The sequence below is a fragment of the Gallinula chloropus genome (assembly GCF_964237585.1).
Source record: "Gallinula chloropus genome assembly, chromosome: 7".
In the NCBI taxonomy this organism is placed as follows: Eukaryota; Metazoa; Chordata; class Aves; order Gruiformes; family Rallidae; genus Gallinula; species Gallinula chloropus.
The window spans coordinates 4,791,345-4,935,523 of record NC_140092.1 but is presented as its reverse complement, the minus strand read 5'-3'; positions in this window follow the sequence as shown (position 1 = coordinate 4,935,523).

Here is a 144,179-nt window from a genome sequence, read left to right as displayed (position 1 = left end):
TATATCGGGACACAACTGTCTCAGCTGATTCTACTTCTCCTCAGCAGTTTGTTGCCCCAAAGGCAGTCTGTAAAAATTACAGACCTTCTATAACTACGAAGCTGCCCAGCCCCAGGTCCTTGGCTTAAGAACATCCTGAGTTGTAAAAGACCCCCGAGGATCAAGTCCAAATCCTGACTCCACGCAGGGAAAGGTAAAAATTAAACCATATGTCTATGAGTTCCAAACCCTTCATGAACACTGATAGTCTTGGGGCCTTGATGACTTCCCTGGGTAGCTTGTTCCAGTACTTCACCACCTGTAAAGAACTTTTGCCTAAAGGAGATGAAGCAATTTTTATTTCTTGGGCTAGCACAAGCCAAGCAATGGTCAATAGGCCTGATTTGGCTGGTGGGACTCAGAGTCCCTTTTTTGTGCCTCAGAAAGTGAAAAATTTCCATTATTAAAATTGTGTTTGGTGTCCTTCATCTGAATGGCTTCCAGTGTACCTGTATGTTGGAGGTGCTTGTAGGAATGGGCTACGTCTACTTGTGTGTGGTGAGTTCACCTTTCCTCCTGAGCCTGTTTACACCCAGGAGCTTGGTCCTGTCAACTGCTGTGCTCATGTGGCCTGTAAGAAGTCACCAAACAGCAGCAAGTGCTCCATGAGGAAGAGACTCATCATCTGTGGTACTTAGGGGCATGGTTTAGTGGTTGGACTTGGCAATGTTAGGTTAGTGGTTGGACTTGATGATTTTAAAGGTCCTTTCCAACTAAAACGATTCTATGATTCTGTCTTGCCTAATCCAGTAATTCCTGTACTCAGTGTTGCCGAGTTCTGACACATGGGACATCATTTCCAATTACAGAAAGAGCGTTTCTCTTTGCTTGCAGCAGGTCCTGCATTCAAGGCACTTGGTCACCTGTTCATAGCACGTGGGATTTGCTCAGGGTGTGCTGTAGCTCAAATGAACAGGGCTGAGCCCAATTCTGCAGACAGTGGATAGGATCCTGCTGTTCCTATGTGCTTCTGGGATGAGGCTATGCAGCAGCTGGCAGAAAGAGAGTTTCCAGACTGTGAGCCCAGCTCTCAAAAGCTGTTCTGGACCATACACCAGCCATGGGATGAAGTGTATGGTGCCAGGCATACCAGACCTGGACACACTTGCACAGTGGAGTGGGGGCTGCTACTTGCACCTTACAAACTGATTCATCAGCTTTTTGACATGGTTTAAAAACTTTCAAAGCCAAAGGACTCCTTGCATTGTCCTAGTTACAAGGAGGCCAAAGAGATGATACTTCTTTCTGGGCTTCTCTGCAAAGGGGATATGATATTGAAAGGGGACAATAATCATGGGGCCTGTTGTTAGCCATGAGTCATGTACACAGAGGGCTGATTCTCTTCCAGAAGTTTCTATGTCAGGTTAAAAAAATTAAGTCTCCATCCTCCTTCAAGTCACTTCAGTGTCGCAGCAGTGGAAACCTGCTGAAGACAAAAAACCTGGTGTGTTAGAAATACTCAGATACAAGGTGAAAAGGAGGAAGGTGGCACCTGTTTCATAAGTATGGAGCCGCAGCTTTTGTCTGGTTGACTCTTTATGTAAGCAAAGAGTCCAGATCCGTTTCTGTAAGCTTGCACTATCCATTCATCTCCCAAGAAGACAGCCTCTGTATTTCATTCTTGTTCTGAGTAGTGTTACTTGTTAATCCTGAGCTAAGTTTAGAAGAGTGAACGTATTACACAAGGCTTATATCGGCTAGTTCAAATCCCCTAGCAGCTGCTAATTTTGTCAATTCCTTTAATGAAGGGGGGAATTTTTACTCTCTTCCCTACTTTTTTCTTCTTGGAAGTGTTAGACTCCAACACTTTATTTTTCTTCATATATCCATTAACATTTTTCATAATTGCTTAAGTGCACGTTCAAAAGTTACATGTTTAAGCTCCTTAGAAACAAAGATGTTTTTACAAACATTGCCTAACATTTTGGAGGGTTTATTGCCTGCTCTTTTTCTTATGGAAATCATGCAGTTGGAATCTGAAAAGTGGTTATCCACAGGAGTATCCACTGGCTATTTTGAGGCAGTAATTCAGAATCATGCCATTATGACACAGTATCAGAAAATATTAAAATCAACATAGAGAAATGACTGATAGTTTTTTAAAGGAGTTAATATTGGATCACTTACTACCTGTTTTATACACAAGCTATCCTAACCATGTGATCTACATTTTAAATATTGGGAATAATCTAGAAAGAAATGATGTTATACAGAAATATTTACATGCTCTTAGGTGGCCAAGGCCAAAGAATAATTCAGTGTCTCATCAGACCTACAGCAAATTGTTTTCTCTAGCAGCAAGGCAAAGCATGCAAGAGCCCCCAAAATCCTAATTTTTACCACATATTATGTCTGTCTTTCTGTAGGTTTCCCTGGGCTGCATGTGCATGCACTTACGTGAGGTTAATGTCTAAGGGAAACATGGAACATGCCTACCAAGGGGAATTGGTGAGAAATATAAATTTTGGTGAGCAAAGAAGATAATGGAGGAGCTGAAATGAAAGGTCACGTTTCCTATGAGGTAATTGTCTCATGATGTCAGTGTGCAATGGGATGGTTTCGGGACTATAGGGAAAAGGGAGAGAACACAGTGCAGGGGTGATGACTTGAGACTCATTTCAGGACAGCTAGCAGTTGGTTAAGCCAATTCACTGTTCTGTTGAGTTCTGACATCAACTATCTAAGTAGTATCCTTATCAGTTCTGGAAATGGCAATTGCACCTCTTTAGATGTATCCTTATTGCACCGTTATTGTTGGAAAACAATGGAATAGAATGGAAAGCAAATGAGCTTATCTAAAATATAAAGTTACTTTCAGTAGTGTGATTTGAAAAAAAATCCCATTTAACCATTTTCCAAGTGAAAAGTGGGTTGTTTTTTTTTTTTGTTTGGGTTGGTTTGTTTTAATTTTTCTTCCAATGCAAAGTAGGTTTTTTTTGGAGCTTCAGTTGAGTTGTCAGGGGAAAAGTAATTTAATAGTTCAAACAGCAAACAACATGAACTATTCAACTGACCTCTATACGACTATTTCTTTATTAATGTTTTAATGTTATGGGTTTTCATCCCATCTTGGACTGGTGAGCCATTTCACTGTTTGTGTAGAGCACTTTCAGGAGATCAATGACTATTTAGAGAGGTTCTGTTCTATTTGTGCATATTGCTCTTTGTACCTGCTTGCTGCTGCCTGAAGAAAAGCAAATGAAAAAGTTAAACTTCTTCTTGAAATTACCTGCTGTGAGTGTGAGAGAGATGCAGCAGGTATTATAGGTGAGTGGACATCCTGAATTCCTGAACATCTGTTGTTCTTTGTTACAGCCATAAGAATATGTAAGGACATAGTTTGGTTTCTGGTACCTCTTTGTTAATGGAGGGTAGATACAGTGGCATAATAAAGGTAAGATATCTTTGCACTGGTGCCATGGTAACATCTGATACATATCATATACTTCTGGTTCAAGTGTGGCACTGAAGTAAGAGCAATGCCATGTGTCTTTCCTTCCTCCTTCCATGTTTCATAGTTTGAAGTCACCCACATTCAGGGTATGGGTACTGCTGAGCCTTTGTGAAAGGGGTAGGTTACCGCTTGATGCCAGATTCATAAGTGTTAAGCAAAAGGTGTTTCTCTCAAGGGTCTGATTGTGCCCCATAAAAACTCATGGAAGTATATTTCAGCCTGGGATTACAGCTGTAATTTCTCCAAAATACTGAGCTTGCTTTCTTTGTAAGTCTCCCATCTTAAGGTTGATCACTTTAACTATTAATTCAAAATGAAACTCTGGCCCACTATGCCTGCTTCTGGAAAAAGGAAGGAAAAATGAAAATAACTGAAACCTCAAATAGAGGATTCACTTCCATTATTGAATTTTATAAGGTGATATGTGGCATATAAAAGTCTGTATTGGTAGCTTGGGATCACATGCTTGCGTTTCTGTTCTCTCTCATCTGGAATGGGCTTGGACTATCTGTGTTATGGTTTGGACTGGAGATGGTTTTTCCCTTTCTCTTAAATTGGTGACTACAGGATGTGGCAGTTCTGATTATACTGAAAATTGCTGTAATTGTTATCAGGCAATAAACATTCAATATATTTTTGTAAGATGTAGAGCTTAATGGAAGCTTTCCAGTATTTGAGAAAATAACTGGAAGTGAAATGGTAAGGATACAAATTGAATTTGGACTTTGAATACTGAGAAAGTTGGCCTGCCTTATTCTGTTAAGAAACTGAGGATTACTGTAACACTCACAGCAACCCAAGACATGTTCTCAGCTAAGAATGAATATGAATGTCTTTTTCGTATAAAAACACATTGTAAGTGGTGCAGGAATGCGTACCTGTCATAAGCATCACTGCTGTACAGAAAACAGAACAGGAATGTGAATTAAATGTTCTTACAAAGGACATAATTTTCCCCTTTGGTTCCCTCATAGGCCATATATGGGCAACTTCTATCAAATGAGACTGCAGTAAAAACTCTGCATTGTGCATTCGCCTTCAAGGCAACTAAAAGATAATGCTTGTATAATTTAGGTGAGAGGTCTTATTTATTACTCTGAAATTATAGTACTTTAAAAAGTACTCTGTACGTGTAGATGGGAGTGAAGATTCTTAAGTTGTTAACATTTGATCTCCTGTTATAATTAATCAGATCCAGAATGTAGCTTAAATAATGTGTTTATACAGTGTTGTCTAAGAGTTTTACTTACAGTCTTGCTTTGAAACTGTCTGTATTGAAGGGACTAAATATAGGTGCTCTCTTTTTCCTTTTGATAAAACACATTTCCACCGGATATTCCTCTTGCTTTATTTAAAAAATTGATGATTTTAGAAAAGGTAAAGCTAATTCAGAAATCCTGTAAGTATTTTATCGGCCCAGTAATGCCCATAACTCATTCACTTGAAAAGTTGCAGGATGGGAATTAGGTTCTTGGATTAAAAAGCTCCCTTTTAAAATAAACAGGAGGGAACATAGGGGAGAGACAGAAGAGTGTAACTTGTTTAACATTTAACAAGCCTCTTGATCCGCTTTTTGCACCAGTTGCCATGTTTTTGAAGATAAAAGCAATTACATTAGATATGGGGGTGGTTTTCGTGCACTGAGAGAATTTCGGGTTGAGAGAATTTTGGTTCTTTACAGAAGCAGGAATGTGAATGCTTGGCTCTGCCTCTAGGGTGTTTTTCTGACCATTTTCTGAGTACATCTGGGAGAAATCCAGACCTCACTGAAATCAGTGGGACTTTACTCATTGCCTTTAACAGGGCCAGGATTTTGTCTGTGAACGTTCAAGCTTTCAGTCACTGACCAGCTCCAGTGGAGTTACATTTAAGCTTTTCTTTTTTACTACTGCTAGTTGCCTCATTCTGGCCCTAGACTGCAAAATGACTCCCAAGAAATTTTCTTTCTGGAAAATAGATCCTTGATGATCTTAGCATGGACTCTTGTTAGCTGAAGCACACCAATATTTTGATGAAAGACTGGGGTCCCAGTAATAAAGTCTGAACATGTGCTAGGCTGAGCTGGGTCAAAGCACTGCTTTGTAAATCTTGGCCAACCAGTGGGAAGTTTCTGCGTGGGATCCTAATGTTAAAAAGAGGGTGTTGGTTCATATGGGATCTCTGACAACGCTGTAACAAAACTAGCAGTGATGGTGGATCATTCAGGAAAGGAGATTTGAAATTTGTGGGTCTTTAACACAATGAGGATATTCTTTACCTCTGCAGAGAGAGAGATGCACACAACTGATACTAATTCATTCAGCTTTGTCCTCTAATATGAGCTTGTCTACAAAATGGTTGTAAAGAGACAAGTTACACAAGTCAACTTGGAGATGTAGGAATTTAAGACGTTTTCCAAAGTCTCAGTGGTGTTTAGACCTAACTTTATTGCTGACCAGTGGATCTTGAGGTCCTTGAGGCTTAATTAGTCTCTGAAAAAAATGGAGCTGGACACCAGTTCATCTGTGCACTGATAAGCAAAGAAGACACAATGCAGTGTTCCTGTACTGCTGGGCTCCACTTTCTGGAAGCAAAATTTTCAAATTCAAAGTAGGTGCCAAAAGTGACCCCAGATTGAATAGGGGTACCAAAGAATGGGTTTGCAGAAGGTGAGAGAGATTAATTTTTCCGTTTGCCTTCCAGGCTGCCGTTTGGTCCCTGCCTGAGACTTGGCTGTGGGATTCCTAGTGTGGAGGTCTCCAGTGAGGTTGTGCATGGGAGGCTGGTGCTGGAGATACTCAAAAGACTGAGGTGACCTAAAAGCAGGTGGGTCAGGCAGTGGCCTCCCCACACAGACTGCTCACAACACTCATGCTACTATGTTGTCCCTGTTCAGTTTGCGTTCCCTCTACTTACCATTGGGATGCTTTTTTCTTTCTTTCTTTCTTTTCTTTCTTTCTTTGTTTTCCCCCCAGTTCTGACCTGAAGTTTGTGGTTTCCTTTCTCTGGATTGCTTTAAGGAAACCTGGGGTTGAATGAAAAGTGAATTCCATAAATCCTTCCCCTGTGATGTATCTTCTGGAAGACAAAGCTGTCTTCCAAGATGGCTTAAATACCATCATTCATCACAACGGTTATATTCAGATTTCAAATTACCCTCCTAGTACAGTTATAAATGTGTTTCGGAGTCATCTGGTGGTTGCATGTTAGAATAGTGTTTCCCAGAAGTTTCCACTAGTTACTTTATGCTTCATAATTTTGGGAAGTAATGTAAAGTTCTGAGACTTTCTGGTTGTGATCTCATTTTGTTATATTGCCTAGTTACTGGAGAGCATAAAGTAGTAGGTGGTGGTAAGCAGTTTCTTTGATAATCTGGGAGAGTCAAAAATGGAATTTTAATCATTAGGTACTATAAGGTCTCCCCAGAGCCTTCTTCTCTTCTCCAGGCTCAACAAGCCCAACTCTCTCAGCCTGTCTTCAGAGGAGAGGTGCTCCAGCCCCTGATCATCTTCATGGTCCTCCTCTGGACTCTGACAAATCATACATTTAAAACGTAAGTCTTCAAGAAGACACGTAATTTGCCCCTACTAACTTCATCTTGAAACTGATGATGTGTTTTGGCTTAAACACAGTCAACAAATCTGTGTGTCTGCAGAAAGCACTCCAGTCTCCACTATGCATGGTTGGTTTGCCACTCTGCCATTCAAGTCTTGAGTCTGATGCAGTAAATAGAAATGTTATTTTTACTTTCCTTAGTCCCTCACCAGCCTGCTGTGTGTTAGCCACACAAGTAACAACTCTGTGGCAGGTCAAAAGGAAAGTTGGCAACTTTACAGCTAGGACACCTTTCTGCAAACACCATAGGCTGTTCCCACCACCTCTTTCCTGGATGGCACTGGAGTTTCCAGGTCCTTGCAACCCCTGTGGCATTTTTCCTCCTCTGCAAAGTCTCTGCTGGTACCTTGGGCTTCTTGGTTCCGCTGTTCCTCTACCTAGAAGCTGTAGCTAGAGGCCGGTCTGTGAGGTAAAGCAAAGTGCTGCTTGTGAGAGGACAGTGTGTTTCAGACAAAGGAGTGAAGGGTGTGATGTGGCTCGATGTATTACTCCAGGAGGGGCTTGCTGGAGCCAGGAAAATCCGTCTTGTCCAGACTGGGTCTGCTTTCCTTTCACCCCCTCCTGTGAGTAATGCGAGTTGTTTATTTCTTCATCCTCGCCTTTTCAGAGAACAGCTAGGCATTCATTCCTTTTCCCTCCTCCTCCTCCTCTCCTAGACCTTTCTTTGCTCCTTGAAGAAGTGGGAAGGGACAGAGGAACAGAAAAACTGCAAGAAAAAAACTCATTTCAGTCCTTTTCTGTGCTGGATCATGAGCCAGTGGGGACTGAACCAGATGAGCTGCCCAAACATGGGGAAGAGCAGGACGCTGGAACATAGAAACATCTCCTTGGCTGGGGTGTGGAGGTCCTGCCCCAGGACCTCTCCTTCTTCCAGACCGTGAGCAGTGACAGCCCCTTTGCTGTTGGGTTAGATTCCTTTCCTGCTGCCTGTACGTTTCCTGACAACACCCGAGAGGAGATTTCAGCTAGGACTGATTTTAAAATTAATTAGAACTTTCACTTCCTTTTCCTTTAATAATTCCCTCAAGTAATTTCATCCTTCTGTTTTCAAATTTCTAAGTAATTACTGAGATAGATGTTTATTTGATAATTTGCCGTTTAAAGAGGACTTTGAAATGAAATGAATCTCATTAAAATGGGAAGACACTATGTAATCTCAGACATTCCAAGTTTCCTCTTAATATTTTACAGTCTTTTTGCTATTTACTTTGTATCTCTTTTCTTGAAAGTGTTTATTTTGGGAAGGTCAAAACAAAATTCTCCCTGTGTCTCTCATCAGCTGTAAGATGAATGCATACAGTTGGAACAAGTTCCATTGAAGCTCTCATGCAGAATAAACAAAGTCCTGACCGAAGGCTTGACTCATGATAGATCTTTAATGACTATTGTCATGAAAAAGTAGTTAACATATTCCCCACCAAAAAAAAGAAAAAGAGAAAGAAAAAAGAAGGGTGTAGCTTTGCTGTAGAGTCAGCAACACATCGGAATAGGGACAACTGAGGGAGAGATTCAAAGGGCAAGGCTGATACAGAGACGATGGGCGTTGGAAAGAACATTAGCAGCTGTGAATTCATTAATGAGGGCAATGCAAGTGTGCTGGGGAGGTCAAGTATGTCATGGAGAATTTCTGATGTTACAGGGTCAGGCTCTTCAGATGGAATCAGGCTACAGAAATGGGTATTACAGTAGGTGTTGTAAATGTGTAGTCACCACTTAAGCTTTTGTAGGCTGTATCACACTACCCAGCGGTAAAGCAGAATGTTCCCGTACTCTGAGGAATCTTGGGCATTGTTTTGGGAAGGGAAGTTTGGTATTTCTATAGATGGGGCTAGAGAGCAGGGAGATGCCTTCAAAACTACTGCACATCCTTAAACAAAGCAGATCTGTTTCCACCGCCGTTTCTACTCGTGTGACAGCGTAACACTTGGCAGTCAACAAACGCTGCGTGCTGCTCTTGTCATCATGTGGTGGGGCAGGAAAACTGCTGACATGGAAAAGTGCAGACAAAATCAGGCAAAATGATTCATGGCTTGGAAGGCTCTGTGTCCTGGGGAAAGATTAATCAAAACTGGCCCAGAGAGCTTGGGGATAGTAATATGCATGCATATTGTAGTTACTGGGTGATAGAAAAATATCTATAGATGAGTTTGGCCAGATTCACAGATGCTATTTTAGGAGGTACATTTATTATTTTTTGCTGTTAAGAAAGGTCTCTCTTGTAAAAATCTAATCTCTCTGTGAGTGAGGGGCTAGAAAACCCGCGTTCAATGGCTTACAGACCTATGGCATTCTCGAACAGTCCTAAGGAGGACTGGGTGGAAAGTCCAAGAGAATTACACTTTCAGGTCATTAGTGAAAGAAAGATGCTATGAGAGCTGTGGGACGAGCTTATCAAAAGGAAATAAAACACTTTGGTCCTTGAAGAGTTCAAGTATCTGAGAGTGGCTGAGACTATGATCTCATTCTTGTGTCAATTAAAAATGAAAATTCCCATTTTCATTTTAGTGTTATATGATACCTGATACATTTTGGAAGGTGTGCATTTATCTTTCTGTAGCCTTAATTACCTTTGAGATGTGGAAGATAGATAGTGATTGGAATGGTCTCAAAGATTTGGTACTAGTCAGAAGAATGAGAAAGAGAGCATTCTTTTAACTAATATGAAAATATACACAGATGGTCTGCGAGGAGACAGTGTTTCATACTAAAGTTCTAAGGGAATGTATCCAATAGAATCATTCTCTGAGTATGATTAAAGAATTAAAAACCAATTAAAATCTGAACTCATTGGAAAATTTGACTGGATTTAAGTGCTGCCTTTTCTCAAAATTCTGAAGTTACTGTTTATTGTGAGAAAACTAGAGCTAGGGAAGGCATTCCTACACCTACGGAAAGAAAAGCTTCAGCACATATATCCTGACCAAGCAACCAGCACACACCGTGTTTGGAAACAAGCACGGTGTGTGCTGCCTCTTGCTTGACCTGAAGCTGATGGATATGGGAGGGATGGGGGGCAGTGTGGATTGCAGAGAGGGGAATTTATCAAAGGAGTATGGAAAAGGGGCTCGGGCTATTGCCGTACGGAGGGGGGAATGATGCAAGCCACAAATCTGTAGGAAACCAGGCTTTATTAGTTCCACTGCTTTTGGAACAACTTGTTTAAACTTCCCTTGTAGGTAATTAACTTTCTAATGGCACTGTGAGATAGGCCACCTGCAGAACCCTTGGGCAGGGGGATTCACAAGCATGTACGGTTCAAAATAGGGCCTCATGGAAAACTAGGCAAAAGTGTGTTAGAATAATATTTACATTCAGTAGCATTAAGTACATCTGTTTGTTATTAGTGGGAGGCTGAACTGGCTAAAAATCTTCCACAAGAGAGTGACCCAGCAGCAGAAGGCCAGGTACCTCTGACAGCTTTTCTACAGCTACCAATAGAATTATTTTCAAAAGCATGACAAGATTTCCTTCTCAACATCAATTTGAATATACAGGAGGCAAAATTTTGATTATTAGAAGATAAATATATATGTAAAAGTTCTGTCCCTTTAGGTGCCTGGTTTTATACTTATATTCTTTGTTACTCCCATGATTACATGGGTTGAAGTTTTCCTACAAACTAAGGGGGTGCAGCGCTGGTTGAAATTGGTGCAAGGCAAAGATGGTCAGACTTTTTGTAAAATCAGGGGTGATAAATGATGGCCTTTAATGAAATAATTTTAAAATTGCCCAGAATATTATTCAATGGGAAATTATTGTTGCATCTGATTTAGTCAAAGTCACAGAAGATGAGATTTTTGTTTGTGTAGTTAAAGTTTAGTACTCTTGAACACAACTTTGATGTCTGAAGATTGTAGGCATAATTGCTAGCAAGGATTGCCGATTTCAATGTGGTTCTGATGATTTAAGCTACTTAGAAATGTTTAATTTCAAGTGGCAAAGCTTTGACATGACTAAGAACAGAGTCTAGGCCTTTCAATGCTGCGTCTTAGATATCTGTTATGTATGTGTGCTTATGCACAGAGCAGTATTAGGGACATGGGCCATTCTTGCTTAGGGTTTAGGAATTCCACTGAGCTGGAACTCAGGCTATTGGATTGAGTTTCCTGTTCCAGTATGGATTTGTTCAATGTAAAATTTAGCAACCCTCCTCCTAACTTGTACCTGTTTTGTTATGTATCTTTTTCTGTTTGTTATCTTTCTGATTTGTAAGAGTCTGAAGGACAAGGAAAAAAAGCTGTTTTCTACATGTGTGATTATACACCACACAAAACATAAAACCATGGAGACCCCACCTTTACTGATCAACTCTCAAGTCTGGAGTATCTGCAAGTTACAGAAATATTTCTATTTCTGAAAATTGTTGTTAAAAACTCTTCTTTAACCACAGATTATGGTTGCCTTTCCTCTACATTATTAAAAATCTATCTATCCATCCTCTTCATGTTTCCTTCAGCTTTCCCTTTAGATTTGCACTTGCTGTCAAGAACTGCCTTGCTCTCTGCTCTAGCATATGCAATCACTGAACTGTTGTGTTGACAGGTATTTCCTGGCCAGTCTATATCTTTAAGGTATAAATATGCTTAGACATTATGTTGCACCTTTGTCTCACACCTGTAAACTCTTGTGCTGTACACTCTTTGGGATGAAGGATCTTCAGGCTATGCTGTTTGCACAACATATTGAAAGCCTGGTATGAAGGATAGAGCTCAGTTCTGCTGCCCAGGACAGGCAGCTGTGTTGTTAGAATTCTGTAAGGTGTATGAGACAGCTCTGTGGGACTGGCAGGCATTGTACAGGAGATTTGAAGGACTCATGCCCTGGAAAGGTGTGTCCCTCCTATTGGAGACTGGGCAATACCCAAAAGTATCTCTGGCAGCACTTAGCATTGTTACTCACTTATCTGAAATCATACAAGCAGACCCTTATTAACTATGTGGCTTCCTACAGTTAAAACCTGCCTCATGGAAATCATTCCTGAAGAGAGGAAAAAGCAAAAAACCCTTTTGATTTGACCAAATCTGGAAGAAACTGATCTCAGTTATGGTCAAAGAGAAATGGGCACAGGGAAGGGAAACATTTCCGAAGAGGATTAACAGAATAGCAATGTATGTAAAGAGCTGTGTGCCTGGAGCTTAGCAGCAGGAGTAACCACCTTATCATGAGACTCAGAGTGTTATTTTGTGGTTTAGGAAAAGCAAGTAGGTATGACCAAAAAAGACTGTCCTTTGGGAAGATGGAGTCAAAGGGCATGTGCTTCAGAGCCACAAATACGAGCTGTTTAGAAAACAAACAAAGACCTCTAAACTAAAATGTGCAGGTGACTGAAGAGGTCACCCAGTGGAAAGCTCAAAGAGTGAACCAAAGGAAGGTGATGAGGTGTGTTTGAAACAGTGGCCTCATCTCCTCTGTAAGTGCACCAGATGAGGAGCAATGTGGGTCAGTAGGTCCCCCACAGAGTTTGGGATCTTCCAAACTCCTCCAGCCTTCATGAGGTCTTGGGGACACAGCTGCTCATTTAATGGCTGGTCATGTGGGTGGGTAATGTGTACAAAATGTGTTGGTTTCTAGAGCTGCATGCTTTAAACAGTGCAGAATGGCAAGACTTTGAAGCAAATCTCAACATTTTATAAGCTGTGTAGCTGCCTGAAAAAAAGGGAAGCAAATATTCATTCAAAAATGGGAGACCACCTACTTAAAATGTAACCCTGCAAGACAAGCATTTCTTAAACAAACTCAAATGCCTGCAGTGAGTCACCCTTTTGCTTCTATAAATTTTTGTGTGATGTGTTACTAAGTGGAAGTCATGATTTCAGAAAGATATGGACCCAATTCTCTGCTTTCTCATAATAACTCCTGTTAGTACAAAGTAGGTAGATTACTCATTCAAGGATTTACTCATTCAGGGACTTACTCCCCTCCATATCCCTGCCAGCTGAAAGCTTTCTACTCTGATGTGGTGCTCTCAGATACCAGATACAGTGATGCCAACTGTTTCCTATAAACCCTTTTCATGCTCATGCAAAAGCTGATGGCTTTTCTGACATCAGACAGCCTTTTTCAAACCAAGTTTTATATAAATAAGGTGAACTGAGTTCCACTCAGACCTACCATGCCTGCTCTACTGTGCTTGCTTATCAGTGTGCTAATTTCTTTGCTCCAAATTTTCTCTCTTTTTTATTTAAAAAATATATATATATATTTTCCTCAGTCCCAATTATCTCATTTTGCTATGTGTGGTCACTTATCTGTGGCAACCCACTTACTGGTTTCCACATGTTGTTAAAATGTGTTTGGAAAGGGGGATTAAATTACTGTTTCTAGCTGTGAGTTTGTTTGGTCACTTGGACACGTTCACTGGGATGTGAGATCCTAGAGTCCATACAGAGCCTTCCAACTGGAGATTTTCTATTTTCTTTCTTCACTGTGGGGGACCTCACACAGGCTTCCCCTGTGAGCCCTGCTGCAAGGAAATGCATGTAGCATCACAGCTTTACTAGAGCAAAGTGAAATCTCTTCAACCCAGCTCCTGGTATTCACTGCCTTTGGGACGCTCCTTGTGGTGCCCCCCTTCAGAGGCAAATGAGAGAAACAGGGATCATGAAAGGTCTCTCTAAACCCTTAATATCTACTGCAGGAAACATTTCTTGAATAATTTCTGACAAAATTGGTTCAGTGAGTGAAGCCTCTCCTTGCTTTTGTTCGAGTTAAAATTGAGGAATTGGGAATTCAAATAGGATGTTTAGCTGTGAGTGACAAAAAGAACCCCAGTTCCCAGAAGGATGGGGTTTTTTTTAAATTAATTACGTTAATTGCAGTATTACTTTGAGAACTTAAGTGTTGTAAGCATTGACTAGATTGTGTTTAGTCAAATCTGTCTCCTTGTGAATGCTGTGACTGATTTAAATTCTCTTGTCAGCTTTTTGCTGATATGGACATTTTTTTTCTACTTGAGTTTGTTTGGGGAAGATGACTTTTCTTGTGATTCTTAGCAGTTCATAACAATAAACAACACACACTGAGTTTGTTTTCGTACAAACAGGGATATTTACTTTATGTGGTGCTGTATAATTGGCTTTGGGCCCAGCTTTGGGAGTGAAGTGGTAAGGCAGAGACAGAAATGAAGAATCCATTTAATCTGCTTGATTGTTTCAAGCCAAGTAAATATGTCAAAGTGGCACAGAAAAGAGAAGATAGCTCTTTGTTCCCCACTCCCAGTGGTCTTTTGCATGAATTATGCACCATGCTTCAAGCATCAGTAGTGGTAGAACCACCTTCATGGACAAGTGTATCATTATACACAACATGAAGTCATGTAGGTTTGTCCTTTCTAGCCTGTTCCAAATACACTATTCAGGGTTTTCTACAATTGTGTTCTTCCAAGGCCCTTGGAAGAGAAATTAATTTCTTTTGCATGTTGTTGCTTGAGATTTGAACTCAGGAGCTTCCCAAGACCTCTGGTAATGGAATTATGAAAAAAAAATCAACCCAAAACAAAACAAACAAGAGAAGCTACTGCTTTCTTTACAGTTGTTGTATATGATGCAGCAATAAATGGAATCAAACTCTCTGAGTTAAGTCTCTGCTCTTGAGTGGTAAAGTATCTGAATATTTATAGTAGTATTTTATGTGAAGAGCTGGGCATGATTTGGTGGAATAAGCAGTGGCTTCCTGAAACTACTGGGCACCCAAATAACTCAACAAGCATGCAATGAATTTGAAGGTAACTTTCACATTTGGGACTGTGTATGTACAGGCAATTACTTGTGTGAACGCACAGAGGAAAACAGAATGTAATGTCTGCTAGGCAGCCAATAAACTTGAATTATATCTTTCTGTTTCCCTCAGCCAGGAAGTCACCCAGCTATTTTTAAATCTGTATCCATGATCGTAGTCAGACACAAGGCTCTTTCTTGAGGAAAAAAAGGACAGGAAAAGATTTAAAATATCTTGAAATTTCCTACCACTGTTTATCTCTTGCTGTGTGTCCCTTTCTGTCAGAGGGTTTGCAGGTTTTTCCAACCTGTCCATGCAAAAGTCCATGAGTTGTTTCTAGAAGTCCTGCCTTTTGAAGGGGTCCCTATATAGCAAGTAGGCAATCAGTGAATCTTTCACTCAAGTGTTTTTAACTCTTATGGTCCGTTGCTTGGCATGTTCCTAGGACGTTTGCTAATATTTTAGATACTAGAGGATGGTGATGACAGTCAGATGACAGCAGTTTGTCATTAAAGTTGTCACTACTCTCTGGAGTAGTAGACTGTGAGGAATCATGGATGTATTAACTGTTCTCTGCCAGCTGCACTTTGCAAATGGAAAACTGAAGATTAAAAGATTTGATCTCTTAAAGGCTTCCTGTGTAATCCACTTCTGGATTTTCCTTCTGTTTATCACTGTAAAAGAAAGCTGTGCAGGTTAGTTAAATCCCTGGGCTTTAATTTGGGCAGTCAAGTTTCCATTTCTAACTCCAGTACAGATATAAGGTGGCCCCCCTAGAGGGGCCCTATGTGAAAGATAGGACAAGCTGTAATGGGTTTAAACTAAAAGAGGGTAGATTTAGATTAGATATTAGGAAGACATTTTTCACTGTGAAAGCAGTGAGGCCCTGGCACAGGCTGCTCAGAGCACCTGGTCTAGTGGAGGGTGTCCCTGCCCATGACAGGGGGACTGGAACTAGATGGTCTTTGAAGTCCCTTCCAATCCAAACCATTCTATGATCCTAAATCTCCCTTGATGCACCTTGAGCCCATTTCCTCTGGTCTTACTGCCTGTTACTTGAGAGAAGAGACAGATGCCCACCTCACTACAACCTCAGTTCAAGTAGTTATAGAGAGTGACAAGATCTCCCCTCAGCCTCCTTTCTACCAGGCTAAAACCTCAGTTCCCTCAGCCACTCCTCCTAAGTCTTGTTCTCTAGACCCTTCACCACCTTCATTGCTCTTCTTTGGATGCACTCCAGCACATCAGTGACTTTCTTGTAGTGAAGTGCCCAAAACTGGTGTGGTGTGAGGTGTGGACTCACCAGTGCTGGATACAAGAGGATGATCACTTCACTAGTCCTGCTGGCCCTACTCTCTCTGATACAAGCCAGGATGCTGTTGGCCTTCTTGGCCACCTGGGCACACTGCTGCCTTATATTCAGCCAGCTGTTGACCAGTATATCAAAGTCCTTTTCTCCTGGGTAGGTTCCCCAAGCTTGTAGTGTTCTCTGGAGTCACTGTGACCCAAATACGGGACCTGTCACCGGGTCTTCTTGATTCTCATACAACTTGCCTTGGTCATTGATCCAGCCTGCCCAGATCCCTCTGTAGAGGCTTTCTACTCTTAATGAGAAAAACCACTCCTGCCCAACTTGGCATCATCTGCAGACTTACTGAGGGTGCACTTGATCTCTTCATTCAGGTCATTGATAAAGATACAAAAGAAAACTGTCCCCAGTACTGAGGCCTGGGGAACACCACTTGTGACCAGCTCCCATCTGGATTTAACTCCATTCACCACAACCCTTTGGGCTCGGCCAGGTACCCAGTGAAGAGTGTGGCTGTTCAAGCCATAAGCAGCAGGTTTCTCCAGGGGAATGCTGTGATGTCTAGTGACTGGTGAGTATAAAACCCAAAATCATGTAAATTTCTTTTACTGATAACTTCTTTATTTTAAAGCAAAAATAACAAGCCAAACCCACCAAAACCTAACCGAATACACAAAGCAAAACAGGAGGACCTTTCCATGACTTGTGCAGAGGTTTACCTGTACCTTCACCATAGTGCTACCTCTCATGTAGGAAGTGCTTAAAAACTCTTTCCAATACTCCAGAGACTCTTTTTTTTAGTGATAGATTGAAACTTGTGTGCCCTTTCTCATCAGTTACTGAATGGACTGTGGAGAACAAGGGTCTGGGAATTTCCTGGATCCTCTCAGTAATTCAGGAGTGCTGGCCAACATCAAAATGTCTTGCCTGAAAGTAACAGCCTTACTCAGTAGTTGTTTCTGCTGTGACACATTGACACATTGCCATTATTCTGCTGCACCAGGCTTTCACCCTCTAGGATCTAGAATGGGAAAACACACCATTAACCAGCAGCTCACTTGGAGAGAGTCATGGGTGGCTGCAGATCTGTAAATCTGAATTATGCTATACAGTATTACAGTATCAGGCATCAGAAGGGAATCTATTTGCTCCTAGAATAGTCTTTTAGCACAGTGGTGATCCCAGAACCTCAAGAAAAAAAGAAACAAAACACATTCTTTTAAGAGTGCTGCTTAGAAATGGTTAGATAGTCTGAAATATGCTGAAGTTAAAATAGCGAAGACTTAGGAATTTTCTGGTGAAAGACATTACATCAGAAAATTCCAGCTTGTGGAAACAGAAGCTGACTGTTTAGCTACATATCCTAATGTGATTTTTTTTTTTAAAGAAGAGTTTTGGAATTGTTGAAATATCTTTCTGACCTTTCTGGAAGCAAATTAATCCCTTTTTCAGAAAACTTTTCATTATGAATTTTTTTATGTATACTGGTCCTTAAGAATTCTCTTGATCTGGGTTTTTGTTCTGATTTGGGATGGAAAAGAATTGAAAATATAAAAAAATGATGTGTAAAACAAAAGTTTTCCTTTCAAGCAAGCTGAGTTATTGTGTTCAGATTTCTTCATACATATTTGATAATTCTATTCAATATTTTAAATGAAAAATAAAGATTTCTAGAAAATTTGTTCATTTTAATGCTGTTAATTTCTTACCAGAGCCACAGAGAAGTTGGTTGCCATCAAAGAGCATTTATTAATAGCTGTGGATGGGTGAGTCATATGTTCATTTTACAGTTTTCTAAAAGATTATTGTCTAGGCATGCACATGCTAAAAAATCTGTGTTAAATGCACAATCATAATTTAATAGCAATGCAAGTTTGTGCTAGAAGTAAGACTCCCTAAAATCCACCAAAGGACTCAGGCTGGTCATGGGATATGTGCTGTCACACGTCTCTGCATGTTGTAGAGTTTCTATTTCAGTCTGGATGTGGAATCCATCATTTATGGGTAGCTCAGTAACTGTATAAATACAGGAGATCTGAGATGTCCTCAGTATTGTGTATCCCTGGCCAGATGTCACTGAAAAATATGAATTCATTAAGGAAATCAACTGGTAATTATTTTTATAATGCACATTGCTCACGTAGTTAATTGTGTATTACCAATAATGATAAATAGGAACTTTCATACGTTTCAGTTCTTAGCATAGTGTATATTTTTTAAAAAAAAGTCTTCTTTTCCCTTCCCAAATGGTGAAGGCCGTCAGGGCCAGTCCAGCATTGGAAAACTGGTTGATATTTCTGTTTAAGAAGCAAAGTAAATAAAACAAAATCCCTGGAGTGGATAGCTCTGCCATGGTCTCCTGGAAAGCTCCTAATTGGACAGAGGTGCCCTCTGTCCACGCACAGAGCCTGGCGATCAAACACACATGGGGAACGAATTCCTGCAGACTTTATAGCCACCTCTGCACAATAACAATAAATAATGAAATAAATGCAGAGTGCTTTAGCCGGTTGGTTCTCAAAGCAGCCTACAGACCACTTTTAAACAGTAGCGCATTGATTTTTCTCGCCCTTGGAATAGAGCGATCCTGTGTCCAAACATGGCTGCCACTTAAAAGCACGTAGAAAAATTATGAACCCTTTAGGGTGGGAATTCAAACTCAGGGTAAAAACTACAGGGTATTTTTAAGGATGCAAAATAGAAGACTTATGTGGAACTTGCCTGTCTTTTTTTTTGATGTGTGTCTGTCATTCTTTGTATTTACACCCAGTAATATGCAGAAAACAGCTACATTATCAATTCTTCCCAAGGAACTTCTCTTCCATGGTCACCTTTTTGTATTTCTAGCACTTCTTACACCATGCTTATCTGCACTCTTATCGATACCAATAGTTGAACTTGACCAAAGCTAGAGACACGATCATAGTATTATTGGCCAGTTCTGTTAATTTTATCAGTCTAGCTGGATACCAGTAGGAGAGAGAGAGAGGATGAGAACTCCAAATACTCCAGGAAACAGCTCAATCCTGATCTGTGCTTGAACAACAAGCACTGAAGTCTGAGCTTTCAGAGCTTAGCTGCTCTTGGTACCTAAGCCAAGCTGATGGCAGTAGGTCTGGGCATACTTATCTCTGCTGTGACCATGCTTAAGAATGCACTGTGCACCCTGTCTGTCCTAAGGTAGCTCTGATTATGGGTCACAGGTAGCGTTGAACTCCTTTACAGACATTACCTCAAGATGTCAGCCTTTCTCTGAGGGCTACTGCCTTATTCAGTAAGTCATCTTTGAACCAAATGTCTTTGTTTGCATTTGCTCAGCCTAAGTGCAGGTGCTTTTTACTTGAAAATCTTGGTATCTTTTGGTTTTTCCACATCTTTCTTAACATTTATTTTCAGTGAAGCCAGAGCTGCAGTGACAATTCCCTTATCTTTTATATCTCTTTCTCATGTGTTTATGTGTGCAAATGTTCAGGTTATAGGAAGATGCCCCATGTCATTTTTCAATGCTCTCTTGCTAATAGTAGCTAATAACTTTTCCTAAGCTCTCTGAAATCCTGCATTAGAAATTTGATTACTTTATGGTTTCTAGTACTGAGCAGCCTCGCCCTGCCATGTTCTCCATTGGCTCCTCCCTTATTCATAAGAAACTGATGGAAAAAGATTAACAAACTTTATTTTTTAAGAATTAAGGGGAAGAGAGTGTCAAAGCCTAAACAGTCTTTCTTTTTTCCCCCTCTCTGCTCATACTTCAAAGCCCCGAAAGAATATCCTCAATAACAAAATATCATTGAATATTCAGAAGGAATACATTTCAAACTCTTAACTCAGATAAAATTGCAAGATATTATTGATTTCCATTCCCAACAGTTTAAAGATGCAGGCTTTGGGTGTTTTTTCTTTTTTTTCTTCTTTCCATGGGAAGCTCTAATGTCACTCTATTAGAGGATCTACTGTGTGTTCAGTAGTGAGGAATGAAGCTCTAAAGGTCTGGAACTTTGGAAAAGTTCAGATGCCTCAAAATGCTTGGATTCCTCTCAATTTTTTTTTTTCCTTAGCTGTATAAATCTACCACCCAGCTGTCTGAGGAATTAGCAAAAAAGCGTATTTATAAGACAAATCTTTTGGCTGATGGAGAGAAATATGTTAGCAATATTTTTTTGATTCACATTTGAAAGTAGAATATTTCTTCCATTGCATTCAGAAGTCAGGGCTGCATGTAGGCTCTTTCCAGCAAGCTTACAAAAGCCTTTTTCTTTCTGCAGGCATTTAGCCACACCACCGTGGGCTGTGATCTTGTCAGTTCTCATAAGCTGGTAACACCAATGGTAACAAAATACTTTCCCTAGTTAGAGGATGTACATTTCCATGAATTGGTTTGGTTCATCTCATATATGAGGTACAAGTCTTTTCTTTTTTTATTTTATTTTTAAGGCATGAAGAACACTGGAAGAATTTTGAGCAGTTTCCTTACTATTGAAAGCCAGTCAGGCTGCTTCATTCTTGTAACTGATTCAGTAATGGCAAAACCTGAAGGGCTGGTAAGCACCTTTCTCTGTGGCTCTGCTGGTGAGGCAAGCTGACTAAATCTGACAGGATCAGGCCCAAAGCATATACATGATCTGGAAATTCACAGTACAAGGTTTTGCATCTTCCACAACTCAATTCAGCATCTGAGGTGATAACACGAGAGAAGACAAACTAAATGGTAACTCTCCTTTGCTGTATAAGCAATTATCATTCAGGTGGGTTTAAAAGGGCTTTACAGCCTCCCTCATTTATACAATGTGTTAATGTGTATTACTTCTCCCACCACTGAAAGCCCAGCCACTTATGAACTGAAACATGGCATCAGTTCAACAGCACGTAGCGGCACACTGCAGCATGGCAGGCGCTGAGCACAGCAAACATCTCCAGCTGGAACAGCCCAGAGAGCGGCAGGAAGGAGAGATTAAATCAGGCAGTGTGTATTTAGATAAGGCTTGCAACTGGAGGTGACTTGTGGAAGAAGTTACACGGGGTTGTCAGTGGTCAGTGAGGGGGAGGAGCTTGGTGCTAAGCCTGGGTTAGAAGATGGCACTGCTAATGCTGCGGCACTCCCTGGCACTGTAGCGTGGCGGCGTACCGTTGTTGACTCAAAAGGAAGACAGACTTCTTGAATACATCTCCAACACTACTAGCTAGAGCAGCTGAGTTTTCTCCCCTTAAACAGACCCTGCAGACATAACTAGAGCTCAACATCTGAGTTCCTCTGACAACTCCGTTTTCATTTTGTAATATTTCAGTTGGTAATGCTACTTTGAATAGATAGGTTATTAGGGAGAGAGATGCATTTGCTACTCTGCAGCATTAGGTCTCTCTTCCTGTGAAAGCAAAGCATTATGAATGCAAAAGACTTTTCTTGCTAACACTGTTGAGAGGATGGAAGTTCTGGTGGGAAGACTTCCAAGTGAAACTTTGGCTTCACTCAGCTGGAGTGGCGCAGTCTCCATACTAACAGCACCTTTCCCCCCCTGCCTCTGCCTTTTTTTTTTTTTCCTTTTTTTTTTTTAAACCACAAACTTCCCTGTGTCACAGCTCTGTGCAAATATTTCCCATATGTCAGATGGCTGATCCAGTAATCACTTAGGGCTGGAGTGTAAATTACACAAGCAGCAGCATGCACACAAATATCTGGCTATCACGATTCTGTAATTCCGTGAGATTTAACTATGGTGAATTGAACTGATTTTAAACTAAAACCTTTTTTTTAATAGCCATATAGATTCAGTGCTGGAAGGGCTATTATTCTGTCTCCCACTTTACTCCTAGCCAACATAGAATGTCACGCTTGTGTTTTAATGGTGCCTCTCTTGCTGTTTGCTTTCTCCATTTGCTTTCATTTCTGTCCAGTGTGCTGTCATTACACCATGAACTAGATTCTTTGGGTAGGAACTGTCTGTTTTTTGAACATCTAGAATGTGCATGGCATTTTGTAAACAAATTAATTAATAGCGTATGCTGTTGTTTATTTTCTATCTGCAATACTGCTCTTGAGCAGTTAACTTCAGTGTTTCAGACAGGGTAATAGCCAGAGAGTATTTTGATTTTAGGGAATTCTGGGAGGCTTTAAATTAATCTTTTCCTTCAAGGTGGTAGGAGTGCACTCCTCAGCACAACCCTGGCTGAGTATATGCTGGCATTCATGGGAGGCAGGAGAAATATAATGGTGTGGGGGCCTTGGATTTCTGAGACTTTTTAAAAAGCAAACCTTTTCAGAAAAGAATGCTTTGAACAGCCTTGGCTGCAGGTTTCACTCCTCTTGTGTGTGCCTGTCTGTGTGCACAGGGTTCCCCTGGCTCCCAGCAGTGACTGGGGCTGCATGGGGCTGGTGGGCAGGCAGGGAGCTGGGGGGGTGCCAATGGCTGGCTCCGGGCTGCGGTGTGGGGTGTGGAGGAGCCTCACAGCTGTTAGGAGCAAGAGCTCTTCCTGATGGAATCACCTTCTCCCAGCTCCTCACCAACATTCTCTGTACCCACAAAGATTTCAAAGTATCTTTGCAGACAGTTTTACTGACCAGTCTTCACACTGGCTGTAACCATTCCCAAGCCTCCTTTCCCTCTTGCTTTCCTCTCCTTGCTTTCCTATTTCCCATATTCAGCACTTCCAATTTCTTTTGTTTTGTCTTTCTTTGCCACCTTCTTTTAGTTTCTTTTTCTCCCATCTCCCTCTTTTATTCCCAACATTTTTTCTTTGTAGAACAGTTGCAGGCATGGACACTGAATGCTATGGAAAATAGGATAAAAATATTGTCTGCTTTGGAGATTTATTACACTTATTTGTCCTTCCTCCACAGCTCATGTTCATCCTCTCTTTCACAGCTGTATTGATAGTAAAAGCAAATATTTTGCACTGAACAATACTGTGATTCAATGTAACCTACAGTATGTCAAAGCAAATTCGATCACAAGGACTGAAGCACTTGCTGGGTTATAGCTGACAATAAAGAGGTTGTAAATGTGACATTTGAGTTATGTGGCTTAACTGCCATTTTTATGAGTTGTTCTCATCTTTTTTTTTCTTTTTTCTTCTCCTTCCCTTTCTTCTTTTTTTTCTGGGTCTAGAAAACATGCAAGCTTTCTTCCATGGTTTTGGACAACATTTTTACTTGATGGTGTAAAAGAAGCAGTCATTAAAGGTAAGCTCTAGCCTCATTCTCCAGACTAAAGAGGAAAAGAGCCCAAACCCAAGAGGAAACCTGGTAGAATTTCCACAGCATCAGTTGCATTTGACATAAATTGACTGAGCACACACCTGACAAGACCACCTACCAACGTGGACCTCTACGTGACGTGAATTTTTGGGTAAGTCTGCAGGTAGCCTGCCACGGTCCAAAGAGTCAATGGAACTGGATTAGATAGGGGTCACCTAAGACATGCTCACTGTTACCAGCAGGCAAGGCTTGTTCTGTGCACCCTCTGGGAAGATTTCTGAGTGGTTCTGGAGCTTCTTTGGGGATGACTCTGAGTTCAGCAGAGCTTTGAAGTGTGGGGAGAAGTGGAAGTGCTGTGTGATTTTCCTTGGGTAGAGAGAGGTGCCCTTGCAGAGAACAATGGTCCTTGGTCATGCATGGAGGTGCAAACTGCATCTCTCTGCACCTGCTGGAATAAACCTGTCCTTGGATGATATTTTGAAAGGTTATTTTAATGGCTTTATAGGAACTCTGCAGAAATCACACAGGAAAACGAAACTCCCGTTGCTTTCAGTTGCAAGGGGAAGAAGTAGAGCAATTCTCTACCATACTTTCTATAACTCAAAATTATTTACTGTAGCAATTATTTCTGGGAGTTCAGGGTAATTTTAGGATCTTTTTTTTTCTGGCAAAAACCCGCAGAGATAAAAATGGCTCTTGCCACACTGGTACAGTGGCAACCACTGCAAAGCAAAGTGCTCCCCTGAGATGTGAAACTCAGCAGTTTCCCACTGAGTGCTGGACCAGCTGTGGAAGGAGGAGGAATAAAAGGTGATATGAGTTAGATTTATGCTGATGTATGAGGTGAGTGGAGATTTTTTGCTTAGAAGTTGCTAGAAGGTCATGGTATTTTACCAACTGAGATTTATACATTTGAAAATGAACCTCCAAATGGGAATGTTTCCAAAGTCTAATAAAGCAGAGCTATGCTCATACACTGACCTTGGCAAGCCTGCAGGTAAGTTCCACAACTTCTACCACCTTATAAACACTAAGATGGGTTATATAGAAAAAACTATAGAGGCTCTATTTAGAGACTTATGGTAGCAAGTAGGCAGAAAAACTTCAAAACCACCAACTTAATTTATTGAATGTCTCAACAGGAATATATAGGAAAAAATTCTGTCTTCCACTGCAAATATTCCCCCAGCAACCCAATCTATGCGCCAAGAGTACCCAGAATTTAAGGCAGGGGGTGGGGGAACCACGTTAAACCTATTCAGCTGTACCACTAAACAAAACTCAAAGGATGAACATGAACCTTAATCTGCATTTTACCTGATTAGCTCAGCAAGGAAGCACATGGCTGTGAGGTTTTTCAAGCTGTACTTTACCATTTATGTAATTGTGTATCATGGTTGTAGACAACACAAGACAACACCCACTGGGACCTATGCACATATTTTTAAGGGTTTTCCAGCCTGTCCTTGGATTTCATAAAGGTTCCTAAAAGTTCCTTTTGTGGATCCAAGTCAGGAAAACATAGGTGAGATCAAGAAGTTGTTCCTACTCCCAAATAAAGTTCAGGTAATGCCACTTCAGGGTTCAGGGTCTCTGCTTCCAGTGAGGCTGGGTATGCCAGAAAAAAAGCACAGGCCAGAAGTAGAGTCTGGACCGCTCCAGGGCACACATTAGAGCAGTTTCAGGAAACAGCCTCTCCCACCAGAATCCTCCCAGCTTGCCGGTGCAGCTGGGCACCATGGCTCTGCCTGCACTGGCTCTCTGCCACTCCTGAACTCTAGGAATTTCTAGAGGCCAATTTATGCTGCCTTTGTTATACTGGAGTAGTATAAAGAGACCACAGTGAGTGATGGGGATATTTTCTTATACAGTTCCAGAAAGTGACAGGAATCACTGCCCTTACACCCATTTGCAATAATTTTGTATTAAAACATAATTAGGCTCTTCATGAAATCATTTTTAGAAGCATTACCTTTCCAGAATCATAGAATCTGAAGAATGACAAATAAAATTTTATAGTAGTCAGACAAAAAAAAAACATATTAGATTTTAGATAGGTTGTGATATGTTGTGTTTTTAGGCTTTGTGAACCCAAGATGTAGCGATGCTTCTGACATATTTTAATGTGAAAAATACTTAAACGGGTCTGTTCTGAATAGCTAGGTACTGGTAAGGTGTCTATTGTGTTTGCATGCAGCCTTCTGCTATAATAAACCTGAAGAGCTATCCCCTTCATGGTCTTTTGCTTTCTGTTTGCCCCAGAGACATAAATATTTTAGCATAAATAAGAGGAGGGTACACGATGTGATGTGAATAAGCATATGTGCTCTTTGGATCTGCCAGCATGTTTTGCCTAAGCAGAGTTGCTGAAGGGATGGAATTATGAATATAATCCCAACTGCAGGAATTTTTGTTATATTATATAACTATTAGAATTTTTTCCCTGATTTTTCCTTATTGTTTTTCTAAAAGTAATTTTTTGTTATATTTTTCACTTTGTAAAATGTACAAGAGGTTGCTCTTCAGCTTAGAGGTCTATCTTGAGTAGCTCCAACAAACTGGTTCATACTTAAGGGCTGGATTAAGTTTCTCGGGGTATATTTCTCTATGCAAAACTGATTTGAGTTGTGGACTCTTGCCAGTACTACTCATAAAGTGGACTCTCACCTAACATAAACCTTTTAGGGCTTATCCTACATCTGCAGTTCACGATTTGTGGGACATACAGTCCATGTGCTCAGGGGATGTATGGAACTCCCAGCTGGTTTCATTAATGTAGGTTTCCAGTTGTGTGTTGGAGATCTACTTTTGTCCATGTTGAACAATGTTTTTGCAATGATTTTGGCTCTTCTAGCAGCAAGCTTTTGAGATGGTGGAATTTATATTTGATTATATTAATAGGAAAAAAGTGTATACTTTTTTTCCAAGAGTAATATTAGTGCTCTTGTAAAGGAAGCATCATTCACCAGATATTGATCCCTCTCCTCTGGTTAGAAGGACTGGTCTTCCAGTTCCATGAAACAGTTTCTGGCACAGCAAATAGGAACCTTTCACATTTAAATGTAATTGCTCTTTCATGAAAACAGAGAATAATACCAAAGAATTGTGCTTGGACTCGATACCTTTTTAACAGAAAGGACTAAACTTTGCCTCTGTTTTGGAGTGTCTGTTTTTTTAGGTTTTGTTTTACTGTTTGTTTGGGGTTTTTGGAAATTTTTATATAAGTCATAGAGCCAACTTTGTGTAGGAGATCTTACCTTATTCCCACGCTGAATAGTCTTGCTGACTATATTGACTTTGTATTTTAGGACTCAGACCTGCAGTCAAACCCAAGTTTGTCATTTGTCCAAGCTGTGTGAATGTAAGCCCATAAATTGGTGTGGCCTCAAGTCAGTCTCAGTGCAAGGCAGATGAGGCATCCTGGGACTGTGACGTGTGTTAGTACAGCCCTGACTTTGTGTCTCTCTGGAGAGAGGACCTGCCAGGTGCACTGCAGTCACAGCTCTCCTCTGGTCCTCTTGTATGGTTTGTGTCAGGCAGATAACCTACACGTGGGGTCCTTCTAGAAGAATACCAGGGAAGTAAAAGGGATATTTAGGCAATGTATGCCAAAGCTGGCCTCATAGTATTGAGGATGCAGTGCCCTGAACAAGAGCTTGGCGATTTCAAAGTTCAATCCAGAGCAGGTTGTCGTTCAGGCTTTAGTGTATTTTCATGTGCATTGCTTTTCTGACCTGCAACACAAGTGAAACCTTTGTAGCCAGCAGGATCGCCTTGTGAAACACAGAGTAGAGGGAACGGAAGGTGCTTTTGTGATTTATTTAATTCCTACTTTCTCTCTGCTCTACTTTTTTTTTTCCTCTGGAATTGTATGTAGAAAAGACTGTTTTTGGTCTTTTCCTATATTTTGACATTATTTTGACTCATCATCATTATTCTTTCCTCATTATTAATGTGCAAGAGCACGTGCACATTATTTCTTCTCATTTCCACAAAATCCACGATTCTTAACCAGTTCAGGATTTCATACATCTACTCTTACACCATCTTTTAAAGTATTTTAAACAGTGAGGCCTAGTGTGCTGTAACAATTGGTTTTGCTGGTCAGTTTTGATTTACTCTTAGAATACACATACAAAGGGGCAGTAGCTTTGAACTATCTGGCTCACTGTGTCATGTGCACTACAAAATCACAGTAAATTGACCTTTCTGGAGATACTTCTGCTGTAGACATGCACTGTGATTACAGTTCATGTAAAACCCACATCAGTAAACTGAACTTTGGGGCCTTGAAGTTAAAAAACCCGCCCAGATGTCATACTTCCCATCAGATTTCTCACTTCTCTTCCTGGTAGAGTACAAAATCTTTAGACACATTTAAATACTTACAGAAGTTCTACATGGGTTGAACTTTTTAAACACAAAGCTTGTAAACTTGAGTGAGAGCTAATTAATTCGCTATTAGTGAATAATTAGAGCCATTGAGTGGACTGCAAAACCATTGGTAGCGCTTGTGAATGAAGCATAGGTTAACTTGGCAAAGCCATTTGGCAATCTGTGATGTTTTTTTTCCCATTTTCATGTAACTGGAATGTCACATCTAACATTTCTTCAACTTTCTGCCAAAATTGTTTTGTGAGAGATTAGAAAGAAGTTGTATGAGGTGGGAAGGGGGTGTTTTATGAAAAAAAAAACCCACCACAACAATCACAGGGCAGGTTGAAGCTGGGGATGTGTCAGAAAATTCAACGCCTGACTGGGAAGCTGCTACTCAGACTTTACAGTGAGGATCTTTTTCCCTGTCCTGACCCCTGTCCCCAGGTCTGACACTTGGCTTTGTAGCACATCGATCAGTTCTTCAGTCACCATTTCCTCAACCATTTATAGCTTTGCTTTAAAGGTGGAATTCTCATCCTGAAGATGATAATCCTTCATCATGTAAAATCACCATGCTGTAATAAGATCTTCTTGCAGGGTGCAAATGTATTATTAGGTGTCAGTCTGCAGGCTCAGGTCATCTACCAGCTGTTATACTGCACAGGTTGTATTTTTTTGCAACATTTGGTGGAACATTTCAGGACTGTGGGATTATCTGAACCAGATGTGAAAAGCCATCTCCCTGACACAAGTGTGCAATTAGTCATAAGTGATTACCCATGACCCCTTATGTGCAAGGGGAGGGAAACTTAGGGTTAACTGCTGTCTGCACCTTAACTGAAGAGGGCTATAAAAGTTCCTCTTTTTAGCTTCTCAGTCTTCAGACAGTTTTCTTCTTGTTCCTGCTCTTGAGATTTTTCAGGGACATGTAAACTGGGAGAAACCTAGAAATCTGAGTTCTACTTGGAAAACAGAAAGTTAATTGAAAATGAAAGAGCTGAGCCCTAGGTTTTTTTCCCCCAACTTTTCTCTGTCATTTGGAGTTACAAAGTCAGCGTGATATCACAATCTCTCAGCATTAAAGGGCTAGTGAAGGGTAAAAAACAGTTTAAAGACATCCCTCTGGATTGATAACTCTTCTATTTTGTGCGGAGTAGAACCTTTTGAGTTGCCTCTTCCAGCAACAGCTCCAGTAACATGACAAAGGAAAAGATATGAGACTCACACTGCTTTACCTGTCAACATTAACACCGTAACTCCCTCTGGAAATTGATGAACAGTCAGCACAATTATTTGACCACTGCTCAAATGCCATTGCTAAGAGCTAACACAGCCCAACTCGGTTTCTGGATAGATCTGTCCCTGTGCATCCATAGAGCTCTTACTACATAGGCTTCCTATTTCTGCTGAGATGTGTGCTTGTTGACATAATTTGTTACTTTATAGTAACCTGGAATCACAGAATCACAGAATTTTAGGGGTTGGAAGGGACCTCAAGAGGTCATCGGGTCCAACCGATGATGGAAACCTTTGCAGAAGTCCAACTGTGTAATTGTGATGGCACTGGGAACTGTGTGAAGCCTTTTATTATTTGTAGCCAAATGGAAATCTCAAATGTGTTTGTCAAGCTACGTGTGAGCTTAGGTTGTTTAGTTGATCAGTGATTTGCCTCTGTAGGATTTGGGTTCATCTTTACCTTTCCAGTGTGATTTTTCACACCTGCTTTCCTTCAGTTACAGCTGTAGGCTCTAAGTTGGTCAGAGGCAACAAAGACAAGGCCACAGCTCAGACACAATAAAAGAAAAGCAAAAGGTAGCTGGTGCTACATGGACTTTGAGCAGCAGGTGGAGATATAAGCCCCCACAGGTTGCAAGCTGTTGTCACAGACGGTAGAAGTAATCAGTCAAAGATGACTTAATCAGATTGCCTTCTAGCTACTTTCTTCTCTCCAGCCAAAACGCCCCCAGATTTAGCAATACTGAGAGCCTTACTTGTTAGTTCCTGACCGTGTCCCTAACAGCTGATCAACAGCTAATGCAGTCTCAGAGGATGTAGGGGAACTGAGTGGTATCATCTGCTCTCTAAAGACTTCACGTAAAAGCAGAGCTGCTCCCTAAACCATTCAGAAGACCTATGACCAAGGATCCCAGGGCAAAGCATATCTTATATGAGATCCTCAACAGTAAGCACAATGATTGCTCATGGATGGCTTTGGAAAAGGAGCAGACCTTCATAATTTTGTCTGTGGTTGGTAGCCTACCTAACAACACTGCAGCTCCTGGAGCAAATCCCAGCTGGAGCAGTAGACTGTCACCCACAGCCAATGAGGCTAGGTGCCAACAGACCAGATCATATCTCCTACCCTATTCAGGTCAATAGCACATGGAGAATCATGCCCTGTGAGAGCTGTCTCATGGCAGCTACTTTTGTGGAAAGTGGAAATTTGGATTGCCTGAATGAAACAATGGTTTCTTAAGCACAGTGCCTTTATGGGAAACCAAGAGCCTTCCTTCCCTCAGTGAGGCATTTCAAAGCTTTACCAGCCTACCTCTTCTCCTCCTTCACCCGCCAGAAGTGGGGTATAAACCACAGCTTGGTCATTGAAGTCTTCTAGACAGTTTTTGGTTCCCAATAGCTAGCCAGGTTCAGACAAAGAAACCTTGGCGTTTGTCCCCTGGAGAAATTTTCCTTCCCTTCAACAGTCATCAGTTCTTTCCAAATCTGCATGATTTTATGTAAGAAGAAACACCTCAATTTAGATCTAAGCCTTTCATCATCTTGAAGGATTTTTTCCCCCCTCAAGCACTTACCTTTGAGGCTGGGTTGCACGAACCACATTCACTTCTGAGTTTTCAAGCACTGACTGCACTGTAAAATTTAATGGACATTAAGGGAAGAATATTTGTTGGTCAAACAACAATTTTTCAAGATTTATAGTTTCTATCACTCCTGGTTATGACCTTACCCTCCATCCCAACCACCCATCTCAGCATGCAGCTGAATTTTTCCAGTTTCATGGTACACTTAAAGTCCTTCAGAATTCAGTATTCATACAGAGTCCTGACAAGGCATTGAGTGTTTGTCTGAATGTTCAGACAAATATTAGACCCTAACATTGCCCTTCACATGGAGGAAAAAATCAAAACAACCTTTAGAGGTCAACTCCATCCAGTGTTTCCTTGTCAGATGCGACATCTCTATCCTGAATGTGTGTATGGAGACCCTGATCCTTCTCTGCAACAGAGTGGCCCCGGGTACAATCTGAGCAGAGGACAGACAAGCACTGGTGACATCTGTATGTAGACCCAGACGCTGGGCAGAAAGTGAGGTGCTGTTCCAGCAATAAGGGATTAGCACAGGCAAAAGAGAGCTCTGACTGTAATTTCCCTTTGGCAGCTTAGATACACGACTGTGAATGTGGGAGCAGGTTCATGGAAGCAAAATGGCCCATTCGGCTCCTCACACTGTAATACGTGCTGAAGGCTTGTGGGATCAGTGCTCTTGTTTGCATTCCTGAATTTCTGCCAGATCAGGGCATTTAGTTTGGACCACAAGAGAAATAGAAGCTGTTCACAAGGCTTGGGTCCAAATTTCCACACCATCTGCTGTGTTTGGAGATCAGTGGTGTTTTGAGCCCGTCATAAAAGCAGAGGGAAAAGAAAGTAATGTTTAATAATGAAATTAAATGAAGATAAAATGTAGGGAATGACCCCAAATGGTGTCCATCCATGTTCTTGGGTGTCATAAATTGAGAGTAGCACTAAACTGAGACAAAGGGCAGAAAGGGGACAGTGGAATGCTAAAACCAAAAGTAAAATGAAGCCAGTTTTCAGGGGTATAGTGAAGGTGACCAAGCCTTGATTGATTACACACACAGAGTTAAAGGTTAAGACTGGTGTCTTCTTTGGCAACTTCTGGCTGCAGGTGCTGGAGACTGAGACAGGAAATGGAAGTGTGGCAGCTCTGAGACCGCAGTCTTGCTCTAAGACAACGCAAGCAGCCCAAACCTCTTCTGTGGGTCTGCTCCTGAAGTTCCCAGCTCAAGCCCTTGGTGCCTATAGTTGGAGAAAATCTGAATATGCCTGATGTGAAAAACATTATATTTTGGTGATGGGGCTGATATGTGTAAACATAAGATATTGGTGACAAAGATTGTCATGATTAATTAAGATTGGAAAGTGGAGAATTAGCAAGAAATGCAATATGGTAATGTTTAAATGGAGAAAGTATTATCTGTGGTACTCTCTTGAATCTCATTGCAGAAAGCTGCCATCAGATGAAATTACCATACCCATTTATTTAATTGGAAAATAAGAAGAAAGGTCTGGTGCTTCATTATAAGGGTGGCATAAATTTTATGGTAGTTCTTAGCAGCCAAAAAAAGAAAAAAAGATTAATGGAAACATCTATATTTCATTGCATAAAAGCCAAATCAGGAGCAGAGTCATGGTGGGTTTCCTTCTGAACACCACTTCCTTATTTGGAGTGCTTTTCACTGTCTTTCCAAAAGAACTAGGAATGTGCTTCAAAATTTGAAGTTGCCAGTGTAGCAGCAAGAGGTTTAAATACCATTAAAACCCTCTTAATTCAAAAGAATAAGTAATATTATGTGCTGTCAAACCACAGAACACAAATGATGACTGAATCACCTGGCACTGTCTCTTTAACTCAGGACTTGCCACATCTGAATGTGTGGGGCAGTGTTATTTTCTTATCTTAGGGTTGCTGCTTCTCTGCTCCTCTTCTCCTCCATGGGAGTTTATTTTCCATTCTGTTTTCTGTTGTTTAGGTAGGGGCAGTAATGGCATTCCCAGAGTGGTGCTGGGAAGCGTTGGGTTCCTTTCTGGAACAGGAAAGTAAAAGCTATTTCAACACTGAAATAGGATTATGCAGAGCACCTTGCATTTGGGGCAAATTTTCATGAGGCTAAACACAAAATGCTACCATGTACATTTCTTCCAATGGCTAAGGAGGGTTATATAGATATACACTAAACAATCTGTTCTCTAATCCTTGGTATTAGATTATTTATTTGTTTTAGGCAATGAGGGATGTTATTTGATATTTACCCCACTGCTGTTCATCTTGCAGTCTACTCTGCAGATGCACTAGGTAAAGATTTTGTTCCTTCATCTCCCAAATAAGCTTTTTGTTTGTTTGTCATGGATTTGTACAGCTTTCAAGCCTAAATTTCTGCATGGGTTTAGGTAAATTTCTCTTCTCCTTGAAGCTAAACAATACAGTAACTTGCTTAAAGAAACCAAGCTATGAAAACACCACCTTTCTCTTGTGTACCAGTTAATCCCCAAGATATTTAGGGCGTAGAATCTGAGTGGGGACATATTTGAAAGATAATAAAAATAACTGGATGGAAGGTTAAATGACCATCCGATTCTGAAATGTCATTTAAAACGTTCTTTGCAGCTCCTCAAAATGTGATTTAGAAATTTTGTTAAGTGTGTGAGTAATGCAGGCTCACATGTGTGGTTTCCTGAAAGCTACAGCACTTGAAAAAGAATGTTACCTTTCTCTATTGAAAGTATTTAAGACTCTTCCTTACATCTCTAGCACCTTTAACTCATTAATCCCTGCTACATATCCCTGAGTAAGGGAATATTGTACCGGTTTATATGTTGAGAGCTGAGGCAGGGAGATATTAAGCCCTGGGCTCACAAGGGAATTTCATGGTGTAAATCCTCCAATTACATTGATATCAGAGAGGCTTGGATGTCTGTATGCCTGGGAAGCTCTGTGATCTGCACTGAAATCTTTTTGGCCAGGAAAACACCAGGAGCCTGGTTCAGGCAGGAAATTGAAGCTGAGATTGCAGAGATGTTCGGCTAGTGCTGAGGCAACTGGATAGTGTTTCTTTCTGCTGCTTACTCCTCTTCAGCTGCCTGCATTCTTCCCAGGTGTTTGCTCATGTAACACCTACGTGGTGAGGTTGAGGATGACATCTTTCAGCAAGATGTTCAAGGCAGCTCTAGCTCAGTGTCTTGACTTTGCAAACAAGGATCCCTAACAGGTACCTGACATCCAGTTTGTGCCAGAAGTTAAGGTAGGAGACTAAGAGTAATCCAGCATAAACTATGTTACATGTTCCAAAATGTTGACTGTTGCTGAGCTACTGATCCTTTTCCAAACAGATCTGTGAGTACCCAGTCCCTGTGCTGTCCGCAATATTTAAAGTAAGTTAATGTAGTTAAATTCTGTTTGAAAACCAAACTCTCTTTATTCCCTTTTCAAATTTTCCTTAATTGCCACATTCTGTAGATAAAGCTGTCAATGGCATTAGGAGATTTTATTCCTTTGCTCTGACAGATTATCACCTTAAGAATTCTATAAATTCTAAGATTCTTCGATTCTTAGCTAGGGAAGCATAGGAAAGATGATATTTTGGATTAGAAATCCCAACTGAAGTATCACTATTTCATTGTTTACTTAGATTAAGCTAAAAACATTTGTCATTAGGAACGCAAGAGGTAATTTCCTGCCAGAACACCCAAACCTTTGACATTTTTCCTTCAAAAATCCTTAAATGTGTGGTAGATTATCAAAGCCTTTTCCCTACCATCATCAGCCAAGGTCAATGGTTTCTGACAGATGCATATTAGACCTGACTTAATTATGACTGACACAACATTTTATAACATCTGTTATCCAGCGACTAAAAAATGTCTATAATTCTATTTTTAAAAAAGACTAGCAGATGAAAATGACAATTTCAGTGGGGAAATCTGAACTGGCAGAAGGAGAAAAAAAAAAAAAAAGAAGTCCTTTTTTTCCTGGAATATTTCTAGTAATTGCTATAATTTTGAAGCAACTCAAACTTTAAAAATTCCCACACGTGGCCTTGACAAGGTCAGCAAGGCCTCAGTAACTTTTATGTTTCCTGCATGATCCCTGCAGGTTAAAGAGAGGGCCTCACTGAACACAGGCCAGGCTGCAGAATAAAAGCTTTCCTATAGCCCTGAGGAGCAGCTGTTCCTGGGCTGCTCTAACCGCTCTCCAAAAAGCCCATTTTCACAATTCAAGAGAAAAAGCATAAAATCTACCTGTTAGATCATTAAAATGTCAGATCGTTCAGGTCATGTAAATGGTTTTGCAAATAAAGATCCTTGCTTGGGCTTCAGCATCCAAGAGTAGGGGGTGAGTACAACTGCCCTGCTTGGGCACAGCTTGCTGTGGCTGCACAACGTTATCAGGTTTAAGTTGCTATTCACCATAACAGTACTGGAGCATCTTTTGTGTAAACAGAACTGAACTTCATGGAGACCTTTTTTATAAGAAACACTGTTTATGTTAAAATAATGGGTTATTATTGTCATTTATTCATTTTTTTGTTGTAGATTTTATTAGTTGCTCTTTTAGGAGAGCTGTAGTTTCAGGCGAAGATACTGACATGTGTGTGTCTTGTAGTAGGGGCAAATTAGAAGCAAAGCCCAAATCTTTCTGCAGATTTTTCATGGTCTGTGACACTTGGATAGTTTGTATTTCCACAAAGCACTCTCAAGTTGGAGAACCTCTGCTCAGTATCTAACATTGAGGCTGCAGAACCGTGTCTGAAGCGCACTGCGTAGTGAAACTGGTCATTTTTGTAAGGTACAGAACTGGGGCAAAATCCTGGCTCTGAATCACTTACTATGAGACAGACAAGATTTACCACTTCTGATCTTGACTGGACAGCCTGTAACACCCTGGGCAACTCATTTGACCTCTAAAGCCCATGTTTTCCCTACTCCAGCTCTGTACACCTAAATAAGGTGCCTAACCTGGGAGCCTGGGCACCCACAGGTTTTTAAACTCACAGTATAGAGACGGGAAGAGACAGGACTGTCGAGGCTGTGGGAAGGTCTAAACTATGCTTCAGAAGTGTCCTTCTGCTGAATGGAGGTAATCTAGGACACTAACCTCAGACCTGACATTAAGTGGATGAATAGATGACTCAAAGCCTTACTTTGTTACCAGAAAAACCAGGGAAATGCTGACAGTGTACATCCTTGTTGTTAAAGGTCTCACGATCTGTACCAGGAAGATGGGTGCTCTTGTGGCTGTCACAGATGGTGTAAACCATAGGAGAATCCTCTCTCCTCTGTAACAGTCTCCATATGAGGAGAAATATATGCTGAATTTTCTTTTCTGGCTTGCAAATCTGGCAAAGGATTTGCTTTCCAAGCAAGGATGCTTTCTGAAAAGCACAGGGCTTCTTGAATGGCTGAACTGGGTCATTCAGATTTGAAAATATATACATCTCAAAATACCAAAGGTTCATTTGGGCTGTATCTGAATAAAACCTTTGTAAACTTTAATCCCAGAACAGTGGCCTATGTTTGGCTTTCTCTGAACTTGAAGTTAGAAATCCTTATGAGATCAAATTTTATTTCACTGCTCTTCCAGGGAAATTTGTCTGACCTTTCTCTCTGTATTTCTCAATTACTGTTAAAATTAGTGATTGTAGACTTACATACAGATAATCCCAATCTAGAAGCAATAATAAGGTCTGATGCTCTGTACATTTCAAGATTTGGGGAGATGGAAACTTTTCTGTTGAATAAAAATGCATATGTATTGCTCGGCAAGTCACAAGTAATTTTTCTAAGTGGCAAGTTCAGGAGCTAACAACTAATGAAGTGACATGTGAGGGAAATTACAGACCATTTTAGAACTGTTGGACAATTCATCAGATCTTGCTTCATTTGTCATGTATGTACAAAAGCTGCTATACATTATTATGTCCGTGCTGTACTGCACTAGAGTATCTTTGGTGGGAATGGCTTTGATTATTTCCTTTTGCCGATGGACAAATGTTTAGCTGCTACTTTGTTTGACCAGTTTTCTTATTCATACAGACCTCTCAGAGGCTCTAGGTGAAAATGAAAATGAGGTATTAGATATTTACTACAAAGTAAAAGGGAATGGGGCTAAGTCAAGTAGCTAAAGGGGCTGAAGAGATTAAAATTCACTACTGGCTGGAGATATTTTTTATTTTTCCAGATGATCTAAAACATCCCAGAACTAGTACCTCATTAATCCATTGTATGATAATTACTTGTAAGCATTAATTTTTTTAGTTGCTATTTACAACAACAGGAATTCTTTATTGAAACTGAATTGTACCTGTTTGATAGCATCACAAAGAGTAGTGAGGGTGCTGGATGCTAAATGGTTTTGCCCAAATGTCTGATGAAAACCAACTGTCAAAGCAGGGCAGACTCTAGGTACTGTTTCTGTATCCTTTAGTATCATTGCTTACTGCAACACCACCAGCAAGACTGGACCTTGCTGGGGGCATAGGACCATTAATTTCTGCAGTGTGGACTTGTATACACTTTGGAAAAAAGAAAAGCACAAACATTATGGATGACAACAGTAATGCAGGGAAAATATATCCTTGTTATTTGTATTTATTATGCAATAATTTTCATATTTCTGAGGTTTTTTTTTTTTTACATTTATGCATTGTCTGTATTTGAATAAGGGTCTGTTTTGTTATCGAGGGGATGAACTGGATTTTCATGTGTTTGTTTTTTTTCTCTTGCTTGAAACATGGAAAAGGCTGAAGATGCAGCACGTGGCAGGAACCCATAACCTCTGACTGAAGGAGCTACTGGTAAGATCACTCAGGCAGGGTAAGATGCAGATCCCTATTTGCCTTTGGATGTTGATGGATCCTGGCCTATGTGAAGCCCAAGGCAGAATCTTAACCCACTTAAATGGAGTCGGAGACTTTAGATGTGGGTGGCTGTTAATGATTTCTTTCATCCATTCTTTTCTCTTGTTTACACTTTGGTGCATTTTTGTTTCTACTGGCAGTGTTGATTAGCTGATTTTCAGCCTGACCATTTTTGTTTCTGGAAACTGGTATCTTTGAGTGGTGTAAGAGTGAAAGAACACATTATGCTACAGGTGGCATGGGCTATGTATGTCAGGCCTCTATTCTTAGGACCAGGGTCAAAACTGAGGTTGTAGATTAATTGTGTAACAAGGTGTCAGAAAATATTCCACAAATAAACAGAACATACTTAACTCAACACTTTGAATTTATAGAAAGTCTAAATTAGATCCTTAAAATAACATGATTATTGCTAAGTTCTAGCCTGAAGCTAAACTGGGGTTCTACTTTGAATGAAGGAGCTCCCAACTGGCTGGAACTTAAAAGGTAACTCAATATGCTGCACTACCAGAAATATAACAGACTGCTTATTGGGACATGTTTAAAAAAGAGAATGTATAATAGTTTTCTGATCTCACTGATACGTATTCCTACAAGTAACACCAGAGACAAGTGAAATCTGTTTTATGGTTCGCAAGAAATCAACTGGACAAAACCCGAGTTTCAGTTTGAGCAGTTCTACATATACAGAGGACTCCCAGCAGAATCTTTAAAAATAAGCATATGTTTCCCCAATGACATCATATTTTTGTTATCTGCATTGTACCATAGTAATTTTTTTCAAATAAGAGACAAAGAGGGCTACAGAAAAGTTATAGACCATAACATTTCAGTTCAGTTCTGTTTATTCCTACTACTAAATTTAAAATATTTTGGTTAGGTAATGACGTAGTTAAAAAGCAGGGATGGTGAGTACTTCCAGGGCTGAAAAACATGTAAAATAGTGCAGAAATTGGACTTCAGGCTTTATTTTCCCCACAGATTATAAAAAACTGATACATATACCTGCTTACTGAAGTATCTAAGGGGAAGTAGCACACAGAGATTAATCTTGTAGTTCTCAGATAAAGCTTCATTTTAATTTTTAGTTCTGTTGGTGGAACATTGGGGTTGTTTCTATTAACCCTGTATGCTTGGTGGAATGAGAAAACCCTGTGCAAGAATGAGGAAGCTGCATACAGTAAATTCAGTATATTTCATGTGAAGTAGCAAATAAGTATTTCCAGCTTTTAATGGTCACATTCAATAATTAGAGTCTGTGTACAAATTTCCTTTGTGATCAGTGAAGAATTTGCTTCTGAAACCCAAGGTTTTTTAGATATATCCATATAAAACCTATGTGAAAGTGAAGGGTTATTCCAGCATGAGTTGAACTTAACTGTTTTATGGCAGATAGGCAGGAGTAGCTCCTTTCATTTAAGATGTGTGCTGTTTCTAATAAAAATCTGTGTGAAAATCTGTGAATGAAATTTGGTATCGGTGTCTAAACCACAGGTTCTCATCTGGTTTAGCTTTTCTTTTTCAATTGCCAAAAGAAATTAGAATGTCTTGGATTATGCAATTGCAAAATTTAACTAAAATAAACAAAAATAACCATTGGAGAGATTAACATATAAATACCTATACCTATTTCTTCTGGCTTGGAGCATTGAGCTCCTTTTAAAGTTGGTTTTAAAAGGGCACATGGTGGACATAATGGGATTAAATATGCCTAAGAATATACCCGTGGTGTGGAGAACAATAAAACCTTGTTTTGAGGTTACAGAGGTTTACAGAGGGAAATCGCCAAACTCTTTTCAGTTGTCTGTTGGAGACAGGACAAGGGGCAGTTGCTTCAAGTTGGAGCACAGGAAGTTCTGCACCAACATGAGGAAGAACTTTTCCCCAGTGAGGGTGAGGGAGCCCTGGGACAGGCTGCCCAGGGGGTGTGGAGTCTCCTTCTCTGGAGATATTAAAGACCCATCTGGATACCAACCTGTGTGATCTGTCCTAGGGAGCTGCTTTGGCAGGGGGGTTGGACTCGATGATCTCTCGAGGTCCCTTCCAACCCCTATGATTCTGTAAATCTTGATTCTGTTATACAAGAGGCTGTTGATATAGAAATGAAGTCTAAAACCCTTCAGCCCTGTATGGGCTCCATGTTCACAAGGATAGATTTCATAGCTGATGCAGGACACTGCATAAAACATCCATGTCCAGCTGTATTGCAGCCCAGGATCCCACCTTTTGTTTGCAATTTTATTATCATGTCAACTACTTCAAATCAGGTAACATCAGCTCATGTAAATCAGCCCAATGTCCCCATTTTATATGCTGTTCTACCGACCTGTGCCACCTAAGACCCTAGATTGCATGGAACTGCAGTATTTTCTGCAGTATTTTTATCATCTATATATGATCATTACTATTACCACACTAGCCTGTGGATCAAGTTAGTTTAAATGAAATTTTTATTCTTGAGCATCTAGATCATAATTTTCTGCCTTCCCCCAGGCAGAACTTACCTGAGTGTCAGTATCCTTCATTGTAAAACATGGCAGTGTGAAGGAGATGCAGTAACCATTTCCAGAGACAGATTTGCCTTTGGATTCAAAGGTTTTATAAGGTACTTGCAGGTGCTGCATGGTGAGAAATACATAAGATTTGAGAATATTTCCTTGATTTAACAGATTGCATCTTCACTTTTCTATCAGCTTGCACAAAAGGAAAATCCAAAGAAGTTGAACAGGAACTGCAAGTGCAAAGTTTAATGTCAGAATTTTCCCAGCATGGGCTCAGTTTCTAGTGTTACAGAAGTAACGAGGCAAAACAGAGAGACAGAGCAAACCTTAAAGCAGTGATTGGTTTTGTCCTCATGATTCAGTCCAGGCCATCCACCAGAATAACGCTGTGTTTCCATCCTCTGCTTTCATTGGAAGTTGTGCTTGGCATGGCTGCACTCTTAAGAGCATTTGGACAAATAAATAACATCCCTCTTCATTATTTGTTTGCTTTCAAATTTTAATCAGTATTTGTGTAATCAGTAGTAATTTGGTACATAGGTATTCAAAGAAATTGGCACAGTGTTTATATATAATCACCCAATGTAGCTGTTTTATTTAAGTACTGGGCTCTAAATACACATAAATTCAGCAATTATCACTGGAACGAATTTTGGACTTTGAAGTGAATTATACCAGGAGGAGTTTTCTGTAGTTGAAATTGGAAAAACAAACAAAAAAAAAAGGCTTCCCTTGCCCAGCTGAGGAATCTAACTATGACTTCTGTGCACATGCACTAGATGTTTGATTTTTGGGTGAAAAGCATATAAAATTTTAGGAACGTTTTCAAGTGACAAAATGCAGGACTTCCCTCAGCCACACACACAAGTGTGCTGGTTGGGTTGTGAGGTTACAAAATCTGCCTTTCCCTTTGACCAATGTGTTTGCCACATAAAATGGCTAAACCAAACAGGGAACAAAGTACTGATAGTATTTTAGCCTCTTTTTCTACCCTGTGCTCAGCAGGTGTGGGCATCTGTGCCCCTGGGGCCTGAGGCTGTTTGTTAAATCTTTCTAACCCAGCTTACAAGGACAAGCCTATTCACCTGAGCTGGAACTGAGGTGAATGAGTTCTCTGCCGCGCTGCACCGGAGCAGCTCAGGGATATGTCTTTATGCTGTGGTTGGTTAGAGCTGGGAATAAAGTGCCAAAGTCAGCAGCTGAAATAAGTAGAGTAAATCAAGTTAAGAGGGAATAGGACAACATTTTGGAAAAGAAGGGAATACGGGGTAAAACCATTACCTAGACGATCGGGGTTAAGATGATGAGATATAAATTGAGTGGTATTTCCTAGGTTTATAAGGGCAGACCCTGGTGGATGACGTCATCATCTGCTGGCTTTTCATCTTGCAGTGTGCCTACTTGGGCTGCCAGGATGCCACAGATCCTGCTTTCCCTTTGAAATCCACAGGGATTATACCTGAACAATGCATGCAGGATCAGATCCTTTATGACACTCTTTGGAAAAACTTCTGATGGTCTTAGGTCATCCACGTCGATGATCCTAAGTTACATTCATAGGGATATCTACTGTATAAACGTGCTTCAGGCTTTGGAGACACATGAGCTTGCAATGATTTAACTACCTGTGTTTAATGTAAACTCCTAAGTGAATATACACATTTCTGATGGAGTGACTGGTTAGCTTCCTGTGTTCCAACTGACTCAAAGTTGCCTAGAAAGAAGCTGGATTCTAATAAAGGCAAGATATTTATTCTAAATCACAGAATCACACAGAATTAACCTGTTAAAAGTCTCAGCCTAGGTTTACTTGGTGTGAAGCATATAAGTAAGGAATGTTTGATGAAGATCTAGGAAAAAGAAGTATTATTATTTATAGAGAGAACTTTCAACTCATATGATACGAGGGTGGGACATTCAAAAAGAGATTGATGTGGCCCCACCGTAACTGTGAGGGTTTTAGAAGTGCACCATTGCAACCACACAGTATAATACAAGAGCATAAAGGTAAAATAGCTCTTCTATTCACTACAGCAGCCTTATTTGTGAGGTGTCTGTTACTCAATAATTTATTCAGCAGTGTTTTAGGAATCTGAGATTTCTTCCTCCCAGTTGAAACCGAGGTGGTTGGAAGCAAGCAGCTCTCCACCATAGGAGTGCCTGCAAATGGTCTTTCCTGGTTCTCCAGGAAACAAGAGACATAAAGGTAGCTAACAAAAGAGCTAGATGTTCTCCTACCCAGAACCCAATGAAAGGTTGTAGAAAGCTGCAAAGGAGCAAAGACAAAGTATTTCACAGCTTCCAGGAGTGACCAAGTCAAGTTGAAGATTCAAGGTCAGATGACAAGAGTTATGGAAAGCAAAGCATCTTTCTGCTCCCTTGTCCTTAGGTTCATCAAGAGCGCTGGAAATACAGGTCTGGAAAGAATTAGTGAGTGAAGAAAGTGATCCAGTGCTGTTCAGCCACAGTGATCAGGGCTGTGCTGTTCAGCCATTGTTTTAGGCATTTCAAAACTTTTACCAGTTTGGTTTCATTCCCTGTAAGAAATGTCATTCCTTGAACAAAGGAACTATATTCAGTTATGGTGTTATGTTTTTTGACTGCCATCATGGCCAAGAACAGTGGCATTCCAAGGCTTGGTGCAACAGGCTGTGGGGAAATAAGCACTTCTAGCCTATCAGCTGCCAGCAGTGACATATGAAGGACAGACAATGGAAAGCCTAAACATGCATCTGAAATGCTGCGATAGAAACAGTACATATTGAGGTTATCAAAGCCTCTTCCATATGATTTTCCATCACTGGTACTATGGCAATGGCTCCTAAGTGCTGTAATAGGGTTTACAATATGGTGTACAATTAAAATAGGGAATTGTGCGAAGGATTTTGTGTGTATTTTCAAAATTATTAGACACAGTTGGAAACAGCTAAAAGCATGACTGCTTTCATATAGCATATTGCCAGAACTAACTGCTTTGATTTCTTAAGACTAGATGATGATTGTTTGATCATTTTATTAAAAAAAAAAAAAAAAGGTCTAGGTGTCAAAGAGTTTCCTTATGTCTAAACAAGTGTTATTAACTTCAATTATGGCTGCCAGGTGGAGAACTGTGCAGTTCTTTTACCATGTTTCAAAATATTTCATTTAGACATTTTGGAAAAACATACATCCCTATTCATAACCCCTGTTACTGTTCTGATTTATAGGTTCTGCTCCACTGTAAATCATTCAAAATGAAAAAATTAAATTTTATGGCATCAAACTTATGTGGCATCGTGCCTGAGCAAAGGGCAGAAGGAATGTGATTCTTATACTGCCAATTACTATTGAACTTGATTTTTTTTTTAACAGATGGCTGAGATACACACAGAGAGAAAGGTAAAGTATACTTATGCTTTATTTGTTCTTTGAATTAAAAATAAAACACTCTCTTCAATCATCTTTCTTTCCTAGCTGTTTATAAAACTTTGACTCCTAAGTATTTTTTTTTTTTAAATTATACAAATATTTGTATCTGACACACAGAGAATTTGGCTTTTGGGCCATGCACTTTAACTGCAGTGGATGGTTAAATGTACCATTCATTTACACTGACAGCCTCTTGGAGAAAAAAGGGCTGCTGTGTTGGAAATGGCACAGGGAGAGGTGTGAAATCTTATCATTTTTAAGTGGAGAGAGAATCTTGAAATACATTAAAAATCTGGCCTGTGTTCACTAGTAAGGAAGACATTTTGGATGAGGTGGATACAGTATCACATTAAAAATGTTTCTATCTTCTTTGCTTTACTTATTCCCTAGTACACTTTATCAGTGTCAGTGAACATCAGTGACTTGGCATGATTCCTGACTATGCAGTGGTTCTGTTTTGGCAGAAGAGATTTCTGCTGCAGTTACTGAACGTTTCCTGGATGGCATGATGGCATTGTAGGCTTAGATGTAACTTTAACTCATGCAACAAGGCAGGAGCTGGTTTTAAACTCTAGTTGAGGTAACTAGGAAAGTTGTTCTAGGAGCATGCAGCTCAGTACTTGCCAAAGGTAGACTTTTCAGATATTCACAGGTCTAAAATAATAGAGGAGATTATTTAATGGCTTGAGATCATGAAGAATCACATTAGAAAAGTTGAAATGGGTACCTGGTCATATCTCGTATGTCTCTACTGCCTCAAAATCTCTTGTTTAGTGAAGTTCCCCTTACTTTGGCTGGGAAATCAGTTCATCATCTCATCCTGAAATTCTCTGCCCAGCCAAAGGTCCTAAATATATGGGTCCATCCTTAAGAACTTAGAGGTACATGAAAATGTGTAAAAGCCTTTAAGAGGGGCTGTCTACATTTTTATCACCTGTTGGGCACAGGCTTGGTCATGTAAGGGATGACCGTGGCCCTTGAACACTTCCTTACTGCTGCAAAGTGGTTAATAACTATTATTTTGAGGAAACTTTGAGACATACCTAAAAGTAGAAGTTATTCTTGAGCAGTGTAAGGTGTGAAAGGCAGTCCCTAGTGAGAGCACTGAAACTCCAAACAGTCATCAAACTCTACCCTTTCCATATGGACAGTGGGCACTCTTTCAACTCTGGTGAATATTTTGACTTTAATAAAATACTATACAGAATACTGTACTAAAAAAAAAGTAGTAAAATGCATTGGCAGAAAGGGAAAATGGCTGAGCCTTGTCTTTATTTGCCTCTATTAAATTAATATAGTCAAATAAATGGTATCTGCTTTTTTCAATCTATTCAGATTCTAAGATTCATTTTCTGATCGTGTGTAATTCCATGTATTACTCATGTCATGTTAATAGAGAACTTTGCAGCCTTTTCTTTTACAGCATGTATGATTTTATCTCATTTTGACTAAGTGAAGGTTTCTTTGAAATATCTCTTAAGACCTTATCTATAAAATGAAATATCCAATCTCCGTGTTGTAGGTAACAAAAACAATATAAATGTTAACAACATTCCCCTTAAATGTAGAATTAAATCTATTAAGTACCTTGGGGTTAAGATTTTAACTTCCTTAGATTTATGGTAAGAATTAAAACATCCTCTCTTGTTACATTTATAAACATAGAGCTCATTAGATGAAGGAAATTTCCTTTATCATTAATAGGTCACATTAATGTGATAAAAATGTCTACACTCTTAATAAATTTTATTCTTATTTTAAGCAGTTACCACATATAGTGTTTATCCTTCAAAACTCTCAATAGCACTTTTATATCCTCCAATTGAAATAATAGAGAACAAGGAATAAAAAGAAGCAAATTAATCCTCCCCTGGGAAACAGGAAGATTAGCACTGCCAGATTTTAAACTGTAGCATGGATTTGCTGAGCTTAAACATTTTCTTCTCTCTTTCTCTGTTTAAAATGGGGAAATGAGTGTATGTGCTGAAGGCACTTGAAATTAAGTGCAAAAATTACCTTTTAGGAAGGACCTTTGTGTAAGGGACCTGAGACTTCCTTCTGCTCTGCATCACTATGTTAGCCAGAATGGGCAATTCTGGAAGCTGAAAGATTTAAGAGTATAATTTATTTTTGGAGGTACTGACTATCATAACAACATAGAATGGAGGAAAGGCAAAACTCAGTGAGACTCACTGCCATTGTAGACTTGACTTCAATAGTGCTTACTCACAAACCTTATCCTCATAAGCTCTATCTTTCTGAAAACCTGGCCATATTACATTATTTTTATCGATTCCAGGTCTAGTTTCATTTGGAGTAAATGCCAAGCTTTCTACTGGACATAAACAGAAGAGTCATCAAGATCTGTGTTGACTAGGCAGCCATTCATAAAGTCTAAATCCAGAACATTCACAGATTCAGAGAAGTTGTTGGTGGTCTGCAGAGAGCAGGCTGGTCAATCTGTGTGGGATTTATTTGTTTCTAGCTGCTGCTGTTAAGTTTATTCACTGTGAAATGAAAATGTTATGTGGAGTTCTAAAGTTATCAGGAAGCAAGGGGCCAGTGATATGCAAGATAAGGGCTAAGGAGGCAATAATGAGACCTATGGTAAGAACTAAAACTGCTGTGGAAAAAAAACCATAGGTCAGAGTAGCAAATGAAGCAAAGGGATAAAATTGGTGTGGCAGAAGATTCAGCTTCTAAGAGCAGCGTGGAGCAGAAAAGGGATGATGTTGTCTGTGATCTATGGAAGCTAGTGAATTCATGTGCATAACTGTGTGGCTGTGTGAGTGTGTGTAAGAGATGAGAAAATAATAGGTGAGGGAATCACTGTCTGGCTCTTTTTTTCCAAAAGTGAAAATAAAATCTCAACCTTACTGCAACAGAGAACTCTGGAAATAGCAATTAGAACTGGCTTTCTATCAAAAAGCATTAATCTGGCTGAACTGGTGGAGAAATGAAACTTTCAATAAAGTTTTGTTTTGAAAACAAGGCAGATGAAGTGTTAGATTGGGGAGGTACCACTTCATTTTTTAATTTAAAATGGCTCTCCTAGCTTTGAAGGTTGCTCTATAGTATAAAACTCTGTTTTAAATCTATCTGCAAATTTAACTGCAATTAATTTTGAAACAAAGGTTTGGCTGGTCAAGTTGACAGGATTTCCTTGATAGGAATTTTTGAAGTTTGGGCTTTCATTGTAGTTGCAATTTTTTTGAAATGTCAGAATTTTTCATATAGTAGAAATTCAGATTTTTTTCATCTGTATTCCTGATAACATTTTGCTACTTCAGTAGCTGTATGAGACAGAATTATTGTTGATATTATTGTTGATAGACAGAGAAGTGATGGAATTCCCATCTACCCCTCTAGTGCCCTGGGAATAGAGAATGTTGTAATAACATCTTTCTCCTGAGAAGCTGGAATAAGTGTATGGATGAATGGAGACAACATGCAAGACTGGTCTTTACACATGATTGTGTTCATTCATATATACCTACAGGAAGCTGCATTGAAATTTTACAGTGTCTCTCAACATAGCACATTGTTGTTAAAATGTGAAAAGGTTTTAGAATTTAGAAGTTGTGAAAGTAGGGTGCTACCAAAGCTGAGAGTTTAGCAGTGGCTGTTCCCAGCCTATCATGCATCGTTGAAATCATTGTCCTTTATCTTACCATGTGCATGTTACAGTATGTCAAAGCATAGTGTCAACTTTCGTTATGCAGTTTGTTTGCTTCATAAATCCCATAATCACTATTACACTTTTGCAGGATGGAGTCTGGTGAAGATCTCTCTCTTGGATGTGGTAAGTAGTTCATCTTATAGAAGGTAATTCTCCTTTCTTGGAAAAGGTGAAGGAACTGGTCTCTTATTACCAACTTTTTTACCTTGAGGTGTTGTCTAAAGTATTTATTTTCAAAAGAGGGTGAATGAGCCCAGACTTTTCTATACCTTCATAGCAATGTGCTTTTAAAATTCTAAAGAAAGCATAAGGCAGTATCATCCCCACCCCCAAGATTTAGAGGATTAAACCATGATATGGGAAGAAGTAATCTCTCATTAACCACCACTTTAAGTATCTAGACTTACAGAAGCCAAACCCAAGTCAAACTTAGGAGTTACTTTTTCTGAGAGTCTTTTCTCAAAGCTGGAATGCTGGACTGTCAGCTCAGAAGAGGCTGTGTCTGGTAGAACCACTAATTTAAAGATGGTGCCATAATTAAAACAGAAATACGTACTTCCTCAAAGGGTGGATTCTTGCAGTTTTTAGGAAGTTTGAATAGATTATGATCTGGTTTGGTGTCTGCAGTATTTGCATGGTTTTGTTCTGGCTGTCCTGGCAACAGGCAAGCCTCTGCCTGGGCAGCCAACAGCCTGCACACCCCACCCAGAGCCACAACGCATGTACACGTGGAGGAATGCACAGGACTCCTGGCTGTGGTGTAGGATCTTGCTGTGTCCTGTGGTGGTGGGGGCTTCCCCCTTTGCATGAGGATGGCTCTGGAGGCAGGATCAGTGTCCTCAGAGTAGATTTTGATTCTTTGTTGAGAAGCTTTGCTAAGCTACTGCGTGAATCTTGACCCAGAGTGACACAGTCATTTGGATTCTCTATCAGTGCATGTGAGGAGGAAAGGAGTAGAGAAGGGCAGTACCAGAGAGCTTGTAGTAATTCCCTCTAACATATTTTGCTCTGCCACTGGATTTTGGACACAATTATCTCTCTTTAAACCCTTTCCACAGCTGCTGTTGAGAAGCCACAAGAGAAGTCAAGCAATAGAAGCCTGTTTGCAGTGGTTGCAGGTGGGTAGAGAAAGATGTTGATGTTGGATTTCACTTTGATGTGCTGATTTATTTTTAAAATTTTAATTGATCATCATAAACTTTTCATCCCAATAACAGAAAAACAGGCTTGGAATCAGGAACAAGAATAAGGTTTAACAGAAAAACCTTTCTTACAGGGGAAAATAAACATTTGGGAAAGAACAGAGGGATCAAAATTTTAAAATGGTCCTTTAATAAAGATGGAAGAATTGCCTGCACAAAATAGTAACCATACTCCCAGTCTGCAGCCAGGAAAGTGATTAGTTATTATTGAGTTTGGAAGAATAAGAACCTTTGGCACTATAGCAGTGAAAAAATGCATTTTAAAATACAAAAGAATACATGGAAAGCATTTTTTTATATCTAGGGAACTAGAAATAATACACCTGCACATATAATGAATGGCATAATATTGGCACTGCACGGGGCATTGAGCAATTTGTACCACAGTTATAGGTTCGTTCTTCTATTAATTTGAAATAAAATAAGCATTTTTTCCAAATCTTCGTTGTATTTCTGGCTCTCATTTATTGTTTGCCAACTCTTTTCCTTTGTGTTTTGTCTTTGCCAGCTCTTTCTGTTTCTCTTACGTTTCTTGTCCATTCTCTTAACAGTTTCCCTGGCTATGCTCCATCTGCTTAAGTTACCTCCAAAAAGAGCGCCTCATGTCCTGAACTACAAAAGCAGTTGAACAGTACTAGAATGTGGTTTGCTTCACTGATGGGTTTTCTTTAAAAACACACTAAGTAGTAAATACTGGCTCATAAGAGACTGATGGGTGATCTGAGTAGCACAGGGGAGTCCATTAACATGTTTAATAGATTTGATAGTTGTGTTCTTCAACTCTGAATTAAGAAAAACAATCAAACATGACAGAAAAAGAAAGCTTTACTCCTTTCTGAAATTTGTATTTTAGACTCACTGTCTTGCTCTGAGCCCTTACTGATGGTATCGTAGCTGCGGTGATTTGTCTCTTCAGACTGCTTGCTATTTCTAATTCCCTCCAACAGCAAGGGAACTCCCAGAGTGCCTGTTACTGATTGAACTCCATCTGGGTGATTCCCTGTTCCCACCATGTTTGCAAGGCCCCATGCCCCACTGGCAGGTCAGCTGCAGGTCTGCTGCTGTACATACAGTATGAATACCCATGGTGCTGCTGTGAATTAGATTCTACAAAGAAAACCTCCAGCGATCACCCAAACCGCATCTGCTCTTGCCAATCCTGGAATCAAGCTAGCAGAATGAGACCCCAGCTCAGGTACAAAGTAGTATGGGTTGCTATCTTGCTGCTGACCCAAGGCTAAGAAGTGCCAGTGCAAATCAAAAAGCAACGCCTACGCTAGGCAGATGGAAATGTGGGATAGCACATAGTTCAGCTGGCTCGACCTCTCCTCAGCCTTTAAAGAACAGAGGTTTGAATCTGGATTGCTTCTTTTCCAGGTTTACCATGTCTGTCATTGGATGTGAGAAGGGAGATCAAGCTCATAGTTTTTATTTTAAAACATGAAAAAAATGAAACAAACTCATACAAATTCATTTTGCTTTACTGAGCACTGCAAAAGCTCCAGATCTTGCAGATTGACTTTTTAATAATTCATTGTTACTAATATTCTCTGGTTTGATCTCCTGGCCAAGAAAAGGGTGTATGTATTAAACCTTCAAGGATGAGATTTACGTATCAGAGTATGACTGAAGGTGCCCTGAGCTGTTGTGCAGTCTGGAGCTGGTAAAACCTCAGGTTTCTGCTTGCTGTTAGCAAGCACGCCGTCCACAACGTGGTGACTCCCAGACAATTGCTTCATAGGTACACACCCCATGAGGACAGCCTTAAGTACTCTCTAGCTAGAGTGTATGGTATCACTGAGTCAAAACATACTTGAGTTTCTAGGTCTGTGGTCACACAAGACAGTTGTTTCAGTCAATAGATAGGGAAAATGTGATTTTCAGAATGAGAGTCCCACTGTATTAGCCTGGTAAATCCCAGTGTTATGATACAAAAGAAAAACAATGTTCTTGTTATTTCTGGAGGTTTAAGGAGATTACTATACCCTGGGATACAATGGTACTTTTCAGCTATTAATGCTTCTAAAACTCATTGAAAGTAGTATTCAAATCCAAGAAAGATTACATTGTATTCTGCCTGTATTAAACAATGTTCTGGGGGTAAATTAAAGGATACAAGTTCTTTAACTCTTAATTTAATAAAAAAGTTAAAAGGATTTGGTTAGGAGCTGTATAGTATTTACTTGAGTAAATCAAGCGAACAAGAATGGGATGCTGAACAGAAAATAAAAGCATTAATCTTTGGCTTATAATGGAAGCACAAAGTTCAGGCAGCTGTAGGTTAGCAGGAGGAACAGTAGATGGAGAAATTAAATATCTAACGAGTTATATTTATGCCACCATCAGAGGTTAAATTAAAAACTGCAAGCAGTTTCCTTAAGGGGAAAACAGAGAAACAAGAGCTAGCACCAAAACAGAATCGTAGGGCTATCAGCATGGGCTGCATTCTCAGTCACTGGCCTGCACAAGTGTGTGAGGTTCCAGTGTGTCATGTGGAGGATATGGAAAGGAAAATTAGCAAGTCATTAAGGAAATGACTGGTGAGCAGTTCATGATATACTGCCAACATCAGCTCATTTGCATTGCTGAAGGTTGAAACAGGATGCTACCTGTAGCCTACATAGAGGGAAAGGGGTCTACACTAATTATTAATCCATTTATACCTGCAGGCTCCAATGGTGCTCTGACTATCCTTGTTAGTGGAAAATGGAGATAAATAAAGGAGATAAAACATATATATGACAACAAAAGACAATCAAAGGTAAATCAGATTTGTGTTCCATTAAAATGTGAGAAAGATTGAAAAAATTGCTGTAATTATTGCTCACAAGATAGCCATAGCAGGAGACTCAGAAATGACCATCTAGAAGGCTCATTTGCTTTGGTATAGTTGTTTTATGGTGGTTACTTTGCTTTTCATTTTGAGGTCAAAGGAAAACTGTGACAAGAGAGCCTCAACCAGCAAACCATGCATGGAAAACTGCAGCAGAATATGGGAAGGGTTTTGGTAGGCAGTGGGTGAAGGCAGGCACTGGAATTGGAAACAGTGAAAATACTGTTTAAAATGGGAATGCTTTGTCTTCTGCAATAACAGAATGAAGAGCTTGACCTCCCTATTATAAGTGCTACTGCAAGGTATCTAGGAGTGACTGGCAGATTTGAAGAAGTGATGGGTTTTTTTTTCAGAGCCTGGTGTACTGTTTAAAACTTTGCTCCTGTACTTCTCATTCCAGCACATCCTCCACACCAATTGTTTATTTTTATGCTGCTTAACTCCCTGACTGACTTGTAAAACAAAAGGGCGACCACTGTGGAGCCTGACACTGCAGAGAAGGTGAGTGAGGGGAGTGTAACGTTTACCAATTGCCCTCCTTCTGCAGACAGCTTACGTGCTCCTCCTCCAACTGGGAATTAATTATAGCTGTTTCTCACATAAGGGTATCTGTGACCTTTTGGTCAGTGAATACACTCATGAGGGCATCTGTGCTGATCAATAGTTAGTTAAGTACTTTGGAATGTTTTGGTCTGAAAGACACTATATAAATAAATGTGGCATATCCTCCTTCATATATCTCACAATATTTGCTCTAGGATTTGATTTGTAGAAGGTGCAGTGCAGTCTCTTGAAGGGTTGTTTCTTCAACCTGTAGCACCAATATCTGGGCACAGATGAGGATCTACTGGAAATATTATGCACTTAGGAGGAAACTCTTTTTAATACAACCTTTGCACATGCCAGGAAGGGATGAATTTGTCCCACTCACTTCTTTGCTTAGTACTTGCAATGATGGTATCTTTTTCAAATATTTGGTTCATGACTCTTTAAACAGAGGCAATGTGTGGGCTAGCTCCAGGACAGCCTAAATTCTGCAGCAACTGCATGAACGTTCCCTCACTTAAAAGATAAACCGATACTCAAGTGGCCTTTTGATCCCTTATTTCATCTTGCTACGGGCTGTTCTCTACTGAATCATTTTGTGATCTCTGTCACCATCCCTGCAGGGCTGTAAGTTTCGTGTGATTGTTTCACCATGTCAGCTCCTTTTTCTGCAGCAAACTGCCTACAGCATTTCTTTTCCTGGAGTAAGCATACTTCTGCACCCATCTAGCTGTTTCCCTTGTGTCCTATTGAGTCTTTTCTATTAACTGTGTCTTAGAATTTTAATGTTCAAGCCTGTTTCCTGATTTAGGTAAGTCTCAGTTAACCAATTATATCATATTTCTCCTTATGCACATGCAGTGCAATTTCAGGTCTCTGCTATGTATTGCCCTTTAGCTCTGCCCAGGCTTCTCTCCTGTTTCTGTAATTTTTTTCCTGAGTGTTTCTGTTAGCAGTGTCTCCATTATTTGAGCTTTTCTGGCCTGTGGAAAGAGCAAAGGGATCCTCCTGATGAACGCCCCTATCAGATGCTGTGCTCACTGGCCAGAGGGAACCATAAAAAGCACTTGAATGTTTGAGTCCAGCCAGATGTCTCTGTGAGTTACTAACGTGCATAGTCAAAAGGATTGCTGGCTAGCATGTAGCCATATTTAACAGGAAAAAAAGTGTTTAAAAGGGCCTATGGGAAACCAGTCCAAATTGCTTACATGAGGTTCTACTTTAGGGCCACCAAGGAAATGGGAGCATGTCTAGTTCAGCTCTGAGGTTCATGGGCATGAATATTATTCCCATAAGGCTGATAGCACAAAGAATGCACACACTTGGTCACACCTGCTGCCACGTTGCTCTGTAATCCCTGGGGTGGAGCGGGGAATGACTGTGGCACCAGGCTATTTGGATTTTACACCCACCTTTACCACACAGTTTCTGCACAATTGGTGGCCTCCCGAGAATGTGTCTCTGTGGCTGGAGGAAAAAAGTGCAATGCCAAAGAAAACATAAATATAATTATGCCCTGAATTAGGATGAATACCTGAGAAAGACACACAGAACCTTCTGCCCTGCAAAGTTTTCTCATATATTTGGGAGTTTTTACCTATTGTTATGTTCACGAGTCAACACAGCTGTAAGTTCCAGATTTCTTTTTTCAGTAACTCCATTAAAAGAGATTCACCAGAGAGGAGCATTAAGTGTTCTCTCCTTTCCCTAAGAAAACAGTGCCAGGATGTTAAACAGAGCCGTGGCAGCTGTGCTTGCTCCCTGTGACATCCCTGCTGTGCTGCTCTGGCCCATGAGGTGGGCAAAACTCCAGACGGTTTTTCTCCTGGAAGGGCTGACATTCATGACAGCGGAATTTTCTTTCATCTATTATGAAAAATATCAAGGCAATAACCAAAAATGCACCAAGAACATCTTCACATTCCTCTACTGCATCTTCATCTGAGTTTCTGAAACCATACAGGAACAGTTCAGCTGCTTTGGCCAAAGCTTTCTAGATTGATAAGCACCTTTGGTTGACCAGTTTGTGACACTTTGGAGCATCCTGGTCTTATTTTCAGAAACTGCACAGGGTTCCTCAGAATCCTTTAGAATATTGAACGTTACATATTTTAATTTTCTGGGATCATTGTGTATGGATAAACTTTCAATTTTTTTTATGCTTATCATTTATAATTGGATGTTGGCAGGTATGTGCTTTACCACCATGGTTAAACTCATATAACTTTTTTCAAAGGTAGGGTGGAATTGTGGAAACTGCAAATGCAGCTCATTGTGCTCCATTAGAGAGAGAAGAATTTCACAGCTAAGCATTTTTGTACTTTCTTAGTGAAGAAAGCTGTAGGTGTTGAAATTCTTTAGAGTAAATCCAGGTACACAATCATTATTAAAGTGCCTAACAGTATCAATCTCTCTTTTAATTGTTGTTATTCAAGGTAGTTTTCAAGCTGCCTTTCAATGTCAAACCATTTTCCAGAGATATTGACAAATGGAAGTAATATTATTTAAGGTCATAACTTCTGTCAAAATGAATTCCATATGTCATTAGCTCAGCATTCATGAAGGGTCTGATCCTGCAAGTTTTGTATACCACGTACTGACTTATTTCAGATGGGAAGTTTTGGTGACTAAGTGACGTTAATACCAAACTGTAAAGACTTAATAACACACAAACTCAGAATGAACAGTATGATCACAAGGGGTTAAAGTATCTTTTCCTAGTTTCTGACCTAATGTTTTACTTCAGCCTATAGAAGCCACAGGTAACACTCAAATCACATTAACAGGTTCCCCCAAAGCAGTCAAATTACACGATTACTTAAGAAACCCCCTGGGTACCCGTGCGCATTATGTGCTGTATCAATGCAAAAAAGACAGCAAGTGAGGTTAAAAAAAGCTAAACTTTTTATTTTGCCAATGAATCTGTTGCACTTTGCAATGTTTAAGTGGGCTTATACAACATAAACATTTGGGACATTTAACATATCAAGCTCAAATAAAAATGACACGCAGATCGTTCACTTCTGAAGCTGCCTTGTGTTCAGTTATTGGAACACTCCATCCCTGTGGTTTCTGAAATATTATAAGTATATATTCCAGATTAAACTTTCTATTTTCCTCAAGGTAGTGTTGCTTTTCAGCCCTCAATGGCTTGGTTTTTGCCTAAAGAATCAGGTCCTATCAGCAAAATCAAAGGCGATTACACAGCTCAGTAGTCATTTAGGATTTCTGTGGCTCAATTAAGCATGTATAGCATGCCACAGCCACTGAGACTCTGTTTATTCAGTGAAAGTGCTCTGTAATTTATTTAAAATAATCCATCTTTAACAAATAAAGAGGCCATTGACTGGCCATCGCTGCAGGCATCCATTTAAATGCTGCCTTCTTGATGGTCTGTTTTGCTGGTTTAAGTTAAATACCTGACAAAAGTGATTCAGTTTTTTGGAAATAAGATTTGTATGCATGATGTTTATTTTCTTTTACACCAGTAATCAGTTAGAACTTCTTTTTAACAGATTGACCATTAAAAATGATTAATGCTATTCACTCTGATAATAACAGATTGTGACTGCCAGCTCTGTGTCTCTGTGTGTGTGTGTGTGTGTTTAAAACTGTCCAGGAATTGTGTCTTTATGACACTTTGCTAATCATGTTAGACCTAATACTGAATACATATATTGAAAATTAGATTAGTTGACCACAGCCAGTGACAAAACCTCTTTTCTTTCCCAATGTGCAGCTTGCTTTCTTCTTTTTTTTCTGATTTCTTTTCCCACTTGACTATTTCAGAAATGAGTCATTCATCTAAGTAACACCAGCAAGACTTGCCAGTACTAGTGGATCTTCTCTGAGCATCAAAAGATTGCAGTATAAGTTCCTGGTAAGTACCGTTACTTGTTGCACTGGAACATGACCAACTCAGAAGAAGCTTTTTCTCTGTAACGAGAAACAGCCATTAAAAAGCCTCTTGGGAATAGGGCAAAGTACAGTGCTAAATTTCCAGTGGAAAGGCAAGAGAGAAGGCTATTGGTTAAAGAGCTGCTTTGGTTAAAGGGCTGCTTCTTAGGGTTAAGGATAAATAAAACTCTGGTAGCCACAATGGCACCTCCTGTCCAGCAGCCACACAGTATAGCTGTGTCTTGTCCTCTTTTCAGACCTAAAAAAGAAAAACAACCCACTAAGAACAACATCAACCTTAGAGAAGGTGAAACTAAGCTGTTTGTATTATTGAATAATGGCTTTTTAATGGTAGTTAAACAGAATCATGGACAGCACTCAATATTTCTTTATGTAAGCATCTAAAGAGAGTATGTCACACGTTCACAGAAGAATTTCAAAGTCAGAGCAGCACATGTGCTTTGTTGCAATAAGCTTATTCTCATGCTATTTATTTTTGCTTTTCTTACAGAAGTTTTGCTAATAGTTCATTTGGACCTGCTTAGGTAAGAATGGTTTTTCAGTGGGTGTTGTTTGAAGAATGGGGAATTCCATTTTAAACATGAAGATTTATTCTAGAGCTCTGCAAAGTGGTAATACATTTATAGTCATTTAGGTTGTCATGTTTTCACACAGGGCTCTGTGGTACCTATAGATGAAGAATGCAACTAGCTTCATTCACCATTTCAGTGTTACAGAACAATCTAGTTAGTACCTGAGCACCTGGAAATATGATGAAGAAATAGAGATCCCATCTATCATGTGATATTGCTACCTATACTAATTTGCCCTTAATTTTAATACTTAATCACAGGCATAGGACTGGAGTAATGGAAACGTAGTACAAGTACCTAATAGATTTGGGGATGGCTTAAATCAACTTGAAAATGCTGTTATAAGGAGTTCTAATTTACCTTCAGTTATTTGTTTTCTTTTTTTCTCATGCCTTTTAAAATGTTTTGCTGGAGTTTGCCAGTCCTGACATTCAGGACTTCTTGTGTTCAACACACAGGTAAGGAAATGATCATGTTTTAAGGTATTAAATCAGTCACCACAAGAACATCACAAGTCTAAGCACTAGCTCCTCATTTAGGTCTAATGGTTGTACTGGTGACTGTGACTAAGCTGTAGCTGTACAGAAAAAAGTGGTGCACCAGGATCTTATTGTCTCTTGGGCGAGATGGTAGAAGAAAAAAATCCACATATCCTAACTCAAAATGTTTTGTGATAATATTCTTCCTTCAACGTTTGGGGACTTTCACTTTTCTATTAGAATTGCTGGATGATATTGACTTAGGGTCTAACTCCTTGCTAATGGGTTTTGATCATTTTAAGGCCACGGTGACGTATCCTCAGCCTTAAAGTAGAGCCCAGGGCCCTGCACTGAACATCTAACTTCCAGTTCAACTCTTGTTGCGCGCTCTGCAACTACCTGAAAGGAGGTTGTAGCCAAGTGCGTGTCTGTCTCTTCTCCCAAGTACCAAGTGACAGGATGAGAGGAAACAGCCTCAAGAGGCACCAAGAGAGTTTTAGGTTGGATATTAGGAAAAAATTTCTTCAGCAAAAGGGCTGTCAAGCACTGGAACAGACTGCCCAGGGAAGTGGCTGACTCGCCATCCCTGGTGATATTTAAAAGATGTGTAGATATGGTGCTCAGACATGGGATAGTGGTGGACTTGGCAGCACTAGGTTAACAGTTGGACTTAATGATCTTAAAGGTCTTTTCCAACATAAAAGATTCTATGAAATATCTGAGAATGAAATCTCCAACTCATCAGTAGACACAGAGGATATGCAACCAGAAACACGGAGGGGAAAGGTATCCTGAAATCCTGTCTTGCTGTAACACACAGAGGTTACTCAGGGCTACAAATAGGTATCTGGTCCTCAGTGTCTCCTAAAAAAAAAAAGATAAGCAGAAGCAGAAGCAGCCTTCTTTGTTTTCAAGTAGAAGAGCAGATGGTAATGGCTACTAGGGCATTTGCCCAGAAAAATGTTATTTTGTGCCCAGTGCTCTCTTCTGCTTTGGAGGGCGCTCACCCAAATTATACTGCCCAGGAGGCTGTCCTGGTTAAGAAGCATGCATGGATGGGACCTGAATCCTGGTCTAGCTGAGGCAGGGAAGAGCCATGCAACTCTTCATTTTAGGGAATGTGCAAGACAGACTTCCACTCTCTTTGGGACCTTCCAGGTCCCACAGAATAGTGACAGGAATATTTAGGTGCCTCTAAGATCAGAAGGAAGTTGGACCTGTTTGGTTACAATTTAGGATTTGGGAACCGTATTTCTGCTTTGTATAAACTACTCTTTGATCTCAAAGGCCACTGGCATGGAAATATTTCCTCCAGGGCTTAGCACAAGGAGAAACTGAGGTACCAGATACTGAATTGCTGAATTAATTGCCTAAGGTCACACAAGGCAATGGGGGAACCACGGGGGAAAAAAAAGGTGACCTAACTCCAAGCCTCGTATCCAATGTGTGGGGTGACGTTGCTGTCCTGAAAGGGATATTTGTTGAAATTTGATGAAATGTAGCACCCTGAGAAAAGGGAAGAAGACGTTAAGAACACAGATTTCCTTTGCACTTCTAATTCAGAATGTTGCTTTTCAGTCACAGTGGCGCAAATATATTACCTTGGTGAGAAACCAGGGGGAACAGGGACCACAGAGCAGGAGCAAGCCTGTGGGTATACATGGGGAAGAGAAACAGAAATTATGCTGTATAAGGCACTGGAAGGCTTCCAAATATTTTTATTCATTTTTATTATTTTTATGTGAAAGGGAACAGCCTTCCAGGCCTGGCTGGTTTGCCTTGGGCAGGGATTTTGGCAAGTTCTAGTCCAAATCCATGTTTGAGTGTGTGTGTGTGTGTGGATATGTGTGCAGACTGACTGCATGAGGTCCAGAATGTGCAGCTTTTTATCTCCTACTGCTCACATGCAATTATTTCACCCTCTCATGTCAGTGCAACGAGCCTTTTATTTCAGTCATTAGACTTTTGACTCCCAAGCTTACTAGTGTTTTTAGAAGGGAATTCATTGGACAGACCTTTTTTTTTTTATTGAAACACATGTAAAAATACCAAACTAAGTGATTAAAGGGCATTTTAGAACTGAAAGAGTTTTTTATGTAAAAATATGAAAACTTGTTTTATTACATCAGCTAGGGCAAAAGTGCTGATTTTTAAAAATTTGTTAACATTCAATTTGGGTTTATGAGACTTAGAAAAAAAGCAAGAATAAATGTTTCTATGACACATTAAATGAATTTAATTTAACAGAAAATATTATTGAGAGACCTTTTCAGAAATCTGTCCAAACTGTGGTTGGATAGACACTATGTGTGGGCACATTAATTACCAAGATCTTTCAGGCAAAAAACATAACTTGTTCCTGTACATAAATTGCTTGACTGTTTTAATTTGCTGGATGTTACTTGCTTATCAGTTTATGACAACATATTACTCACATCATATACAATCAGAGGTGCTTCAGTTTTACTGGTACATTCCTCATCTGTTAACAAATCATTGCAATGCTTCATCTATATTGTTTTGCAGAAGGGCATTAAATGTTTTTGCAAGAGGAACAGGTAGATTTTGTGTTTTCAGTGACTTCTTATAAAGTGAGGGATTGAAGAGGATCCCCTTTCATTAGTCATGTGTTAAAGCAAGATACAGCTGGACAAGGTTTTACTCAGCTGTACAGGCTTGACCTTGACTTTGAGCTTTAGTTCAGTGTTGCTTTAGTGTTAGTGTCAAGTGGATTTTAATCAACACATAGTCTAGCAATTGTATTTTCAATAGTATCTTAAAGTGATATTCACCCTTAAGCAGACTACCAGGCCAAAAGATGTGTAGAGTTTATGTCCCCAGTCTGACTCCAAAAGGCAATTACTGCAACTTTTGGTGAAATAAGCTCACAATAACTCAGTGAAAACTTCATGATTACATTTCTTTTTCTTTTTTGGTGATAAGGAAATAAACATGGTATAATTCCAGGAGCTGTGATCCAACAGAGACTGAAATGAGAGGCCACCTTGCTGATGGGCTGGGGTGCTTTGGATGAAGGGGTCTTCAGATCTGTCCCAGGTGGGAGAGGTGGGGGGAGGATACAGATGACCTTAGGGTTTATTGGGAGCTCTGCTTTGCCCATGATCTGTGGTGTGAAGGCCCTGTGCATTTAGAACCCTGGTCTTACCAAGGACAGATTGCTGCAGTCAGGCTTCACATTTGGCAAGTATTGGCACTGGGGCCTCTGTCAGCACTGGGGTCTCTGCCAGCACAGGGACTTGTTGGTGTGAGTAAAGCACAGTGCTGAGCACCTGTGGCTGGTGAAGATAAATTCCTCCATCTTCCTGCTGCCTTCCGAGCAGCTTTGTGTCATACTACATGGCAAAGCAGTTGAGAACCAGTAGGAATGCACTTCAGGAGCATATTTCAATAACTAAAAAAACTACAACTGAATTGCTACAGTGATTGGAGGGGTTTTGTCTGGGCTTTGCATACAAAACACAGCAATATAAGGAGTGTAGAAGTCATCTTCCTATAATGATCTCTAAAGTGCTTTGTAGCAGCCCACAAATAAAGACCAGATCTAATAAGAGAAAATACATCTGGGGTTTTTTTTTGCATTGCAGAAGTGGTGATCCCTGGGATTTAGCCTCATGAATTAGTTTGCCAGGGCTTCTACAGGGTTTCTAACAGAGCTGCCTAGAGTGCAATACCCAGATAGAGCCCTTCATTTACACAGGGCAGAGAAATGATGGGTACTAAGGAGATTTCTACTGTCTTTATTTTTTCCCAGCTTTTGCAAACAAAATTGCTTTAATAACATTTAGGGAAGGGCTGATTTGTGAAGCAAAGAGCTCAAGGTTTGGTGGTTTGATTAGCCACATGTTTCTTCTGAAAGCAAAGCATATCACATGTTAATGGAGCCTGGAATAAATCATCTTAATTCCATCAGTAACTTTAGAGGAAGATCAGTCCTATTGTGTACTTCCACATCTTCTAAGGAGATGTTTGAGATGCATGGGTACAGAAGCTTAAGACAGCATTGCAAAATTGTACATGCCTAATTACCCAGCTCTGGCATTACTTTTAATAGAAGAGTAAATTACACAAAGTTCCTGGGTTTTTCAAATGTAAACATCATCTTTTATGAGAAAGGTAGGAAATACGGTGTTTGTGTTTGCTCATCACAGCTAAATAAGCAAGGGTTAAAGTTTGGTGAGAAAACCAAGGAGCGATCTGATTTTAACCAAAATGTTGTTTAGGGCTTCTTGGAGAGGGGTGTTTTGGAAGGTAGGGCAATTTCTTTCTCTCTCTTAAAACCCTACTGCCAGCCATCTGTTGATAATTATTGTCCAGTCTCTGCTGAAAACTTGTGATATTTAATATTTCCTCACCACTTGAACAAATAAGCAATAATAACTGCAAGGTACTTGACCACAGGAGTAGAAAGGCGTATGGCATGAAAGAGTCAGTGTACACCTTGGTTTTTGAAAGACAAACCTGAACTCTTGAGGACATGGAAATTAGGTGAGATGCACAGTGTCTCTGGAAAGAAACAAAAAAAAAATAAAATGACAGTTATCAGAAAGCTTAAAAATTGTCCATTCCTGTTTATGTTTCTTATTATTTTTAATTAGTGTTATCCTTTTTAATGAAAAATGTTGGGTAATCTCTCTAGTTGTGCATTGAATATTTAGAACAGGTAAGATGAAGACATCTGTATCTTTTGCAATGTTTAGTCTTAAATTGTCAACATTATTATAGCTATACTTAGGCCTCTGTAGTAGCAGGGATGGAGATCATTACAACTAGTTTAAAAATGGTCTCTGAATTCATAAAAGAAGCTGTTTATAATTGCTGTTCTTTCTTTTACTTTCTTCAATTACATCAGTAATGAATGCTAATAAACCACAGTTTTAATCCAAGTACTTGGAGCTGTACAAATAACTGCTATCTGAACTTCATAACATCCATGATGCCATAGCTTCTAAGCTTATTTTAAATATCGTTTGACAACAATATATTTGTGTTTAAGCTTCCACAGTTTGACATTTCACTGCCTCTGGAATGACATCCCCTGTTAAAGACACTGCTCAGCATTTTTAAAGACCCATATCCAAGATTTTTCAGGGTTGTTTTCTGAATCCAAACCATCAGAACTCTTCTGGTCCCAGAGCTTTGAACAGCTGTTCCTTATCAAAGTGCCACAGACTCAGCACATTGAACTACAGCAAGAAAAACTGCTTTTTGATTTTGAATATGTGACTTTGGATGATTTTACCAAAATCTCAGCACGCTTTATCCATCAGAATGTATGTTTTATGACTAGTTTTTGCTTATCTGTTTTGCTTTTCTTCAGAGGATTTAGATACAAGCCTGAGGGCCCTCACCTGAAAGCTACTGAACTTTGTAGGAAGTCTTGGTTGGAGCTATCTTCATCGCTAAGGTGGTTCCCTGAGCAGCTGCTCTGGAGCCTTTCCCTGTTCACCTTCACCTCCACTGCCTGCACACAGGCTGATCTCCCTGACCCCATGTGCAAATGGCAGAGTGAAAAAAAAAGGTCACAGGAATGTTGATTTTTAATCCTTAGTAGAGTATGCATTTCATATACTTGCCAGGTGCTAGTACTAAACCCCCTCTCCCCAATAAACCTTTAAATTTTATGGGTGTTTCATTATCAAATTGAAAATAAAACCACTGAACAGGAAACAGTAATTCTTAAAGGTTCATGCAAAATCAATTATATTATCCCTTGACAATGAAAAAGGAAGCATAGGTCTCTGATACAGGGTGAATTTCCCAGCAGATACAAAAATGCAGCACTTTTTCCTGAAGAAATTTATTAGCTAATGTGATTCTTGAAAGTTATTTGCATTACTGAGCATTCAGTTTCCATTTATAATTCTTTTTCTCGATGCTTTAAAAAGAGCAACACACCCCAAAGAGCCAACAAAACCCCAAAGCTACCTGTTGGTCATAGACTGCCTCCTTTTTTGTAATCTGCTTTCCTTGATTGTTCTGGAGCAGCAGAACTGAAAGGTTCCTGGAACCTTATGCAAAACATGACAATAAAATAAATAGGAATAATATAGGGGGGCAGCTGGAACACAGGAGAGGCTGGTTGCAGTCCATGCTACCTTGCCTTTTTGATGTTGGAATGTAACAAATATTAAGCACTACAGCTCTGCTGTACTTCATTACATAAATATTTGTGTAAATTCACACTGTGAATATATGAAGTGCTTTGATGGGCAAAGAGGAGAGTTTCCTCATGTGCTGTTTTCTTCTTTGTATGAAGTAACAGCCCTGTATGCGCCGACCGAACTTTCACACTCACGCTGTTCAGCATCAGCTTGAGTTCTCAGGTCTCTTTTTTCCCTCCCTTGTAGCAGGTTTACTCACCAAAAACAGTTCTGCTGCATTGCAGCAATTCCCACGTAAGTCCTTCAAGCCAGCACTATGGAATTTCAAGTATTTATTAAAAAGGAGCTGCTGATCTGGAGGACTTTCTATACCCTACCTCCTAACTGTAAGATTAATAAATACACCATTCAAAATCCTAAGAATCTCTAAGCTTTCAAAGAAGAGAGCATTTGGATCTGGGGGATTTTTAATACTCCACTATGTTATGCTTCTAGCAATGAGTGGTTGGGTTTTTTTACTTGTCATCAGTTTTGCAAATGTGCTAGTATTCATTCAACTTGATATCACTGCAATAAGCAAAGCCTTTCCTCTGTTGTATAAACATTGTTGTAGCCATGGTAGTTAAGGATGTTAGAGAAGCATGGTACATAGATAAGAGGAAATATTGGCATAATAAAAGATGTCACCTTCCCCCGCAAGCCTTGCTTCTTTATTATATGCTTTGACAGAGACAAGAACTTTCATTAGATCACTTTTATGTGTTGTGGATTCTGGTTCTACTTGAAACATTAAAGTTATGAGTCTGGAATACAGGTTTCCCTCATTAGAAAAAAATAAAAAAGGAAAAAAAGAAAAAGGAAGAAAAGAAAAAAGAAAAAAAGATAAAAGAAAAAGTAAACCTATATTACCTTCATAGTGTTATCTTTCACTCAGCATTAACCCAGGTGAGTTATTCAGAATGAAAAAGTACTTAAAAGATTTGGCCTTGCTTTCTGCTAATATATTTTCCTTCAGCAGTTCATAGTTTTAATGACTCTGTTCGCCATTAAACTAGTTTAGGAAACACATTAGTCATGTTGTATTAGGCAACTCTCAGCTTTATAGCCTAATTTTTATACAGGGAAAGAATTTTTGAAGAAATTGGTATATGAAATTATATTTTAAAATGGAGAGGATAGGAATAAGTGATCTTTGTTTTGATATTTTTTGTCCCAGACTTGTAAAAGTCAGTATATTGCAGAACAGTGTGATGTGGACTGGAGCAGTTGATGTCTGGATATTAAAATAGTTCAACAATGAAAACAGATGGAACGTTTCATGTTTGTTAAGATATGAGGCAGATCTAATGGCTACAGACCAGACTATTGGAATTGGGAGTGTATTTTGGAAATCTATTATGACTTTCCAAAAAGATTGAAAACACAGAAGTGGTAACTGACAAATCAGATAGAGAGAGTAGCAAAAAAAAAATAAAAATCAGTTTTTCTTGAGAAACATTTCATGTTTTTTGTTAAAATGAAACAACTGAAAAGTCTTGACCCAAATTAGCCACATAGAATACCTTGCTGTACGTCTCTTAATAGTCCATATCTTTGTGCTGCAGAGTAACCATCATTGCCAGGCTTGGTGGTTGTTACAGACCTGGAATCCCAGTATCCAATAGAAGGAGATAGCTGTATGTGGATTTGCAGATCTTGTGAGTATTAAGGGCTTCAGCTCATAGAATTCATTCCTCAAGTTCAGGCTAACTATATTTTGTTCCCAAAAAATTAAATGTAATTTTTTCTCTTTAAATTTGAATATTCTGCTAAATTGAAAGAGGCAACTCATCTGCCAAAATGGTATTGTTTTCAAAGTTGCTGATAGCACTTCTTATCCACTTTCTTTGTGATTACCCTACAATATCTTGTTTTCAGATTATAAACAGAAACTAAGCCTGTTTGAGGCAAAAGAAATATCTAGTAGTCTGTTTTAATCCTCTTTAATTTGGACACATAGTTCCAAGAACCAAGCCTACCAAAGTATGTTTCCAAGCACAATTTACATTTAATTAGTGAAATTCCTCAGTGTAGGAAAACCTAGGAATTTGACTATTACAGACCATGCTCACAGCCTCTCATGATTTTAACCCTGTCTACACTGTGAAAACTGGAGTGTTTTCACCTCTTGGTGGATGAATTCTGTCCTGTTTCCTCATGACTTACAGGAACCGAGTTCTTGACTTCCTAGAAAGGAAAGTCAAGTAGGGTGGCCAAAAACGAGTCACTGATGTGTCCAAGGGTTTCCAATAGGAAAGTGGGACATTGCTGTGGGAGAAATACTATACAGGTTAGATGTTGCTACAGTCCACATGTCTAAGTGTGGAAAAGTCATCTTGTGGCAGTTCTCATGTCATCTAATGTGTTTATGTGGTCGGTTGACCCTGGCCAGCAGCCAGGTACTGCCACTGCCACTCACTTTCTACCTCCCAGGGGGATGAGTACGAGAATAGGTAGAGCAAAAGTGAGAAAACATGTGCATTGAGATAAAGAGAGGGTAATAAGTGAAGGAAAGAGAAAAAACCAAACCACAACACGAGTAACCAGGGAATACTAAAGACACAGTGAAGATAGATTGAAGTTTACAAAATCCATTATAGCAAAAAAGAAAAATCTCAGATATTTCTGAGAGGAAAGCAGTATTCTGAGTTTTGAGCTTTGATAGAAAAGTGAATAACACATAAGGAAAAGATTAAATAAAATTCTGAATGCTTACACATTAAATAAAAATCTGAATGCTTATATATTCAATCTGTATCATCCAAATGTGCACTTAATGAGTTCAGGATCTCTGAAAAAGGGGTATTCAATTATGTAAGTAGGGTGCAAGTCAATATTTAAATAATAACTCATTTTTTCAACTTTTTAACTTCAGTGTGTTCAATTTTGCAGCTTTTTCAATATTGTTTCAAGTCAACTTTTGTTTGTGTAACAGTTATCCATTAAAGAATATCAGGTAGCTTGATATAAATTACATTTCTAAAGTATTTTGATCAGTTTGTGTAAAATTAGTGGGTTTGGATTGGAAATTGTTTCCATAGTAGTAGATAGACATGCAAACAATTATTTACATGCCAAGAAAAATCTGATTAAATAGTGCAACTTTGGTACTTTAAGAGAAATATTAATGCTTCTTAGTATCCTGCTAGAAAGACTACTAGTCTTCTTTTCAACAGGAAAATTATTAAGGAATAATTCCAATATTTTACAGCACTTGTGAATTTGTTAATTCCTGTCTTAATTATTTGGATGGTGAAATGTCTTAGAATCATAGAACCATAGAATGGTTTGGGTTGGAAGGGACCTCAATAATCATCTAGTTCCAATCCCCTGCCTTGGACGGGGCAGCCCCATCCAGCCTGGCCTTGAACTTTCAGGTATGTGTCAGGTTCTATGGCAATTGATAATCTTTTTTGAGACTAATTGGGGATCGTTATCTGACTGAATCAAATCATGAGCAAATAGTTCTTAGATGTCATACTAGTTTCTAAAATTCCCAGACAAGAAGGGCCCTTGTAACATGCATTCTAAGTAGTTTCACATTTTAGTTAGAAGGAAAGTTTAAAAAACCTGAATGATCCACAAATCAACCTGGTATGGAGCTAATCAAACAGCAGGGCAGCCTCAGAGGCATCCATCAACAGCAACAACCAACTATCACCACTACATTCATTTTAGGAGCCAACCGCAAGCCTAGGTGTTACTGCTGGAAAATATATAATGCAGCTTCACATCAGGATCCTAGAGCTGCCAAGCATATCTCCAGAGTAACTTTAACAGTGATTACACTTGATGAAGGAGGTAGAGGAAGTATAATCATGTGCCAGCAGCACCAGGAGAATAAGGCCAATATTGAAGTTAAAGTACATTTATGTGAATTCTTATTCCACCGTTAAAACAGCAGTTTTTCATAGGATGAGCTTTGCCTACAAAAGTCTCAGGTGTTTCCCCTTCGTGCTGGTCTCTTTTTTGTAACTATATAGACTTTTAATTACAACAAGTAGGCTAGCTAACAAGGAAATGTTTGAAAGCACTGAAGACAGTGAATCCCAGGATCATGAATTGCTTCTATGATACCACGCTAGCCTCTGAAATTCCCAGATGAGAAGGGCTGTTTGAACATGCAGAAGTAGTTTCACATTTTTGTTGGAAAGAGAAGTCAAACTTGTGACAAAGAACTTAGCTGAGGATGAAGGAGAGGTTTTGTAGGCTGCAGTCCTAAAGATTGTGGTATTGTAACAGCCAATATTGACCGAGTAAATGTACTTTATTCCTGTGTTTTATTTAAGTTATCTAGTGCTTGAAGTGAACACCCACTCCCCTACAGTCAGAGCCAGCAAACATATGTCTAGTCCAGAATAGTCCCCAGAGCAGTTCCACATGTTCCCACTCTTCAGAATTCACATTAGAAGAACAAGCTGGAGCTTGTTAAAGAATTTCTGTCCAATTTTACCTTTCTATCACAGTGTATGAAATCCATACCTGTGTGGGCAGCCAAACCAAAACCTATTCTTATTCAGGCCTCCTTTTACACTTAAATAGCCTTCCTGCTGGTGTTCTGTAGAGAAATGCCTCTCTATCTATAGACTGCATGCTAAGCAGGGGAGATTTTGCCAAAGTGCCTCCTTTTAACCCGTTCTGAGTTGGCATCGAAAGCCTCCTTAGTAGGAACGTATCCCTGAATTGGGAGAAATACACTGTCCTGGAAAGAAGGTGAGGGGGAAGCCTGCTGAGAAATGAAGCTGTGCTAGTTTTAGTGCTGACTACATGAACAAACCCATCTAAATCTGAATAAGTGACCCTGCCATGCAAGCAGTATTTCTCAGAGGGAAACCATTTTTTCTCCATTAAAAGCAAGGGCTCAGTGATTGCAGCTAAATACTGTGGCCAGAGAATAAAGCTTTCTTCATGTCTGAATTTGTCTAGACAGAGATATAATTTCCCCTTTTCCCTTTTTTAAAGAAAATAGGTTTATTCTGTGGTAAGGAAGGTATTTTTCATGTGTGATAGAACAAATCTTAGCACAATGCGAGTGTTGAATGATGACAAAGCCTACCATAATAACCAGTAGTTTGCAATAATTTTTCTGGAGAAAGAGTGTAAAAAAAAATTTCTACAAATCCCATTTATGGAAAAAAAATGTGCATGAGAAAGTCAGAAATGAAATAATTTGTGAAAAAGAATTCTATGTGGAATTAGGAAGGAGAGATGAGACTCCTCTGTCTACTGGAGATGAAAAAACAGTTCCAAATAGAGAAAGAAAAAAGCCTTCTGTTGCAACTCACATTCTTACAGGGAATGCATGACCTTAATTTTAGGGCTGCAAACAGAGGAACAGCTTTGAATCAACTTGAAATGTTTTAATCAGTTTTAGAGAATTTACTCAGTTAAAGCTTAATACAGAAAAGAGCTGTTCGACCTTACATCACCTTGCTGTCCTCATTGATCTGAGTGATTGTCTGGACAAAAAAAGAGAAAATGTGAGAAACTACTTCATAAGGAAAGAATAAAGCAGTTTTCAGGCTTTAAGAAGCTTGGGAGCCTCTGAATTAAAGCAACAGGATCAGGCCACAGCTATAGAGATTGATCAGACTTCTGTATTTTCCCCAAATGCAGGAAGATTGTTCAGCTCCAGCAAAGTGCTGCTATGGAGGTTAATTCTTACTTCTTTCTGGACATAAATTTTCCTTAGTCCCTTGACTTGGTCCTGCATTTTCTAGTCTTATTTCATTAGTGAAACTGTAGTGTGTGCATGTGTGTGTATATGTATATATATATATATGCAAATATATATACACACATATATATACACACACTAGCACGTGAGTTTAAAGGCTGCAGAGCAGGTTGCAGTGCCATTCATTGGAGAACTTGTTTTGCATGTAAAGAGACAAACATGCAGTCGAGTCTTAATGAGGGCAATAAATGGATACTCTCTGATCTCAGCTGGAGTAAGTATTTCTCATGCTACTGGAACATCTGCTGATTGCAGAAGAGTATGATGTCATAGCCAATCTGTTCCCAAAGTAGTTTTTACACGTTGTACAATGCTGCAATCTGCTTCTTTTTCTCATGCTGTTTTCTTCCCACAGATGTAAATATAGACTTAGCAAGTTAAGAGGAAACATAAGAAATCCAGAATTCAGCTGTTTGCCTTGCATACCTGCCCAGCTCCTAATGAGGCTGAGATGATAGATGACAGAAAAGAATAGCAGTCATTGCTTTTTTGATTGTTACTCTAAATATTATCTATTGTACCTGTAGAGGTAACTTCAGTATATGGATGGTGCACTGTAGACATAACTTGTCCCTATAGGTAGTGTAATTTATTCATTAGTGGATTGGTTATGCATATTTAAGTAGGTTACTACTATACAGAATTAACTGCTATCCTGTACTGGATGCAGGAATTTCTTGAGTGAGCAGATCTGAATCTGTAGTGTTGTGCTCAGGGAGTGTTTGGAGGAGAAAATGCAGGGTTTCAATGCAGCCCTGGTGATGACTCCCCATTTCCTTAGGCTGAAGTGGAGACAATCTGAGGTAACTGTAAAAGACATCCCATCTGAATGTTGGACCTTACAATGGAAAATGTCAGAGATGGTCCCTGATGGAAACAGGGATATGAAGGATTTCTACTATGAAAACACATCTAACAGCAGATACATGGCACACGGATGGAGGAAGGTTTTATTTGGGAACCTTGGATGTGAGAATGAAATGTTTAGGCTAGACCATTAAGACCCTTTTCTGTGGCACATCAAGTTGGAAGGAGAAAACTTGAACTGACTGGCAGCTGGTTAAGAGGTGAGAGGAAAGCAGAGTCTTAAGGGAGCAATTGATTTCCTTGCATTCATTTTGTTTGTGTTTTTCCATCAGTGGGGAATGGCCATAAGTCCACCTGCAGTTTTGGTTGACGCCGTGTGATTTTTCAGTCTGCATACCACAGAGGTGAATGTTTCTGATTTCCAGCAACAGAATGGAGAGGAATTCCATGTAGTGTACACAGCACCTGAAAGTGTACACGCTGGGAAATGGGACAAAGCCCTTTGGATCCAGTTGACTTATAAAAGTCGTACATATGCGTTGGCAGGGAGTGCTTACCTTCTCTGTTGGGGGGATAGCTGAGAGTCGAAGGGTCATAAAGGTGAACATCAAAAGGTTTCTTAAAATTTAAATTTTTATCCCTTTGCCAGCTTGCTCTATGACACATCCAAAGCTCTTACATCTTTGGAGAGATTCTACCTTAATACCTGAATCTAACCAAGAAATAGTGATTTTTAAACACTAAGACATCCTGTTAGGTTATTTGTCTCCACATTAGGAACGTAGTCCTCTATACTTTTTATTGTTATCATCACATAAGAAAGGTAAGATCTTAAACTAATCACAGGCATTTAGGTTAATTTAATGTAAAAAAAAAAGGCTAGATTCAAGACCAAGTGATTTCCTTATTGTGAATAGTAGTGAATAACTGATTATGCAAATTTCCCCTCAAAACAAAGCAGTTAGCTATGACTGGGTGATAAACCAACATTATTTTGGCATAGTTCTAATAACATGCCCAGTAGTTTAAAAGTAAAATGTGTGTAAAACTACCATTAGCTCAAGAACAACTTTTTGACTGAAGTCTGACCACAAGCACAAAGAACATCAAGTGGCGCTATGGTCTTCACAGAGGTGGAAGTCATCTGAGAGTGCTCAGCCAGCTCTGAGTACACTCTTGGAGGCAAAGAAAGTACATGAATGAGGGGACTGTTTTCAGTGTGAAAGCTGTCCCACCAGGACATGCCACTTCAGAAGACTGTCGGGGAGTTTTCAAAGGAAACTCTAGGGAGAAATGTTCCAGCAAGTCACAAAGGCAGTTAATAGGCAAATGGAGGTGAGAACAGAGTTGAAGACACTAAAGTTGAGTACAAAATATTTGTACTGAATTACTTAAATATTTCTTATTACTTTCAGATCTTGCAAGTAAGTTTGAAGGACAAATGCTATCCAGTGAGACTAATTTATGTAAAATTAATGATTATTTTTGGAAGTATACTTGGATGCTTTCATCAGATACAAATGCATCCTTTCTACACAATTCCCTCCCCACAATTATGGTATCATGATTGAATTACTGTAACTCTTAGTACAGAAAAATATTTATATTGTCAAGACTTCTAAGAGTTTTCTGTTCATCAGCATGTAGCTGTTACCAGCTAGGTCTACAATAGCTTTTTTTGTGCTGTTTAACTGCCCATGCCATGGTGGTCTATGCTTTTTGATGACAAATGACTGCATGTAATTTGGGTGCTATATCATTAAGACAAGGAGGGGCATTTATGTTTTCCTCTATGTAATGTAACTGTGAGTGTACATTCACTTTGGGGGAATTATGTGCTTATTATGACAAATAGTGCATTTTCAAGTATTTAAAGATCTTTTTTTGGAAAGAGTCCCTCCTCTATGTATACATTGAAGGTATTGCTGTGACACAGCATGAAAACTTAAAGTATAGTTATCTAAAAAAACCTATCCACTCCCTACAACTTGTTTAGATTGCCTTTTTAGACTCTATAAAACTTTAGCTAGCACTAAACATAGAACTTCATTCATCATCACGCAAGCAAAGGCTGCCAAAGGAAGCCTACTCTTCCTGAGCTAAAAGTGGCAACACTCCAGTATTGGCAGAAATCAAATGAATCATTTCCTGCTTTTAGTTTTAGATAAATAATCAAAAAAGATTGTCTAGATTCTGATCCAAAAGTAATTTTTCATAGCAAGGAATAAGACTACAGCTACAAAGACTTTAAGTGGGGAATGTTCTCTTGCTAATTAGTAGACTGGAAAGGCCCTATGGAACCTATAATCAGATCAAAATAACAAAATCCAGTTAAAATGAAACGTTAAATAATCATATTGGCTTTTAAGTAGAGTAACTTTAAGTTCACTGAAAAAGAGAAATTTGAGGATTTAATTTGCTCTTGATGCTCTGAATGAATGTGGTCCAACAGACTCTGGTGGATCTGCCTTCCTTCTGGGGGAGGAAGAAGGCAGAGCAGGGACAGCAGCTCCTGCAGCTGAGAGTGGATAGTGGTGATTGTGGTGATAAATTGTTACCTGTGACCTCTTTCATTCTTTCAGTTCTTTCCTCTCTAATATGCATCATGAAGAGGATATCTGGGTTGCCGACAGGTTGATATCAGGCTACATTGAGGTATATGTGATAAAGGGAGACCTAATTAAAGAGGCTGGAGAAGAGAATCATGGGATGAAGAAAACCTGGAACCAGAAATGGAGACTGGAAAATGAACAGAAGGAAATGGGTGGGCCAGGGCATGAGATCAGAGGTCGAAGGAAGAGAGTAGTATGGCAATGGCCAGAGGAGATGAGTTGGGAAGGTTTGAGATGAAGGAACTACTGGAAATGTGCTGGGAACAAAAGCAAGTGGGAGAGTAAGGCACTAGATGTCCCATGTGAAGTGTTACAGATGTCACATGGTTACTTCTTATGATAACTACGTATGACTTTCACAACATAAGTCCTCAGTATATTTTTTATGGCAGTTTTTAATGGGGTTCAGTTTCGCAACCAACTCAATCTGAGCTCTGGTGGAGCTTGGATGCTCACACAAGAGCAAGGCTGGGTTGAAACATGTAATTTATGAAGTCCCACAGTCTGTGTTGGTCCTATCAGCAGGAGAAGAAAGATTAATGTGCAGCTGGGATTCTCAAACACTTACCCAGTTTGCTCACATCTGGGCAGTCTCCCACTCTCTTGCAGGAATATCCTGGGACCGGAAGCGTGAGTCTTCTCATGCATAGGAAAGGAGCAAATCCAGTTATCCTGCCTCTCAAGATTGGATCTGAATCATGAAATATCTCTCTGTAGTGATTGCTTCAGCAAAAGAGAAGTAATATATTTATGTAATGTAAAGATTATGTATTGTAGATTTGTGGCTAAATCTAGTTAAGGATTCCAGTTTAGGATTTTAATTGTAGGACAGAAATCTATAAAATTGTCTTTTCTGGGTTTATGACCCCAAACCCCAGCATTCTTGCACAAATCACAAGATTACAAGTCTGAAGGGAACGTTTCTCTGAGATTTTGTTTGGATCTGAATGAGGCATTTTTCACTCAATCTAGACTCCAAATCACAAGGGTATTCTTGGCATAAGGCTTGCAGTTGAAACCACTCAGAAATATGCAAGAATATTGACTTGATATGTGGTTTTGGATCATTTCAAAGAGTAAAAGGTGTGATTGGTTGTCATTTCTGGGACACTGAGTGCTATTAACTCTTAATATCACCAAGAAACAGAAGCATAGTATGCTAACTTTATAATTCATATAATATCAGCATCTTTTTGAAATCAGTGTCAGTTTATGGGTGCCAAGATGTTCAGACTGTAACCGCACAACTAACAACTGATAACCTTGCCAAATCGGGTGAAATTTATGGCTAGTCTTGTGACATTTAGTGTTCTTAATGCCTGAGCTTATAAAATGAAGTATTACATAAAAATGTCATTTCATTCAAAAAAATAAAAGGATGCATTAATTTTTGGTTGAGTGTCTGCTTTCGTGGTTGCAGACAGAAGCTTAAAAATGTGACCATATTGTAGACTAAGAATAACATAACAAAAGACACTTTCTTCTTAAATATGACCAGCAAGCCAATCTCATAACTTCTGGTGTCTGACTCATGATTTTTGAATGCTTGGGATTGGCAGTATTGTACTAATATGTTTTGTATCAAAATTCAACTTCAGAAAAACATAAATTTTACTGCCTAGAAATTTGTAGGTCAAAAGGTATGAAAGGATGGGGGAAAATGAGGGTTCCCTCTCAAACCAAGACCCCTCAGTGGTATTTTTTCCTAAGGAACCACAATGTGAAGGAACACACAGATTTCTAACCTCATTCTAGGGGCAAAGCTGGCCAGCCAGGGTGATTATGGCTGCGCGGAGGGGTTACTGTGTCCCCTCCACAGTGTGGCACTGTGACTGGCTCCATGGGGAAGTGCCAATTCAGAACGCCCTGAAAGTACCTTCTCTCTGAGCCCAGCCCAGGGCTGTGGGTGAATACCACATTTCTACCCACAGTAATGAAACCTGGTGTCTTCCAAAATAAATATTGTTTCTTGGTTACTAATATAAACAAATGTATCGCACGTTACATTTTTGGAGAAGAATGTGCAAGACCAACATTTCTGAAGTCAAATGGAGAGGTCCTCCCTCTGTTTTCCCCCAGTCTTCATACAGGCAAACTTCCACTTGAGTGTCTGGGATTTTACAGGACTAAAAACTAGAGAGGTACCAAAAGTACTTCAGCTGCCTTTTTGGTAATTTTTTTTCTTTGTGTGTTTCTTTGGGTTTTTTCTGAATGTAATGATGAGATTTGGATAAAAAATTTATTTGAGAAGGTGGAATAACTCTGGTATTTCTTTGTTTCTTAATGTTATTTTTTGAAATAGTTGTAAATTCTGTAGTTTGTAGCTCTCTGAAGGGAAAATATGAGTCATTCCTTCAGTCAATGGAAAATTAAAGAAGACAAATAGCGCAGTTAAGAGCATGATTTATTACAGTTCACATCCTACTGTATTTCTCCAAGTTCTTTTAATGCTTTTTAAAACTGCTAACCAGGATTCATGCTTTTCCTAGTGAATTTTATAATATTTCTATTTCAAGTTTTACTTTTCCTTTAATTTTATTGAGACTTGCTTTAATTGTATTAATCATAGTTGCAATAGATGACAGTGCTGTGGAGAAAGAGACAAGGAGAGAAGGAGAAATATTTCCTTATATCATCAACATTCAAACAGGCAAATAATTGTTTTTGTATAGGAAATGAGACTAAATTGTCTTCTCATATTCAAAGCCAAATCTATGGTTTGTAAAGAATTAGTGATAGATCAACCTTAACACTTAGCTGTTTAGATTGTATTAAATGAATCATTTGAAGACATAAAAGTGTGGTCATGCTGTGTTCTAAATATTTCATGCCTCTTTTAAGTATGTAATATGGTAAGCAATTTAGTAATAGTAAGCTTTCTCATTATGGTTGCGTAAAATCCTGTCACAGATTCCTTTCTTTCCTTGATGGAAACCAATGTGTTTCCATTGTTGTTGATTTTTATCTTCGTTTTAATGACATTACTTCTTTGCTGTTTTTCCCCAAGGTGTTGATTTGGGATGTGGTATTTTGAAGCCAAGAAGCCAAATTCTCAACTGAAGTCACAACCCTGGTTTCCAAACTTGTGTGTGCGGGGGAAGAGAAGTAGTGTGAAAAAATGGTTTAGGTTAAACTTTCTCCTTCCTCTCTTGTAAAGAGGATTGCCTCACTGGGAAAAAACTCTGGTCAGTACTATCCCCTGAACTTTTCCTGAGCTCTGTGTGGGAGATGCTGACACCATGCCAGGGGCGGTCTAGCAGAATGGATGGCAGTATTTTAGGACTGAGCCTGTGTTCTGTCATCAATGTTTTAATCAGCAGAGATGTAGCCTGAACTAGTGCAAAGCACTTCATCTACCTGGACTTGTGCAAAGCATTTGACACTGTCCTGCACCACATCCTTGTCTCTAAACTGGAGATACATGAATTCTGTGGATGCAGCACTCACTGGATAAAGAATTGGCCAGATGATTACACTCAAAGTTCAAGAGCTCAATGTCCAAATGGAGACCGGTGATGAGAGTCAGTCCTCAGGGCTTGGTATTGGGACCTGCACTATTTAACATGATTTTAGGTGATATAGACAGTGGGATTAACTACACCCTCAGCAAGTTCATTTGTGGTGTGGTTGACACGCTGGAGGAAAGGGATGCCATCCAGAGGGATACTGACAGGCTTGAGAGGTGGGCCCATGTGGTCATGTGGTCATGTAACTTGAAGCAGTGAGAATAATTGTCCTGTGAAGGAAAGACTAATTTATAGTTGCTTGAGTATCTAAATTTGATGTACAAAGTAAGGAGCTTTAATTCTGCTGTAGGTGTGGATTTAATAAGAACAGAGACTGTCTACACGTAGTGTTGTGGCATTTGCCTTGGTGCTTCTGCCCATGGTTCAGACAGGTTCCTTCAGGCATTTCCAGTGTATGATGCTGCTTTTATTTCTACACAGTTGCTTCCTTAAAGAATTTCCAGAATACTAAAATAAGACACTGCATATTGACTACATGGATGAAGTGCAGCTTTGGCAGCTCTCAGAAATTATGCTTTAACCTTGGCAGCTCTCAGAAATTATGCTTTAAAAGAAGAGTGATATACACTTACTATGGTTGGTTACAAATCAAAACATGACCTATGATAAAGTGTATCACGGAAAATCTGGAAATTACAGACTTCTGATTTTTCATCAGTAGGCTGGAGCTATTTTGCTGTTCTCTTATGTATATCAGGTCTTGTTATGCATTCAACATCCCATATGAGGATTATCTACAGCAGTGTAAAATTAAATTATGGACAAGTCTTGGCTTCCTGGGCTTCTCATTTTCTTAGTGTATGTTGTAAAACCTGTACTTTTGTCAGTAAATTCATAAATAATTGTCTGCTGTTAGAGGCTAAAAGGGGATTCATCAGAAAGCAAGAATGGTTGAAAATAAATATGTGCTTTGGGAGCTGTGTCACACAAGGAGAAACTAAACAAGAACATAATCCAGAAAAACCAGATCTAGCTCTGCTCACATATGTTCCATTTCTTTGTAATGTGAAAATGAAAACAGGATCAGTGGGATAGCATAATTCTGCTAGGATGCAAAACCTACTGGGTATGGAAGAAAAGGTAATCTTAATCTCTTTTTCTTTCCTAAACTATCTTTCTGTAACTGGATAACTGCCTACCAGAGACAGAAAGGATGACACAAAGCAATTAGAAGCATGTCTTCTGGGAGAACATGTTCCTAAGGCTGTAAATCCACAGTTCCTGCCTAGCGCTGCATGCGAGGTACAGCAACCACACATCTCAGGAGCCATTTTAAAGCTTATCTAGAAAATAGGTACAACAAAGCCCCAAGTCAAATCGAAGCTATTGAATTTGAGTTATAAGCTTAAAAATGTTAGGTGAAATTTGTGGAAAAAACCCATCAAAGACCAAGTAGCTGGTGGATGTAGCGGTCAGACAGGAATCTGAGGAACACATAATACAGTATTGCTAACCTGAAAGCATTCACAAATCATCAGTCAAGACTGGAATGTCATGAGTTTGGGGAATTTTTTGATATAATAAATATAGGACTTGTTTTGTCTTTTAAAGGCTCGAAATCAGGGCATTTTTGAGTCACTTTTTTTTTTTTTAACCAAGCTGTGAGCCATAATATTATGTTTGGAAAGAATGAAAACTGAGAGTCTTACTTTGCTCAGGAAAAAAAAAAAGAAGTTTGAGAAAACACTTGTTGGGTGACTTGCAATAAAGGTCATAAAATTTGGCAATGTAGAGATAGATTAATTTGGAAAGTACTGTAGTTGAGGAAAACTGCTGGCAGTCAGTATGTGAGAATTTGAAAATAAAGCTGTTTCATTTTAATAAAAATAACAGTAATCATAGATGGGGCTGGAAGTAAAAGCTGCAATAAGGTTAGACTTCTAATATTTGACTCATTCACAAATGATTCCTGTTTTATAAAAAGAGATAATTTTTTAATTTGTAAATATTTGTTTATTTGCTTAGAAATTTTCATGAAACCAGTTGAGCTTTTAACTTCGTTTGTGCTTTTATACTGTATGGTTTGTCTGATGCTATATTTTTCTGTCCTGTTTAGGAACAGGAACAGTTGTAGGCTATCAAAAAGGTGTGTGAAGTATAATTTAAATCATACATTGAGTGATGGACTGCCATTATTCTGTTAGCTTTAAATTTGTAAGTTCAAAAAGCTTTTATTGATCCAGGCTTGTATGTTTGATTGGTGATATTAGTAGTGATCTATACAGACAATGAATATATACTATATTGTACCAGATTGGATCCGGATCAGGAATTATTTCATCTGCTTTGTGATACAGTCAAAAACTGCTTCAAGCTCTGATCAGTAGTAGTTGATAGGTACAAGCTTTTATTTTTTATTTGAATGAAAAAATGCTGAGTTTAGATTCCAGTTCAGAGTTGGTTGTTCTTTTTTATGTGGTTTTTTTTTTTTTGGTGGGTTTTTTTTTCCCCCATTAAGCCTTTTTAGCAGTGTAAGAGGAGGAATACAACCTGCAGAGATTTTTTTGTCACTTTATTTCTGAATATTAGAAATGTTTGTTAAACAATTATTTTATTAATCTACTTCTTAAGAGGAAAAAAAATCCTTCCTCGCTTCAGCTGGGGAATTAAATGTGAAGTTTCCTCCTGAAGGGCACATTTTATGGAGAAATTAAGTTTGTAATGGAAAAAGTGACAAGCTCAACTTTGGCAATGCAAAAATATACTCTTTACATTTAATACATAAAGGGCCATATACATCAAATGTATTTGCTATGTACTGCATGTTTATTACAAATTGAACACTTAAAAATAAAAAAGAAAGACAAAACCAGCATATATTCCAAGTGTTTCTTAAGTATTTGTTTAATATGACCAGAACAGCCTGAAAATTGTAGGACTGAAGAGTACATGGTAACTGTTTAAATAACATCAAATGCAATAACACGTTTCATTTGAAATGTTAAGCAGGTGATAAAAATGTCATGTAGAATTACTATTTAGTGCTTTAAAAGAACATAATTAGCAGAAAATACATAAGGAAAACTTAATCATCAAAGCAAAACCTGTGTAAATGAGGCATGTTTGCATTTGTTCAGGTATTCAGAATTTTGCAGCAGATCAGAACCTTTAGCAGTGTCTGAGTTGGACCATTGTGATGTGCTGTGCTGGGACTGGGCATTTCCAGCCATTCTCATGGGCATCGGGATACGTGAACATTGCAGTAGCTCATGGCATATGCTCCTGCCCCTTTACCAAGCAAACCAACAGTTCTAGGAAAAGAAGTAATAAAGGAAGTTTTTTTCTTCTTTCTTCCCCCTTTCAAATACGAGCAGCCTAGAGGGGACAGAAGTGAACTGAAAGCCATGTGAATCTCCTGCAAGAGGAGGTGACAAAGAGGAGGAAAAGAAGAGCATGCCTGGCACCATTAAGCCTTCCTCACTAAAGGTAAAAGAAAAAAAGTGAAATGGAAGGGGACATAACTCGTGGGAGGTGAATTTTTGGGTGAGTAACATAGTCTGGCTACTCGTTAGAGAAATGGTGGAAAATGAGTGTGCACTACGTGTTGCCTTGTAGCAACTTTTTTAGATTTGAGAAGGGACAAGCAGCCTTGAGGAACATATTGACCATAGACCCTTATAATTTTTTGCAAATTATTTTTATATAGGTGATATTTCTAGGACAACCAGGATTTTTTTATCAGCTAAAATAAAGCAATTAGTGTCATCATCAATTCATGATTCCTTCTGTTGCTGGAAGTTCTGCAGTTTACTTTCTGCTGACATACACTGTTTTTCTTCATTAGTTGCCTATGCTAAATCATTCTTTCCATGAGGAGCAAGAGAATCTTTCACTCTTGCTTCCCATCCTACCAGCATCCTCCTGAATACTTGCTCCTGTTTTCTCTCAGAATACTTACTCCTTTACCTTGTCAGCCTTTGCTGGCACCAAAGAGTTACTGTGCAAAGAGAAAGGTCCTTTCTGTCCAGTAAATAATAGCCCTAGTTATTATTTTGAGAGCAGGCATGAGTCGCTGCTACTTTCCTTGTCCTTTTCCTTAAGGCATAAGATGTTTTCACTGCCCTGCCATTTCTTCTTTCTCCCCAAGGTCGGTTTCATTTTCAGTGGATACACTTAGACAAGTCTTGGACTTGATTCAGTTGAAATTACCGTATGCTTGGCCTCTGTATCATGGAAGCACAAGCAAAGCAGCTAAACACTGTGGAAAGTTGTTGTTCTCTGTTTTCCCTGGCCATGCATGAAGCTCTGCAGTGCATAAGCTCAACCATTTTGCTTTGAATTGAGTCGCCTGGAACGATATGCTTTGTGGTCATACATGGAGCTGTGGACAGAATATAAAGTAGCCATTGCTTCTCACTCCTGCTCCTCCTCACAGTAGCTGGGTTTTTTTTTAATGATGGGTTCTAGCCTAAGGTTCAGACTCTCTGTCTAAGCCAGGAATAAGCCCAACTTGTCTTGCCTGTATGAGGAAGAGATTCGGAAAACTCTGATAGTTGGTTAAAAAAGTCAAGCCTCTGCCTTTCCCCACTAAACAGGTACTGTACAGAAATAGCATCAGCTTCAGGAATAACTCTGAAATAGCCAGGGAACATCTGCCCTGCCTAGCACGGCCTCAGGAGCTGCATTCCCCTTTTGGCTGGTAACCAAACAGAGCAAACCGAACTGGGCTGGGAGGTATCTTGACAGTGACTCACTGGTGTAATTTGTGACTTGTAAAGAAGAGGATACAGTGAGAGAGGTTAACGACTTGCCCAAGGACAGAGGCTGGAACAAATTAACTAATGCCCTAATTTCAAAATTACTCAGGCTTGTGGAACAAGGGTCTATTTTGGTGTTAAGGCAGTGTGGCATCATTCTGTATAGCTGTGAAAAAGACTGTGCTGGCTGCAAGGGGCTGGAGAACCAGACCCTGCTATGGACAGTCTGGAGCAGAGATGGAATTGTGGGAATTTCAGAATCAGTATCAGGTGTCCCTTAGTCAAGACCTCTTCACATTCAAGGCTATCTGCTGTTCACTCTGCTCCTTTTATTGGTGAAAAGCAAATCAGTAAAGTCCTTGCATGAAAACAGAAGTTTCACTTTTGTATCTCATAGTTTTCTTCAAAAATTGATGACTTATCATGAAACATTGCACTTGTAATAATGATCTGCAAGCTCATTAAGTGTTTCTTGCCTTTGTTTAGATGACTGAAGAGCTCAGGTATTTCATAGCCAAGACCTCTTTTGGTTAATGAAAAGTACTTGTGCAAAATTCCAATTTGCATAACACAACTTAATTTGCATTTAGACTCAATTTGGGTTTAAGCTACCAAAAATACAGGCGTTTGACTATCATTTGCTTTAAAATTCTACAGGGAGAACCAGTAGTTTAGCTGTAGACACATGGCTAGTAAAGACTATTTAAAATTTTTATAATACATTTAAATGAATAATTCTCACTGTAAATGAAGAGATTGACTATTTACTACTTGCAAGCAGTACACAGCCTTTCCAGACATGTAACTCTCTACTACAGGAATGATGGTGGTTTACCCACACTTAAAGCTATTTTAGAAAAGATGCCTATAAAATTATTTTACGTACTTAGTGTTTTGATTTTATTTTTTCTCACTATATTTCTGACTTTTTCATGATGGCAATAGCTTTATAGAGGCTATATGTCTGTGGAACAAGCAATATCAGCAAAATGGTAATCAGACTGTGGCCATTCTGGTACAATTCATCAGAACACAGGAAGTAAAATGGATATTTTATTTCCTTGCTATTTTAAGGGAATTTCTGGAATTCATAATAAACAGGGCAAAGCATTACAATGTCTCTACTTTTCTCATAAACAGTGTTGGGGCTATTAGCAAATGTAAATAAGAATATTGAAATTGATGAAAGAAACCTAATAAATAAACATGAAGCAAAGTACATTTATTCAGCTTTGGTTAATTGAATTTTGATTCCTTATGAAACATGCTTGCATAATGTGCTGAACAGGTTCTGTAAGATCCAATTTTGTTTTCACAGCGCTGTGTGACATGTCACTAATTGCTATGAAGTAGAGAGAAGTAGAAGATAGAAAAAGGGGTTTAGAAAGAAACATTTTTTGTGAGCATCCATGCTTACATTTCTTGGTTTTCTGATGGTCTAGAGATGTTTCTACCCTGGTGATCAGAACACCTGACTTCTGTCATAAACATGTTGGAGGACCTCAAATAAATGCAGTGTTCAGAGTAGTCCGTGTGATAGAACGATTGAAAACAGATTCAGGGCACTATTGTTTCCATCATCTGTAGCTGTGAGGATTGATGAGCACATGGTACAATGGATGAACAAATCTCTCTCTAGACATGTTCAAGGTGACTCAGAATCTTTGTTTCCAAAGTAAAGGTGTAATAGCCCATGTCATTTACCAGAGCTGCTCAACAAAGACAATTTATGAATTAATGTCTATTATCATAAAATCTTGCACAAGTTGAGGCTTAGACTGACCAAAGCAAAATGAACTGCCCGTGGTCAAAGTCATCTGACCATTTAGCAAAGATAGCAGCTCCATCAAAAAGCTGCTGTTCAGCTTAACCGAGGAGTTGGGAAAAAGCCATGTGTAAAAATGCTCTCCACACTTTTATTAACAGGTCAGATTGGTATGGTTATAATTACTCAAGGTTTAACTCTGGTCGGAAAAGACCTCAATTCCACATTTTGAACCATATTGGGTGGGCAAAAATGAAATGTTTGCCAGCTGTGCACTTTCCTTAAAACTGAGGATAGTGACAAAGTTTTACACAGCTTTGTTGTAGGTTGCCTTGACATGTGTTTCCCTTATTTGCTAGTTTGTACAATCAATGCTCTAAGTACTACACACAGGCATATACATATATAAATGTACACTGGAGACAGGTACAACCTATTAGAAATTTAGGTACCACAGGGTTATAACTGTTACCTGATACCTTATAAAGCCCAAGATACCTGACCAGTGCATGGGCTCTGTTGCTTGATGTAGTCAGGTGATAACATATGTACACTCATGCTGCCTACTTCAGCAAGTGTCAAAAGTTCATGCTAAGTACTACATAAATTATCACCTAATTAAGCGCTGTTATGGTTTGGATTGGGAGGGAAGTGTAAACTCGATTCTCCTCAGAGAGCTATATGCAGAAATATGATGTAGAATTAATTTTATGAATAAAGGTCAAAGATTAAAGTCTGAACGTATTTATTGGAAGAAGGAACTGGAAGGGAATCTTGACTTCCCTAATTAAATCCTTTTCTGCTTATGAAAATACTAAGAGGTTAATTTGGTTTTATATGTACTTCCCCATTATACTGTAGAGATGTCAGGAGAACTGGTCTGTTACTGGCATGGTTTACACCTTATGGTCCTTCTGAACTTCCCGTTGCTGTTCTTACATCAGTAGTTACTGAATCATAATTTAAGAATGCCATTTGCATGGAGGGTGGAGTTTAGGGTTAAAAGATAAGGGTGTTATGGAACGGTCTGATCTGAAAATATTAAACGTGTATATATGTGTCTATCAATTTGCTGAACTCATACAAGCCACCCAAATACGTTATTTATGTGATAGACCTGAAGACACAGGTACTTCTGCTGGGCCAGCAATGATATTTTCCTTTCTGGCTAAGAATTTTAAAACATAGAATCCATTATCTGCATCAGTTCAAGGAAGTATGTAAGATCAGGCAGATCTTAAGCGACAGGTGATAGGACGAGGGGGAATAGACTCAAGCTGTGCCAGGGCAGGTTCGGGTTAGACATTAGGAAAAAGTTCTTCACTGAAAGGGTTGTTGGGCATTGGAACAGGCTGCCCAGGAAGGTGGTTGAGTCACCGACCCTGGGGTATTTAAAAAACAGGTAGATGAGGTGCTCAGGGATATGGTTTAGTAGAGGGCAGGTACGGTTGCATTCAGTGATCTCAAAGGTCTTTTCCAACCTAGTGGTTCTCTGATTCTGTGATTCAGTAATAACCTTCTGACATTTGAGAACTAGGGAAAGACTTTAAAATCATTTAAACTATAATTTACTTGGATGCATCACACAAAATAATCCGTTTTTCTCTCCAGTTTGTTCAGTTTATGTATCTACATGAGAACATCTGTGAATGTGAAAAATGTCTGTTCTGGTGATCCTGCCATGTTTTTCTTCAGCTTCTAAGTTGTGCCTTTTGGAGAGGTCTAATTCAATAACAAAAGTTTGTGGTTCGTGCAGAGATTGATGCTTTAGATTACAATACCCTTTAGGACAGGGACAGCATCTATCTGTGTTTAACCTACCTACAAACCCATCAAAATGTGGATTCAGTGGTGTTTTTTGCAACTGCTGATTCAGAAATTAAGTAGAATGGTCCATGGAAGAGAGGGAAACAAAGATATATATCTAAAGTGAGAAATCTGATGTCAGGTTAACTTAAAAAAACGCTTTGAGAAGGACAAAAACATATTTTCAGGCAATAAATAGATTCTTCTAAAGCAGCTTGTGATTCTTCCACCAAAACCAACACCCAAGTCAACATTAGCAGTATGACAGTTGCAACATTGATTCAGAAAAGTGTATGCTAGTTTGATTTTTTCCTCCAACTAGACAGTTACCAGCTGAAGGCAAACTAAACATCTAGGGCCATCTGTGTTAAAACAACACCTGCAAATGGAAAGACATACCAAGTGGAGTGAAGGGAAAAAAATAGTCAAAGACGCAAGGTAGTGACACAGGCAGCTTCTTATCCCAAAATGCCTCTGACATTTCTCCTTCTCTGCACTTCAGGAAGACAGAGAGGTGGAAATGCCAGCAGTGAGACAGTTTTTTGTGGCAAGCAGTTTTCCACATCAGAAAGACCACCCCCACCACAACTGGCACCGCAGGTAGCCTTTGCAAAGATGCTGAGGGCTGCACCACTATAGAGACCAAATTACTTCCTCTTCTCCTCCCCAGGTGAAGTCTGAAGCATGTTGGCATATCTGTGTTGGAAAATTTTGATTGGCTTTACCAATATAGAGAAGAGATTTCCCTTGCTACTGTGTGTCTGACCTAGTTAAGCATTCGAACTGTTGACTGAAGCAGAGAAAAGCAGTTGGCAGAGTTCTTGAAGATCTTCAGTGGTACCAAACTACCTCAGTGCTGGTCTAAGTGGTAATATTTTCACTGTCTTCTATGGCATCTTGTTCTTACTGTCTGTTTGTTTTGAATGATATGCTTTGACATCATGTTTTTTTTACTAAATAACTAGAGACAAAAGCAGTAAAATCACTGATGTCTCTGCAGCATCTGTTTCTCCTCTTCTATAGCATTTAGATTTGGGATGAAATGAATTCAATGTAATTTGGATTTCGTTTACTTCAGTGAGAGAATAGTTAGGTCCCATTGGTTGCCTGTAGAGCATGCTCTACTCCTGGCTCTGCCATTTACTTCCAACTTCACTGTGAGCCAGATGTACTGCTTGGTGCTTAACCTTTCTTACCTACACAGTTAAGACAACAAGGATTATTCTGAGGTGTGTACTTCCACGAGATTTGAATTACTTTTGGCCAGGGAACAACAAAAATGCAGAACAAATGTATTATTGGGATCTCCATTTTCTATATGTACAAGTCAGCTGACTGCCTGAGGTCCAAGTTTTATTAACAGGCAGACTGGGTGACGCAGCAAGTACACTGACATGAGAAACTCCGTGGTCTGCTCTTTCGAAGTCTTAAGCAAAGAGGAACACATGCCCCTCTGGCCTGAATATGGTTTACTGATCTTTCAGTGCCTCATCTGAAAGCTTAGGATCAGTCAGCGTGCTAGAAATCCTACTGGACTCACAGCCGATGTGTCTGCAATGCTTCTTTCAGCAAACACAAACACAGTCTAAGGGCCTGGAATACACTCCAGCAATTCTCTGGCCCAAAAGCAAAAATAAACCACGCACAATATGTCACATTAGCTCTTAACTGCCTCCAGGAAGTTAAATGTTTGACAGGGAAATGTATTTGCTTGTGGCCTCATTCGATTCATGTTTCAAGGAAAGAATTGAAGTCATACCCCCAGTGGAGAGCATACATCGTGCAAGGGGAGGATGCTGCAGCCTACAGAATGTCATCATCCAGCACCCTCCTCCCTGCTTCCCTGTGGAGGAGATTTTAAAAAAATGGGTTACAATGTTGGGGTTTTTTCCCCTCCAACACTGACAAGAGTGTTTTAAATGGCAAAAGAAGCACATTGTACCCTGCCTGAATTAGAGCTCTGAATCATTTTGTTGGAAAGCAGAAGTTAATTGCTGAATTATTTAAGAAGAGGTGGCATGCCTTCTTAATTCCTGTTCCGTCTTCCCCTAGAACATGTCTCAGTCTGCTGCTGATCACTGTTTGTTCCTTGGACCAGGCATGGCTAACCTGATGAGCCATCCATCCAAGGTATACAGCAAGCAGTATGATTCTCTGTGGGAAAAGATGGATGGGATCAGCATGAGTTAGGTGTAGAAATCTTTCCAAATTGAGAAGGGATGATTTCATTGTGGTGGATCTCTTTGCACTTAACTTTCCACTCCTGGTGTCCTCCCAGTAGGAAAACATGGAGAAATATTAGTGGAGTCTTCCACAGAGTTAGTGTATGTATGTGGAACAACTCCATAAGGAAGTCTGTGGAGTTACACTCATGAAAAAAAAAAATATGCCAGAAAAGACTGGGTCCAGAGTGTAGAAAGTGATTTATAAAATACATTTGATAATTTCTATCCAATCCATTTTCTAATTTCCTTATCTGTTTTCTCCACCTCACTGCGGACCTGCTGTTAGCTGTTAAGGATGCCCTCTCAGACTAACCTCAGTGTTAGCTTCCCTGAGACAGAATAGTAAAACTTAGTCTTAAAAGTGGAGATAAAATTTCAGAGAGAAATGGAAGGAATTTCCTAATGTTCTAGTCCACGAACCATCTCAACTGTTACTGTCTTTTCTTTATCTCACCTTCAAATTCTGCTATTTTTTTCTTCATTCTGACACTGTGAGTAGCAGAACACTGTCAGAAACCTACTGCTGAACTCACAGCACCTCTGCACACTGCTGTGATAGATGGGGAGGTAACTCCAGAGCTTCATTAAAGATGTTTGTGTTTTCATGCCCAAAATACTTCTTAAGCTATTTTAAGTAGGCAAGCAGATATGCTAAAGCACTAAAAATAAACATTTAAAAATACTTGACCTCAAAATACCGATCCATGAGAAACAGAGGGTAAAAGGGCCTTTAAAGGGACCTTTTCCTTGCATCCTACCCAAAGCAGAACCTCAGATTTACAGACTTGTGGTTAAGGCAGATGTAGACTGAGCTGACACCTCAGTTGGCATCACAGGAAGGGACAGATATTTTCTTGTCCTCTTGGCATGGGTGTTGCAGGTTTCAGCACAGCATGGAGGCTTCCAATCTGTTCTTAATGAGATAGTACCACTCACAAAGGCCATCTTATGCATTATAGTCTGTGCAGAGGAGATGCTGTTGTGAACATTGTCTCTTAAACAATTCTGACCCTCGCAAGAACTTTTTTGCACAGTATTTGCAAAACAGATGCAATTTTACTTGCACAGAAGCATGTTTCCCTTTGGAAAAGCACCAATCCTGCCATCAGCTTGTCCTCTTGACTTTATCTGCTCCCTTTCAGCTCTTCTGGGTTTTTTTTAATGTGGGAAGGAGCCAGCCCTGTGTGGCTCACCAGTTCTCTGTGGAGTGACAGGAGCTGGACCACAGCTTGGGCACCTCCGCAGGCGGAGGTCCCTGCTCCTCTGAAAAGAGCATCAGATGGAGTATTAAAGAAGGGTGTGTTCTCAAAGCTGCCCAGCACTATCAACACTAACCAGCAGGATGACCTGTATTTCTGCTGCCCCATGCCAGATGTCAGCGTTTTGATACTCTGGATTTCACTGCAGGTCTGTGCTCTGTGGCTATGGTAAGGCTTCATCCTGAAATAGCTGTTTGGGTTTTGAAATTCAGGCATGGCTCACTTACTTGGTTATTCGAAGCTGCAAGGTTCAGTTGAACCCATAAGCAGCAACTGGGTTTAAGAAATGAGGAAAGATTTTCCTACATATTTAAAAACTGAACCAGTTGATACATGTTGCAATGTACATGTGTAAATAGATATATGGTCAGAAAATACTTTTAAAGCTTATGTCCCACATAACCCAAAATGTCTTATCTAATGTTGTGATGAATACAGAGGCTCCTCCAACAATAGTGAACAACTGGGGTGTTATTTTACACATTAGTATTGCAGAGAACTTGGTCTCTTAAGGAAAGTTTGTGGTCTTAAGATCAATGCCCAACTACCATTAGAATTTGTATTTTTGACCCTTCTTGTTCTGAAGATAAGCAGTGTTTCATTAAAAGGCAGATATCTCCATGACTTGATATGTGAGTTGAATTTTGTCTTATGCTGAGGGTTATATCCAGTCTCAAAAGGCATTGTGACAGAGAGGGGAATTGCCAGGTATAAATAATGGCATATGCAATACCCCTTGTTGTTGGCACATGGGTAGCTGAGTTTCATTTGTCTTCTAGGGTTGCAGAGGGTTGGACTGGAGGTACTTATTGTTTCTAAGTGGGACAGCTTATTTTTCTAGAAGTTCACCTTTTCCTTTGTCAGTGGTGTATTGGTGAGACCTGCTTCAGCATCATGGAGAGCACTAGAACAACGTTGGCAAGAGAGCAGTAGAAACAATGCCCGCTGTGTGAGTTGAATGCTGGACGTGACGAAGAAAACCAACTCACACATCTTCTAGAAAAGATAAGGGTTCCTTTCCCTATTGCAGAAAGTGAGAACACTGTTACAGGGAGCAAGTGCCCTGTAGTGATGCTTTTTTGTTACACAGAATGGTTTCAGTGCATGTCTCTCCCTCAGACACTGTGTTCAGGATGTTTTGTGACACCACAAAGCAGCTGTTCTTTACTTTCCTGACTAAGACATTTATATTCAACCCTAACATTTTAATCTAATAAAAAAAAAAAAGCTTTTTACCTCCTTGCAGTATAAACAGAGAACCTCTATATAATGGGCATCTGTGGAATATGGAATTAATCCCACTAGTGCGGAAAAACCTTCATAACTCTCTTGCGGCTTCATCACTCTTTGAGTTATGAGGTCTTCCTCTCACTTGTGGGATAAAGTCCAAACCCCACAGAAGCTTATTATGTGTCCACTATTTATTAAGACTTCATCATTTAAAACAAAACACTTAAGAAAGACACTGGGAAACATTTAAAATCAAAGAGGTTTCAGTCTGAGGAATATTTGTTGCATTTGAAGATTTTTCAAAGAAGACAAGAAAAAGTTCATTTTAGTCCTAATAATCACTGAACTTGCTGCTTCTGCTTATTTTTCTTCCCCCCTCCCACCCGTTTTTCTATGAGGAGAAATTCTGAGTGTTTTTCCTTTCTTTCCTACATGATTTTATAAATCTTTTAGTATCCTTGTGAAGACTTCACTTACTTTTCTCTGCCTTACAGCCCTGTGACTAGAGCCATTAACCATGAGTGGGATCCCTTGTTCCCTGGCTTACAGATGTAATTGTACGTACTTGCTGTACCTTGACTTGCAGAAAGGCCTTTAAATGACACTCACTGTTTTGCAGACATGTAACACAGTGCAAACATACTACCTAAAGCTTAAGCTGAGTAGTTTAGTAGTACTAAAATTTTGTACCAAGGTTGTTCTGGAGCTAAGAAGGTTGGGCAAGAGGTAGGGAAACGTACTTTCTCTTTGTCTTCCCTTGCCTTAGTTTCCACAGACAGATTGTTAGAATGATGATTCTTGTTTTTCACCTCTATTTTTTTACTAGCAGAAGCTAGTGTCCACCAAATTGATATAATATGAATGAACATAGTCACTATGTTGGCCATGCTGCATGGGAGTGAATTTAATTATTTCATTTTAGGAATTTATGATACAGGTTTAGGCAGCAATCTTTACAGTCACCATTTTACAAATAAGCATGACACCAGATTAAAAATTGTATTTTAATCATCTTGATGGGTTTTTTTAGTCATGCACATGCTATTATGGGTATTCTAAAATATTTTAACTTTGATATGCCTGGATTTGTAGCACTTTTCTCCAGTTATGAGAGATACATATCTCTACCTTACAGCTGGGGAAAATGAGGTAGAGGGAGTTGAATTTACTATTTTGGTGTCATTCTATACATCAGCAACATAACTGGGATGAGAGGCCAGAAGTTGCTGGCTGCCAGCCCTGAGCTCATGGTATGGCTCCTATGATACAGTCAATCAATGTTATGTACTGAAATAGGCATATACTTTTTCACCATCTTGCAGAGAAATAATGGTGAGGTACATTTGTATGATACATCTGGAGCTCTGGCATCAGCACCTCTCCAAATCTTGTCAGACATCAGGGGCTGCAGGCACTGTGCTCCCCTTCTGCTGGTACTGAGGTTAGATGAAAAGCACAGTGCAGTCAAAAGGTATGTGCCTGGAAGACTGGTGGTGTTGGACATCTTTCCCCCCTAAAAACAAATGTTTAGGTAAGAGCAGGCTGCCTCTGGGGAGTGGGGAACAGGAGAGGATCTCTCTACCTGTTGGAAAATTGTGGGCATGATGTAGCATTCTCTACCTCTGGAAAAAAAATATCAGAGGCATTCTTCAGGGGAACAACCAAATCTTGGGTGCATACTTGAACTCTGAATCTATTCACTTGTTCACACGTTCTTCCAGTTAATCACTTTTCTTTCCCTACTCCTCACAGAGAAAACATGATCTGAAGTTAAGGCAGACAGGGGAATAGAGAACAAACAGCCATAGCTGCTGGCTGTTAATACAAAACCTAAGGGCTACTTATAGTCTCCAGCAAGAAGTCAGGATGGGCCTCTTTTTATGAGAATTTGTGAGATTTACAGCAAAAGAAAGTACTGCCAGTCAGAGGGCTTCTACTTGATGACAGATCTTTCTGCTCAGCCTTTGCTGCTGAGTGCAAGTGAATTAGCACAAAACGACCCTTTTATTCTGCTGTAGCATGGATTTATGCTCACAGGGGCAGCTCCTCAGTAGGGGTAAATTGTCTTAACTCTTTCAAAGGATTTGAGTTTGGCAGTTTGTGATTTGATCCTGGCAAAAGGTGAGCACATGCCTTCAAGCTCTATGACTTCATCTGCGAAAGCCACTGTCACCACGTGGCCCCTCCAATCTTAAGCTTTCTTGTACTGTTTTGGTCAGCTTTTCAGTGACATTGAAAGGAATTTCAACCCACTGTAACAGATGCTGTTGTAGCTTCAGTGAAATAATGCTTTTGATGTAAATAATTTTACTTGTGAAAAACTTTGGGATGTGATGAGAAGCCACAGAGATAAACTTCTTTGCTTGTATTTTGGAATTACTTTTCCATGTCTAGCAAATTCAGTCCTTTTTTATTATCTTTAAGAATTTCTTCTATATATGTTCATTTAAAAAGAATTCTAGGATGATTCTGGTGACAGTGGTCTGTTTTTTTCCTTTCCATAAACACGTAATAACAATAAACATAAAAGGTACATAAATTCAGTTTTCAAATTAAAAGAACAGAAAAGGCAAGCAAAGCACAGGGTGCAGAAGCAACAGGAAGTGAAAAAGGTGGCGAGAGTGAAATAAGAATGTAAATCACATTTTTTATGAGTGGCCACCCGGACGACAGAGTGCAGAAGCAGACTGGGTTGTTGTGAGAAATAACAATGAAGAGTGCACATGTAATAATACAAAGTGCCTAAGAGAGGGGCTGGGCCAGGGCATGGGTAGGGAAGGCTGTCCTAGAGCAGGGTTTGGAACAGGCTCATTGCTTACACTGCCTCCTGCTTCCTTTTCAGTCCCCCCCCAACCCCCCTTCTTTTTTTTCTTAAACGAGGTTGGTTTTGCTAGGGATGGTCCAAAAAAGCACCCTCTTGAACAATAAACACGAATGACTGTGGTGGTCCTGTCAGCTTTGGATCTTTGTAAAATAACCAGTGATCCACAACACTTTCTGGAATTGATTTCACAGGCTTTCCCCCTGCCTCCTCACTGACAGCCTGGAAAAAAAATAATTCCCCTACCACCATCAGTGACTGCTATTCGCTTTCCCATTATTGTAAATTCTTACATGCAAAGAGTCCTAAAGAGCTATCCCTTTGAAGCAACGGTGATTTTGCTACTGAAGGAGTCACAAATCAAGCACTATGCTCACAAGCTATTACATTTTGAAAAGAACACTTCCAAATGATTAAATTGCTATGCATAGCAAGGGCTCGAAACTTTGATGATTTATTCAGACTCCATAACCTATAGTCAAATATAAATTTTTGTTAATAGTAGCATAAATGTAACATTCTCTCCTCCTTCTCCCTCCCCCAGTTTTTTTTCCTAAGTAAGTGTAGGACTTCCAAGATTTTTAGAAGAAAAAAAGCATCTGTTTTTCTGTATGTTTGCTTTTTTTATAGGCTTCATAAATCCAGCAGGCTTCTATTTGGACCACTAGGCCCTTTCAATAGAAGCATGTTTTCACTGGGATTTCCACATTCATAATTATTCCTCTCGTTTCTCTGCTGTGAGAAGACAAGCTGCTATTTCATTGCTTTGGGGAAGTTAATAATATGGTAGGCAAAACATCAGGAAAAATTATAATGAATGAACCTATACAAATTGTAGGGAAACACATGCTGCTGTTATAAAATGTTCCCATCATAAATCCCGGCAAATCACTCTGTGCACAAGTGAATAACTTTTTAACACATAAACACTCAATTAATTAAAGGTAATATACTGTATAGGCTCGAACCAGTGTGACACAGAAAAGACAGATTCAAATAATGGCATTCAAGATTGTGGGCCCAGTCGTGTCTGCCACAGTCCTCCTGAGGGATTTGGGAATAATAACTCTCCAAAGTAACTCTCCTCTATACCTGAAGTGAAAATGAAGTTCTCAGCCTCAGCGTTGCAATACTATATTATTGCATTCACTTAAGACATAAGTAGGAAACTCCCTACTTTTTTTCTCACCTTATTTCATACACATAGCAAATGTTTCCTCAGTTTCATGTAGGTCAGCAGTCCCTCCTCCTCCTCCTCCCTACTGTTTCTTAATTATTTGTGTTCTTTCCATCTTATCCATGGTTCCTGAAAGATTATTTCCATTATTTGCGGGACCAGTTAATTTATTGACATTGCCTTTTCTATCAGTGACTGTAGTTCAGCTCCACTAAAATATATCTGTTCATTTTGAGAGCCATGTTGTCTAGAATTTGCTGGGACTATTTTAAAAATACTCTTTAAATAAATTTTTCTCTCTCTATGGAAAAAAGAACAGAGGGAATACGAACTTTGGAAAGTCTTCAGTTTCGATTATGTTTGTGTCAAGATCAGACAGAGACTCACCAGCTGCAGAAAAATAACCAACTTGTGCTCACATAGGAAGGTACAAAGCAATGCTCAGTTCCCCGATGCAGGGGTTATTTAGTTTTCTTTTAAGTGGAAATAGCTGCAGCAAAAGCCTCTGAGAGCAACTGACCAAAACTAACTAAACGTAGTGACTTGAATGTGAGACTTTTCCATTGAAAATTTCTTATGTTCACATACCTATCTGAAGTTAAGTGATATTGCTATATCATTGGACAGGTTTCTTTATTATTTCACTGAAAAAAAATAACAATAATCACTTCTTTATAAATTATCTTTAAGGTAGAATGGGGACATTTTTAAATTCCTTGAAGGTTTCTGAAGTAAAGGATCTTTTTCCATTCAGGTTTAAACTGCATATCTATACTATAAGCAGTTCCTATGTATATTGCATGTGACAGAGGTTATGTCTTGATTGTGTAAATTTGACCTAACAAAAAATTTTTATTACTACTCTCCACTGGTCTTCCTTGCATAGATTGGGTAGTTAAAAGTTGATCTACTTTTGTATCATTTTTATGATTGATAAGTCTAATGAGAACTAAGGTTTCCACAGGATGGGAAAATTCAGCAAGTGACTACTAGGCAAATGAAATGAAAAGAGAATAATGAAATCTATTCTCTCATGCCCCAAGGTAACAGAGCCTAATAGCTGACAAGGATAACTGGAAGTGTTTTGGGTATGTGCTGTGTGATTGCTCGTATGAAACTGGCTTGTCACACCTAACCTCCTGCTTGAGCACCAGACCAGAATGAGTATGCTTCTTGCAATACCACAAACAACACAGCATCAGAGGAAAGGTGCTTGTTTTCTCTTGCTGGTTATTTCCTTTTGTCTTCTGTTTTTAGTTGGAGATTTTCCTCAGTCAGTACACTCACTGGAGGCTGATGATATTTTATGCAAACTTGAAGTCCTTTCTGCATCTTTCCCCATGAGAAAGAAATCTCTGTAAAGCAGGTGTCAATTTCAGAGAGCGGCAATCACAGACTCTACTTGGAAACCCTTTGGTGAGGCTACTCAGGTTGAATAAACTGATGGGCTAGGCTGGAAAATGAGATGCAGCAGTTCAAACATCTGTCCTCTCCACTCACCTCATCTCTGATGGTAACCCCCTAAAAATGCCGTCTATCTAACCCAGGGTACATGAGTATCTCCTGCTACCATGGGAAAACCTCCTCTCCTCCTACAGGGAAAACCCCTCCCATGGTGTCCTGGGTTTAGCTAGGATAGACTTAAGTTTTCTTTATAGTAGCTGATGTAGTGCTGTGTTTAGGAGTTCAGATTAGAGCAGTGCTGATAACCTGATGTTTTAGTTGTTGCCAGGCAGTCAAGAACTTTTCAGTTGTTCATGTTGCTCTGCCGATCCAAACTGGCCAAAGAGGTTATTTCATACCAATTATGTCATGCTCAGCATAGAGGGGGGCTGGTGGGGAGGAGCACACGTCTCGAGCATGCAAGGTTTTGGGGATGATCTGGCTTTGGGATAGGTCTGTGCTGTACAGTCTGAATTGTGTGGTTCAGTAAGAAAATGCATTGTGTATCACCAGTTTTATATGTTTTGCTATAAAGTCCTACTATAGTTATTTCCTTCTCTCTGCTGCCCCAATAAACTACCCTATCCCAACACATGGATTTAGCCTTTGGTTTTCTTTCCATGTGAAACCATGACCCATGTTCACAGGGAATCAAAGGGGAGTCCTTAGTCATCTTAGGAGAGGTGTGTGGGTTGTTACACTGCCTAACAATAATTAATCACCTTGTTAGGCTTCACCCTTCTCACTCCTCTCTTCTCACTCTTCTTTTTTTTAGTGAGTGAGACCAGGTCAGTTTTGTGAGGCATCTGGATTGATATAGACAGGGCTTCCTGAAGTGTGTAGTGGAAAAACAACAGACTGAGCACATACCTGTTGGACTTAGCAAGTGCAATTATAGATTAGGAAATTTCATACGAAATTACTGGCAGAGACTTTTCAGAGCCTAAAAATGAAGCCCCGTGCTTGGCCACCGCTACTTTAAATGATTCATAAGTATTTAGGCCATTTAAAGGCTTGTTGGTTGCTATAAGACTTTATCCTGTTAAACCTTATCCTTCACTTACGACATTTGAAGTTTTCTAGAATTTATATCTTCCATTACCCTGCCCTTATTCATCATATTTTGTAATTACTCTCTCAAGAGCATCTATTTTTAGCTGTGGAAGTTATCTTCTGTGTTAACAGCTGATGGGTATTTTCATGCCAAATTAAACAGTTCAGCCCCCAAAGAATCCTTTAAATTAAAAGTATACTGATACTGACAGTAGCCACTAGCAAATCCATGTTGAGTATGAACTGATCCAGTCTAGGTCTTGGCAGCTGGTGATTACCCAAGGGATGGATCCTCTGGGAGATTGTCTTAGTCCTTCATCTCCTTTTTAATCTTTGGCCTTCTCATCACCATGTTTTCAAAACTGGTTTAGTTGTTTGCTATGTGAAAGTTGAAACCTGATGAGTTGTTGCTGGTGCTCTGCTTTGTGTGTTGCAATACTCATTGTAATACTCCCCTATTTTGTTCATATCTTACCAAAAATGGTCCAACAGTTGCTGTTAAAGTTATTGTAAAATTTAGGCACAAGGGAAGCCTTTGAAATCCACTCTGTAATAAATAAGCAGCTTCTGGAACTGTACAAAGAAATAAACCAGAATATCAAAATGGAAATCACCCCATAATCTTTAGTTTAACTCTTACTAACAATGCCATACATTTGAAGGAATTCTAACTGACAAGAACAGGACAAAAGGAGGATGAGAACAGGGTATATAGTTTTTGATGAAAGCAAACGAAACTTGAAATAACAGGCTACATATTTGTCATGTTTTTCCTTTTTAATTTGTCAATAATATAGTTAATATAAAGAGTCTTTTATATACATATATATATTTAAGAAAGTGTCCAAAGTAGTAAATTTTTTTGACCTGGCTATAAGCTGCACCCGTGGAACTTGATTCACCTTATTGAATTCTGTCATTTGAAAGGTAGAAACCAGATGCCTTTTGAACAGTGTTGAACAGCATTATGCAGCCATTCAAGATGGAAAGAGAAAACATTATGTCAGGAACCACTGAAACATAATTCCATGAGATGAGATGAGAATTTTAGGAGGAGAATTTTAGGTAGGAGATATGGCATTGCAGATTTGGAATCTCTTTAAGCTTTCTGTCTGACTGACAGACCAGAACACATATGCCATTTCCAGTGCCTGAATTGCCTTGTTCTAGGCTGGATGGGAGCATCTTGTGCTGTGTAGGTTAACCCTGCATGTCGAGTGGATGCCTGAGTGCTCCTGGCTTTGAGTAACTGCTGAAGAGAGAGACACTATCTATAGAAGGGGGGGGTTTATACATAATACATGCATGTGCACAGACAATAGCAGTGACATTGCTATAGAAGGAGGGGGAGAGAAAGAAAACAAGCCACTCAGGAATAAATGTGCCTGGAGTTGTCCAGACACATGCATTTGTTAAACTGAGAACGAGCCCTCTGGTCCTCTTCTTGGAAAAACTCTTGATGAGGAGATGGCTTGCTATGGGTTTGTGAGGTAAAAGCTTAAATGGAAAATAAAATCTGGCTTCTGCTGTCTGGGCCGAGGCTCCCTTCAATTATCCGCTGGCATGACCTCACTGGGAGTGGAGCTGAAAGCCTTCCTGGGTCGATGCAATGCACCACTGCTGCTTACTTGCCCCCTTCCCTTCTGTCCTCAGAGATTACCTGCTCCTCCACCCAACCCCAAGCAATAACGCCTGCAGGGATGACGCAGCTAGACAGTCCCTAATGCCAATGACCAGGCACTGGAAATTCAGCCTTCCCAGAAAGGATCTTAGCGTGGTCCTTCCTGCCACAAAACATCAGACTGAACTGGAGGGTGACGGTGTCCAGAGCTAGAATAAAGCTTTTAGCAATAAAATCTTCCATCAGAATATATATAAATACCATTCAAAATCCCTCCTCTGGGCACTGTAACAAATTCATCTGCTCCAGACAAGTGGATGGTGAAGTATTTCCTCCTTGTGCACTCCAAGTCTCCATGGTGAGCTCAGATACCAGACTGACAGACAGTGTCTCAAAGTCTTTTACACTGTCCCCTCCTAACCATTCAGTGAATTTTCAGAGTGCAAAGTAAGAACTAAGGTATTGCATTTGCTTGTATGGTGACAAAATACATATTGTAAGAAAAGAAGTGAGAATCGTTATTTCCAAACAAAAGTAGTGTAGTGACAAGAATAGAGCACATCAGAGCCTAACAGCTCTGTTGGAAGCAGGTTTTGTTCTTGTTGTTAATAACTTTTATAATGATTTGAACCGCTTTCTTTTTACAGTTTTCCAGCTGCTCCCAAAGGAAACTTTTTCCTTATTTAGTGCTTCCAAAGTTCCTTGAAATGTTTGGATGAATGGTCCTATGTGAGAGCCAAAGATTATTTTATTCGCTGAACTTCAGAACATTGAAAATGTCCTGTCTGGTTAAGCAGTGGCTTGATTTTTTGGTCATTGTGAAGTAATTTTTATGTAGTTTGGGGAGAGGGCCATTTGGATTGGGTCTGGTGTTCAGTATACTGCAGAATATTACTGAAACACTGAAACTGATACACTATTATGTCACAGAAAAGGTGCGTGTACATAAGCAAATGCCAGTTGCACCTCTATTATGAAATTAAACAGAGCCAAAGAACTTCCTGGATACTGGAACTCAGACATCTACACTGCTAAATTGCTAGAACAGTCTATGGATGATTTCTTGCCCAGGTCAGCAAGCACTTTCCCAAGCAGTTCCTGGTTTCAACCTGGAATTTAGCAAAGGTCCAGGACTAGCAGGAAGTTTGCATTTGGTATCTTCTTTTTCAAAGGTTAAAAAGGTTAGTAGTACGGACTAGAACAGCTGCATGCATGTTTAATATACTAGTGTAGACATAATACCTATTAAAATGTGCATATTTCTTGGAAGCAAATATTGCTATTTTCAGTTTTTGATGAGACGACCAGAGACTGTCTTCAGGTCACTGCAGTAACCTGGGATATGGTTGAGAAACAGAGTATTTCTGTCCTTACTTCAGGATTTATTTAAGGAGGGTTGGTGGCATCTCTGTGTGTGTTTGAAAGAACGATTATTCCAAATTCTGAGGTGAAAATGTTGTGCTGATGATTGCATGTACAGTGAGTAAATTAGAAAATATATAAAAGATACTGTGACATACTAACATTTGTTTTATGAAAGTATCCCAAGACAGACTATTTTTCCCATCAGACTATAACCGACACTATTTTGAATAGGAGAAGAGGAGGCTGAGGGGAGACCTTATCACCACCTACTGCCTGAAGGGAGGTTGTAGAGAGGTGGGCGATGGTCTCTTCAGCCAGGTGACAGGAGATTGGACAAGGGGCAATGGCACAAAGCTGTGCCAGGGCAGGGACAGATTGGATATTAGAAAAAAAAAAAAAAAATTACTGAAAGAGTTGTCAGGGCCTGGAACAGGCTGCCCAGGGAGGGGGATGAGTCACCTTCCCTGGATGTGTTAAAAAAAAAGGGTAGATGAGATACTTGGGAATATGGTTTAGCTTAGGATGGGAATGCTTGGACTTGATGATCTTCAAAGGTCTTTTCCAACCTTGTGATTCTGTGATACTGTGTTGCCCTTACACCCATGTAGTTATAATGTTTTCTGAAGCTACTTAAGCCATAAACATGACACTGAGAACAAAGTTCACTGAAGGTTCTGCAGATAGTGCTGAAAGCAACTGAATCTTTGTTCCTGCCTATCACAAAGTTAGATTATTTTTTCAAAACATTATAAAATTGTGAAGCAGAAAGCAGGATGGTTGTGGGGTACAGACTTAAACTAGAATAAAATAGCTCTTTCCAAATGCTAAAATTTAGGTGTCTTTTTTTTTTCCCAGTAAAGTAAATACTTTGAGGAAAAAAAAGGATGAACCCCCCATTTTCTCTAAAACAGTAAGGTTTCATCATGAGTTAAATATTTTAGTCATGTTTTACTTGTCATCCAATATTATAGATTGGTGGTTATAAAAATAATTAAATCCATTATTGATTCACATCTAATCTCTATGAAATCTAGCAATAGTGACATCAAGGATCCTTTTGAACAAAGGAAAACAAACAACAAGACCCATGTAGATTCTTGGGGTGAAATTCTGGCCTTGTGGAAGTAAATAGTAAAACTCCTGTTGACTCCAATGGGGTCAGGATCTCTTCCCCTTTCCCTCCACCCCCAGTATGTAACCACAGCTGTGCTTTTGCTAAGCAGCATGCAAGAACAACTTATGAATCACATCTGGTGACCCTGTTTGGCATCCCAGCAGAGAAAACATCAGAAATATTAACCCCTTTGTTACATAAATTAAAACAAAGAGACTTTTGGACCCCTTGGATAAGGCAAGAACTATGGGAAAGAAAACAAAAGGAGAATAAAAATATTTTAGGGGAACTGAGAATCAGGGCCACAGTGAGAGGAAAAAAAGCTTCAGAGTTGTTGTAATTACAAAACTTAAGAGTAAACACCCTTTTCTTTCTCTTTCAGGTTCAGCTGCCAGTGTAACTTGATAAATTTCTTTGGTTTGTTTCCACTTGTTCTCACTGACGCAAGCTGGCAATAGCTTTTGTAGAATTTCAGGCTCTCTTGAGTCAGTGTCTTGATCTTCAGTCAAAACCTCTTCGTTTTCCAAGAACCTCTTAATTTTCCATTTCCTCCTTGGCAAAGCTTAAAACCGTATCCAAAAGCTGTATTAGCATTTTTTCACCTGAGACACTGGAATTTCCACCATCACTGGGCTTGTTTCCCTTTTCTGTCTTTGGAAGCTATTTTGTAAAAAACCCAAAAGTTAATATCCAACTCGCTGCTTGTTTTTCCTTTTTCTTTTTGTTTTATTTTTCTTTTTGGGGTGTGTGTGTATGTTTTAGTCTGGGGAGGTATATCACACTCTGAAGTTTAAATCATACTTATCTATATCCTGGCCTGAATCAGCCTTTTGGATATAAACATTCCCAAAAACAAGGCATTTCTTATCAGAATCCAGAATGCAGGGCTGTACTTTTTCACTGAGTAGGCATCTAAAAGTAGCCATAAAGAGACAAATCCTTGCATTTTAATCTCACTGTAAGGATTTAGGCTAGTTTTTAACATATATGATTTGTCAAATGTGGAGAATTTTAGAGAAAGTAGGAAAAATGATTACACAGAACATTATAGATCACAATATATATAAGCAGGTAAGTTGATCTCGTTCTCCTAACATCATTGGAGCCATTTCTTTAACATTACCCTCATTTATTCTATTTAAACAGACTGTGCCAGAATTTGATAATTATGTTTGAGGGATGAAACACCCTGATCTAGCACATTGGCTGGGCCATGTGGAGTCACAGGGCTGAGTTCTACACAGAAGTCACTGTCTGCCAGAATGGATGGAGCCCTGTAAATTACGCATGATGGCATTGCAGCACATCAGACATGTCTGGTTGAGGTCTAGCTCCTCTAAACGTTTGATCTTTCAGCCATCTCTTCTGAAAATGGTATATTTGCTGCTTCTGTGAGCATCAGGGTGCTTTCTAGTGGGACCAGGGCCAGGCTCTCAAAGATACATAAGTGTTTAATACCACTGAAATCAGATGTTTCAGAACAATACCTCAGTGAATAATTCAATAATTCTAAACAATTAAACTTTTTGAGTCCAGGCAAGCAATTAAAACTCTAATTATAGTGATGGTCCAAGTGTACAGTAAAAAAAGTAATAATTTTTTTTTTGCTTGCTTGCTGACACATTAATCTGAGGTAAAATTTAGAAAAAATAGGCATATTTTCAATATATAGAATATGAAGTTAAAAAGATTATCTGGAAAGGTTAGTAAAAGATGTCTGCAGTTTGAACATCTGTGAGTGACATTTCTTTTTGTATTAGTATGACAAGTACTTACAGAGTACTAGGATATCTGTCAACTGTAGGGAGCACAATGTCTTACAGCAATGAAGAGATAACACTGTCGTAACTATGCAGAGGAATTAAGTGAATAGAGAAGTCAACACAGGGAAAATGAATGGAATACATACAGGAAAATACTCCTATTTATAAGAACACTAATGTAGCTCATGGGCTACCAATCATCAAATCATTAAAATATAAATAATTTTGAGAACTTCAAATTAAAACTAAATTTCTTTCCTAGTATTTTCAAACCTTTTGTCCTGCAGAGACTTTTGATATTGGATCTAAATTCAGTAAGAAAGTGCATGCTATAGTTTTAATAACCTATGACAGAATTTCCTATCATGCAAAACCATATTATTAATATTGAAATGTGAAGTGCCAGCAGGCACAAACAGGTCAATCAAGACCAAAACCAGTTGTAATTTGGCATTTCAACAGTCTACAGAGAAATTCATACTTTGCAATGGGCGATTTAAAGAAAAAACCTTCTTGACCTCTCAGACTGTATTTTTTATAGCAGCTGGCTCTACAGCACACAGGAGGAAAAGTTACTTTGTCCTATGTAACATACAAGTGTTGGTTCAAGAAGTAACTATCGCTGAGCCACTAATTAATGGTGACCACAGCATAATTAAGTTCAATATTCTCAAGGGAGTGATTGAACCAAATGCAGGACTGTGACACTAAACGTTTGATAATGAAATTTTTTGAAGGGCAGAGTTAGTTGGAAAACCCTAAAGTCAAAAGTGAGGAAATTAAAATCCTTACACTCAGCATGGAGGCTTCTTAGGCATCCCAGGAGTCACAGAGGAATGAATGCACCTTAACAAAAAAAGAAAATAGAAAGCCAATTAAAAGCTAGTATAGTTAGATTGCAAGGTTCAAGATGTTATTTAAGACAAAATAGTAGTCTTCAGAAAATAGTAATCTAGTCCAAGAGAAGGAAAGGAGCAGATATTATCGTATAGGAGAATTATAGAGTAAAAGGTAAGGTGTAAAATGAGAAGTTGTCATAGATAAAACTAAAAATATTAAAAATATATTTCATAGAATGGTTTGGGTTGGAAGGGACCTCAAAGACCATCTAGTTCCACCCCCCTGCCATGGGCAGGCACACCCTCCACTAGCCCAGTTTGCCCAAAGCCCCATCCAACCTGGCCTTGAACACTGCCAGGGAGGGGGCCCCCACAACTTGTCTGGGCAACCTGTTGCAGTGTCTCATAATCCTCATGATAAATATATTTTTTTTTCCTAATATCTCATCTAAATCTACCCTCATTCATTTTAAAGCCATTGCCCCTTGTCCCATCACTACACTCCCTGATGAAGAGTCCATCTCCATTTTCCTGTAGGCCTCTGTACTGGAAGGCTGCTATAAGAGCCTTGTCTTCTCCAGGCTTTGGATTCATTACAGCATTTCAATGTCTTTCTTGTACTGGGTCCCTAGAACTGAACACAATACCCCAGGTAGGGTCCCACCAGAGGCAAATAGATTTCTATGTGTTTCAGTTGAGAACTGTGGGACAAAATAGGCTGATTATATTTTTTACCCTTGAGAAGTTATGAGCAATATAGATAGTAGAGAAAAATTTTCACTTTTTAGATGTGTCTGAGATATCTGTAAGAAGATTTCTGTCAAAGGAATTCACTGTCAATACAACAAACTGATAAATTGGGAAGCAACAGTTCACAAGGCCTTCCAAGATCTCAGAGGGAAAACGGGCTGACCAAACTGTTAGTGGGAAAGTATAATTCCATATAAACTGTGTTTATAAGCTGAAAAAAGGAACAGCAACAAATGTTTAAAAATTGCATGAGTCACTCTGAGAATTACAGGTGACTATAACCAGAATAATTCTTTAGAATAATCAGTATGAGAAATGATAAAAGAAAGCTGATTAAATAATTATTTTGCTCTCCTTGAAGGTGAAACAAACCCTCATGAGAGGCTGCTGGAGAAATAAAGGATCCCCTGGCAAAGGACTGGCATGGCATGGACATGGGGAAGAAATGGAGCAGAAAGTGATGAAGAGGTAGGGGTTGGTACCTGTTGGCAGAAGAAGAATCGGTCTAACGACCTCAGGCTGAAGATCTGCCCTTGCCTCTCATCGTCAGCTAAGTCAGTAAGTGATTTAGTATTGAATTAGATGCAGCAAGATCTTACCTGCAGGCTCTTGTTTTGGCTCTAAAACCAGGCATTTTGCTGGTCACATTTGTTCATATCATAGTAGCCATCACCATTTAAACAGAACCATCCGTGTCCGATAAAGACATCTCCAGTCATACCTGATGCTCCTTATGCATAAGCCAAAACGAAAATTGAATGGTGTCATGGCATTTTCTCACGTTATTTTACTCCAAGGCCCCAGTTACATTATGTAAATAATATTCCTGTTTCTAAACAAATAGGGCCCTGCCCATCAGTCCAACTTCTGCACTGCTGTAGCCTGACCTTTTTCAACCGAACTAATACTGGGAGCTGAGTTCATAGTTAAAGGCTTGGATGTGACTTACAGCTCATTAAACAAATTGGGTAATGAAAAGAACATTAGTTGAAAAGTGTCTGATGGGAGGGTATAATGATCTTCCAGTGTGAACAAAAATCCAACACCATATTTTATAGACTGGTTTTTGAATTATCTAATCTACTGGAATGAGCTTTATTCTCCCTTCTGAAGTGTACAGATTCATGGTACCCTCTGAGAGACAATCTGGCTTTACAGAGAGGGACAAAAAACAGAGGGAAAGCAAATGGCTATTTTAAATGACAGGATTTTCTAGAATAATATTCTTGAAAAATATAATGTCTTAAAGGAAACATGCAGTCTGTGGTGTTGATGGAAAGGGCTTACTAGCACTCAGTTTGTGTAACTTGTGTAAGTCACTCATAGCTTTGCTTTTCACAAATAACACTGTCACTCCAAAGTCATGTCAACAATAATGCCTTTCACCAATCCATAATGTTGGGTGTTTTGCATGTGCATACATGTAGCTGATGGAGCTCCTATCTAGATAATGAACTGTCAGACGTGGGATTAAATTCCATTTATCTTGCACCTTGACATCCTTCCATGCACTAATCCATTTCCACTGGGACTGTTTTTAACAATCTGACCCTCCCAGCAGTTAAAAACAGCTGCCCTTTTTTTTTTTTTTTAAACAAACCTGCCAGGAAAATATTTCTTGCTTTCCTCACAAACGTGGAATTCTGAGCCACCCTCCCACCCCCAAATTACATTGGACTGATTCCCAGGCCATGTAATGTTCAGTCCTGGACTAATGACTGGTTTGAGTTTCAATAACCCACAGTTTGTTAGGACCAGAAATAGATTATACTATGGTAAAGATGGGATTCCCTCTTTTCCAACAGGATATGGCTTTTTTTTTTTCTTTTTCTTCTGCTAGGTTTGGTAGGGTATAAAATATCAGAGTTTAAAAGTCAAAGCTATGCAGGTGATGGCTCATGTTTTGAAGTATTTTGTATCAGGCTGCTGCCTAAAGCTGCAACTGCCACTAAGACTCCAGTGAAAAGCTGTTGCAGAAACGCATGGTCACAGGTACCCCTCACCGCTGGCACCTTCAAACATAGAAATGGGAGAAGGGAGGACAAATCAGTGAAATGAGTCAACTAGTTTTCCAGAACTGTGATTAAATGCCATGTCTTAGCTCCTGATCTACTGTCCCAGCCTTGTGAAAACACCAGCACCCCAACTAAAATTATTAGTTTTAACTTTTTCCAGTTGAAGCCAGGGCATGTGAATTTGCTGTCTGTAGGCAATATGACTTTATATGCACTGAGAAAAGTGACTCCAGCAAAGAGCTTAAAAAATCCTCCAACACGTGTAAACTAGTTTATTTGTGTCATGATGTAAAACACCTGCTGATGTGAAGTGGCCTGAAGATTTTATCGCTGCTCCATGGTCAGCTTAACTCATGAAGTCAGACATACGTGACTCTTGTGCTCATCTTATTCCCACCAGCAGCCAACACTCCAGTTATCTGCTCCATTATCATATGCAAAACCTCTCTCTTGAAAAGTTGTGAGCACTGATACTTTTCCACAGTATCAGTACTTTTTTTGTCACCAGTATCGAACTAGTGTCTCCTACTGAAATGTGCCTGCCTCTGATTCAAATCATTCTTTTGCCAAAATGAGTATATATCTACTCTGTCGGTGCAACTTGGTTGAGAGGGCAGACAGCAGAACATCTCCTGTGACAGGAGGAATAAAATGATTATTTAACCACTGTCAGTTAATGAAAGACTAACAGATTATATTCTTCAGTAAAGCATGGGTTTTTTTCCTCACAGAAGTAAGGGGAACAATAGGTTGCCTGCCCTGTGAGGGCATCCTCTATATATGATATGTGTGATTGGTACTGAAAGAAAGATCTGTTCTCCACCCTTTCACTGCTTTGGAAAGATAGGTCTGAATGAATCTTTGCTGTGTTCCTCTCTGGCTGATGTGTTCAACTCATAACACACGAAGCTACGAGAAGTTGAGAGCATCTCTGCAAAGGTTACAGGAAGTTCAAAGTAGCTCAGAGGTGACCTTCAAACCACCTTTACGTGGAAGTCTCTGGTCTCTGCTTTTGGCGTGTCAGCCGCATCTCAAGATTTTCCCCAGTAAATGGAAAAGAGAGCGGCTTCCAAACACTATCAACCAACAGTGAATCATACAACTTTGCAGACAGATATTTCTCCTTCAGAAAAATAAGTGTTTGTACACAGCCGTTTTTTGTTTCATGCTTACATGGCTTTGTTTTCAGCAAATCATTAAAAAAGTGATGACTTACTGCACTGCTTTTTTAAATCTAGTCACAAACCACAATCGCTTACAGGAAATGGAATGTTTACTTGAGTTTATTATACAAGGGTCTGGATATGAGCTGTGGGATTTTTACACCTCATAGCAACGGTATTACAATTTATTTACATCTTCATGTTGGCAGCTGCACAAACTCTTATGAAATAGGACAATCACACCTTAGGGAACAGTAATTATAGGCAAAGGTATAAATAGTATAAAGAAGTGCATGCATTTGGCACTTAAGTCTAAGAGAATAGAAACTATTCTGGCAAATCTTCAAAAACACAGTCTCTTGTTCATTATGAGGGCATGAACTAATTAAACCGAACTTGTCAGAATCAGCTGCATGAATAAATTCTAGTCAACTCTGGCACAGTCATGCTCCAAACACACGAAGAGCAAAGTTGTTTTAGTGATGTCATAATTTGGACGTTCAGAGTATGATATCACTTTTGACAGAATTAATGCAAAATTAATACCATATGTATAAGCATTAATAGGTATTGAATTGAACACCCAGTGATAAGTCTGTGTCGGTTTCCAAAGTAACAGTCTGGTTTTTTTCTTCATAACACTTACATTAATGTAGTATCAGAAGGCAAATTTAAAATACATTTCAACACTTTTATAAGAAAGCTTTTAAATTTTACATCTCTGCCTCTATTTCAACAGCTGTTTGCATAAGAAAAGCAATTAAACTTCAGTGCTACATTTTTAATGGTGACAAAATTGGTGTTGTAAGAGAAGAATTTTAAGGCAATTGTAAACTTAAAAGAAATTGTCGCCATTTGATAGCTGAAAGGAGAATTTCTCTGAGGATCAGTTGGTCCATTTATAAATCATTGGGTCTTGTTATATTGGGAATCCTGAAGTTAAAATGTTGTTGCATTTAGCAGCTTGTTAGTTCCTAGTTACTGTCAGTGACCAGGTGTTACTCTTTCCTAAATGCTTTGGCTGGCTCCCATCTCCTTCCTTTCCCAGCCTCGATATATTAAATTCTTTCACTCTTATCCATAATGGTACTTAGGATCTTCCTCTTCGGTTTTCTTTCCCCTCAGGATATAGTTATATTTTGAGCATTTATGGCTGAAACAGAGATTCCACCTTCGTCTTCAGCTGTAAGGGTAAATTAAAGACCTTGTGAACAGAGGCTGAGTAGGGATATGGCTAATTTTGCCGGTGGAACTAAAAGAAGTAAAAACAAAAGTCGGTTTTGGGGTGAGAGAAGCTCTCTGAATACTATTGTAGCAAACTCGGAAAGGAAATTTAACACTGACAAATGTAAAGAGTTCCAAGTGAGGAAACAGCCTCCATTCTACATTCATAGTGGAGGGATTGGAACTAAGTGTTGAAAAAAGGAAAGGATTATCGAGTTAAAAGGGCATGAAAAAGTCATCTCCATATTCAGCAATAATAGGAAGAATAAATCAAATATTAGGAATTAGTAAGGAAAAGGTAAAGAAGCAAAGAGGGACTCGCCTTTTGCCCACGTGCATCCCTGGTCTCCCCTTCTCAATAAGAACATAGTGGGAGTGAAGAGGATGATTAAAAATGAAGAACAGCTTCATGTGTACAATAATTAAGTAAAGTGTGACCCCTCAGTCTAGAAAAAAGGCAACTAAAGAAATTATGGTACAGTGACTGTTGACAAAGACGATGTCAATTAAGAATACACCAGGGTGCTCTCACAATACAAGAAATAGACATCACATGTCAAGTTCAAAAAAAATAGGGGAGGAACAAATTAAGTTAGATTTTTTTTTGTGTAGAGTTCATTGTTGTGGTCGAGGTGTGATAGAAAACAATGACACAGATTAGTCTGTAATGATACAAACCTGATTTAGGGTTTACCTAGGAAGTCTTTCCTTATGACCAATGCTACTGTGACAGCAAATGGTCATGTTGATGGTCTTTGTGTGTGTCTATATGTTGCTCTTCAGGCTCATCTGACATGTAAGTACTCCTGAGAAGGAAGGGAATTTGAAATTGGTATGCCTCCTCTTGATTAGTGTTTGTTCTGTTTAGGCATTGAGATGGGGACGGATTCAGAGCTGATTTACTGACAGTGTCTCTCCTATGTCCTCCTGTGCTGCAAGAAAGGCAACATTTGCCCTTCTGATCACATCCAGAATCACAGCTCCAACAAAGACAAATGATGGGCTAAAACTGTTTATTCTCTCTCTTTCAACTGAGTGCTTCTTGCCAGTAGTCCTGTTCAGTGCTAATTTGCTTTATGGAAACATTTGTAGTTGTCCATGGTATTATAATGGGTACAGTATGTTCCAGAGAAATATTTGGTTTGGTTTTAAGAAAAGATTATTAAAAATGAAGGCAAAGTAAGGAGAAGATCTAATTTCTTGCTGATGATTAAAAAGCAAACTGCAGTAAAGAGTATTTTCAGCTTTACTTGATACATCTCCTGATTTTTGTTTGACTCCTTTCCAAGTTCTGTAGTTTTAAACAAAGAACAAGTAATGATCTCAAAAGCAAACCAGTGTTCATTGCATTTGCACCTGCCTTGGATTCCTCCTTTTTGTTTTCATACTACCCCTCTGGGTTTCTGATAAATTCATAATACGTTCCGGGCTACCTTTTTATCATATACCCACAAAAACACAGATCCACATGGGAGGTTTCACAGAATGCATTAAGTATGCAGAATTCCTTTATTGCTGAAGTAAGAAAAGCAGACTATCATTTACAAGGAAATCAGAGCATCAAAGAAGGAAGGAGAAAGATTTAATTATACAGTAGCTGCACAGTTGTTGCATCTAGTGGAAGGATTTTGCTTTAGTTCAATCTTAAAGATTTTAATGCTGTAGTATGCAAGGAAAAGAGATAAGGATGGTGAGGAACAAGTATGGTTTTTCTATTTCAGCAGCACAAAACCAGACTCTTAGTTCTGTAGTTGGTCAGACACTTATTTGCTCTAAGGAATTTAATTCAAACTCCTTTTAAACTATAGTCTGGAATCACTGTCCTAATTTAGGCGCTTTAGAATTTAATTTTAATCACAAAATTTGAAACTCCTTCCACTTCTAGTGATACAGATGTGCTTGTTCAAGTACATGCTATTCTAAGAGACTTTTCTCCTCAATGCATATTAGTTCTCCCAAGCATAAACACCAATATGACTGCAATTCTATTTCTAGTTCCCTCACTACGGTAGTTTCTACACCAAAATTTTCAGAAGGCCTTTTCTTTTTCTCTGGGAATATTCCCTAAATAGGAAGGCTTTAGTAACGATGAATGTTTTGTATTTTACTTGTAAGCTGTTAAAGTCTAGACTTGTGTTGCCTTGGGGAAAGAAATGCAATGGTCAGAGCTATATATGAAAACATTGCAAGTATCAGTATCTTTGGGTGAAATGTCCTCAGTGAAGAAAAAATTCTATACTCTTTGTTGGGTTAAGAATTTCCCCCATTACCTTGAACAGAAAAACCCAGGAAGGTCTTGAATTAGCCAGGCCACTGCAGAATGTTTCACAGAATAAGAGCAAGATCTTGTAAGGGCTCAGTTTCTGTGCTCATCAGTCATGAAACTGTGTGTGAGAAGGAGAGGGGACTTAATTCTTTTCTGGAGACATAGCCCTACTGACTAGTATTGTAATGAAGTGTAACTGTATATTTCCCTGCAGGGTTGGTAACTGAAAGACAGTTCAGTCTGGGATTTTAAAACATAATATTCAAATATGACTTTCATATTATATTTGGTATGTCTTCCCATTTGTGGCTATAAAGTCCAGACTCATTTTCCACTTGGGCATTACTTAACAAACTCTTCTTGTGTGTTTCTTACTCTGTTTTTAGTGTTGGAACTAATTCTTCCCTGAATTTCCACTAATATCAATCTGTCAAAAAGGTATTGTTAGACATGGGGGACTTGGCTGAAATGCCTGGATTTAAATTCCAATGGTTTAATTTGCATTGAGCATTACAATAGTTAAGTGGTCCACCCTCTGCTCACACTCACCATCCCAAACTACTGAATTTTGTTACTAGATGTGGGGTTGTACACTTTCATCTCAGACTCACATCAGAAAATTACAATCTTCCAGATGTTTATATACAAGCCAAGGAGGCGGCAGTGACCATGGGGTTTTATCCTGGTCCCGCTGAAGTCATCTGGAAATTTGCCATAAGCATAATCTGTAGTATTAGACCCCTGGTAAGGGGAGGTAAGATCAGTGTGAATGCATAATAATCTTAATTATAATAATTAAAATTCAGACTAGTGTTCAGTGCTTCAGCAACGTAAGCAACAGGTAATCCAAGATTTCACTTTCCCAGGGAAATAAAATATTTTTCCTGGCCTCACATGATTTTCTTGCACACTTTTTACAGTGTCTCATGTATTTTAGGAGACTTTTTTAAGAGGCCTGTCATTTTATGATCCTTTTGATGTGTTTTGTTTAAAATGTGTACTCTTAATGGGTTTAATATGCCTAGAGAATCTGAAAGGCACCAGGAGGGAAAAAAAAGTCTAAATAGATAAATAAAGAATACAAATACATAGAGTACATGGTTTTCTTCAATGTCAATCTGTCCGTGTTAATAAGGGAGCTTTGAACAGACCATGTAACCTTCTTCTGACCTTTAAAAGAGAGATGCCCAAACTTTGCACGGTTGAGACTCATACATCACTTCAAATGAGTAAATTAATATCTTGGGCAATAAATTTGAGCTGCATTTTATTTCAAGTTAGATTTCCAGTTTGGGTCCGTTTAGGATTTCCAGACCGTTTGTTACATAGCAGCTCGTTATAAATGTTAGGAGAGTTTTGCTGGATATTTCCATCTTTAAGAGGAAAACAATTCCAAGGCTGAGAAAAAGCGTTCAGTACAACATAGACGTACATAACAGAAGACTGCCATGGACATCAAGCATCCAGTCCTCTATATGCCAGGTAACCATAAAAATCACACTCCTAAATTGGTTAAGCATCTTAAAATGAGAAGATTTTTGCAACTGTTGTGTGTCTTGTAAGGCTCATCCAGATCCTCCTCTAACACATAGAATCTGTCTTTGAATTTCCAGCCTAAATGAGCTGGTAAATAACCCTTTTTCTAGGGCTGGTGTTTAGTTCTTCAGCTGCTTTGGTGTTTACATCTCATGGCCTAGGAAACACCAGTTAATCAGTGCACTGCTTGCCAGCTTTAAGGACATAGGCAGAAGGGTGGCCTATGTTCCTCCTTTAGAGTTGTGTTGCAAGAGAAAGAAATGGGAGGAAGGTGGATTTTCAGATACAGTAAGGGAATAGATACACCAGAGAAAGACTTGTTGGGTTGTTTGTTGGGGTTTTTTTTGTCTCATTTCTCATCTGTGTTTGGCCAGATAGTGCAAAATGTTTGTAGCAAGATATTCATCCATGGATGAACACCTGTTACTTTGTTCTTTTGTCTCTGTTGGATTGTTCTTGTCCTTTCTTTCATGGGGTGTAATTTTTTAATGATTCTCTCAAATATTGCTGCAGACTTCTGATTGTTCATTTCGTTTCTAATAGCTTTTGAGTGTTGTGCCACACCAGCTGTCTTCTGTGGGATCAGATACAATTTGAAATGTGCTTTCTGCACTTAGAGATGCCATAGCAATTGTAGCCTCAGAGTGCTCTTTTATACTCATCCTAGAATGCTGACAGAGCTTGAATTTGCCTGACTTATTTTTGAATGTAGTGATTTCAGGCCACATTGACAAGAAGTAGACATTTCATGCTTAAAATATGTCAAAGCACAATGATCTTATTTCTTTACTAGACAGTAATTTTTCTGTGATTGGTTACTAACACAAATTCTCCATCTTCTTCTTACTCCTGGCATAAACCAAGAGATTTTTATGATGGCACCTTTCTTTTCGGAACATGTTTTCAAAAAAGGGGGGTTTCTAGCAATTCTTTGTGGTGCAGCTGTGGGTTGGCTGAAGACAAAACATGGTGAAGTAGCAATTAAGCATGCCATTGTAATCAGTAAAGTCACTGTCAGAAGTATTTTTCACACTGCATTACATCACCACTTACGGAATCACAGCCTCTTGTTTAGGTGCCTTTTAATGACAGAGAAAAACAATTCCTCCACAAACAAAACCATCCTGTTAACAGCTGAAGTCACAGTTCAGTTTGCCTCTTGGCTGGGATACACATTCCATCTGGAGCTCTATCAAGACAGTGCAGGGAGGTCTGGCAGCTGAATAATGAACTCTAAGTAAATAAGTCATTACAACACATTGTTTCTGTGTTACTGGATTTCCACAACATGTCGGATTGGTTATGAGCTTGCATCCTGGATTCTCATCTCTCTAAGAGAGTTAACTTTACCTTAAAAACTCATTTCCTTGGAAAATTTCCGGAATTCACCTCTCTCAACTTTAAATAGCAGAGATATCCACATCTGAGCCATCAAGGCCACCCCAGTGTTCTTTTTTGTGCGCTTCCTGACCAGGTACAATAATACATGTGTTGGCATGTGTTTGGATGGAGCCTTTCTTTAAGATGAATAAAACTGTAGGCAAAATAACACTATGCAGGGTGAATTCCCAGAACTACAGCATTTAAAGTTTTTCAGCTTTATTAGCATCACTCAGCTTTATGTGGAGAAAGCCATACAAGTATTTCTTTAATACATATATATTTACTCTGAACTGGATCTGAGATATTAAACTGTTAAAACTAATCGCTGCTTGTAAGTAAATCCATCACATTTTCAGAATTTCTATTGTTACTAACAAATGGATGAAAGAAGACATGTTTTTAGCATACTCTTTAGCTCATACTTTAACATGTACAATGCAATAATTTTTGCTCCTAAGTGGGGTTTTTTTGGTTTTTTTTGAGAAAACATTTTATAATCTGCATAATGCTGTATATATCATATGGGTTTTTTTCAGAATTTATGGCAGGCAAATGTCTGATTGTTACTTGTCATAATTAAGGGGAGAACGGTGCTTTGCCTACCTGTTCTACCTGAATAAACTTTTTAAGAGGCCTTATGCTTCAGTTTGAATAACTGGTGTTTAGTCACACTTTCTGAAACCCTGGACTGCCTAGTCTGGCCTCCTACTTCCCAGTCCCATTTGAGAGGGACTTGGGATAAACAGAAATCTGACCTTTCGAGGTATTATTTTTGGCAGATTTGCATTTGAAGCTACTTTGTATATGAGGTTTACTTTGCCACCGTGCTTTGGTTCTTTCATGCAGCTTTGGTGCTTCACACTGTGGCTGCCATAATGAAGTGGAAAGACATTTACACCACACTATAATTAATGGTAAAGAGACATCTGACTTCATGCACTCCCTGTTGTCTGACAGAAGTCAGTAATTTAGATATAGGACAGTTTTTTCCTTCATGTGCTGGTCAGGTGTCTGTAGTCTGTCTCCCAGCACTGAAGTCTGAGACCCCTGTTGATGGCAAACATCTTTCTTAGACTACTGTCTCAGTTTTCTACCCAACCCACAGCAAACTTGATTCTTCCAAAATACCACTCATTGCCTCTGGTGTGATGGTTTTCTCTCTCAGATTATAAATACAAGAGACACAAGTTAGCTAAATTCACAAGACACCAGGTAGTTTTCCTTTAGTCATGCTTTTAGTTTTTATTGCCTACATAAGGTTAATTACCAGGATTCTTCTATTTATTCCTGGGCCATTTTAATTGAACTGCACTTCTCTGGAGACAAATATTTCAAACAAGACTATACCTTTCTGGGAAAAAGGAGCTTTATAAAGTATAAGAGTTACATTACCCATCTGCAGCAAGACATGCTCTGGACTAAATCCTACAGAGATACAAACTCTGAGGTGTACAAACTCCTCAGTCATGAAGCACTCATGACTGGACATTTGGGTTTGTTTATTTATTTATTTATTTTACAGGCTGCTTGTAATTCTTTTTCTGATGGTATCTTTTCTACAACAACCCCTACCCTCTCTCTTCAATTTATCTCTTTCTTCAACACTGTTCTCTTGGAGGAAAATCTGAGCCTGGATTTTATTTTATTTCCACTTAAATCCCTGAAATGTGGAATTCTTTACTTCAGGGGTTTAAACTAGACCCTCAAGGCTACCTTGGCAGACTTCTGTGGTTTTGGAGGATAGATTTTTCTGTTTTGTTTAAGAAGGTATTGCAAGCAATGGCTCTTTAGAACTTCAAGCACGCAGTAAAAAAATAGAGATGACTAATAGCTATTTAGAAAGTAATGATGGCTTAGCAATATTTACCACTCCGATTTAGCCTCTCTGGCTCCATTACTTAGAATATTTTCCTGAATTAAATTTGCCTCAGTTCTATAGCCAGCAGCTGTCCGCAGGAAAATAAAAAAATGTCCTGAATCCTCCAGAAATAATGATTTCATATTTCTAATAGGTTCCTTTTAACTGCACAATCAAAACGGTCTCTTGTGCCCTCTAGCACGCGGTGTGTCATAATAACAATCTCCATGTCGAACAGCTAGAGAAACACACAGGAGAAGTGAAAACTTTTATTTTAATGGTGTGGGGTTTTTTTTCCTCCTTGATGCTTCACTTACATGCATGTAATAATTGATCCATTGAAGGGGGAGAATGTATACTCTTCCTCTGAGGAGATTTTGCTCCGGAGTTGATAACCACATTGGGCCTATTTGAATGAGGATGTTCATATGAAGTGTGTGTCTGCTTCCCAGCCCCAAACAGATTGTGCTGTTTTTCCATTCATGTCTAAGTGTCACAATATTTTGTTTCGAAACGGTTAGGTTACCTCTTCTTGAGACCAGCTGTTCTGAAGGACTTAAAGGAATACAAGGACATGTACTCTTAGTGTTTTTTAAGCTCAAATAAAATCAGTGCCCTAATATATTTAGCTTAAAAAAGCCTGTTTCTGGTAACTTCAGTGGAGTTGTGTGCCAGCCTGCAGTACCCTTTTTCCCCCTTGAAACTTTGCATTATTCCAATGTTTTAAGATGTTTATTGCTATATTTTGCTTTGTGGGTAAAAATAAATAATTTTTCTCCCTTTACTATTTTAAGTGACATCAAAATATTTGCTAGAATTCTGCCAGTGTTGTTTGTGGCTTCTGAATCGTTAATTTGTTTATTAAAGCAGTTGGTTTTAATTTAACAGATGTTTCTTAAGATGCAAAGGTAAATTTTAGACAGAGCATATCCTAGTTCTTAACGATGAAGTAGGGATTTTTTTTTTCTACAGCCCTTATCAATATTATATGTAAGAAAGGACTATACCAGCTACACATCGACAGATTTGTAGCAATGTCAAACGTTATGAGAACTGTATTACTGTTACATGGGAATTAATTCTTAATTTGTCTTACGTTCTCTCAGCTACTGCTCATCCAGATGGTATTTTTGTACACTTCAAAGTGGACTAAGGGTTATTAGAGATACACTGTCATTCAAACTGTGACAGAATTTATTGCCACCAAAACATGACAAATTATACTTACTGTGCATTCATAACTGTAAATCATCCAAGAAAGTATAGTCAGGACAAAACATGTTTCTTCTGGAGGAAATGCATATGTCAGGTTAGAGATTTTAAGAACAGTTTAAAGATTTCTTTTTCTAAGGAATCTGAGATATTAGAACTTGAAACTTCAAAAGAAAGGAGGATTCCATTGACAACTTTAGAAACTTTGAGTCATGCTCCACTTGAGAAATCCTGTATGAATTTATGTAAGTGAAAGCTGTGCTAGTAATTTAAGCAGTCATTTGAAAGCTTTGTGGCTTAAAGATCCATTTTTGCTTGGTACAGCAAAGAATCTTAAAATTAATAAATTGTTTTCCTTGTTCACTGAAATATAATTTATGGTTTTGATAGTCCTTTGAGATTTTAGTTTGCAGAATAACCAATATGTAGGACATACAATTTCACCCCTCCAGCCCCCCAGTATAGAAAGTGCTCAGCTATAAAAAGTCCCAAGGAAAAGCAATTTAAAGAGGTTTTCACAAAGCTGTAACCAGTTATTCTCCCTGAATCAGGTGCTTAGTTTACAACAGTTTAGAAGAAACCAAAAGTTCAAAGTTATAGTTGTTAAAAATTTTAGACCCTTTTACCAGAAGTACCCTTCTAAACAGAGGGTGATGTTTAGCATGACTATGTAACTTTGATTTTTGTTTAAACTCATAAAACATGAATTTCCTGATTTTGCTAGTCCCACTGTACCCAATAATATGGAAAATGTTGCTCTCCCCAAACCTTAGGTAGTTTTCTCTTGTATAAAATATGTTCTAACCCTCATGAGCATAGTAAGCTCAGCTGTAAAACCTTATAAATTTAAATTTTTACAGAAAAAAAACCCTTTTTCTAACAAATTATTGCTTTAAATGTGTGAACAGTTTAGTTCACTAAACTAAGAAATAATTCTATTTTCATGCACAGTTTTGGAAATATACAGAGGGGATGGATGAGCAATGGAGAAAACAGTTATCAGATTTCACAAACTCCACAGAGGTCTTTTTTCAGCTTCATTTATGTACATACTGGTGGAAATGAACGTCTGTTCCTGTAAATGGTAACAAAAGACAGATATTTAGGCAGCGAGTTAAAATTTGTTTGATTGTAAAACAAAATGTGTATGTTAGAACAATAGGCGCAATATATTGTACTTTTTGCATAGAAGTCAGAGCATGTTTAAATCATAGGAGATTTTCTAAATACAGAGCATGGGAACTATGGTACTGAAGCTGCTCAGTGGTCCACATAGTCTTGTTTCTGATAGTGTTCAGCTGCTAGGGAAAAGGTTGTAACAGTCGGACAAAAAAATCTGTCCTGCTTATTGTTAACCCACTCACATAGTGGCTGCCTTCTGGTCTGCAATGAGAAAATTGATATTAGGCAGATGGAATGCATTTTCTAAAAAGAAAATTTCCACTTTAAAAACAATAAATTAAAAAAAAAAGTTGCTGAAAAAATATATATATATATATTTTGAGTTTGGAAGTTTTCAATTTTCTTGTTAAAAAATTGAATATTTTGGAAAAAAGATTCTTTTATTATTTCATACAGGAAATTTCTGTGGAGGTTTCAATAGATATTTGTTCTTGCTTCCAGTTGAACACTATAATTTAATATTCTTACTATTCATATATTTTTATCTTGGTAAGCCAATGTCTTTAGTGATATTTTCTGGCAATCAAATGATACAGTTGTGGATTTATTAAAAAAAAAATCCCTTATTCTGTGTGGTTTGTTTTATTTTCTTCAACTGCCATTCTGCATTTAATTTGGACAAACAGATGAAGAGCAGTAGCCCATGCAGTTTCTGTGCCTCATCCAGCGTTGTACTTTTTCAGACTGTCTTTTCATCCTCACAACTCTCTTTTTTTTTTTCTCATGAAATGGAAGTGTTCTCAAGCCTTGAAACCTTTTTGTGTTCCAGTTCTTGACCACCTTTGAGCCTTCATACTGTATTTACACCCCGGATGCTGAAGGGACTGTTTCTGGACTCAGACCATGTCTGACTTTTCCAACGCAGGAAATGTTGGTGAAGGTAAGGAAAGGTAATGGACTGAGATAGGAGGCATGGGAGGTGATGTAATGTGGCATCTATTCAGAGAAAAACAAGCTAAATAGGTTTGTAAAAAGGGCAAGGAAGAGGCAATGAAACATGCACACACATTTAGTAATTGGATGCGCTCTATCATTGCCTGACAACACCACATGCAATTCACTCGTATGGGGAAGCAGTAAAAGGAATCACATCCCTCCATACCATGTCTCCATATCATTTCTCTCTAGTTCTTTGAGTTCAACTGCCCACCCTGCTAGAGAAACTCAGAAACAGCTAGGGAGAGATCCACAGAAATATGAGGTAATCTTTTTTCATTTAAGAAAACTCTCTGTTCTTACAAAATGCGTGCTATTGAATTTTTGTTGAGCAATAAGTAGGAATATTGTTTTAAAATAAAAAGAACAAACTAAAAAGTACACAGAAAAATAAAAAGAATAAAAATGGAATTCTGAATGACTTTTTCTGTTCTCAGCCAACTCTAAGTAAACACTGTAGAGATGGGAGGAATGAAGGCTATCTTTGTGCCACATATTCCATTTACTTAGAGGCAAGAAAGTAATTCACAAGTTCCATTATGTGCTCATAAATCGTCGAATAGTTCCTTATGTTTGTTTTAATAAACAAATTTCACTGTCCACTGATAAATTGAAGAAAACCCACTAGATCACAACCCCCAGTCCTCATGGCAAAGGAAACGTTCATCTTAAGAGTTCAGCTAAGCCGGCCTTCTAAACTGAGCAGGGAGAATACAACTGTTTAAGGTCTATTACAGTGACAAACATCAGTCATCTTTAGGCCCAGATGTGTTAGTCAGAAGTGCAACCAGCACTATTAAAAAACACTTCTGTGAAGCATGGATGGATGACTCGTACTCTTCCATCTCTCCTGGCCAAGACATAAAGTTGAACAGTTGAGCAGCAAGCCTGGTAGCTGTCTTCCTAGGGCTCTTTCACAGGTAAAACTTTTTGCATAATGGTCCCCTTTAACAAAATATTTTGGTATAACTAATCCTTTTAAAATTACACTCAACAACTCAGAACCACTACATAGAAATTCCAACTGCAGCCAGTGCTTTTGAAATCCTATGCCACAGTTTGTTTTTTAAGACAACACGTAGCTGCTAACAGATATAATAAGTGAATATATTAAGCACTATCCCACACACAGAATTAATTCAAATATAAAGAAATACTCTTGAGTTTCCTCTTTGGTCTATTGTTTAATTAAATTGTTCTATAAAATTATTGGTTTGGCATTACTCTAAGTTATTCTATTCATTCCACTGAATTTGCATTATGGCCAGGGTTTCAAAAAGTATGCATCAAATTAAAAGTTCTAAGTCCTTCTTTCAGTATCTAAACGAATGCCCAAAGTTTAGAAATGACTTGACCATGAAAAAAAAATGGATTCCTCTGCTGTTGGAAGCAGTTAGTTCTCAGTCCCCACATCACCCCTGTCCTTGGGCTGGTGTAGATGGTCTATGTGGCCTGTCCAACTGAGTCATTGGCTTGGGAGAACTTTATTGTGGAGACTTATTACCCAGCTCAGTGTTCCAGTTATGCTCACTGCATCACCATACAAATGGTTATGCTGCCTCAAATGAGACAGAGAGCAAAAATAGGGCATGGGGAGAAGAACTTGTTCAAACTGGTATCACCACAGAAAAACACTTTTGTGAACCCATGACCATAGAGGACACGTTCAAGTCAGCTGGAGGGTTTGGAGGAAAGCTGAAAATAATTTATCCTAGAAATCTAAAAAGTATTTTCACCTCTGAACACAAAAAACCCTAAAAATGCATTTTATTTTTTGATACAGCCAGGAGTCAAGAAAGCCTTGTCCAACTGCCCTGGTAAGGGAAGGGACAGGACTGGCTTTTCCTCCTCAAGTTCACAGCTAGCCTTGCAACCAGGCCCCCAGGAGGGGGAGAAATGCTTGGAGCCTCAATGCTGTCCTCCAGAGACTGAGTAGGGAAGGCAGATAAAACTCTGTTCACTCAAGCAAGGCAAAAACTTTAACTTTAGTTTAGTTCAAATTTTAAAGCAGTATTTTGTTTGGGGTTTATCCAAGGGAACGTCCCTACTTGCACTTCCCCCCAACCTGCCAGCCATTTTTCTGGATGGCTACAAAGCTGAAAAACCAACAAAAGACCACAGGTATTCACATGATGCTAAGTGATATTTTAAGGGATCCAAGCCCATTTTTGAGTTGCCACAATTTAAGTTTTAGCAATTTCATGCTTTGAGCTGAATAAGAAGTGTTCAGCAGTTGCTCTTCCAAACCATTGTACTATGTTTTTTGTCTACCTGCTCCTGCCAGCACAACAGTACCAGAGAAAAATAGTTCCATGAGAGCAGCCATTGCCTTGTCTTTTTCTCATAAGAGGGTTGATTTTTGTTGGTAAAGGATAAAAAAATGTACAGTGCAGCAAAGATATTCCTTTAGAGTTATTGAATGTGACCGTATACATATTTGTGTTTAAAAACATAAGCTTGCAATGAAAAACAAGCTTGTTAGCACTAAAATTCTCTCATGAGTTTATTTTTAAAAGTATTTCCATTGAGAAAAATTTACCTTCTGTGAATTTAATAGGGTAGCAGTTTTATCTTATGGGAAACATTGTAGTAATTTTATACTGTACTTTAAAAATCTATTCTGGGAAATTAATAAAATAGATTAATCAGGAAAAAAAAAAGAAAGAATATGATGTTCTGGAAAAAATACAAGAAAGTTCTTGAGTTCTAAGTCTTTAAATTATTGCTAGCATTAATATATTATTTTGTACTAATACACAAAAATGGTGGGTCAGGACTATGTCAATCAAGTGTGACAGAATACATTAATCACTGGTAACAATGTCCCAGAGAAAGGACAAGGGTGGTGGAGGAAGGAAGATGCACAAGGCAACAATGAGACAATAACGGTGGCATCACAGCAGTTTGTATGTGTGAAAATCAGGTAATTTCCAAGTTCTTTCAAACTTCATATAGTAAAAAAGTTTGAAAGAGCACTGCAATTGCTATTTTTGGATTTATGAAAAACTCTTAAAAAAAAAAGCTTTATGCCAAAGGAGAGAGTGTGAATGTATTGGCTGGAAAATTTAACAAACAGATAAGTACAGGGAGATGAAAAGCCTTTCAAAGTGAAGACATAATTTATTTGGGGATATAATAGTGAACAAGGTCTCAATAGAAAAATATACAGAATTGAATACAGGGATTCACAGCACAGGAAAATGATGGTTTCAGTTTCAATATTACTATTTTTATCACTTATACTACAGAGGAGTTTAGGAGAGATAATTATGTTGTTGTGATGAAAAAGCTGAAAACAAGCATATCATTCAAAAAATGCTTAAAACTTCTTTTGCTACTGTTTCTATTTATCTTTTTGTGCCTTTGGGTCACAATAGCTTCTCAATAGCATAAACTGTGCTTGAAACGATTAAAATTGATATAAGAATAATTTTGGTAATTTGAAATAATTTTGGGGGGTTGAAAAATCTCTTTCAGTCAGGAGTGCTTTGAAACCCAAAGTGAACTAGCATAACTTTGACACCACCACATTTTGTTTTTCCCACCCTGGAGAATAACTTTTTAGCTGTTCTCTATTTCATAAATATTAATATTCACTTTATGGACAGCATTTGCCCATTCTGCCAAAAAGTAGTTTTTAAAAAAATATCAAATACTTTACAGAAAAAACAAACCCTGAGCTGTCCAGAGAGAAGCTCTACCTTCCAAATGATGCCTGGGTGTCATCACATGTTTAAGTTCCAAGAGCCTGAACAGACGTCAATAGTTGTAAATATTATTGCTGTATTTTTTCAGCTGAAAAATCCAACCTGATAATGCAGGATCAAATTGGATTGGGATCAATATTAGATGAAACCATGCACTATGTAGGGAATTTTATGCAAAATAAGCTGTTTGAGCATAGCTTGTGGATATACACACAAGGCTCAATTCATCTGGGTAGGACTTTATTCTTATCATCCATCAGCCCAAGTGAAGTTCTCACTGTAACTCCACTGTAGATTGTAGTTAATATAAACTTCCTGAGTCAAATACCATTATTTCTGAAATAACTTTGAGAAATCATTTGTATATTTCCCAGAATGTCACTTTGGGATATTGGTCATACTTTTAACCAGTATAAAACTGACAATTGTTTCTGTTCCAATTATGTGTGTATTATTTTGGCCATCCCAAAAGCTTTGTAGGTTTAGCAGAAAAATGAATTTTTAAAAGTAGCCCAAAATGCAGGACAACTTTAAACAAGAGAGTTGTCTCTGAAAACCACTATGAGGTCTGTATACAAACCTGCATTTTTTCCTGCTGTGTCTATTTAACACCCAAAGAAACATTGCTAAAGCCAAATATTATCCTGCTCTAAATTGCTGTTTTAATGTGTCTGAATAGCCTTGATTATGGAATGAAATGGAAATTTTACTATGCTACTGCAATAATTTGATTAGGCTTGAGAACAGACTTGCTGTATGCTTTGTGATAATTGAGACCAGGCAGAAACACAGTCAGTCTGGAGCTGCAGAACATGTAGAAATGCATCTCAGGACTAATTAGTATTTTTTTTTACCACAGGTTTTTATGTGATTAGCAAAAATGAACAATAAAATCATGGCTGGAAACATGGTAAATACACCTGAGATGCTTCTGTGATGGAAGATTTAGAAGTCTTGAAATAAATAAGTGGTATGTTGGAAGAATGGCAAGCTGTTTGGCTGTGTCATTCCCACTATGTTTTATTCCCCTCGCTACGTGTGCTAAATTCTTGTGTAACACAGCATTTGGGATTGTGTGTATAGGTATCTTTCTTAAACCTTCCTCGTTTTTGACTTAAGAGGTTTAGTTCTTTCTCACAGCCCAGCAAAGCATTTAAGTACAGATTGATTTTTAATTTTCTTTTTAAAATTTTTTTATACAAAAAGTAGTACCTAAAGTAAATGTGACTCAGCATGTTTGAAGGTGTGAGGCATGTTTTGCCCTTGGAGGAAAAGTGCTCAGCATTTGGTAGGACTGAGACCTTCCACTGCTTGAGAAGGTACTGCTAGCAAATGGTATTTCCAGGTACTGTGTGAAAAATGCTGTGATCCAACATGATAAAGAAAAACGAAGCAAGAGCCAGTAGCTTGATAGTCATAGCTATAGTTCCTTTATGCTCTGCTCCACATACTGGCATAGGAGAAGGCAGGCACTCTTGTGGGATGTTTGAACCCTAAAGCTGAGTCCTAATACTCTGCCCTGAGCGAAACAGAGCTCAGAGCCCACAGTCACAGCCTCCTATTTTCTGTTGCCTGTTCCAGAGGCTGAAATAAAACCCACATAGATGTTTCTTCAGGCAGAGTTTGCAGTCCTGGCTGGGATGTCCCTACAAGCTGGTCTCTCTTAAGACCCTCAGGCCAAGGAAATCCTCCTTTCCTGTAGTTCCTGCACAGGCTTAGGCAAGTTTGTTTAACCCTTTGCCATCTTCTTGCTGAAAGAATTGATCTCCAGCTAGCAAACGGGGCCCTTAGAGTCATTTCAGGTCACTGTGATACCCCTACATGACCTTGAAAAGACTGAATCAGTGATAAGAATTGTCTTCAGAATACCTGACTCAATTTCTCATCAAACATATGAGTTCTTTTACTGTTTTCCAGGCTAGATTATTACTGACAATTTTTAACATACTCTCTAGTGATTATTACTTCCTGACAGTTTCATCACACAAGCAAAATGTTGATTTTTTAAATATTAACTTAGATTTCAGCTGAAAAATCTGTTCTTATAGATTTTTATTTGGAAAAGTCTGTCTCACCTTTAATTCAGTTTCAGCCTCTGTGTGTTTACTTGTGTATGCATATGTGAATAGACTTATTTTATGAATATATTTATTATTAATTAATCAGAAACGCTAGACAAGGTTGTCTAGCTGGGTGTCATTTACTTCTCAGAACCAGACCGCTCCTTTGGATGATAATTATAGTCTGCAGATGCCTAATTACGGAAAAATGTAGGATTTTCCACATAAACTTCTGCCTTCATGGCTCTGTCTGCTAATACTCATGCTTGTGGGTTAGAGATTGCTTTCTGAGTGTCATATGGTTTGATTACAGATGAGTTTTCTAAATTCTTTCTACCTGATTTCTTTGCCCTCTCTTCATAAAAGAACAGTATTGCTTTTTTATTAACGTATGTAGAAATCTGTGCTGGTCCCTTTTACGTTAAAGCAAAGACAGCAGTGCATCCTGATACTTCCAGTGAATCCCTGTGATTTTCAGAACTTACCTTAACTAGATTGTGGGCAGGATCAAAGATAACTGAAGATCTTGTGAAGGCTAATTCTGCTGATTTTCAGGTCATTCTGGAACAATGAAATCAAGGTCTCTGATTATTTTTTTTCCCAGCATGATCAGTTCTGACTCCAACCACAAGCAAAAAGTTCAAATATTAATGCTATATAGGAAACTCAGCGTAAAGTTTTCATACTTTATTTCACATAATAGGACTATTATCTCGGGAACACTTTTAGAAATGTAGTATGGTTGTTCTTTGCCATCTTTCTGTTCTGGTTTGGAGAAGTCTAACTGGAAATGAGGTCTGCAGATTGACTGTAAGGAATATAAGATATTATTGGCCCTTGACGGGGACGTGCACGTGTATAGCAGGTGCACTGATGTCTGTTGCTCCTGGATACAGAAACCAAATATAAAATGGGAAAGCCCAGAGCCAGTATAATCTCACTCATTCCAGAAGAGTTAAAACTTTGTTTTCCCATAAAGCAAATTAGATATTGTAGGCTCCAAATTGCCAAGTTCCTTAGCCAAGGAAAGCAGAGATCTACCCTTATTGCTGGGGCCACCTACTTGGTTCCTCCTCCCAATAAAGAATTAGAAAAAGAAAGTGCAGCCTGACTGTGATAATCCTTGGATATCTAAATTTTATTCTGCTTGCAGGGTTTTCATCATGCAGCTAAGGTGCAGTCAGGCAAGCTGGCCTCAACTCACCCAAACATTGTCTGTAAGTACCAGTTGACACAGAGATGACTTGCTGCAAGGAAGGGTGGATAACATTAGCCAGTGCTGATGGTTTGCTGCATCAGTGCTGCCCTTTCCTTTGGAAATGCAACCTTAAGAGCCTTTGAAATAACCTGCTTGTGTGTTGGGGGTTGGAGGTCTGCTCATTGATGGAGCTGGCAGAGTTTTCATTTGTAAATAATCCGATGTGAGGAGTGATTAAATATTATTGACTCAGTGTGCAGAGGGGAGAAGGGTATGCATTCAACACCAGTAAGCAACTGAAATACAATTGTGATCTATTTAAACAGATCTTGCTTACTAATACTCCATGTGTCAAGAAATACTGTTCCTTTCACCTTCAACTGATCTTATTGCTGTATCCACAGGGATATTATTGGGAAAAAAAATATATAAAATTGTTCCCAGTACATTATCACTAGGATTTCCCTTCATTAAAGAGTAATTTCCACTCCAGACCACATTAAGAAAAAAAACCCATGAAGGAATAGTGTTCTCTCTTCTTTGCATGCCTGTTAAATCACACAGATCACACTGTGACTTGGAGTGAATCAGTGTTGATGACTAAAAAAACCCCACATTGATCGTTGCAGAGAATTTGATAGATAAAGTGAAAAGAAGGGAGGAAAAAGCAGAAATAACAAAATAGCAACCAAAACTTGGCAGTGTTTCATTCGACAGAAAAGATCAACCAAAAATCCCATGGCAACTAAATCTTACCAAAAAAAAAATCTGTAATGTGGGAAATTTCCAGGGCAAAATGAAACTTAAAATGATTAACAATTGATTTTAATTAGCCTTAAATCAGCCATGACAGAATTACCTTGATGACATTTAAATTGCTGTAACCAGGTGCTGGAGTTAACACTCCCTGGAGATGACAAATGAGCATTTACACTGTCAGAAGGTTCCCTGCCAGCCTACACTTGGCTCACATTCAGACTTATTATTTTTTGGACAATTTTATTTTTTTCCCTATCAGAGAATGTTTAAATTACACAACACTTGACTTGGAGGAAAAATATATGTTCTTCTTCAGTCAGCTTGTCTAAATCCTGCTCCTGTCACTGGAGTCATGGACAGAGGTTTGAAGTTCCTTCGGTGCAGTTGGCAGCTGATCTCTGAGCTGAGGGTAAAAGACAGCAGAAGGGGAAGAGTAGCGACCAGCACAGCAGCTACAGACACAGGAACAAAAGTGGGTTTATGACTTACAATACATACGGTTTCCTGTCTGTCTTATCATTTGCATAAATCAACACTCCCAGGGGCTGGATGTATTACATACATAATTGGTTCTTGGAAATCGGATTGTTATAACTACAATTGTCCAGCTGTGGGAACAGCGTGGCTTTTGCCGTGGGATGGAGCGTACACTACAGGCGTGCTGTCTGAGGCCCAGGAGCAGGGAACACATCACTAAATTAACATCACAGATAATTTAAGAACAAACTGCAAATGCCCTCTGCAATACGTTCTTTTTAAAACCTTAGAGACTAGATCAAGCCAGAGATTTAGTTCTGCTTAAAGTTTGTTTGCTTGCCTATTCTTTCTTTACAAAAGATTATTTATTCCCTCTGAATGTTCTTTATTTTACTACTTTTTGTTTGCTGTTCTTGCTATTTATCTTCTGTAAAAGAATTTTTTCCTCTCTTGAGGGGACCTTTATATGCGCTGCATTCATCATATGAACTCATTAAACGGTTAGAGAATATTGTTAATTGGAAATACAATTCCTTTAAGATTGCTTTCTATTTCAATTTTTTTTTACTTTTATCTCTTTTAATTAAAGACCAGTCCACCTTTTACATTTAAATTTAATGTCTTCAGTACAAGAGGCTCCTTATTAGTTTTATCTTATTATTTCACATCTTCCACCCTCTTTACTGTTCTGCTGTGTTAGCTTGGATTCAAATGAATCACTTTTATTTCCCCACCAGCGCCAGTTGCGATGTCTTTTCCCGTCAGTAGGAATGAAGTAGTGAGTGAGAACTGCAGGAACACTGTCAGTTGTTTATTCTACAACCAGTGCTATCTTAGAAGGCGGCTTCCCAAAGAAACTCTGCTTACAGTAGCAAGGGAAGCCAGCGGTGACTCATGGCTCAGCACTCCACTTATCATACCTGCTGAAAGCTGGACCATCCATTCCCCGCTGCTGGCCCTTGGGTAAAACTGCCCCTTCGCCTTGCAGAGGTTTTGTCTGGAGGCAGCAGGAGCTGCTGCCTGTTAGTGGCGTGAAATAGCTGACTGTCCTGGCTTGCTGATACTTCCAGAGATTGTGGGCTGGCAGAGATCCACTGTAATCACATTTTTATTTAATCGTTTTATCAAATCCAAGGGCTGCGCGCGGCAGTTCCAGGTAGAGCAGGAAGTTTGGGAAGCGATGGTGCCAGCTCCGCTGCTGTGTCCATGTAGTGGAGTTCTCCCAGACTTACCACCCTGGCTGGGGGATCTGGGCAGAAACACAAGACATCTGGAGGGAGGACGTTCACATCAGGATCCAGAGTCTGCAGCGTGGCTCTGGAGGGAAGGGACCCTTTCCTATTTAAAACAGTTCTTTCCTGTTCCTTAAGTCTTACAGCTTACATGTAACTGCTCTATTTTATCAAAGGAAAATCTGACCCCAAACATACTTTATCCAGCAATTCTTCAGGGGTTGCAGTCCTGACCCAAAAGAGGTGTTACCTTCCTCAGACCTTTCCTGGCAAATCATGGAAACCCCCCTAGTTAATGCTTTTGAGACCAAATCAAACTCTTTTCCCCACAAACATTCATCAGCATCAGTGGGGAGCTCCCCAATGGGAACAAGCAAAGGTACTATATAAAAACTGCAGTAATGGGGCGACTGATTCCCATTGGCACGCTGAGCCAGCTCTCCAAAACTATATGTCTATTATATATGCTACATGGGAAAGTAAATGGCTATAACTCAGAACTTTGAAGCATGTGGGACATAAAGGATCGAAATCTATGGTTGTATAATTTTAAAAATAAAAAGAGTGCTTTACTTTCTTTTTATTTATTTGTTTTATATATATTCAGCAGGTACAAGGGGGAATTTTCTAAAGGAAGTGCCAGAGATAAGTAGCAAAGCGGTATGGAAATGCTGCAGCTATGAATACTGGATACAGTTACAGGGTATTTATATAGTAAACAAGGAAAGACAACACAAAATCACAATAATAAAAACCCCAGGAGTTTCAAAGTTTATATTAAACTTCAGGCTTCTGGTAACTAAGTTTTTAAATAACAGAAATTAGGGGGGAAAAAATGGCATTTCTGTTATCTCACGACTGCCTTTGTGTTTCTGGCAGGTTCCTCTAACCCAATAGCAAGATCCAATGCAGCAGACCTTAGGACTTGCTCACTTTCCAGGTTCTATAGCTCTACGGCTGTTTTTCCACGGTGCTACTTTGCATACGTAACTTAATGTGCATTTTGTTTTTCTTTCCCGTAGCACAAAGCGTTGGCTTCTTGCAAAGCACTTTGGGAATCTTCTCGGGAAGCTAGCGGGAGGAATTTTAATGTGATATAATATTTTTAATATTGTATGAAATTAGGAAGCAACACAAGCAGTGTTATTATGCACAACTTTATTTGAGTCTGCAATTTTTCCTGTATGGTTTCATGCATATAAATGGAATACCCAGGGTCTGGCCATGTGTTAACATCTCACATTTCCTTTCCTGCCACAAATGCTGCTTATTATAATAGTATGAACTGAAATATGTATTTTTATTGCTATTCCAAATGAATAAGTAGAAACACACAAATATGGATTTGTTTTCCAATGTTACCTACGTCTGTTTTATAGTCTGATAAAAGTTTTAGTTGACACAGCACTGAATAAATGTAGCCCTGTGCAGTATGTTTACTCAAATATTTAACTTGTGAAATTTAATAAAATAACAATTTAAACAGATAAGGATTAGTCAAATACAAAAACTATTAGAAACATTCACATAATTCAAAATAAAAATCACAACCATTATCAGATGTAGGAAAACCACATAAGAATCCATAAAAAAAGTTTTCAAGCTCCAATAAGTTAGATATAATAGACCTTTTTTTGTCAAACACAAAAATAAATATTATTGATTTTATGAATAAATACATTTTCTTAAATGATTTAGAAAGCTCTGTTTATTCATATACAGACAGTGTTTAGAATATGTAGTAGCCAGTATGTCTGCAGATATATTTATGTTGGACTGTTTAGATTGGCTTCACCTCTGTAATAATTTATAACAGTTTCAATGTAAACCTGCCATTGAGCAGGTCATAAAGGTCCTGCATTTTAACCATCATAATTTCAGATAAACCCACAAAACTATTTCTTGCAGGAAAGCTCTAGTTAATCCTTGAATATCTTTGGGATGGAATTTGTTTTTTTATTTAGGCAAATTTAAAGAGCAATAAAGGCTGCATTTTAACTCTGTTTGATATTCCAGTACTGGTGATAATTTAAAATATATACATTTTGTTTTGTTTTACAGCAGTAACTCTTCATTGACACTTATTAATACAAAAATTCCGCCCTTCGATTGATTTCAAGTCTTGCTCAAGAGAGAAAGCTACCATTCATTTTTAAATGTTTCACTGCACACTAGAAACACTAACATAAATACAGCAGCATTTTTCCACACTAAATGAAGATAGTTCAATGCCATTTGTTTTTCATTCAATAGAAGTTTCTTAAAGACATGGGTTTTGAAAGTGTGGGGATTATTTATTTAATTTCTAATTAAAAATTTTTTTAAAAGTCTTCTTTCCTCAAAGTAAGCATATTATACCAAAATTCTTCCAACATAGTTAAAAGAAATATTTTGAATACTAAAAGCTAAAGATTTTTTTAAGGCTGCTATATTTTAGTGTGTATATATATATATATATTAGTAAGCAAACAATGAAAAGGCAAAAAATGCAAATACAAAAGTTGATTTGGTAATGGGTTGGAGGTGTCTCTCTTCTTTTTAGCATCTTCCTTTTTTCATCCCAACAAACACCTAAGGGGTTTTGCCTCATGCTCTCTTAAACTTCAGATCCTACCCAGGAAGTTCTACAGTTCCGTTTTGACCAGTGGTAGAGCACAGGACCTACAGGAGAGTTTTCAGTCTAAAAATATTCTGTGTGAAATTTGATGAATCTCAAGTTTATTTTCTGTAAATACACAAAGCTCCAGGTGAGTTTATTTTTTCACACAGATTTGTTATGATGCTTACCACTTGCATGTTCCCCACTCTTCTTGATTAATGCAGCCCAGGCTTTATGGTGATAAGCACAGAGGATGCCTGCAGGATGTCTAGAAGAGACTGGATAGAGCTTTCCCATTAAAAGGGAGAAGTTAAAAACCTCTGACATGTTTCCTAATAAAAGACTACATCCAGCTCTGTCCAGGCAATGTGGCTAATGGGTTTTTTACCAGTTTTCAATGCCACGTGAACAGTATTTCCAGAAGTCCTTGACTGACATCACCCCTCTAGCCTGTGATGTCAGTACAAAGATGGTTGATTGGCTGTAATGGGGAACATAGGGGATTACATATCTAGCTGAAAATGTGAACTGATTTCTCCAGGTTGAGGTAGTATGACAGGTACTCAATTATTTAGGGCCATAATTAGAGTCTTATTTGGATACTTTGTTGTTTCAATTCTAAAAGGTTTCTAGATATGAGGCAAAACACTGAACAGTAGCTCCAGGACTGTAACCTGTTTTAGATATATTTCTCTAGATTTGAAACTAAATCAGATTCTTGTGGCAAACAAATCGTGTAGGCTGTGTAATGCTGGTCTCCCACCATAGGGATGAGCTCTTAGGGTTTTCCAATGTGTGGACATAATTCTAAAACCATTGTACCCTTGATTTTTTAATTAAACATGGGAGCTTTTCAAATGTCACTTTGTGCTGGTATAAATACCCTGATAATGAAATGTAACAGAAACATTGTTTCACTTTTTCCTTTGTATAGTTTATCATTTATCCCCTGGTAATCCTGCCCGTGGCTCAGAGGTGCCTTTGATATGAAGCAGTGTACAAGCATGGAAGAGAGATCTGGTTGTATGAACCAATATTCTGTGTGGTTTCCTACACTTGAAAAATGAGGAACATTAGCGCTTCTCTCTGCTAGGAGTTAAGGAGGAACTTCAGTGGCCTTTGGCAGTGAGTTCTTATTTTGTAAATAGCTTAGCCATCAGAGAGAACTAACACATTATTATTCAAACCATGCTCCCCTCAAAAGGGGGAAAATGGAGCCTCCATTCAGAAGTATGTACATTTCTTTATACATGTGTTAATATATATATATACTGATAATGGACTCTGGTCGAAATAATGTAGATGACATTTCCAGTGAGATGGCAATACTGCATCTCTATCTCAAGGATTATATTTTATGGCCTGTTATCAAAAGTACATAAACCTGTTAAGCACGAATTTCTCTCCATTTTTTTGTCTAATTAATAATTAATGTATTTCCAAGGCATTTATTAACATGAGAGCAGTGCACCAAACCAATGCAGATTTTTCTGATGCAGTACCTCACAGGAGGAGTGAGAGGGCTGGGCGGTGCAGCTTACTGTAGCCCTGCACACTGCCATTACCCATGGCATTGGTACAGACAATGGCTACTTGGCTTTTGGTGGATGGAAATGTCATACTTCTGTCCATGGCAGAACCTGGGCAATGGGAGGGGCCATTTCTATCTGCCCCATACGTGTAACTACATCTATAGTGGTTACTGACTGGCCAGTTGCTCCTTAGTAAACCCAGGTGAAAACTGGATACCTGAATGTTGCTTTGCATTGAAGCATATAATAAATTGTGTTTTAAAAATACCTCAGATATAGTTCGTTTTGCCCCCCAGACTCTGACTCAGACTGCAAGTTAGCATGATCTGGAGCTGTTTAATTGTTACTGGGTGCTCAGATTATCCTGAATGGCACAGTCTTCCGTAGTGCTGCAGACTGGCATAGCTGTCTGTGCTCAGCTTCTGTAGTCGCATTAATTCCAGATGGGCAAAATAACTTCTGTTTCTCTTCCATGCCCCCCATCTCTGATCACTGAAGGCTGCCAGGTTTTGTGCTAACAGTTTGGCTCACCTGACAGCTTCCAAACAGGAACTGCTGGCATTACACGGTGGGGCTCCAGACTGCAGTTTGGTGGTGCAGATGGAAATGCATGGGTTGTTAATGAGGTTTTTTCCTTTCTTCACAACCATTTGGGTGATCTCAACCAGCTACCACAGGGGGAATATCCTATTTTTTTTTTTTCTGGTGCCACATTTTTATTAGCTTTGCTTATAGAAATAGAACAAAACAGAAAAGGCCGCTCTGGCTTTGCTCTGTAAATATTTAAGTATATACTGTGTGAACACATGGCAGGTATAAACCAGACTCAAGTGATCTCCAGTTCGGTGATGGTCTGTCTAATCTAATCTAAGTATTACTGAACGTGGTACACAGTGCCTCTGAATTTATGTGTAGTCTTGGCATGATGAGCCTTTCATGACACTAGTTCCCCAGTTATACTGTAAAACAAACCCGCGCTTGGCATAACAGAAATGCTTGGGAATGCTGTTATATTCACAGTATATGAGACAATGACTGATACCTTGTTTAATTATCCCATGGCATTAGCAAGGAAGCTGAATCACATGGACTTTTTCTACCCGTGTGCACGCAAAGGGGCAGACAGACTAACTCAGCCTGCTACGCTTCACTGTCTTTCCCCCCACTACCTGCAGCCGGCCCCTTACAGAGCTATTAAAGCAGATTTTTCTGATATGTTTTTTTTTCCTCTCTCTCTCTCTCTCTCTGGAGCTTTTTGCCAGTCTGTCTCTCTCTGACTTTTGAATTTCTTCTTGCGTGTAGCATTATGCTCCCTTCACTGAGATCGTATCAAATTCTCTGCTGTGTAAATTGGCATGGCTACGCAGCACTCAGAGGCTCTTTGCCAGTTTACACTGAGAGTCTATCCCTAAACAATTATACTCAGCAGTCCCCAAAAACCACTTAAATCAACAGAAAATGTAGGAGAACTTGTGGGCCCAAATTCCGCTGCCTTCAGTTTCTTAAAGTGGAGAAACTACCAGGAAACAAGTACATGGAAAAGGACTTGGGGGCGGGGGGGGGGGGGAGTGAGGGGTTGGGGGTGGAACTTGGGGCACAGGCAGGCATTTCTCTCAGCAGAAGAAATAACAATACAGTACCCTTGCTAACAATTCCATCAGCAAGAAGTAAACAAGAATGAATAAACGAGTAATTAAAAATATTCTGAGGTTTTTTTATCACCTTCACTGTAAATCACGTATCCCTGCAGATGCTGTGCTTGATAGAAAGACAGAGATATGGGCATTTTATCATAATTCCATAACAATGGAAAAAATAAGGGGTTAGCAACATTAATGTGCAGCTGGCACGGCATTCCTGAGGATGGTGAATCAGAATAGAGGGAGCCATGGAAACGGTAGGTGTGCAGATCCATTAAATGGAGGGCAGGATGCCTTGCCTTTCATCCGAATTTCCCAGTGCTGGTTTGCTAAGCTGAAGCACAGGATGCTGAGGATGTTGTATGACAGCTTTGTTCTGATTGCCAGTCGAGTTCTGCTCATCACATTCATGCAAATCACCCTACTAACCATTTAGCACGGTTATTGTGAGCAAGCCTTGGCTCAACCACGGACTGGGTCTTCAGCAAAACTAGACTTTTGTAGTCATGGAACAGGAAATGGTTCTGTGCAAATATTTACTGGGCTAGAAACTATGAATTTTGCATTTACAATTGCACTAATGTCTGCCTAGGTTAGAATGAATCATGTCTTTTGCTAACAGAACGATTTATCCTATAAATATTTGTTGTAGAAGCAGGACACATTATGCAAGGCAGCAAGGAAATAATTTCATCTCTTCAATTAAAAGAAGTACTCTAATTGACTTTTGACCTTGATAGTCCTATAAGGACTAACAGAAACTCTCTTACCCACTTTACACTATGTCTGTTGTGTAATGTTTAAATAAAACTATAATTCAGAGAAATGCTTCCCCTTGTTAAAGTGTCAATAAAGTCCTTAATGTTTAAGGAAACTCCTGGTAGAATGCCTTGTGCTTCAACTGCGAGTATTCCTTCTTTCAAAAAAGAAAATAGATCCCAGTGCTTTCTTATTTTTTTCTTCTTTCTTTCAATGTTCTGCACAAATCTGAACTGTAGCTGGCTGACAGTTGTGTGTGCACGTGTATGTGCACGCTGCACACCAAATCGTCATGCCACATACAGGTTCTGCTGAGGGATATGACCTTGAATTTAACCTACCTCTACCTTTCCTGTTCCTGCTGGTATTTTTTTCTTTAATGGTTCCCAGTTACTCATTCCTAGTTTTGTGACCACCCTGGGAGGAGGCACAAAGGAACTGAATATAACCTTTTATTCTGGTTTCATGTTTATTCAGATTTATTTTCTATTGAGGAAAAGAACCCAAAGAATACAAAGATGGGAGTGATAAAATAGTTATAATTTCTGTGGCCCAATAGAGAGCAAACTGAGTCTCTGTAGAGAAAGTCTTGAATGGCAACCAATCTCACAGTGGCCCAGAGGGAGGGGGTTCTTTCCCTACTGGTTCATGCTGTTTGAGTATCCTGAATGTGAAGAAAACACACCCATGTTCGTTTGCTACGTATCACAAGTTGATGAGCAGCTGCCATGTGGCCACGTGGCCATGTGAGGAGACCCAGAGAGACATTTCCTCTCTACACATACACACCAAAAGTGTCTGTGAGCTTCACAAAGGGCACCTGCAGCTGTCTTCTGTGTTATGCTGAAATGGAGGTGGTCACAACTTAATTTATTTCAATTTTGATACAATTCTTTCCAGAAATTAAACTCAGCTGTCTCTGCCTCAGTCATGGAGATAAAGTCAAGCTATGATTCATTTTAGACACTCTGTAATCCCAGTACCTGCCAGACTTAAAAAATGGGAAGAATGCCAAATTGTGGAGGTTTCTGGGCTCTGCAGCAGCCAGGATGAGCTAAGGGAGCAGTCTTTCCTGTGGCATTCCTTGGGAAGGGGCAAAATCCTCCCCCCAGTGTGTGGAGTCTGAGAGGTATCTAAGCCCCCTAGATGGGAAGAGTGAGGAGAAAAATGGCTAATGCATTCAAATCTGGACTGGAAAGGTAAGAGCATGTATATGAGCTAGGTTGTGAAATCAGGTGAGGAGCATCACATGCCATGAGTGAGAATCCATGACACGAAACTGGATACATACTTGAAATCAGCTGAAGAAGGGAACTTAAGACAAAATCATGAAGTTAACACTTCAGGTTAATTGTACACAGGCAAGCAGCAATCTCAGGAAGCAGTTGTGTGAGGTTAAATATAATATAAGCCCTAGGTAAAAGGTAGCAGAATTAGTGCACATTTTGTTCTCATGTGAAATAAACTTACAACTTCTTTTTCTTGTGGGGCAGTTGGTCTTCCTGAAATAGACAATTTTCATATCTATGCATAAGATTAACTTTTCATTCCGTTAACTCACCCCACATTTGCATATTAATTTTAATGTAGTTTTAAAAAATATTTCAATCCAAGATGAATTTTATTAAAAAAAAAAAAAAGAGAGCTGGGTATCTTGTTTTTTGGTTTTTTTTTAAGGCTTGCACTCTGCTTGGTGCCATATTTCTTACCAGATCTCTGTATGAAGTTCTGGTGCTATGCACAAGGCGTTTAGGGAACAGGCTTGCAGCTACATTGAAAACACAAATGTAGAGAACACAGTCATGCATTACACAGTCAGGTGTCTGAGATGCATGCAGTGAGCATAAGCTGAAAGTGTATAGTTGTCACTAGTTATATAACATTTTCCTGAGCTAATATAATCAATTTAGTATGGATGAAGTGTATGAATGCAAGTACATCTTGCTTGGAAAGTTACCTCCAAGCTCTTAGCTCTCTACAGACAAAGGTTTTTGGAAACCTACAGGAAAGTTCTGCCTGCCACAGGTAATCAACATGGCTGGAACCTCAACCAGTATTGACACGGATCCTGAAGAAGGTAATACAGGATATGGGTATATCTAGGAGAAGAAGATTCAAGAAGTAAAATCAGTTTTTTGTGTGAAATTCTATGGATTGCACAATTTTCCTAAGTCCATGAGGAGAGATGTAAAAGCAGACACACAGTTCTTGAGTGACAGTGAGTCCCTTACTAATGCAAATGAATAAGCTATTACAAAATATGATCAAAATGTTTTGGAGGCCTTCAGGGCTGAAACCTGCAGCAACAAGTATCAAGTCTGTGCTTTTTATTCATGAAAATAAAATATAGTAAATCTCCCTTCCTGCTGCGTTTCTTGCCTGCAGGATGGAGTGGGATGAAGGAGCCCTTTGGAACACAGGTTCATTTATGCACGTCTGGTCTGCCCAAGTCAGGCAAGTGAGAGAAACACTTACAGCAGAGCAAGATCTCCAGGTCCCCATGTTTTGGGAAATTTTCTATTCTAGTGGGTGAAAAATCAGTACCGAGCAACTGTGTCTGCTGCAAATGAGAAAGCTGTGGACAACCTGTGAGCAGTTCCTGATCTGCTATCCCAAAGGCAAAAACCCTGTTCTCTAGCTGGTAAGTCTGGAATCAATACAAATTTCTGATTCTATTATGTCATCTTAAGAAAAAACTTAACCTTCTCTCATTTTAACCAGGTCAAAAATAGACTTTCAGGTTTTGACTGCTCACTTATGTTTATTTGTTTTCATTTTATCTGTTCATGGCAAGTGTAATGGAGTCTTCTAAACTAGGCTAGCAGTAGTCTGACATTATAATTAACTTGTCATATTCATTTCATAACCAATACCTCGCTTTTATTTTTCTTTTCTGAACAAAAAGGGAAACATTCTTGGACTTGCTTTCTTGTCTGGCATACATACAGGGGAAGAAATGCTCTGGTTTTCAATTTTTTCCCACTGTTACTTTAAGGGGTGAAAGTAGATGCATGTCCGAAACACTTTACTGCTTGTAAAGTCCTTCTGTATTTTAATGTGCCTCAGTATGACAAAATAAGAGGATATCTTTAAGTTTAGTAAGTCTCCTTTTCCTGTGTACTTTAATTTATTTCTCAGTCATTTCAAAGTGACTGGGCGGCACTCTATACATAGTAAAAAAAATGAAAAAAAGCCCCTAGAAATGCTGGTCATGTCTAAAGTGAGAATAATTGGCCCTGACAGAGAGGAAAGTAGTAATTGGAATGAGACTTGTTTAAATAACAGCTTAAATTTTCTTTCCTTACTTTTCCGATTATATGCACTATAAAGCAGGATTTCTTTGCCTTGGGTGTTTCACAGAGTCGTTTCTGTATGCAGCATGCCCAGTAGTATAACTCAAGTAATAAGCCCAGCTATAATTTGGATTAGACTTTGAGTTTAGGTCCCTTACATACAAATGCTCCATTCAATTGCTATTAACACTGTAGCATCAAAACATTCAGGAGGCTGAAGCAGGACAGGCTAATTGCGTCCTCTAATTCTTCTAAGTTATCATCACTCCTTCGTTCTGAATGGTTAAATGGAAATCCAGATGCAACACTAGAGGAGGAAAAACATGCTTAAAAACTTGAGGTATGAATACACTTCATGTTCTGCTAAACACTCTCCTCACTGTTAGTATCCAAGGAAGAGTGGAGTTACTATGTTTTTCAGCCCTTCCTCTGTGTGATTTGTGTTGTTCTTAAATATAGCTTTGCTTAGAGCTATGAGGAACAGGTGGTTTAAAAAGCTTTGGAGTACGTCAAGGTTTAGTGGTGCAACATGACTGAGATTATTTTTATATCGAGCACATCTGTCTCCGGCAGTAGATTCAGCCCCCCCCACCCCCCCATCTAAATAGTAGTGGGGGTCTGTGTGGTCACATCTGTCCTACTTCAAAATATTTATGGCAAATATAAATCAAGGCAGGGATTGACTTGAGAACCTGGAAAGATGAAGTGGCCTCTGTATTGGAACAAATGAAAACTAAATGTGTCCTGATTTGCAGAATAACAGAGAAAAATGTGTGATTTAGGTAATTTCCCACTGCAGCTTTAAAGGACACAGCCAGAAGGTATCAACCCTGCTAACCTCAGGGATCAGTAGTCCTTCCGACAAACTTTGATGTTTGCCTCCTGAACGCTTAGCTAAAACCTTCAAAGAGACTGGGATGATCTCCGGTGTTTGTTTTTCTGGTTCTTGTTTGCTTGGTTTGGTTTGGTTGATTGTTTGGTTGTTGTGGTTTTTTAAAGGAAACAAAGGCACAGGTGAAATTTGACCCCATGAATGTGAGTGATGAACTTCTACTGGCTTCAATAACAAAGAATTTAATTCTTCTAAAGCAGTGGCAAGTCCACATTTTGAACGGTGGAACTGAAGGGTTTGAAATTCAGGATTAAGAATCATTTGGATTCTTCATGCTGAGTTGTAAAATGGAGATCAATAGTTATTTTACATTCATTTGACTAAAAATGTACGAATTCTTAGCAGATCCATCTGCATGAAAAAAATAAAACTACCTGGGAATTCACTAATACAGAGGTAACAATATGAGATCAGACTTTGCAGTTCATCTATATGCATATTTTACTCTGTCTACCTTTTGCAATACAGATGACGTCATTGGTGCTTTCCACCTGATTTTCTTCAACCTTTCTGAAGGTACTCAGGATTTTTTTTAGTATTTAGTTACCTAGAAACTAGAAGTGGAAAATGCTAACATTTGTTTGAATAAAAGTTAACATTAGAGTAATGTAAGGATTTTCTGGAAATTTCTGACTTTAGTAGCAAAATGAAAATTTTGGTCATAAAAAAGGTTCCAGTTTCCTATCAATTTCTGTTTTAGGTGTATTAACAAAATGCCTTACAAGAGGTTTAGTTCAGCCACTCATATCTTTTTCTCTCCAATGAATCAGGCCTCTTCTGATGAAGAGAATTCCTGCAAGACAGCACTGGCTTTTCAGTCCTGGAGAGCTGCTCAGCATCTGCCCCAGGCCTTTGTCCAGAGGTGCAGCAGGGTGGGACAAACACAAGAAGCACTCATACTGTAACTACTGTGAGCACTGGCCTCTCAAGAGCATCGTGATGCTGTTTTGCAAGAACCATCCCTAAGAGCTGGCAGTAGTCTGTGATCCCCCTCAGAGGTTTAAGTGAGTTTGGAGGTTGAAGAACCTTCACGCTCTGGGACAGAACTGGGGTTGCATCAGACTGTTTCCAGCCTGGGTTAAATATGCCTGGCCCTTCTGTATTGCAGATCAAGAGTTCAAGTATAAAATGACACTATGTTTTAAATGAGTAGTTTCAGTGTAAGCAGCAGCTGTAAGTGCAAAAAGCAATGATATTGCCATCACACCCCTAACAGTCAAAACTGTTTGGAAATCTCATTTGTTTTTCATTAGTTACCGCAACAGTTTGAATAAAATCCTGTTCAATCTCAGCAAAGAGTACTTTGGAAATGTTAGTCTGTTATTCTTTAAACAAAGTTCAACAGCTATTAACAGAGTACTTGTTTATGATCTTCTATAAATATTATGTTTCTGTACTTCTTTGAAAATGTGGACTTTTTAATTTCATTTTTATTTTAGTAAAAACTGTAAAATTATGACTCACCAGCTGCAGAGTGCCAAGACAGGATATTTCCCAATATATGGGGCAAACAACATTTTTATGTATTTTTGTTACCAATCATATAAAACCCAGCTTATTTTTATAAATGGCTCCATAGGCCTGCACAGTAAAAGTTGCATATAATTTTAGCCCAGTTTTCAGGGATTTTGGTGGCCATTACCTAGGAAATGTAAACTCTCATGTTCCTGAGCGAAGTCGACATTTTAGTGATCAAACCCACTCATTTTCATGTCGAAGTGGCCACCTTTCTTCTGCTCAGCCAAGAGCTCACAACCCAGACAGAAAGTTGAATTTAGACAAAAAAAAAAAGTAGCACATGTTGCTATGAGGTTGTGATACAACAGCTTAAAAGGAAGTTGCAAAATTAGCAAGGGGTGAGTGGTGATAGTTTTTTCCTAGTTCCTTGAGCACATATTCTCACAGCATAGCCACACAGATACCACCACTGACCTATAAATCATCCAGGAAAAAAAAAATCATATTTTAAATTAATGAAGGGAGCAGGCTTCATTACATTGTGATGCTTATAAAGCTTGTTGTAATAATACCTATAGGGGTTTACCTTCAGAGCACAGAATGTGCCTGACCAAAAGGAGTTCTATTGAGCTATTTGTATAATTAACGTGGGGATGTTAGTGGGTAGTTTAATCCCCAGATGTATATTTTATTATAGCTTAACCTTCTCCTCTATGACTACTGCTATTAAAACCAGTAGATTTAGATTTAAATCCAAACTGAAAGAGTTGTGGCACTGCTTTCATTTGTGCCTAAAACTTCCAGTGGCATTCTTCAAAACTGAGATGAAATTAGATGTAGCTTTATGGTTTAGGACACACTAATGCATTCTAGTTTCACCTAACACTTTTGGTTTTATCACTACTTGAACTATTTTATTTTTAACCTAGGTCCATGCCTCTTAATCCAAAAAACCACTAGATTTTGTCTAAAAGAACGAAATAAGCAGCCGGCTTAATTTTTGAAATTGAATTTATGTTTCTTGTTCCAACTTGTTTTCAAGTGATGTCAAGGCACAATATGAAAGCCTCAAATCTAACCTGAGTAGAAGGCAAATTAAATGTTAAGAGCCCGAGGAATAAACAGGAAAAGCTGTAAGGGTGGTAAACAAACATCAGAGGAGAGTGGGTGAAGCACACTAAGAAGGAAAACATGAACATGGAATTTGTTTTGGGAGAAAGGAAGGTGTTTTACTTTAAAAGTTGATTGACTTTTTATTTTCTTCTGTAAGGAAATCTTTTGATGGCTCTGAAGAGGTGGTGTTTAGGGAAGATGAGACCTTCAAATACAGTAGTGGTGTGCAACATCGCCACACGTTGTAGAACAGGAGTTCATCTTTAACAGGTAATTAGTAGGGGCCAATGAGATGCAAAGAGTGATTTGGAAATTTACTTTGGGTGTTAGCCAAAGGAAACTTAGCCAGAGGAAGGTGGGATGACTGCTAATGGCTTAACGTTAGAAAGAGCCAGTATCTGATCAAAGGGAGAGCAGGCTAGGAAAGCGTTAGGAGCTTGAGTAGGGATTAGTAAAACAAAAGAGAGTCAATCAGACTTGAAGACTCTGACATTAAATGAGAAAAAGAGTATAAGGAAAGACTATGACCACCGTTTCTTGTGAACTCTGCTCCTCGACTGCACACCTCCATGAAGAGCCTGACTCCCTCTCCTCGATGCCATCCTCTCAGGTGCTGCTGTGGGGTCTTCCAGGCTCAACAGTCCAAGCTTCCCTACCTCTCCCCTCTGGTCCAGTGCCCCAATTCCTCTCCTGAAGACATCCTAGAAACAGCATCAAGATGCAACCTAATGTGTGCAGACTGGGCAGGGCTAATCGCTCCTCTCAATCAGGGGCTTTTCCTTTAAAGAGCAGGCAGCTGCGTGGCTCTCGGCTCTCAGCCGGGGTAAAACCACGACAGGGGCTCCCCTGTTGATACAGTCCTGTGTCCTGCTGGCTTCACTGCTGCTCCTGTTTATCTGCTGTTCACCAGGATTCCCAGGTCCTCGTTAGCAGAGCTGCTCCCCTAGCCAGTCAGTCCTCAGCCCGCCTTGGTGCAGGGATGCTAGTCCCTCCTAAGCGCAGGATGTGCCCTTGTCCTGGTTGAATTTAAGTTCCTGTCAGCCTGTCACTCCAGCCTGGCTGGGTCCATCCGGATGGCAGCCCTGCCATCGAGCGTGTTGCCTGCTACCCCCTGCATCCGGCGGTGTCTGCAGATGTGCTGGGGGCACCTCCCGTCTCCTCCTGCTCATCGGCACTGGGATTCAACAAGGGAAGGGAGAAGGCAGAGAGTGCTGCACACTCAGCAGTTTAAAGACTGGGACCAGGTAATTATTTTTTTAAGGTCTTTTTTGACAAAACATTTTCAGAAAAAGCAAGACAGAATCACAGAATGACTAGGGTGGGAAAGACCTTTAAGATCATCGAGTCCAACAGGATGTCCTGAAATGATAAGAAATTCTGTTTGGTGTAAGAAGCTTCTAAAACCACATATTCAGTAGGACTGAGTGCTGTACAGGCTGTGCAGACTGTGTCCGCTTCAGCCACCAGTGTTACAATAAACAAAGTTAATTTACTTCTGAAATAAAAATAATTCTGTGACGTTCTTCTCACTTTCAGGATACAGTATTCATTTAAATCTGCTAGGTCTGTCATAATCTGTCTTTTCAAACAGCAACACTGTGTTGCTGTGTCTGGCAGCCCCTCTGGTGTGATGCTGGGTTATCGTTCTGCAGGCCAGGTGTGACGTAGTAACGGCCTTTGTGAAATACACAAGGTATAATTCTCCTTCTTTTCCCTCTTGCACAGATTAGAAAAACAGGATGTGAAAGGAAAGAAGTTCAGACACAAAACCAAAACGAAATTTCCAAACCTCTTTGCAGTTCATGAGGTGACCATTCGCAGGCTCTCTGTAATTTATGGTTATTCCACAGCGCTGTGTAAGATTAGTTCAAGTTACATTAGGCTACAGTGCTTGACTCTCACTCTGGATAATCTGACATCCAGCTCTGGGACTAATCTTGGTGTGATAAGCAATTAAATAAGCTTTCTCTTTCCCCCTGTTTTGGGTTTATTTTTTTTCCCCTGTTGGATTAATTTGTGGTGTTGCCTTTTTAACAATGCCCAAGATCACTTCCTGGGCACGTGATGCTACCAGAGTTTTTGACTCCTTTTTCCCCAGCTGCAAGCTTTTTATTTTGTTTCACTTTATACATTGCATACTTCTATAGTTGTCTTACTTTTTAAAACCCACTGTCAAAACAAGATTTGAGCCAGTGGGAACATGTAGAAGTCTGTTCACAATTACTCTGCTGAATTAGAAACCAGATTTTTATTCATATGTTTTAAAATTTATTAGTCAGACTTTGGGCAACAGCAAAAGTCAGGTTAGGTGAAATTCACTGTGCATTGGGAAGGAGATGCATACGCAAGCAACACTTAAAATCACACAAATACAGAATGGGTTTAATTTATATCAGAACAGTTTATAACAGCTTGGTCCAATCAGGGAATTGAACCATGCTATGGTTCAATTGAATCCCATGCTAGATTCCCATGCTTTGGGGTTCAATACATTAGTCACAAAACATGGAAAACAAGTGTCTTGTGAAACAATCAGCTGAAAATAACAGTTCATGGCTCAAATCAGAATATAAAAATTTAGCACTTGAACACAGAATTTTATAAATTAAGGGCTAAAATTACAAATTAAGCTTGAAGGAAACTTTTATAGGAGACTAATCTTTAAAAAAAAACTAAGATCCAGCTTTTAGGTTCTGTCCCCATGAAGAATCCCCCATACAGCTGCCCTCTTACTTTACAGAACCCTAATTATAAATACATAATAAAGAGCCACGATTACTGCATTTCTGAAGGGCTTTTGCATAACCATGTCAGAGACCCAAGAGCTGTTCAGTGTGCTTTTTAAGCATATACTCTGACAGGATAAATCGTTATTCTCTTGCCTTGCTTGCTATGGTGCCTAATTTGATAGACACATTGGAGTGGCTGCTCTCAGCTTGGTGGCTTCCGAGGCACTTTGTTCTCCTCCCACATTGTAAGAAGGAGTCTGAAAAAGTCTCTTAGGTGACAGATTGCCTGAGGCTTTGTTGCAAAACTCAGTATGCCTCTGTCTAAATCCCAGTTCTCAACCTCATGTTTTACTTTTGTGCTTGTTGTTATAAATGACTTTAAAATCCTGCTACAAGCTTCTCTAATAATAAATGCTGAACGGTCCACATATGGTAGACCTTCTCTTGTTTTTGTTTTTCTACTTAATATTTACTGAATACTTGAGGTATGTATGGTTTAAGAGATTTTTATTGTATGTGGCATAGTTCAAGCAGTAGTGGTAGTTTCCAAGTTGTTAGAGAAAGACGTTCTGTTTGATCAAGAACATCTGTTTGTTCACCAGCTGTGCAACTGCGGTCATCCAGAAACCCTGGTTCAACTCATCATCTTTCTACTGACAATTAAAGGCAGAGTATGAGAAATGTAGTCTGCTTGGAGAAGATATTAGGTCTTCTAAAAAGGTTTTCCTTGCTAAGATGGGGAAAATCTTATGATCATTCTAGCCATTGCTCCTCCAGTTCATGACTGGAAGCTAAATTTTCCAATAAATAGGGAAATAAGTGATCTATTTTGTGCAGTCATACTGACCCTCCTTAAGAAAGGTTTCTGTGTTCAAGGAAGTGGCATGTTCTTTCTATAGCTTGGTTCTATCTCAAACTATAGAAACCAAATCATTTACAGTGGAAAATGCATCTACATGAATGGTGACTGGTTTCCTCCCTGAAGAGCCTCTGCCTCCTATTAGTCCTCCAGGTTGGTCAGCAAAGTATTGCCTTCTCAACATGTGAGTGGCAGACATGGAAGAGTGAATGTATTAGGAACAAGTCTCTATGCACTCATTTGAAATGCCATATTTTTACAAGTAGACTTCCTCTCTGAATTCAGCCTTAATCTGTGAGTTAACGGGTTCTCTGAGGTGTTTGTTTCTGTCCACCTGTGAGCCACACATGCTCATCATTCCAGCTGTACCTGGCTGGCCTGGAGGAATGGATTAAAAATGTCATATATCTACTTGAATATTGATGTAGGATTTAATTTTTTAAGTAAAAATTTTAGTTTGAATTCCAAAAGCTGAAGTGATGGTCAGTAGTAGTTATTTTGAAGGTTCTGCTTCTGAAGAGGCAGCTTTATGCTTGGAAATTATTTTTGGCTAAATTCTCTTTATCTTTTCCATGGGACCTAAGAAAAAACATGTTTGTTGTGTTGTAAACAAAATCTGTGATGTAAAACTCATGCTACATGAACCAGTGCATCCTCAGCTGGAGTATGGTGGCTTGGCTTTGGTATTACAGTTCAAGAAAGATGTGGACCCATTAGATAACCATCTGTCAGAAAATGGCACAAGCATAGTTAAATAATGCCTCCTGAATTACTTCCAGGTCTTTTTTATGGTTTCAGATTATACAGTTAGCATTGGCTATATGATCTCTGCTGAT